Raw genomic sequence first — 109,246 nt, 5'->3', positions numbered from 1 at the left:
ACCATGGCCCACCCCCTAAATTTTGGCAGGGGTACATAGGACCCCCCCTTAAATTTTGGAAATTGCCAAATCTAAAAATTTGGTATGGTAGCCTAGGACCATAGTATGTACCTCTATTAGTATTGGGTGTCTATGTCGTTCCCTTTCATGGGTAAAAAATTGCCAAAAATTCAAATTTCGGGGGTTTTTGACCTAATTTATCCCCTTGGATGAGGTGTTATTACCCTATATAGTTATATGGGCGTATACAGGGGTCCATTCCCTTTCATAAGACATGGGTACATTAATGCACCCCTTTAAAAATTTGGGAGGGGTACCTTGGCCCATCCCTTAAATTTTGGAAATTGTCCAATTTAAACATTTGGTATTATAGTATAGGACCCTAATATGTATTATGATAAATTTGGGTGGTCCACCTCGTTCCCTTTTAGGGGTACCAAATTGCCAAAAATATAAACGTAAGCAATACGTAGTACCACATGTTTGGTTTTGACCTAATTTATCCCCTTTGATGAGGTGTTATTATCCTATATAGTTATATGGTCATGTATAGGGGTCCATTACCTATCATAAGACATAGGTACATTGGTGCACCCCGGGAGGTGTACCTTGGCCCACCCCTTTAATTTTTGGAAATTGCCCAATTTAAACATTTGGTATTATAGTATAGGACACTAATATAGATCACTATAAATTTGGGTGGTCCACCTCGTTGCCCTTTAGGGGTACAAAATTGCCAAAATTTTAGTACAACCACGTGTTTGGTATTTGGTCGATTTTATCCTATATAGTTATATGGGCGTATACAGGGTCCATTACCTTTCATAACATATGGGTATATTTGTGCACTCCTTTAAAAATTTGGGAGGGGTACCTGGGCCCATCCCTTAAATTTTTGGAAATTGCTCATTTTATATATTTGGTATTATAGTACAGGACACTAATATGTATTATGATAAATTTGGGTGGTCCACCTCGTTCCCTTTTAGGGGTACAAAATTGTCAAAATATAAACGTAAGCAATACGTTGTACCACGTGTTTGGTCTTTTGGCCCAATTTAACCCCTTTGATGAGGTTCTATTACCTTATATGGTTATATGGTTATGTATAGGGGTCCATTACCTTTCATAAGACATAGGTACATTTGTGCACCCCGGGAGGGGTACCTTGGCCCACCCCTTTAATTTGGAAAGTGCCCAATTTAAACATTTGGTATTATAGTATAGGACACTAATATAGATCACTATAAATTTGGGTGGTCCACCTCGTTCCCTTTTAGGGGTACAAAATTGCCAAAATATAAACGTAAGCAATACGTTGTACCACGTGTTTGGTTTTGACCTAAGTTATCCTCTTGGATGAGGTTCTATTACCTTATATGGTTATATGGTTATGTATAGGGGGTCTATTCCCTATCATAAGACATAGGTACATTTGTGCACTCCTTTAAAAAATTTGGGAGGGGTACTTTGGCCCACCCCTTAAATTTTAGAAATTGCTCATTTTATATATTTGGTATTATAGTACTGGACCCTAACATGTATCATGATAAATTTGGGTGGTTCACCTCGTTCCCTTTTAGGGGTACGAAATTGCCAAATTTTAGTATAACCACGTGTTTGTTTTGGCTCAATTTATCCCCTTGGATGAGGTCCTATTACCTTATATGATTATATGGTTATGTATATTGGTCCATTCCCTATTATAAGACATGGGTATATTGATGCACCCTTTAAAAATTTGGGAGGGGTACCTTGGCCCACCTCTTTATTTTGGAAAATTGCCCAATTTAAACATTTGGTATTATAGTACTGGATCCTAACATGTATTATGATAAATTTGGGTGGTCCACCTCGTTCCCTTCCATGGGTACGAAATTGCCAAATTGTAGTACAACCACGTGTTTCGTTTTTGACCTAATTTATTCACTTGGATGATGTCCTATTACCTAATATGATTATATGGTCATGTATAGGGGTCCATTTTCTATCATAATACATAGGTACATTGATGCACCCCGGGATGGGTACCATAGCCAATCCCTTAAATTTTGGACATTTTTTCAATTTAAGCATTCGCTATCATAGTACATGACCTCAATATGTATCATGATAAATTTGGGTGGTCCACCTTGTTCCCTTTCATGAGTAAAAAAATGCCAAAATATAAACAGAAGCAATATGTTGTATCACGTGTTTGGTTTTTGGTCCAATTTATCCCGTTTGATGCGGTCTTATACCGTATATGGTCATATGGTCATCTATATAGGTTCATTTCCTATCATAAGACATGAGTACATTGGTGCACCCTTTAAAAATTTGGGAGGGGTATCTTGACTCATCCACTCAGTTTTAGAAATTGTTTAATATAAGCATTTGGTATCTTCGTACAGGTCTTCAATATGTACCACTATAAATTTGGATGGTCCACAAAATCAAATTTCGGAGGTTATTGACCCCTATTTAGCACGTTATATGGTTTATTACCTTTATATGTTTATGTTCTCTTTTAAATTTGGGAATTATAAAATAACATAATTTGGTAAACGTTTTCTAGGACCCATTGGTGTTCCTCTTATGGCCAAATATTCAAAATTTAAAGGTTATTGACCGGCTTTATTATTGAATAAGTACAGGATTTATTACTTTTCCATAAGACACAGGTGTATTTGTGTATCAATCTTAAATTTTGGGAGGGGTACATTTCTTATTGTCATATCAATAATTGGTAATTGTTCTTTGGGTATCTCATTATGATCACGTGATCAGTTATTGACCTACGATAATTTGAGAATTGCGTCATTGGTATTGATTATTACAGCCAAATATAAACGTAAGCAAGACGTTGTACCACGTGATTGACCTTGATGAGGTAGTGTACAGGGATACATGGCTAACCTTATTGAATCTTATGACTCATAGTCTTAAGGGAATACATGCTACAACACTGGCAAAGTTATTGTTGATGCAATTTGATTGGTTGATCACTATCTTTCGTGCAATCTGATTGGCTGATCACTATCTTTCGTGCAATCTGATTGGTTGCTGATTTTCAAATCTTTGCTGCATTCAGTTTTATGTTTTGTTTAACATTTAAAAATCTTGGTTTCGTTCAACATTTTGCACTCACTGATAAATATGATCAAAACCGTTTATTTGGTAATCGAATAGTTAAAAACCGGATAACGTTTGACGGTTAACCGTGAAACGTAAAATTTTTTTAGTTTGAAATTTTTTGTTTGAAAAAAATTTTGTTTGAAAATTTTGTTTGAAATTTTTTGTTTGTAAATTTTTGTTTCAATTTTTTGTTTAAAATTTTTTCGTTTGAAATTTTTCGTTTCCAAAATTTTGTTTTCAAAGATTTTTGTTTGGAAAATTTTGTTTCAAATTTTTTTTGTTTGAAAATTTTTGTTTGAATTTTTTTTTTGAAATTTTTGTTTGACATTTTTAAAAGTTTGTGCACTCATTAGTAAAGAACCGGAACTGTTTAGAACAAAAACCTCTGGCAACATTATGGTGCAATAGTACACGTCAGAACATGATAATGAAACGTCATCAGTTTTGCATCATATATAAGTATCGTTCGCGTTAGTATTCATGATAACATCATCATGGCTACTTGTCTGCAGTTTCTAAACACACGTGATGTGATGAAATCATTTACCAAGATTACTGATTTACAACAGAATGTACCTTATAGAATCTTAGCTAGCCAAATGATCCCTACAGAGTTTGGATTAAGAATCGTAGTGAAGCTTGAAAATGATAAGAATATAATTTTACCAGCAAGATATTTACCCATGGAAGCATCAAAACAAGAAGAACTGCTGCGTTTCTTAAATACTGGATCTGTATCTTTATGCTATAAAAGACTCTTGGGTCGAAGTCATCAATTTGAATTTAGTACACAGCCGGATTCGTCAGCAATTGTGATGAAATCATGAATTCAAACATCAACACATCAGACATAGTTGTATGAATGTGGTTGCTCGGCATGACGTCAGTAACTGTGATGAAATCATGAATTCAAATGTCAGCACATTCCTTTCCAATGACGTCAGTCGTAGTTCTATAAATCAACCAATACCGTGAAATCATTTGAGCAAGTGCTTTTCAGGAGGAAAGATGTGTACTTCTAACGATAAAGAGTTCATCTTCGCAAGCTATTATCCAATAAATATATTTCAAACAAAGCATGTGATGATTGGTATCAGTGCTAGAACATTTGAACCAGTGATTCGATTGGGCAAAGCAGAACAATTTGGTGTACAACTGACCTGTGAAGAATGGCACGAATCGACCAAATAAACGATTATTTTCTCCTTGTCATTCCTCATATCTGTGCATGTCCCTTTACAGATACAAGTGAAGAACGCCTTCATAAAAATCGGCAAGGGGTATCATAAAGGGGAAATTTTTTCGACTATTTTTTTTTTCAATATCTCGCACCGTTTGCAAGATTTGAGCCGATTTGTAGTTGGAATTTCTAATTCATATACGACTAGTGTTTTCTTTCTTTTTGCATGCATTATGTAATAAATAAATAAATTTTACACACAATTAATTATGTCAGTTATATACGGTCAGTTATATAATATTATGTTCATTTAAAAAAAAAAAAACTCTCCAAACAATGAAGATCCATCTTAGTTAGACTGGAGAAATGGTTATCCTTCGTTTTCTTATCATTTGGCCATGAAACAAACACCTGAGAGATATACAACCCCTATATACAATTATGTGATGTTGGAATATATAACTCGTAGGGTATGAAGCTTTACTTGAAAAAAAAAAAAATCAGTACTTCCAGTGTACCCCTAAAAATTTAATAAAGAACTAATGGTCAGGTTTTTTTTTTAAATATTCATTAGAACTGGACAATTTACACAAAATTTGGAATCGAACAATGAAAACGGCACGTTTCTAGCACTTGTAGGTTCAATATCTCATTGTTGAAAGGACTGGAGACAAACATATACGCGTAAATCTAGTATTTTAATATAGATAATAATTGGAATAGTTTTATTTTCGAGTGCTATATTTTAATATTCGCAATATTGAAATTTTTGAATTTATATTTTTCACGCATTTGAAAAAAAAAAGGATTTCATTACTAATAAAATGAACCTAATACAAACATTTTTCATTTTTTTCAATGTTTCCAATTTTTCCGGAAAGAAATAAAAAAAACTTTTTTACCAACAGGTTCAAAATTTCCGGAAATTTTACAATACTAGTTCAGACACACTTGTACTTGGCCCAGCATTAAACTCTGATGTTAGTTCCGACACAGTTCGCTGCCTGCCCTGTTTTATGAGGTGGGGGGCGCCCAACACCTCGACCTTTGGACGTCGTTTCCCCTTGGTTTCACCACTTGTTGAAGACACTCACCACAGCACTCCTCGAACACCTGACAAGTCCTGCAGTTTGCGAAATTCTCGTGCCGAGAGTTTCTGAATGAGTACTTTCTTCAAAATAATATTAAAAATTATAGAAAAATTTTCGAGACATTCGAGTCGAGTCGAGATTTTTATGAGCTGTGTCGACTCGAAAATTCGAGTCGAGAAATACGTTTCTCTCGACTCGTCCCGAATTTTACAAAGTGTGTCTCGACTCGAATTCGAGTCGAGTCGGTATTCGAGACATGTCTCAACTAGTGTTGTGAAGGCCTAGAAAAAAACCGGAAATTTTGGGTAAAAACCAGTTTTTTTTCCTGAGCTTGGAAAAAACGGAAAATTTGGGAAAAATTGAAATTGTTGAATATTTTACTACATTATGCTTTTAAAATGAAAACTGTTTTATATTTACTAGTTTACAGTTAAGATCATTGAGTGCTTATGTGTCCTGCATTAGAACAGGGAAAATTTGTGTCAAGAAATATATGTGCACCACTCCTTTAAAGTTAGCACCGTGACAGAATGGAGTTATGACCACAAAAGATACTAAAATAAAATTAATTAAGATATAAGCATTTCAATAATGCTAAGCAATCTTATGAAGTTCCCGCTTTATGGCACGGAAGTGTTAAAATAACGGGGCCAGAATGATTTTAGTTAATGAAGGTATGTTAAAATCAAATATATATTTTATGGAGATACGATCTTACTTATGTTGTGTAAAATTTCTGGAAATTTTGAACCCATTAGAAAACTGTTTCGGAAATATCGGCAAAAACGGGAAAATATAATTTAAAAACTATTTCTTCGCCTGATGTTAATCTTATTTGCTGCAACATGTTTGCAGCGCATATTCAATGTATTTCGCTAGGATGAAAAGTACGTACTTAGAGCAACAGGTTTTAATTTTACTTTTTAGTTTTCTGATTTCTGGTAAAAAAAAAAAAAAAAACTCTTTATTATTTGTATATTTTTCGAACAACTCAGAAAGAGAGATGATCTTATTCACAGATACATATACACACCACAAGTGTAAATTTGAGTAGCGAGAAATATATTAAAGAATTTAACAGGCGAAACTTCCGTTCGTTACTATTAAATAGCAAAATACTCGTTCTTCGCAAGGGCAGAATATGTTTCATTTAGGACATAAAGGACACCAAAACTTAGGGACCTCGAAAACTATGAATTTAAAACTAGTACCGGTATATGTCATTTTCAATTATTTTTACATGTCACCCTTCCTCTCTAGTAGTACTGATGGGGGCTGAATTTGGATTTAAACGGCATCGGAAGTGTCACTGTTAATCTTTGTGACTCCAAAAACTATCTCAGCGACACTATAATTGGTCATTGTTGATCATTTTTTTATGTATCAATCCTTCCCCTCAATAAAGTTACGACAATGAATTTGGATTTCAAAGGCATCGGAAGCGTTACTCTTTATATCAGCGACCCCCAAAACTATGGATTCGACACTAATATCGGCCATTTTCCATCATTTACACACACACACACACACACACACACACACACAATATATATATATATATATATATATATATATATATATATATAAACATGCTCTCCCCTTCCCCTAAGTTGCAGTGCTGAATTTGGATTTAAGTGGCATCGGAAGTGTTACTATTCATTTCAACAACCCCGAAAACTAGGGATTCGACACTAATATCGGTCATTTTCCATATATATCCCCCCTTCCTCCCTCCAAGTTACACCTTCAAAGTGAAATGATGAAAACCATCCTAGGCCCGAAACCCATCTATGTTGAAAATTTCATCGAGGTGGTTCAAAAATTGTTAAGTTACAAATATAGTCACTTTTATTTTTATATAATTTGTCACGCTAGAAAACAAGTATTTCTTTACATATAAAAGTTTGTGCATAAAGTTTATATAGAAGTCTATGTTAGAATATTAAATAATAGTAATTATGTGTTTTAGTGCATGAATATTAGTGAAATTTGCCTACTGCTCTCTCTTTTAAACAATAATTTGATTAAAATTAACATAATTTCACTAGATCAAAGAGCATATTAAGAACAGTTTCATTCACGAGCCCTATTTGTTGCAACAGAAACGTTTCATGATGGTAGATGTGTACACAGCTGTTAAAGTCGTGCATTTAATTCACAATCACGAATAAACGACTAAAAAGGATATAAAGAAAATGAGTACAGACTATTACTTTTCAAGAATAATTACAACAGTTTATTTTTGATTGCTTTTTTTTTTTTTTTTTTTTTTAATCGCAATATTGCAATTCCTCAACCTACACTTTCACGCATTTGAAGAAAAAACGGTTCCATTACTAGTAAAATCAACCTAATACAAAGATTTTTATTTTTGCAATTTGTCCGCAAAGAAACCGAAAAAAACTGTTTTTTCCAACGGGTTCAAAATTTTCGGAAATTTTACAACATTAGTCTCGACTCGTGCGCATCCCTAGTAAAGAACTCATGAAGGGTGCAGTGCGCCCTTTGCAAAGGCGCTCTTGCGAAACCACATCAAAGATAAACGGTTTTATTTTTTTTGCATGGCACAGTTCTGTACAATGAATACATACTGTTGGTGAAGAACCCGTGAAGGGTACAGACTGTACCCTTCACGGGTTCTTAGTGCGCCATTTACGCAAGCCGCCCTTGTCATGTGATTATTCCTGAGAGTTTCAGAGCAGTATTGGAATAATCAGTGCCTATTGCATTTCTAAAATATAACTATATTGATATATTGGTATATATTTAGCTTCATTTTGTTTGAAAAAAAAAATTGTTTTTCTAGTAAAGAAGTGTTCACAGTTTAGTTATTTACGTTATTAAACAAACTTTGGGTTTTAATACATAATATGGCTCCCGTATATATACAGGGTGTAACTTAATTAACATAAACTTCAGGAGGTGTCGGAAAAATGTGAGAACAGAAATAACTCAAGAATAAAACATAGGATCGAAGTCGGGTAAAAGAAAATGTCCATTATTTTTAGTCGTAGATCCCATTAGTGTACCTTCGGATATAATGCACTGGCGACGCAGGGGTGCCTCCCAAAGAAACTGGGGTATTCCCTCGACTATTTTATCAAACGTTGAATGAGGGCAATGAACAACAATCAAGTACAAGATTTCAACAATCAAAAGTAGTAGTACATCCTTCAAATGAGAACACTTAAAATTCGAAAGAAAGAGAGATGCACATGTGTGATTGATCTATTTCGTCTCAGCACAGAATGAACTCTAGGGAGAATAATATAAACGAAAAGAATTCTTTAACGTATCACAGTTATATCTCCTAGGTTATTGATAACGGATGATAAATGGACGTCATTCTGTCCAAGTTACGAGTGTGTGAAGATGAAAAAAGTAACTTTGATCCAGACTAGGTTTAAAAAGATCGTGCATAGGACAGTCAGGCGGTATGTAAAGAAACACAACATGTAGTATTCAAAAATGCAAAGATTATATGTGACCAACGAGTGAACAGGGGTTTTCCAGATACATATTGGGCGAAAGTAAGCTGCATTAAAGGATTGCCTCCTCGTAATATGTAATATGTGGAATATGATACTTCTGTGCACAGAAGCAACAAAAATGGATGAAACACGAGATGTTGTACACGTTGCATAATGATTCAAAGAAATGCGCTGGAACAGTATACTTAATTTATCCGTTAGGTAAATCTTCTTCCAGGGATACTTTCGAGGGGCTTTTCCCCTCTCTTGGAGTTGGAAAAACGCCCCTCAGTCCTGATCTACGGAAAACTACATTCCTATTGTGAATATACTAGAATAGTATCGTAGTGTAGCCCACTTATATTTTGATTTTGTCACTGGTGGACCAATTGTTTTAGAAAAAAAATTGTTTCTAGAAGAAAACACATGTAACAAATGGTGGAAAATATTTTTCCGACGTTCTCTATGTACTTTGGAGGTGGATGAAATACCAACACGGAGGAGAGAGAATGTGGCACTTTTGCTTAGTCGTAGCAGCACTTACGGAATTATCGCCCTTGTATGCCACTTGCAGTAATGGCGATAGGTTATTGTTATTCTATTGTGTAGTTGTAGTACATACATGCATTGCAAAATCCTCGTCAACAGCAAACCTTAGATTAACTGTGGAACAATTAGTTGTGAATTGAATTAAGAGCTCCGAGTTCCGTTAAAGGCGATTGATTCTAGTAGTGTCATATGTAAAACAACAACTGTGGTGCAAAATTCACCGAAAAAGTAATGGTTACAAAGACTTTCATATGTTTGTTATCGTAGAAGAAAAAAGTTAAGCTAAATTACCTTAATTAGATGAGTAACTGAGCAAGTGAACATATTTAACGTTTAAGTATTAAATTCCGGGTTGTGGAGCCAGGACTAGTAAAAATTTGCAAGATTTAGAGGAGAAATTAAGCAGCAAAATGTTTTGTATTGTACTTGGGGTGGGGGATCCCGTGGAAGTAGTTAGTTATATAAAAACATTTGTAAATTTGAACTATTTCTTAGTCGCGTACACGTAATAATGTTGTAATTCAACATGGAAGAAGTAGTGATGCTTTTACTCGATACAAGATGGGTGTAGCGTTTTACTTACATTGAGAAAAATCCGTTCTCCGGACAGTGGTATGTTGTACAAATATACGGAATCCTCTTGCTTACTACAAAAACCAGAACGGAGCATACGTTATCCGTATGCTATATAGGCATTGCCCTTAGGTGTTACAGCATAGCGTTGCAGGATGTCTGATGTCTAACAATCTTCCTTATATTACATACATATATGTATGTTACCTTCGTCAGCTATATGTTATATACACGTCCATCTGTATGTGAAATCCTGACCGTCTATAATGTTTTATACGGAAAGTATGTATAGATGGAACACATACAGAAAGTATTATAAAATATGTGTTTTCAGTTATACGCTTGCTGTACGTTCTAAAAAACCTACAGGATTTACAAATGTAACATACGATATTACGTATGGCGCATACATTTTTCTCAGTGTAGCTTTTAATAACATTATAGTATTTTTTTTTAGCTATTTTGGTATGTGTCTTCTTGGTATAGTGTGCAGGTGGTTCATTTATATAAAACGAGTTTAATATAAGATTTTAAACAAGAACTTACTAAAAATATTAAGAAAAATACAACTGTAATTGTAAACAAGGGAATTACTTCAAAGTTACCCGTCCACCTAATTTTCAACAAAAACCATAATAAAATCTACAATCATCAATTTCTAGTTAAACTTTACTCATTTTATGTTATGTTATGTTATGTTACCTCGAGGGCGTGAGTACGGGGGAGTCACAATTACATATGGAAATCCATTATTAACCTAAAAGGGAGACTGGCGGGCCGCGCGGAGCACAGTTGTAGGTAGTTAATGGGAGGTGCGGAGTTGAGAGGAAAGAACGAGCGAAGCGATAAGCCGAAGTAAGGTGGGATTACGTACTACTAGGTTACTTAGGTTAGGTTGTCTACTTCGCACTTTCCTTAGTACTTAGGTTTGTAGAGCTCTCCTTTCTCAAGCAGAAAATCGTAAACGATTGTTGGTGGTCTTTGTTCTTTCATTCATTAAGCCATGAATATTCAAAAGATTAACCTCATTATCAACATCATGTTTTACACATGTTAGTACTGTCAATTCACATCCAGCGCAAAGACCCTGTACACTTGCAGGCATGTTTACTGGAAAATTATCCACAATCCAACCGTCCTGAACTTAGAGACAAGAAGTTCCCTCTACTTGCGAATTAGTCCCGTCTTTATAACGGCTTGTCAATAGATATTACACATAAATTACGCTTCACTTACACAAGCACACAAGCAATCAAATTATCAATTTCTTCTAGGTAAATTTTCAAAATTTTGATAAAAACGGACGGGTAACTTCGCTAGATAACCCTAAACAAGACCCTAAGTAAAGTTGAATTTCCTTAGTTCACAGTAGATCATCTCTCGTTCTTGATCTTAATGTTAGTATTACATGTGGGACTATTAAAACATTTATATTTTAATTCTAATTCGTGTAGTTAGTAATACCCACTTAATAAAATTCACGTTTTTTTTTTTTTCATGTAGATTACATCATGTAGAAATGCCAATTCAGTGTGTGTGTGTAGAGGAGGGATAATAGAATTAAGTAGAAGTAAAATACTTAAACATTCAAGAGCAAATATGATGAATTGCTGATATTACTATTTGATGAACTATAATATAGTTGGCTCGGGTCCCCTCTACATTTTGGGCTGGCTACGGGCCTGGCTCTAAGTAGCAGTATGACAACCCCCCAACCAGAAGTCGGTCATGGATCCGCCCCTGGATACAACATACCTATCTAGCACTAATTTTTATTTAACATTTCACAGACAGACGAACCTGGAATGAAGCTGATACGATAGACCTACGTTGCTAGATTCAATAGCAGTCTTCATTGAGACTATTATTTTTAACGAAAATTCAAATGTTCACAAAAAGCAGTAGGCTATGTATCTGGTTACTCCACTGACACGTGACGGAATGAAATACGCAAATGCATTAATTCGTAATATAAAGCCTTTATACTCTACAAAACAATATCCACTCATACATAATAATCATTTAACAAATTTGAAACTTGCCAATTTCAAAAACGTTTTCAGTAATTACATTGAACATTGCAGTACATAATTTGTTACATATTAGTCACATACAAGGTTATCATTCATCCAATACAGATTTTACATTTTTCTTTCTCATGATTTTCCACGCGAATTAAATACTACCATATTATTTGTGTGCAATAAATGCTTACCGCCTTATGCTGAGTCATTTTGATGCATGATTAATATCATACTAAAGGCTTGACTATTGCAGGAAACATGTTAGTCGCTCTTTAGTATGGCACTAATCACGCGTCAGAATAACTCTGCATTTTCAATTTATTGACCACCGGTATATTAAAATTAATACCCAGTAACATGGTAGAATACATTTCTTGTAAAATCTTACGAACCTTTCGTATGTCAAACTGATAATGCCGATTCTAAATTGGTTATCACCTAAGGAAATACAAAACCTGCATGTAGATGTGGTTTCGCCTTACTTTGATCTGTACACTCCAGAATCAACAAAACACATTCCTTCCATCACTCAGCAAGTTACATTTCAAAGTTGTACTGCCTTTAAAAATGTGCGTTTGATCCAGATTTCTATTTAGTAAAACTGATATTTCCTTCCTAAATTAATTCTTTCGTCCATATATAAAATCCCATCTTGATTTCACACTACAGACCGTCCGAAATTTATAAACTGCATTTTCTCAATTCTTTTCCTATTCCTGCATCCCTTTATACTTTTATATTCCATATTACAGGATGTCCAATATATAATGCAACCAACGGCGCCGACTTTCCAAAATTTATGTCGGTGCATATCAATGGCGGACGTGTATGTTTTCAGAGCAGTCTCAATATTTTTTGATTTCTTGTAGTTAAAATGAACACTGTCATAAAGGGCTCTACTGTGGCTGCCCTAGCTCAGTTGGTAACACGGCTGAGTTAAAGGCAAGAGAAACGAGTTCAAACCTGGGTCCAAGGTTAAGGACAGATTACTGTAATGAATATTCTCAACATATGTAATCGTAACATTAAGTGTATGCTTTAAACAACTTACAAGATGCACAATGATTACAAGAGGCAATTACGTTATCAAGAAGTTACTATAAGAAAATACCACATTCATACAAATTAAACTGAAAAAATCTTCATAAAAACAACTAATTTTAATGGTATTGCAGAAAGAACTGTGCAAGGGTTTTATTGTGAACATAATCTACATTTTGCACAAAAACATTTGAAGCAAAAAATTGTTTTAAAGGTTAGAAATTATAACTTCCATTTCTGTTTTGATTGCTTATTTTTTGATAATCTCAAGTGAGAAATATTTATTTTGTTTCTATCAAACTAAAAATCTTGCAGGTCCGGCGCACCAAGATTTTTTGTGTGGGTACTGGAGCCCCGGAATACTCACGTAGTCGGCCCGCATGAATGCAACCCGGAGTTTGGGATAGTAGAACTTTGGAAACTGAAGCGATACACAAATAATGGTTAGACCCAAGGGCGCCCCTCTCCCAAAGCTCATGTGGGACCCCCCTATTGTATTTATGAATATACAATATTTGGCATAATTTGAATGCAATTTGCCTTAAAATCCTCATATATATACCTTCTGCATCTGAATGCCCCCCAAATTTGAAGTACACTAGGAACCACACAGTGTTTTCAGATCTAACCAAAGGTGTCTTCTTTTTCTTTTTTTCTTTTCTTTTTTTTTGCAAAACACGTAAATTGATTCATAGCTTATAAGTATGTATGTTCTGTCGATAATTTTCAGTTTATTTAGTTGGAGTAGCTCGAAAAGTATGGAGCAGAAGAAATATTTTTTTATTTATAAGACCGATCGGATGAGGCCTCTGTAAGGTGGATCTAGGGAAATAGTAGTTTTCATAAATTAACAATCTGAATTGGCAACACTGCTGTTCTGCGCATCTAAAGGTGTGTTAAGGATCTTTCTACATTATCAATTTCTGAAAACAATGAAAAATAAACTTTGAAATTATCATGATAGAACTTTTACTTACATGTATCCGGCAACACTGCTATTATCACGAAATGAGTTATCAGTTCTACAGCAGACGCTTGAAGTGCCCTCTATTTTGATTCAAACCAAGGATGTTATAAAATAGAGGATCTGCCCATAAAACAAAATTACAAAACCATATGTCACAACTTAGCCACATCCACTCTGCCCGCTCTGCGCCACTATGATCGCAATGTTTCGAGCCAACAAACATGGCGGATATGAGAGTAGCCAATCAGACGTGCCGGCTCAGACGATGCTGTTTTTTTTTTCTTCACTAAGTTCATAGGATGAAGATATGTATGGGCAGATCCTCTATTTTATAACATCCTCGATTCAAACACTGGTTCACACGTTTCACGATGTTGGCAGCAACTTTATGAAGAGGAGAATTGTTATTAATGTTCTCAATGGCACTGCGAATGTTCGTTTCCAGGTCTTGTATAATTCGATAGTTCTTGCATATTTCTTGCTTTAAGTAGCCCCATGGATGAGAAATGGCGCTGTAAACACTAAGTATGGGGAGCTTTGCTCTCATTTTTTATTCAATTTTTACTATTTACAATTGATTACTTTGGACAATTTTATTATTTGTTACAATTTTTATATACTATATTTCATTTTCAGTATATTCATGCGCCGCTTATCCTTCTGTATTATTACATTAATAGTGTAATAAACAATTTTATTTAAAAATGGCAAATTCGCCCATCTTGGCTCGTGCCATTTTAGTACATTTATTTCAAACAATATATAATTAAAACAAATATACTAACGTAGTCCACAAGACTCTCAGGCTGGGACTTCCTTTATAAATCTCCCGTAAGGGAGGTAACTGAAAAAATAAAAAGAAACAAAGCCCCATATAAATGAATAACAGTGTTGCCGATTGCATTTAAGGAAAAGTTTTTTCATGATAATTTCAAAGTTTCTTTTTCATTGTTTTCAGGAATTGCATAATGTAGACCAGTGCTAATCAACCTTTTTTCGTTGCGTACCCCTGAATCTGTTTAAAAGAAATACACATTCTGTTGAGTAAAAAAAAAGGGGGGGCATATACAGACCCAACAAAAGGACAATCAGATGCCAATCAAAAGACTATTTACAGGAGGATAAAGTACACATCTGAAAAGATTAATATGGGAAATATCAAATCATATGGGAGACATCTAGTTCTACCGAGGGGCAATCCCCCCATCGTCCTTGATAATGCACACATTGAGGACAATGTTAAAACCTCAAAAACTAAAAGTAACTTTAGAACTTACTATATGTATTTTCTCCAACTATGATCATTCAATAAATGTTGAAAATATGCTTATTTTTAAGATTACATACCTCCAGAAACATCTTCGCGTACCCCCGGTTTAATAGCACTGATATAGACAGACCCCTAACACACCTTTTGATGTACTGAAACATCAGCATTGTTGCCAATTGAGAGCAGCGTTGCCAATGTGTGTGTAATTACACAAAATGTGTGCAATTTTGCCTTGTGTGTGCATTTTGTGTGTAATGCCAATCTGTGTGTATTTTGTGTGCACTTCGGTCAATTCAAAATTTTTATCATTGATGGTTTTTGCGAAGTTCCTTTCATTCAAATTTTCATTATTTCCATTTTTTTCTGAAAATTGTTTTTCAAAAACTACGAGTGCCAACGTCTGACTCCAGGGCGGAGTAATAAAACCTATCTTGCTTGCTTGGTACCTCACTTCTCGTTTTTCAGAAGCGGGTGTCACGACCGTTAGCCCACATACCTAATCAAAGCCGCTGTGTTCAAGCCAAGCAATATGAATGAATGTTGACCCTTGATGTTGACCAAAACATGAAGTGCAGCGGGGTAAGATTTTTTTGCCTTACCACTAATCAGGAAAATGCCATTTTGCAAACAGATGAACGAGAGGGATGGGAAATCTTTTATTGAACGAAGGACAAAAATAAAAAAAAAAAAAGTTAAATCAAAGATTCAACACTCTTTCTCTGACAATGGGCGGGAAGAATGTGACAGTTTTGCTATAATAATAATAATAATACAGGGTAGCCCAAAAGTAGGTAGGGTACAGTTAGAACAAATAATAAAGAAACTAAGTCTACCTGATGGATAACAATAAGAAATGATATAAAAAGCAATGAGTAGATCAGTACGGGGCTGTATATCTACTTTTGGACAACCCTGTATAATAGTAAATCAAACGCTGAATCTTTGAACAGTGGCTGGTCGATGTACGTATAGGTATGTACATTATCAGACATAATATGCATATACATAGGTAGTTATGTATTGTACAATTTTGGGTGTAGCCTCTTCCAGTTTGTGTGTAAAAGTGTGCAATTTGGACGGAAGCTGTGTGTAATTTAGCATACCGTCTGGCAACACTGATTGAGAGTATGAAGACTACGATTTCTTTAGTTCCCCCTTTACAGAGGCCTCATGCAATTGGTTATGAGTGCAAATGAAAAAATCATTTTTCTGCTTCATAGTTTCCAAGCTACTCCAACTAAATAAGCTGAAAATTATCGGCAGAACATACATACATACATATGAGCTATGAGTCAAAAAAAAAAAAAAAAAAAAAAAAAAAAAAAAAAAAAAAAAAAAAAAAAAAAACTGGTTACATCTGGGAACACTGTGTGGTTCAATCGTTCCTTCCGTTTAAAAATATATCCATGAACAAAGCTTCATTTTGGTATAACCATTATTTGTATATCGCTTCAGGTTCAAAAGTTCTACTATCCCAAACTCCGGGTTGCATTGTATATTGGACACCCTGATTATGGGGTTTCTCTTCCATCCATCTTTAAGTTAAAACGCAAGCTGAAAACTGATCTGTAGTCTAATGTTTAGAAGGGGTCCAGCTGTTTTTTCTTTAAAAAAAAAAAAAAATTACAATTTCGGTAGTTTCTGTTCATATTAGGTTAGTTTAGATTAGTTCAGGTTAGGTTAATTACTTTATGTTACATAATATTAGCGTAGGTGTTTGGCATAATTTTCGAAAAAAAATATAGAATTTCGCTTATTCTATTAATATTAAGTTAGTTTAAGTTAAATCTAAGCACTCACATCTTCCATTTTTCCCGTAAATTTTGTACTTTTTACGTATTTCTGGACCCTGTCTGCTAAACATTTGCCAAATTGACAAATTACAGGTAGTAAAAATTTATTTACAAATCGCTCTTATACCTTGTGAAAAACATGTGTATAACTTGAATTTTATTAAATGAGCTCCTGTTAACATGGATTTCTCCTGGTATATTTTATATGCCTGTTTCTTGAAAACCAATTTACTAGTATTACTATTTTATATCTGATCCTTTATTCTTCTTGTACTTTGTACTCTAATATATTCATCGAAACGCTTTGCATACTTTGTTATAATTTCTAAAGAATGAACGTGCAACGATCGAAGAAAATATATATTCATACATGTATATATACGAATACAGATGGATGAATTGTTATCTTTCAAAAGCGGATTAGTATTATGCTGTATGAGTTTCATTTCACGGCTGTCACACAAAATAGGATTTTATACTCATATCCAGCACAAGGATTCCTCTGTTCTAACCACGAATATATCAACAGATTTGTTCAAACATATTTTACTATACAAGACTGTCAAGAACTAGATATTTCGCTCTTCAATATTGGGCGATCAAATTGTTTGAAATAAATGGTACAATATTTTCTTTAATCGATTTCGTTATAGGTATATTTTCAGTTTGATATGCATAAAATAACTAAATTTTATGCACTATCAAAGAGAAAAGAAACTTCCTGACAAAATATATACACTTGCACTGTTTAAATATACACTAGCTTTTTTGAAGAAAGGATCAGAATTTAGGATCCTTTTCAGCATTGAAATTATATGAGACCTGGACCTACAGCCTAATGTGAAATCCGAATTAGACGAGCCTCTGCCGGTAATCGAACCGGATCTCCTGCGCTGAAGACTCATATGGCAACCATTTAATTAGCAGCAAGCTCCACTAACTTTCTGACTATAATGCAAAACCTTATTTGCTGATTTCATAATCTGCCAAATATTTATTGTTACTTTAGCAAAAATACTAAAGTACTAGTATTCTTGATAATCATGTCATCGGATTTTAAAAAATGCAAAAATGCAGGTTTCAGTTCTAGCTCAATTCTTGCAATGGCTACTATTTTGTCCATTTGAGAACTTTCCTTACTGATATTAGAATAGATCGGATATGTACTTCTAACAGGCTTACAATATGTCTGATCTTCTAAATAATGAAGTTTTAGAACTCCTTACGTTACTTTTCCCTCCATGGAAAAAGAAACACATTCCAACTGTATAGATTGGAATGAAAAAAAGACATTTCTAGTAATCCTAAAAAACAATGAAAACTATCATTATGAGTTGAAATGTTAACTAAAATTAGTAAACTAGTACTTACCACTGCAATGAATTATCATATTATTACAATTGAAGACTGTTTCAGTTCATATTGCTGATATAATTTTCCATTCGAAAATAGGTGCAAATTATTGTGTTCCCGTACCTCTCCTTCAGTGAAATAATACCAACGAACTTCCTGTTTAATTGTACTTAACTATGCATATTCCTGTCGAAGCTGATATCAATGCATATATCTTTATTTTTTTCCTAAAATGTACAGATTATATAAAGGATACATACAACTCACTCGAACTATTTACATAGAAGTATACTATTGGCTGTAAATCAAGAGCTGCGATGGCGTATTCTACTAAGCGGGGACGGGACGACTCGTTCTCCTCTCGTTCCAATGTGGCTCTGAGATTCACCCAACCTCTCTCAAGTGGGGGTCCTTGGGCAACTTTACAGGGGTAAAGGCGGCCGGAACATGGTGCTGAGCACATCACTCGACAAGTAAAGGTCACGTTTGGGTGAATCGAGTTGCTGCCCGAGACATAGAGTAGCGCTAAGTGTGCTCAATATGTCAGGGAAGTTTTAGGTGCAAAGCTCAAAGGGTTCAGGAGATACAGCCACTAGAACGTCACATGGAAGTACATATAGTCTTTTTCTGTACGTGACCTTATGATCACCGATGACATTCCAATTGCCAAGGTCTTCAATGCGGATCAAAGTCGCTTCAAGAAGGAATTGCATTCGTACCGGACTTGCATGAGAAAGGATCAGTGGAGATCAGAACATGTGAATGCAACGTCTCATTCATATATGATATGCTGGTTGTGTCCATGGAAAGAGAAATTCTGCGTCCCATGTATGCTGGTGGTTGAACCAAACAGTAGGTTTCCTGCAGTAAAGCCAGCCGATCCGGTTAATATGATCTTAGGCTCACTTGTTGGTAAAACAGCGAACATGAACAGGCAGGATCTTAAGACTTTCTATTCGGACGTCATGTGGAAAAGCATTCTAGAAAAAAAAGTCCTCCTGTTACTTGATTCATGGCCTGCAAAGAAAGACGACAGCCTTTGGTCACAGTGTGTACCAGAAGGCTTTGCATTGATCAAACGGCTGACACCTGGTGGATGTAGTGGCATGATTCAGTCTCTGTATGCTCAGCTGTTCCGTCCAAACAAAGCCATTGGTCGTTTCATAACAAGAAGAAAAAAGTGAATATTTGGCATCGTAACAGGTTGACACAACTTTAGTCGTTCACAATTTAGCAATTCAGTGCTCCTTGTTTTAGCAACATGATTCGATTCACTTTCCATAATGTTGGATACTTGAATGACGAGAGTCTGATTGGATCGTTCCTTACGATTACTGCTTTGGCGAAATTGTGAACGACAAATGTTTCAGGTGTGATTTGATTGCGTTTGTCATATGTGCTCACTGTGAGCAGAGTATTTGTTCGAGGCATGCACTCTTTTCTGAACTACATATTGATTGTAGTAACTGGTAACTTTTCTACGCAATAACAAAACCACTTCGGATTTTCAAAACAAACAACTTTCTCTTGTGTTTCCTCACTTAAATATGCTGGAAACATGAACATAATCTAGTTTAGAGGAAATAATAGGTATAAGACTTATGTTTTGGACTATGTATTACGAATATAACATGTAATTTCGTGTGACCTTCTAGTGGTCGTATCTCCTAAACCCTTTTGAGGTTTGCACCTAAAACTTTCCTGACATATTGAGCACAATTAGTACTATTCTATCACATACGTTTCGGGCAGCAACTCGATTCACCCAAACGTGACTTTTACTTGTCAATGCAGTGCTCGTAGTTCGTACAGCCACTGGAACAAGCAGCATTTCCAATACTACAAATGGCAACGTTCAGTGTGCAAAACCAGTTTTCTTCACCTGTGTGATGTGACATTCATCGATAACTCGGTGAGACAGGTAGTAAAGATGTAATGAATGTGTGTTCGTTGGTGTGGAAGTTTAATGTAGGTCCAACGTCGTATGATGATGAACTCAAGCAGCCTCGATACGGACAAGCTTAACCGACAACTCAATTGTGTGACGGAAAAAAAATTGTTATGCAGAACTGCCAGTCAGGTGATCCGTAATATTGCATCTAGACTTAGCATTTCCATGAGATCTATTGAGATCACACTGCATGAAGACTGAAAATAAGGAAGTTCCTTCAAAGAGTTCCCAAATTACCATTAACTACAAAGCTGAGAAAGCAGCAAATCAATGCTAACAGTGATGACGCTATGAACGGTACTTTCTTCTCGTTAATTATCACAATGGATGAAACATGAATACCAATTTTCAATTTAGAAGCGAAACATCCGATGGAAGCACACAGACCACCAACAAACTTTCGGGCTAACGCCAGTGCTTAAAATGTGATGGTAGCTATGTTTTGGAACAGCGTAATCCTCATTAATTTTGTTCCAAAAGGCACTATAGTAACAATTGCATCTTACGGACATGTTTTGAAGACTGAGAATATTCCAGCATTATAAACAAAACGATCGGAAAAGGTTTCTCCTGCGTTTAACAACTTTGAAGGGGTGTCTTATACTACCTTGACGCTATTACCGACAATGAAGGTGACTCTCCGCAGACGTTCATTTTGTAGTCAGGCCATTCTGGAATCAATGATTTTCCAGTAGTCACAACACATCTCTGAAGAAGCGTTCTTGGTGGCCACAGAATTATGGCGTCAAAGTTGCAAAAAATGTGAACGTTTAAAGGGAGATTACGTAGAAAACAACGCAAGTTTTAACTTCTTGAAGCAATTTGTTTGCAAATAGAAAAAATAAGAGACTCTAGAATGTGAACGCTGCCTGTACACAAACTTCGGGGTGAAAATATATTTGCTATTGTAAAGTTTTTATTATTATTTATTAGAATTGTTGATTATGTGATCTCATTGTTTGTGTAAGTTACTTTTATCTAAATTAATGTAGATTTTTTTGGTCAAAATATACAATTCAGTCAAATATCTTTCGACTGTTGGTAAGAATTTACGTTTTATATATATATACACTTACATACGTATATATCAAAATATTGAAAAAAAAATGTACTGCAACACGGAATCGTTGTCTGTAACACTGAACATTCGTATACTGCGACCGTCTTCTGTTAATCCTGTTTGATGATGGTGGTGAGCAGCATGTGAGGCGGTTTAGTGCGGATTCGTGGGCACAGTAGGTCAAATATTGGTGATACAAAATGAGAGACATGTCCGATTTTTAAAGATTTTGGCTGCCTGATTAGTTGAAGCAAATTTTTCGAAGACCGCCAATAATGGGTGTAGGCGTATTGAGAGCAATAGTGTGGCGGCTTCGGAAAGATCATCAGACAAGGGATTCAGGACTGGACGGAAATCAAGCCTATGTGAAGGGCATCACCGCATATTGAATATTACTGTTACGAAGAACAGTACAACTATTGTCGCACAACTGATACAAAGTAAATCCGCAAACGGGAACGATTTGTTTCTGCAATCACAGTCCGACAAAAGCTACATAACCTCAATATCCGAAATCGAGTTGCAATTTTGTAACCTCTGATGACCATAGCGAACGCGGAAGCGTGATAAAGATGGTGCTGGGAACAAGGAACGGACTGCTAGTTACTCTAAGGGAAAAATACGATTCGATGAATCATATTTCTCCTAGTTTTCAACAACAGGCCGAGTTTATGTAAGGAGAATCCTCATGTTCGGAACTGTGTATTTTCTATTTTTAGCTATGGCGGTGCGAACGCTGCTATTGATCGCATTTTGTGAGTCCTATTGTTACTCTACAAGGCTGAAGTATTGTCAGTAATTATGTAGAGATTTTAGGTGCACTCTACGGTACATATGTTGTTTCCTAACAATAAGACAGTCTTCCATGGTGACAATCCACCAATGTGCAAGCCACTTAGATCTGTTCAGGCATGGCTTGACGAACGTCGTCAGTATGAACTTCAACGCCTTCCCTGATCTGTTTATTCTTCAGACTTACCATTACTAACGTCAGATTCTTAGACTTACCATTACTAGTGTCAGTTTCAGAGCAGTAAAGTCCGTTGCACCAATTTCCTCCCCCATTATCGCTGATGCAACTGGGTACTGCAGTGCATAAAGATTGGTGTACTACATCTCTGCCATCTTACAACAAATTTAAGGCTTCGACATCATTTTATAATTTTTACAGTGGTCATTAGATCAAATTGATGTGAATGCCTTCTACATATATGATTAACTCCATTTCACATTTAGCCAATCGTGAAAATCAACCAGTTTTGACGTTGAACTTTCGGAAATTTACAACAACAAAATTTCTAAGTACATTTCAACCATACTTGGTATAAGGATTCGACTCTAAGTTTGAACAATAACTGTTAACATACCCCAAATACAACAATTGAAAACATGTAAAAATCCTCAACACTGACAACAAATTTAGTAGTAATGTCCTTTCGGAAAGATAACTGGACACCTGTAACACATGAAATCCTCGACTCAACTATCACTGTTCACCGAGAAAATGATCTGGGTACAAAACTACGCTGGATGGCTGGGTTTAGGTTTGTAACTCGAAGCTCTCAAATCGTTCAAGCGTATTACATCCAAAGTACTCATGAATTTCACTTCTAATTCTTTCTTTCTCAACTCTGCTGCCCTTAAGTGTTTGCTATTTTTGAAGGGGGAAAAAAAATTAAAAATAAATCTTCAAATAGATGGTAAAACTCTTAGAATTTAACATGTTTTAAATACATCCTTATCAGTTTTGAATCGCTATAAATAAAATTAGCACTGAACAGGAATGAAGTACAAACACAATTTGATTGCATATTCTTGTTTTACTTCTTGAATTAAATTATTCATCACATTATTCGCACGTTGGAAAGTTACGAAATATTGTAAGCAGGGAATATACATTATATTCGAAAGTTTACCGTTTTGTGATGCACATGTTTCCTGATAAATATACCACTGGATCCACTACCTTGGAACAACAAATTATACATCAACAGTACCTGTGTTAGCCAAATACTATAATTTAAATCGATATTAATAAATAATTTAGAAGAAACTCCGTAATGGGAGTGCTCGTACGCGAACAAGTATTTGTCAATATCACAAGGATTCCCTTTAGTTCTTACTTAGGTTCATGCACAAACACGAATCTTCAAATGACAAACATGTTCTTAGCGAGTCTGAAGTTTTGTCTTACCTTCTTTAACTACATTTTGAATATATTCTTACATTTCAACTTAGAAAGCGCAGGTTTTGATCCGAATGTTGAATCTAGAGGCAGAAATGCCCCTAATTTCGGCAATTACGATCATTTTTAATACTTTTGCCTATTCCTTTAAACCTCTGCTTAATACAGCAGTTTAAACAAAGTGAGATTCTTCCAGACGGTTTAAATAAATACCATAAAATTTAACGATATTAAGAAGTCGGGCTTTAAAAATAAGAAGTTCATTTTTAAAAATAAAATTTGCTATAAACAAATGAATCAGCATAGGCAAAAGCTAGTGTAATGCTTTTACAACATTTATTAAAACTTAAAACATCACACTTAACTACACTTCTACATTGTAGTTGTAGCTTATGCAGATACTGTTTCAACCATAGATTTCTTAATGATTTCACCGAAATTCTCATCACAGTCCTCAGCTGTAGATCCATCTCGGCTGTTTCCGTCGCTGACATTATTTTGCACTTCCGTTGTCACTTCACATTGATCCGTTTCTTCTAGAACATCAGTCCCCACACTTGGCGCTGTCACGTAAGAATACCTCCCTTGAAGAAGTTCGGATAATGGTTCTAAATGCACGCTGAGAGGACGAACAGTATGCAAGTTTGTGTATTTACTGTTTGTCACACCTGGTTTAGATGTATCACACTCACTGTTTGTATGTTCGGTTTCGTTTTCAGCTGTAGAACTGCATTCGGAGAAAGCCTCATATGCAGGAGATTCGTGTACATTTGTATTATCATAGTTTTCTCGCTCAGAATCTTTATAATTTTCTGAAGATTCATCCGATTTCGAGAATTCTGTAAAATTAGAGTTATACTGAGTAGGAGGGTTGAAGTTAGATGTTTGACTGCAACTAGTTCCGAAACCAAACCCATTGTAAGGTGCATACTTCGCTGAATCATACATCTCTAATGTGTTTACTGAGCACATATGTGGTTGATGGATGTAATTATTACTGTTAAGATCACCGAATCCAGACAAAAGAACTCGATTTTCGTTTTGTGAAAAATTAAAACCAAACTGATGATGGTCATTGGGCTTCCTCTGCACGTGAGGGAAATGGCTTTGTGCTGACGAGTCCAAATGATCTGCTGATACTTCATCACTGTTTTCGGAATAACAGTCTTCACGGAAGGTGTATAGATCAAGAGAATCCTCTCGAGCGTGCAGCTCTCCGATACCAAATGATTCAACACCCGAATCCTGACTAGATGAAGCACCAACAGCCGAAGCTCCCGCGTTCTCTCCGTAATGCACGTTAGCAAAATTTCCCGAATGAACACACGATTCCACTTCCATTCCGGAACTCAATGTGACGTCTCGTAGGAGTCCTCCGTTGAATTTCGATTGAAATTGCGCTCCTTCTTTGCTCTCACAGTACGCGTTGCTCTCTTTCTCCCATGGCTCTGAAGAGCTCCCAGACGATGCCTGATCGCGCTCATGTTCTTGCTGTTCCTGTTTCTTTTCTAGTTCTAGTCGCATAAGTGTGTGAATGAAATGTGTACGAACTCTCACTGGGTTGAATTCGATTCTTCCAGTAGGATTGCCGCAACCATCTCTAGTGCAGCCGCATGGAAAATGGAGTCTGTCCACCTATAAAAAACATGAATAAAAAAGTTTGATCAGAGGAGACTTTTACATCGACGAAACAGAACAATTTTACCAAAATATTTCCAACTATTTAGAAGGTACATGTGATTTCAATTACATACAAATTTGAAAATGAATTATAGTGGTATACTAACTTACTTCAATAATTACTATCAACTGCCTTCGTACACAATATAAATTTTACAAAAAACATATTCTTTAACAGCTGTTGAAGTTTGTTTATGGCTGCAGTCAAAAACAAATAATGAAAACGTAGAAATAACACCATTATGAAATTAGCATTTTAAAATGTCAACTAATCTAAATGGAGTATAAATGTCGATTATACAGGGTGATGCGCGGTAGTGAGAGACTTTGATCATGTGGTACTAAGTCATTGTTAACTTTGGCAACGCAATGAGATTATATAGACATAGATATTGCATAGACAATGCCATTGTAGTTGCTATGGGGCAGTGGTCAGGGGAGCAGCGCGCTAAGCTGCATGGCGTGAATTTCGGCGTCATTTTCAACTGCGCCGTCACAATATGGTTCCGTCAGCCCACGCTATAAATGGGTGGAAAGATTTGAAGCAACGCGTTCAACATTGAACATGAAACATGTAGAACCAAGAAAACGGTTCCATGCTGATTTTCACACAGTAATACTATATGCACACATAAAATTTCTGCGTTGTTTCTATTTGGTGCTCGAATTGGCGTCCATGCATTGGAAAACCTGCTCATATCACAATTTCTACAAAGTAATCCATGATGGGCTGTGATTTCAACAATCGTCCAACGACTGCTGAAGCTTTTAAGATTATGTAACGAAGATAAAAATTTACTTGAAAATTGACATATATCTGGACACATTTTCACTTAATGACCATGTGAATAAAGACAATTTTCGGTACTGGGCTGCCGACATTCTCCATTACTTACACCAGAGATACTTAAACAGTGCAAAAATGACAGTGTAGTGTGCTTTATTAACGCAAGGAATAACTGGTCCATACTTTTATCAAGATGAACTAGACGGGTAGTTTCTGTAACGACACAAAGATAAATGAACATGAGTGAAACATTTCTTACGAATGAACTACACAAATATGCAGTGAATGAATCCGCATGGTTTCAGCAACACGGAACAGTAGCTCATACAGCGAAAATATCGATCGCCGGTTTACAAGATCTTTTTGAAAGGCATATCATGTCCAAGATCGGCTATAAGAACTGACTTGCAAGTTGCAATTTTCAAGTATGAAGGTATTTAAAGGATCATGTGTTTGCTACTCGTCCTCACACATTGGATAAACAAAAGGCTATATGAGAGATGTCGGGCTTTCACTGTGGACGTGCTGCAGAAAGTTATGAGAAACGTCTGTTTCCGAATGCAAGAATGCTAGTTCAGGGAGAGACGCCATTTAGAGGATGTTACACTCAAAAAGCGAGTTACGTTTCATCTTCTGCAAATGGTATATATGTACCTTTTTATGTCCAGATGTGCATTATAACATTATCAACATTTTCCACTCCCGCGCGCCACCCTGCACGAAGCATAAGATGTAATATTATACGTAGGTCCGAAATATTGTATTTGAAAGTAATCAATATTTATGTAGTAATTAATATATGCTAATATGGACTGTTTCTAAAATTCAGATAGGTTTCTTCAGGTCGCCACTTTAATGGAAAGAATTTAAAAAAAGGTTTCATTTGCTTTTTTAAAGGTCCATTTGTTTTTTACGTATATATTAGGTCAAATGAATGAACTTAACACATTCCTTATAATTTCTTAAAACTGTCATAGGCACAGTTTTCGTATTTATTTAAATCCTCAATTCTACCCATGTCAATTACAATTTTCGTAAGTTCCATTTGGAAGTTTGTAGATGTATTTTAGAAATAGTCTGTACGCATACCTTTGGATGTGGAGAGAAATTACGGAGAAAGTATTCGATTGCATTAGTGAGCAATGTCCCAATCTCGAGTTAACCGTTTTCGTAGTTCTCTAAGGCAGTTTTGTTATAATTTTTCACATAATTAATCAAAATACACTTATTGAACTATTTGATATATGGGATCTAATATAAAGGATACTAGTTTTACAATTATATTTATTTTCATTTATACAAATTAAAAAAAATGCTTCACTTCAAATGAACTGGAACGGTACTTACTTTATTAATTGTACCCTGTAACACATTGTTTCAAAAATATTAAAACTCGATTTTGGCTGACCGATATGAACATTGTCAGATACAGGTATATATAAAACCGATTAAAGGTTCTTAAAACGAAAGCTAACACTTAAAAGAATTTCTTTTGCAGATCCTCAACCCTATGTTCTAACGCAGTGCTGTCCAAATGGCGGCCCGCGGGCCGCATGCGGCCCGCCAAACCATTTTCTGCGGCCCACAAAGCTCTCAGGAATTATTATTCACACTCTTTTCCTTTATATTTATTCATTTTTTTAATGTTTCCACTCTTCTTTCGAAACAAAGAAGCCATTTAGCGCTTCTGTTCAACAAAAAGGCACGGGCATCCACGGCAACACGTTTCCTTAACTTTTGAGAGTTCGGTCGGAAAAGAGTGTCAATGTTTGGTAGTACTTATTTGTGTGATAGTGTATTTTCCACCATGAAAATTGTAAAGAATCGCTTCACAAGCTGCCTTGGAGATTCTTCTCTTTTACATCTTCTGCGGCTCGCAACAATAGGAATGGATGTACATATCCCAGCCCTTGTAAACGCTGCTAGTGACCTTCATTTGTCACATCGAATACGTATGTAATATTTCAAATACATTTTCTATATTTTTCTTTTGTAGTATAATAATAATAATAATAATAATAATAATAATAATAATAATAATAATAATAATAATAATAATAATAATAATAATAATAATAATAATAATATTATTATTATTATTATTATTATTATTATTATTATTATTATTATTATTATTATTATTATTATTATTATTATAGGCTGCGGCCCCCTACTTTATAGTAAAGACAGTTATGGCCCTCAGGCTCATTATAATTGGACACCACTGTTCTAACGGGAATTAACAGAACAACAGACATCAATCTTATTAATTAAAACATCGGTAAGAAAAATGGTTAAGGTATTGCTGTTTTGAAAAAATGAAATGGACAAATACCTTTCTCAAACAAAAAGTTTTCAGAAAATACGACTTTATTACTCATTACCTTCAAAGAACATACAAAAAACATAATAGGTTATAAAATTTCTTTGCGAATTCACTGGTTTCCGCATGTGCCTTTATGAAGTTTCATCCACGTGCCAAGAGACTTACACAAAAGGTGGTTCCGCGTATGTTTGACCAAACGTAATTCTTTTTCCCCACGCGCAGGATGAACTCTTCTGACCTTGGTCAGGCGCGTATGTCAGTGTAGTGTGTGAGCTGTGGCAACGTGTTTTTGTGTTTTCTCGCTGGGCCGAAAATCCCGCCCAAACTGGGTCATTTTCGAGAGGAGTACAGTGTATAACTTTTCCAAATGTCTGTTTTCTCGCTGGGTCGAAAATACTGTGAAAACTGAATCGCACGGGAGGGTTATATTGTAGCCCTTTACGACGAAAAGTTAGTATCAATTATCAGGAAGCAGTGTAAAAGCAAGGTTGTGACACAGGATTGGCAAAAACCATGGTTTTTATTGAAAAAAAAAGTTTTTTTTATTTAAACCAGGTTTTTTTGGTATAAATAATTTGCTCTATGTGTTTATATTACATATGGACAGAAATAAGTTTGTTTCGCCTTCGTGTTATTATACAACAACCAGGTTATGCTGAAAGGGGTCACATAAGCTTAAAGCGGAATAAAAACGACTTTTCGGCTTACATCTGAAAGAAATTGTCCTCCATTTGAACTCGAAAGCGGGATTAATTGCGCATAAATGCAATACGTCTGCGGACTCACTCACGAAGTACTGAACTTTACATACTTGTTAATATAATTATCAAGAGTCATTTCAAAAGGACAAAAAGATAAACAGTTTCAGAAGCGATACCATTGTACAGAATTACATATGGACAATTTCAAATTACTGCAGAGTACAGAAGAATTAATTTAGTCCAAGTTAGTTCACTACGACTTTTATTAGTCCAAGTTAAAATACCATCACTTAATTTGCATATCAGTAAGAAAAGTGAATAAAGATACGAATTATTTGAGTCCACTTTGGCTCTGACCAATTTATACATAGATACCAAACATGCTTCTGATTTCAATAAATGCCTCTCGTCAGGTTTGTATGACCCTCCTCCCAACGAAGTACGGCTTTTCGATGTATTTTATCAATAGTGAACATTATTAAAACGAAACAATATTTAGAATTTTCTTCGATTGCAATTGCATAACAACAAACTATAAAAATCACAAAAGAAACATTCATAAACTTATTTAAAAAAAAAATAAAAGTTGTTTTTATAGTTTAATATCTTTGAGTAATGAATGGAGAATTTAGATCTGAATATAATACTATAATATACGAGATTGAAACGTGATAACCCACAAATATGTGTTCATAAAGATTTTACGAACACTTACCCTTTTACGAACATTTTTCGTTTTTTGGTTTAAACCAGGTTTAAAAAAAAGGCGGGTTTAAACCACCTTCGTTTAAACCAGCCAATCCTGTTGTGACATGAGCTCGACTTTTTTTTTTTTATCAAGAATGTGATACGCAAGTATAAGGATAACATGGCCTCAGCGTTCAGTTTTCAAACCAAAGGGGCGAGAACACGGCCGTGCACACAAGCCTTCACTAGCATGCAGGCGAAACTTCGCAGAATAACAATGCAAGAGAACCCTTTGCTTCGTATGTAATTAAACACAAAATAACTATTTGCTGAGCAAAACAATATATTCACATTAAAAAAAACATATGTGTGACAGTTTCGCCAACTAACACTTTGGCTTCATCAGACACTATTTAAGACAATAACACCGAAAATAGAAGAAAAATCAAATTAAATTAACACACATATTCTGAACAAACAACCACTACAGTTGTGTGAAAGAAATTCCAGAACTAGGATAACTCTTCATGTTAAATTAGGTTGTGGGTTTCTATTTATCTCATTAAACATCTGTTTTATTTATTTAACTTTATTTTATTTTATTCTTTATTAAATATTTGATTATGTGTCTCTGTATTTCCTCTTTACATGTATTACGAAAAGATATTCTGAATCAAAACTCGAATTACCAAAAGGAAAAAATACTAGAATAGTGTTTAGTGTCTGTTATGTGTTTTTATGGCAAACGAAGCAGGTGAAATACAAACAGAAACAAATACAACAACAGTGAAAAGTAAATACAAGGAAAAGATACAAGTGAAAACAATAGCTATAAACAAAAGTAAATATACATAGGAGAGAAATTCACAAAAGAACAAAGAGCAAAAGAGTGAGAACGAGAAACCAATTAAACCTGCGAATTCTCAATTACTAATTGAAAATGTAAATTCTCTCTTTTCAGGCCAACAGCAGGGTTCACGGTTTTGCGATTCTTCTGTAGTGAAGAAAAAAGGAATGATTTAAAATAATAAGGTACCATGTTAAAAAAAATAGTTAGCCTGTGGCGATTAAAATTAATAAAAAATAAAGAATGAAACGAAATAACAGAAGTAGTGTAAAGAAAACTTGGAAGAAGTAATGCGACTGCCCTAAATACTCCCAAAAGAACTTTGTCAAGGTAGGAGAAAATAGTTGTTCTGTTTATTCCACTTATTCAATGCAGTATCTACGTATTTATTTATATTTAAGATGGTTTCGTTTAGCCTACACGATATAAACGTCGGACGTTAAACAATATATTATATTTTATTTCTAACTGCTTATTTTAACTTACCTGACATTTGATGCCAGCTTGAGAACAAGAGCATGTATCAGGATCACAATACACTTTGCATGAACAGCCACAAAATTCACGTGATGACCGTATGTTACGACACTCATCCTTTTCATAGGAATCAATTTTTCGTACTCCTGCCGCTCGCAACAACGCACGTCTCTGGCGAGTAGGTACAGGCTAGAAAAAAATAGAAAACAATATGCGAATTTATATTCCACGCATAAACTCACATTTGAGTGTTACCTTCATTAAAGAGAGACTAAAATTCTACATACGCATATTTGTGAAAAAATTCAGACTCCTAGTGATGGATACATTTACAAACAGTGAGCAATTTCTGGGCTATTAAGATAAATTTACAGATAAAAAAAAATCTGACAATTTTACACGCTAAGTGTTACGTAATATATTGACAACTACGCTACTAGTGCCGTCTTAACAGAATTATACGCCCCTGGGCAAACTAGTGTGTTGGGGCTCCTACGACTAAATTTTACACATAATACATGTAATGCTGCTCGTGGGGCCCCAGGAAAGTGGCTATCAGGCCCACGCGTTACGACAGCCCTGATTGCTACATCAGTTAGAGTGTCAAAATTATTTCAAGGCTACACGTCATGTTGAGTGATGAATGTTAACGATTTTTATTTCCCATTACCGCTTTTTCAACCTTTCTAAATTGAAGTTTCAGTAATTTTTACTCAATCCACTTTCAAGGGTCATCTTTCATCATAGTTTACAAAACTATAAAAGCATTCTATATATCACCATTATTAATGAAATGGGAATCCAACATGGAACAGTGAATACTATAGGAAAGAGTGCTAACATTTCGGATGCACATTAAGAAGGCAAGTTGTACGTAGCTCTATTTTCTTTTTGGACAACAGAACTTCTCAACAACATGAAGATGGCTTGAAGTTTTGAATACACCAAATGTAGGTTTTATCCACTAGAATTCCCTTCAATATGATGCTGTTAAGTCTTGACGCGACAAATTATACCTATCAGTTAATAAGATAATTGCGGTAAGTGCTGCTTGCTGACAATACTTCCACGAATCGAATATATAGGTAGTTACCTAATGATTAACAGCAAACTTAAGAAACTTTTTTATATTTTCACAAATTTTCTATTAAAAAACAGTGAAGTTTTTAAGTTTCAGTGATAGATAATATCTTTAAGAATAATTTTAAAATATACATAACAGCAATAAGTTTATAGTTTAAATTTGTTCTAATAGTCACATTTTTCTTTAAAATAGATACTTGTTCTGAAATATGCGGAATTTTTAGAGGATTTACCTATTAAATGCTAAACGAGATAGAAATCTTGATACTGTATTGGATTTTTTAAATTTCCGTCTTACTTTAAATGGTTTCTTGACTAATATCTTAAAAAGTTTCTTAGAATAATACAAATATGTTCCTAAGATCTTTGTACTGAATATATACTTCTTCATCGATGTTTATCCATTCTACCTTTAATGTTCAACTTTTCTATATCTTTTATTCATTTACTAATATTTTGAACGATTCAGGAACGGATTTTAACAAAATACACAGTCTTCACACTAGTCTAAGATTTGAACAAAAAGAAAATGCAAAAAGCTCTTTTTCTTTACGTCATATGTAGTCAAATGGTTAAATAAAAATGAATAAAATAATAACACACTACTCTCTCGCTAATTTGGTCATTCCTTGCAAAAAAGTGCTAAATTGCAGCGTGTGCTTAAAATTTAGTATTTACATTACATTACCCGTCTTTACGAGCTACTGAAAATACAATACACACTAGCCCAGTAAAGTGATTAGTAACAAATGTCATATACACCAACACAGTACCTATACAATATAGATTATACCCTGGCCGGTGAACGATGATTTCTGACAGCTTTGCACAAGGCCACGGCGAGCGAGCAGAAGACAGCAAGTCAACCAACCTAAGGCTCAGAACCTGTCGCGTCTCCATGGTAACCACTGCACATTGCCGAACTTTCACTCACCCCCTTCCGCCCTCAACGAGGAAGCAGACGATTTTTCCCTTGCGCGAAAAGCATATGGCAACACCGCACTCCTCAGTCGTCCTCGCGAGCTAAGCTGTCAGAAATCATCGTTCGCCGGCCAGCGTATAGAGTACAGTACACAAAATTTTGGATTCTTACTCAGTACAGGCGTTTTGAAATATGTCACGAGGTTGGTTTCCGTACTGTCGAATTTCTCTTACTTTCTTTTCAATGTGATAAACAGTATTGCGTTCTATAATGTGTTGTTGCGACCTAAGGTTGATTAATATAATTCTAATAAGAAATTGTGCATAAAACCTCCTTTCACTTAGTTCCTAGAACGATCAATAGATGGCAATCTCTGTCAAGGAGTAAGATGTAGTCAGTTCTTGTGATTACTAAATACTCCACAAGAGGGCAGAGGTGGTCTATGACGTAATACCTCCTGAGCCTCCTGCTGCCGGAACGTGCTTTCAGCACAGAAATCAGCAGGGATGTAAAGAGTTATGGTGTAATTGTAGAATTGGTATGAAAAATTCAATTTTGGTTCTTGATGACAGAATATAATTGAATGATGAAAATACTGTCAGTGTATATTATATATGTATTAATATTTAAGCTTTCTTATAATCTTGTTGAAATTGGGTACTTAACTTTGCATGTGTTGGTATATGCCACGTTAGCCATTTGCACAATCTTAAACAGTGACATTAATTATTAATGAATATAACTGTTGTTAAACCTTATTGGAAAACTTATTCAAAATTTACAGCAATATCATTTCATTGATAGAAATCCTTACTGAGATGAAAGGAATTAAACAAAAACAATTATAATTTGAAAAGTACTTAGCATTGGAAGAAAGAAAGTGAGAGTCTACGGTTTACGTGAATAACATTTACTTTGTTATAGGAAGCTATTTGTTAGGTGGATTCATAAAATATTCACTTCTCTTGTTAAATATGTTTTAAAAAATCCTGCGCAAGAAAGAGCCCTGAAAAAAGATATTCAATATTTTCTTTACGTTGAAAGCTAACTTGATTCGTTATTGCTGAATCTATATTTTGTTGTGATAAATAGTTTTTGTTAGCCACATTTCTTAAGATTTGATTCAAAAATTGAAAAATGTATAGACTAGAACGTTGCTGTTTACTTTAATTATGTTTTGAAAAGTGAAATATATTCACAAGAGAACTTTGGCAACGAAAATCGCCGTGTGGCAATGAAAGTTACAGGATATGTATGCGTTACTGATTATTATAAAAATAACCAAGAAAAATGATTATTTCGTATAGGACAGAGAAACAGTGTGTTCGAGAGTCAAAGCTAGGAAGTTCCATCCCCTTTAAATTTGTATTTGTATGTAGGCCTCAGCCTCCTTACTTACCTCGAGACCCATTTAAAACAGGCTACCTCTTATGAATTCCCCCTTTCCCTTCAGTTTCATCTGCTTTATCCCCTATTTGAATTTTCGTTCTTTTTACCTGGAGAACACGCTTCATCAACTGCCAACTCTCCTCTACCACGCGCTTTTGGTGAAGCTGGCAACGCCTGCCTGATTTCCCATCCTCCTCCTTCTTGATGACACTATCTCGAAAGATATCACTTTCTTTCAGCACCGATTCCTACCACATGATGAAAAGAGTATACGCTCATTCAACTATTAACTTACATGCAAACAGATCCTATATAATTAATTTTTTCTTTCTTTTACAGTTTTATAAAAGCCGTTGGTGCACTCACATAAACGATATTTTCAACCGTAGCATTATTAAGTCAAAAATATTTTTCAGAAGTAACGAATAATAGTAGTGGTACATCGAAAATTTATCATGCTATTTTACTTCCGAATACTTTAACACTTCTCAACAACAAAGTTCTTCAGGATTTTCGTTTCAATAGTGGTAAGTGCTATCCGTCTCCACGCGATTCCATACCTCGCCAACTTGATACTGACTTTTATAAACAATGTAAATGAAATAAAACAACAAAAAAATTTTAAAAAATAAAAATTAATTAATAAAATTTGTAAATGTAACTATAATTTTAGATAGAGACCTGTGGGGGTGACATTCCTAATAAAAGCCAACACTATATTTTTTAATCCTTTGGAGTACTGTGGTTTTACCATGAATTCGTCTATTAAAAGCAAATTGTAGTTTCAGGCAATCAAACTATCACTCTGCTTCTGCATAATGATGCACTACCGGTTGTGTGTATTACTCATATTCGCTTTAATTTTAAGTGAGTTTGGTGCTAGATATTACGCGCATATGTATATGTGCTGGAAAGAGTTAGTCTTAAATACTATTTGCCAGAATTGGGTACTTCGAGAGAGAGAGAGAAAAAAAAAATGCGTAACATTGTTTACGTATATTTGTTTGCAAAAACCATGAACTACCATTTAGAAAAATGTGATTTAATCGATCAAAAGTACTTCTTTCAGAATAACTATTTTAAATATTCGAATACCCTACTTCCAATGCAAACAGGTACTGGAAAAAAATTGTCTACATTATTTTAAATACAACTGCAAATTTGAGGTCAGGTCCTGCTAAAATGTCAATGTTTGGTTTTGAAGTGGACACAAAGTTAACGTGTTATACTCACCTGCAGGAAATAATAGTTATCTATATCAAGTTCCGTATCTGAAGGCTCGCTAAGCTCCTCCTCACTGTCTGAATCTTCACTTGAAGATGCTGGGCCCGGATTTTGAAGTCTCTCATTTCGTAACTGAAGAAGCAGCTGTCTATGTAAGCGCCGTTGTTCCACTGCATGCTCCACCAAAGAGAACTGTTGAACTTCTGTATGTTCAGCTGCCATACCTAACGTGGAACCTCCCTGTATATACAAAAATAGTAGCTAATTAATACCATATATTGTAAAAACTAATGTTGGATGAAAACCAAATCTATTCTACGTTTATCACACTTATTTGCACTATAATTAACCTTCGCTAAATACATCAATGTACATATACTTCGGGATTCCATACTATGTTCAGAAAACTTCAATTCGAATACTCGATACAAGCAGAATAACAGCTAATTAGTTTCCTGTCATTAGATTTCTAACTGGTAGTACACATTAGAACCATGCAGATAAGGATTTCAACTCAAATCATCATCGTTGAATTTTCTTTCTTACCTCTATATTATAGAATATATATGTAAGGCTTGAATATCATTAGAGAACGTGACTTACTACTTTTTTTATATATAAAATTACTTTTTCTTTCTTTTCTTTTTTATTCATTCAGACATTATCTACAACTTTTCAATACAAAATCAATACAGCAAGGCTTATAAAATGTTATGGATGTTTGTTAATTACTTTGTATTTTTCTGTGATACAATATAAATAGATTGTATTCAGCTTGATAGAAATACGTATCTTCTTTCTTGACTATTAACAGTTCTGAGTACATTTTATTATTAGAATGTTTTAAAACTACTGTCAAAGGTCACATTAATATTGTCAGCTACTCGTGTTCTTACAAATATCACGTGTAATATTCGACAAATTAACAGTCTGCGACGATTTATTCCACCAATTAAATTGATACGAAATCGAGATGACGTCCAAAACTCTGTTATAATGAAAATTAATACAGTATATCTTTAAAGTACTCAGTAACAATAAGGCTAGTTGTTTACGAAGCAAGAAACCCTAATAGTTTCTCTGAGTTAGATATATCTTTCGCGTTCTGTAAACAATTTTTAAAACTATCTCACAGTTACTGCTATTTAAACTATTTAAATTCAAGAAACTATTACATTAATGAGAATACATTAAAAAAATATATGTTTTATTATTAACAATTCTCCTCTTGACAAAATTAATTACTGAATGTCTTACATCAGTGTAATTATTTTCGCTTCTAGAAACTGGACAAACATATACATTTCTTAGGTTTAATTATGGTTCAATGTTACATAGTGGTTTTTCTTTCTTATAGGTTGATGAGAATATATATACTACGTTGACGTTCCACGATTATACTCTGATGCTAAGAGAAACGATGATGATAATTATGAACGAAATACTGGAATGAAGAAAGTAGGAAGAAACGAAGAATCCAGGGAAAACTCACGGACACTACAAAACTCATTTGGCGAGCTACGACAGAATCAGGGATTCCACCAACTAGACGTGAGCATTCTACAACTAAACCACCGCGGCCCTTTGGTGCGAATAAAATGTGCATTTTGGCGTCTGGTGTGAAACTCACCTCTCAACACAATATTGGGATACAGTAAGGTCACGCATCTAACGTCACAACTCAGTACACGTGCGGCACATAGGCTGGAATACCCAGATAGATGGCAGCGTGTTGTTGAACAGTATCGTGTAAATGCGCACCATGGAGATCACACAACTACGAGTGATTTTTCTTTACGGTTTACAAATTGGGACATTCTGTACAGCAAGTCGATACCAATGCATTTGGGTCAGGAATAAGGAATGAACACACCATTCGCCATTGGTTTGTCAAATTTCGTTTCGGTATCACAACACTCCTCGGGTTGCCAGTGTAAAGAGTTAGGCACACCATACCATTATTTCCGGTGGTTTTGTGCAATATGTAAGGTGAAAAAGTTGGACTCATGGGAGTCTCATGAGTTGAGTCTTGACATGGTCAACAAGAATCGTCGTTTGAATGTGTGCAGTTCTCTGAGTATAAGGAATAACCGGACAAATTTCCTGCATCGGAGTGTTACTTCACATAAAAAAAGGGGACAATCATAAACGGTCAAAACACTAGTTCGATTGTGATCAACGTCCAGAACGGTTTCCTAAACTACCTCTCCACCCGCAGAAAGTATTGCTACAGGTATGGTTTACTTTGGTGGGAGTGATTCATCATCTTTTTCTTAGGCAACGCAGATTGTTACAATACTGAACTCTACGAAATGCACGCAAAATTATCCCCAAGTATCCAACAATGGTTAACAGATGGTCAACAACGTTCCTCATGTTGCACGACAATTCTGTCACGCAAACGACAGTGCAAGTTCTCTATGAGTTGCAGTATGAAACCTTTCCGCATCCACCGTATTCCCCAATATCTCTCCCACTGAGTACTACCTCCTCTGCCATCTCAATCACTTCTTGGGAGGGAAGATCCTCCCAGAAGATTGGGCGGTGCAACGTACGTTGAGGACTTCTTCGTATCGCAGACTTCAGACTTCTTTCGCCACGGAATCCAATCGCTGGCTGAGCGATGGCAGAAGTCTGGGTTGCAACTATTTTGATTAATCACATATGGCAATTATAAATTTTTGCGGTTTGGAAATGACGCACCTGAGGTTGGCACTTCATTCGCACCAACCTAATATATACTAGTAATTTCAACGACAGGAATCAATAAACGAAACCATAACTACATCAAGAAAGCTAAATAAAAATCAATGTAATTAGTAACTCAAAATCCCTGAACAATTCGATTACTTACCTGAGAAGGAACACACGTAAAACCCTGGGCTCGGGGAAAATAGAACACAGTCACTTTATCAAACGAAATAGACTTCTTTTTCTTGCACTGTGGACCTTCCGAGTCATTATCCGTTCGTCTCTTCAAGCTGCTTCTTTTCAGAATGTCATTTGCAACATCTGTGATGCTCTTTTCAGATGACCCGTTACTTTCTTTACACTTCTCACTACTTCTATCATTCTCCTCGCTCTCTTTAGAAATTATTGGAAATCTTATTCCCATATTACCTTCTTTGGAACATGAAGAATCTATCAGTTCCGATTCTTCAGCACGTGGACCACACGATTCACTTTCACTCTGAACGTTTCCATAGTCGGATGACTTCGTCGTTTCCGGAGTCTGAGAAATCTGTGAAAAGTCATCTTTAGAATTTTGAGTTACGTAACCACTTGACTCTTTCGTTTGGACAGAAGTCACTGTGTCGGTTACTTCTACATCTGATGAATCCGGAAGTTCTCGTTGAATTCTATCGTCTGAAATATCGGAACCAATACCAGAGTCACTACCATCCGATTTATCTAAAGGCTCCAAACATTCAGCATCCTGCGTGTCGTCTGTGTATACATCCAAATGAGGTCCAGAATAGTTGGGGCGATCTTTAATATCTGTTGAACTACAAGGTTGAAAATCTGATTGACATTCTTCTTTAGAAACAACAACATTCACATCTTCCATGCTCTGCGTATCTGAAAAATAACAAAAAAATCCTGTCAGCTCACGACAGTAAAATTAGGAACCATAGAAAATACCATAGTTGTATGAGAGCAAATTAAGTGCTGAAAAATATGAAACGATTTTAAGTATATTCAACACTGGGAAACAATTCGCTTCAGATAGATGTAGATATACATTTTCCGGAAATACAATATTCCTTACAATTATGAATACTATATTGTTCTAAAATGGACATGTGCAAATTAAAATTAAAATATAAGGCACTTATATGATAAGTTATATTCAAAACATTCTGAGGAAACTAAATAAGCACATTTTAATTTTTCAAGGCACTTTTTAAGTCTCCCCATCAGAGCACAAAACAAAAGAAGAAACGCATGTCTGGTTCTAAACAGCAGTCATTTATGCTTGAAGTATTGGTTGGGCGTTATGATGGAAGTATGTGGAGCACTCAGCTCTCGCCAAATGGGTTTTGTGGTGGACAAACACCGTATGCATGGGTTCTGAGTTCTCAGGTTTCCTTTCAATTTTTTTATTCCACCATTCCATACACACACAATTATATATATATATATATACTCAGGCGAAATTAACGAATTCTCAGTAGTGTCCAGAAAGAAGATATTTGAGAAACACGGCATACCTCGAAGAAAGGCACTGCTGAGAAATTTGTGAACATAATAACTGTAATGTAAAATAGTAAAGAAAAAGCTGGAATGAAGAAATGACGAAAGTGGAAAGTGTGTGATTATTAATACAGAAAGTTAGAAAAAAAATAGAAACAGGTATGAAACAAATGTAATAAAAAAAAAAAGCGTGGTAATGAAGAATGTAAAAGTAATTTTAATAATTAAAATAATAATAGTAGTAGTCATATTATTGTCATTATATGTTAAAACTTTCCTTAAGTAGCTAGAAAACCAATCTCGAGAATTTCACTATTGTCTTGTCACGTCGAGATAGCTGCTAGTTGTGTTCAGTGGACTAATTATATCTTAAGAAATGTTGTTCCCCTAACAAATATTCTCAGTATACTCACCACAAAACCAACACTCAAATGTTCAACGCGACCAAGGCGAACAGAGAGATTCTAGAAATTAATCGTAAAAAAAAAACTTGAGGATTCTATGGTTTAAGTTCTATTTTATCAAAAGTAATGTAGCTACTTCACTCATTAATAAATATCGTAATTACTCGGAGAAAAAGGAAAAGAAATAATGAAACAGAGGCTATAAGCGGTTTATCCAGTCTCACACACAAAGTAAAGTTCGGTTAAATGTTGAGTTGTGTTGGTCTGTGTGTTCGGGTGCGGGATGGTAAATTAGGAATCTATTATTTCAATGTGAGTAAATATGCAGATTTTTAAAAATTATTATTATTATTAATATTATTCTATGACGACGAAACAATCTGCTTGAAATCTTACAAAGTGTTTATTTCAGGCTTTCCAATGCTAATGAAAACACGACGAAAAAATATAGGAGGTTTCGTAAAGCTGTGAAAAAGGAACATTTCAATTATCTAATAGGTAGAAATAAAAAATTAAAAAATCACATGAAAATTACACCAATCGTTATATGAACATTCATTCTACTCTAAATATGACTAAAAGGGGTAATTATCTCGTTGCAAAATTTTATACGAGTTTCTTAGTGTTTTCGTACGTAGTTCACCAGTACTAAGCAACGATCATAAGAAAAGTGCAAAAAGGATCTGGGTCAGAAAATCAGTATTTGTAAGTATACATCTCCAAGATGTGAATAATTTCATCACTTGCAAGGTCCTATCAATTCTGTTATTATTATTATTATTTCAAATAATATACATAACTTGTAAAGAACAATACAAAATTCATAGAAAGATCACATAACACATGATACAAAGAGCTGGTTTGTTAAGTATCTAAATACACAACTGCACACAGAACTTAGTGCATCTCAGGAAATATATAAAACAGTAAAAGTATCAGTTACACTTTCATTTTCTTCAGTGCCTGAAAATGTTTATTTGCCATCTTCTGTTTCTCTTTGTTCTGTTCGTCTTGAATTTTCTGTAGTTCAATCATCTTCAAGGGTGTGGTCTGGATCATTGCTTGGGCATGCCATGTCTTATTTTTTTTCTTTGGGGGGGGGGGGGATATCACAGAAGACAATCTTGTCTGAGCATCATCAGTCTAGTAGCTACTTGCATTTCCTTCTGTACTGTTTTGTCCATTTCATCTAATTTCTTCAGAGATGATTCACTCTTTGAAACTTCCTTTGATATAGCTTCTTGCTTAGCATTTCTTAACGCACTTTCTTCTCTGGAAATCTTTGCCACTGCAGCCTCTTTGGATCTGCACTCTTCTAAGTAATTTTTATACTTTCTCCAGGCGTTCTGAATAGCATCTATTAATTGCTTTGTAACAGGTATGTTTCCAACTTCTCCCCCATACATTCTAATCCTGTCCTTTACTGTCTTCAGATCCTTTCTACTCTCGTGTGCAAGACACTACGTTCACCATCAGCAATTTAAATGCCACACATTGTCTCAGTGTTTTTATTAAAAAATTACTGGTTGTAGGACTTATTATTGTATTTATTTTCCAAGTGATCCAGAAAGAAGTGTGCGTTTCCTAAGATAAACAGAATCTCGGCCATAAGTGAAGAAAGCGGAAATACCTGTTTTGTTGAATGAGAGGAGCAAGAATCATACATTGGGTCGGTAAACATAGCGAAAGATGTTCGTTTGTCTGGAGTAGTCACCTTAGAAATTATTATGCTGTTTATGTCAAAAAGCGAAATACTTCTATCCCATCAAAGAGCGCATAAAGTAGCAAAATTGCGGCCCTATTATACTACTGCTATACAGATGTTGAAAATAGCTGGATAAAGACAAATGAGTTCGTTACTGCACATGGTGAGTTTTATTAGGCGCCTATCTGATATCTTACACATAATTCACTGACAAAGCCTCACCTCACCTATATGGATATGCAAACTCATAGAATAAGCGTATGTGAGCCACAGCGCACCAGTATGTTTTGCATGAAACACTCCTGTCCCTGCATTCTGTGAAAGTAGAAGTCTGGTGTGCAATTTTTGCATTCAATGAACAACTGAACGATTATTTTTAACAAGGAGGGGCAACGTGCCACATGTCGAATGTATATTTCGCTCTTATCAGCAGTTTATTTGATGAAAGACTCCTCTTTTACTGAATTTGTAGCCAGCCTGATCGCTAGATTACTGCTTGTGGGAGTATCTTAAGATTGCGTACACTAGAATCGGCTACAAACATCTGATAATATAAAGAATACTATTCTCACCGAAATCAGTAACACTAGCCAGAATATGTCGCAGCAGACTGTGCAAATCATCAGCAACGAAAACGGATGCATACAGGAAGATTTTCAAATCTGGCGTGTTGGTAATGTATAGTTTATATATATATATATATATATATATATATATATATATATATATATATATATATATATATATATATATAGACACACAGGATGCGGTAGAAATAATTCCCGGTTTTCATATATAAATAACAAAGGTACGATACATGTTACTCAAAATTTCTGCTTCACAGTTGGAAAGAACTAAGTTTACAACTTTATTTCCCATGCGTATCCCTCGTGGATTTACCGCTATCTGGTCTGGGTTCGTGATATGAACTAATTGAGTTGTGGCTCTGAGTAGCACGTGCCTGAGCACATCAGTCGCCATCATAGTGTAGTAAAGCACTGAGCATCGTACGTTCGCTCAGAGGCATATTTAAAAAATGGGGAATCTGTCATTACCACACGGCTATTATTTCGCACACATTTCCCCATTGTCGAAATGCTAAACTTCCTGACAGAAAACGATTCTGATGTAGGTGCATGCATTCCACAGAACACACTTACTTCAAAACGAAGCTTTTTGACAGATCTCATAGCGTGTACACCACAGAATGTTCGGCTCGTGGTCATTTAGCTGCTATGAAACATTTGGCATATGGACGATATCACTTTCAAAACAAATCCAACTATGAATAGTCCTTCCCACTAGTCTAGTGACTAGCTCGCGCGCCTTTGGTGCACGGGGTCTTGAGTTTGATTCCAAGTGGGAGATCACTGACATTTTAAGTCATTATAGTGTTCGATTTCATCTTACTGAACTGTAGATCCACCTCTCATATAGCCTCAGTGCTTAAAAGGAATTTTAAACTTCAACAAACAAGAACTACACTACAAAATGGAGTATTGCTGCAATTTTGACTAATATATATATATATATCTTGTTCGTTGCAACTGTGTAGCACAACAGTATATTTTGTTACTTGCAAATGTAAACAAAATGGTAAATCTTGTTTTGTTTCAAGTGAAATAAAACTTTCCATACGGTCTATAGTTGCTGTTATTTATATATTAAATCCAAGAAATATTTCTGCCGCATTTTCTATATTTTACATTCAGAACGTAGTTGCATCTTCGTAGCTTCTATGTGCAAAATGAAAGCAATAAAATATAATTGTGGGTTTCCTCAATATTATTCTGTTTTCTCCCCCACTTTCATTCTGTTATACTAATTCAGTTACTTTATCGTAGATTGTTTAAAGACTTATGTAATAATGTATCAGGGACTACAGAGTCTGGAATGAGAAAATGAGAGAACCCTGAAAAAATATAAATAACTTTCTTCTGATAAATGGTGTTTGAAAATCATACAAGTGTATGCTTTACCAACAGGTGATGGTTTGGCAATAAAAGACGGAGTTAGAGAGGAAAATAAAGAACAGAAAAATAATACTACGAAACATAAATGCGCACGTTGGAAAGAACATACAATGAGATCAAGAAGTATTGGGATTCTCAGCTTTCGAAGAACAAAGTGAAGAAAGCAATAAGCTATATCTGTTCAAGGAATGGATTAAGAATAGGAAACAAATGGTTTAAGTTTCTTAATTATTGAAAAGAAAACCACATAACAAGATACAATTGAGAAAATAAGAATACAACCAATGACAGACTATATACTTACCGACTGAATATGAGTGGGAAAAACCAGGAACGTGGAAATTATTCCTACATACAAAAGATTATGATTATAGATTAAGAATTCAAATAGCCTGCATAACCCGACAGAAAAACATGGATGCTCCTTCTGGAACTAGGTAATAAGTAACAAACAAACTCGGAGAAAAAGTACTTTCTAAATGACAAACCACAACGATAAACCGGTAGATAAGAAACGAAACTTCAAACATGTGACAGGACATCTGGAGAAAAACAGAAAAAGGATCTACGTAGTAGAATGAATATCACAAGCAGGAAGAAAAAATAAATTGGTCTCGAAAGAATGACTTTATATTTGAGAATATTGAAGACAAATACAAAGAGGAGAATGCATATGTAACACATTACTACCATCTTCAGACGTCTCCAGTTCGTTGTGACTATGATGGTTGTTCGTTGTGTCAGTCCTCGTGCTATGATGGTTAAACTGAAGTATTCCTTGTGATAATGAAATACTGTTTTTGGGATACCCACTATGTGATATGTACGTTGTTTAATGTTTCGAGAACAGATATTTTCTAATCTTCAGGCCAGTATGAAGGGCCCAGACAGAGAAATCGTACGGTCTCTGGTAGGTTGAGAGGTTATTGAGAGGTAACGGTCTGGTTGGTAGACGGTCTACGCCCAAGAAACTACTCTATTGGTCTGTATGTATTGTTGCTTTCTGAGTGAAATTCATGTGCGTCTAAGTTGATGGCCAATATTTTTGTTGAGATTCCTGCCTTATTCCAAGGCTTCTTTTATACCGGAGCGGTCTCAGTAATAATATGACCTTCTTTTATACTATACTTGGTCAGCCTCGATTTGTCTGCCTGGAAATATGTAGTTTGTGAACTTACAGCTATATGGATGATACTGTAGTAAGAAAGACGAAAAATAATACTAACACTACAGAAAAGTCTATTAACAGTGGCCCATAACTGGGGTTTTGTCTCTAATATTATCGTCTGTTTATTTACTGTTCTTAAGTCATGGACTGACTTCAGACTCCATAAGCTACATTTCATGCACACATGCCTTCTAATGAAAATAATAATAATAATAATAATAATAATAAAAAATATGACAATGCTTTGTCTTTTAAAGTAATCGTTTGTTAGGAAAGGAAACTAAATGTTTAAACATACAAAGAAAAATTAACCATTATAAACAGGTCGCTAACTCAGGGTATCTACAAGTTTTGAGAATCCAAATTTCTTAACTTTTCTTGACCAGTATTTTAGGGTATTTTTTTAAAATTCCCTACCGATAGCCGGTTAAGATGAAAGCTAAAGGTATTCTACACTTTCGTCTTAGCAACTTGTAATTAATAAAGACTGCACAGCTAATTTACCTATCTTATCATGTCAGTGTTACCTTTTAGAATACACTTTTACTTTCATCCTGGATGAGGTATGGATTTATTTATTGTTGTCATAATTAACATTTTCTCTGTGAATACATTACTACTAAATAATAGACATTACAAGTGATTACAGTGATTTATGATATTCTAGTAAGTACAAATACTCACTACCGTGAAAAAAAAAAAAAAAAAAATCACCACAACACATATGGTAACTTGCACATTTGTACTTGCATAAAAACATTCATCTTCACTCATCTCATAAATAGCTTTTTAAGTAATGAAAAATACACATTACTAAGCAAACTTACATACTCATTTTCCTTTTTAGATTTATAGTCTCTCCGTCCAAAGAATCAACTTCATGTGTTTGTTGCATAAGTCCCTTCTTCTTCATCTCCAATAAACTTAACTCTTGTGAGCCTTTCTCTTAGTGTTAGCCACTTCCTTCTCTTTGCTCTTCTTATCCTTTACAGCTTTCTGTCTTCTAGATTACGAATTTCTTACCGCGAAAATCACTGCTTTAGTTATCTCAACATTAAAAATCATTCCTGCAGCTGTTATTATTCCGTACACTGCTCTTTGAGCAACAAGCGACTATTCTGTCAAGTTTTCTACCAAACACTCTTTATTAACTGAGAAACCCCTTTCCACAGCAGCAGTGTCACAAAACAAGGTCAGAAGCTGGTGAAAGAACTCAGTTGTCGAAACACTATTCACATCTATGTCAAGGAGAACATTAGAAGGAAACACATTCAGTTTGTCTGTCTTCCAATCAAAAAATTTAACTGCTTCCTTAAAATACGGGGAATCGCAAAGTTGAAGGTAGTCCCGTTTCACACAATCGATGGAGATAAATGCTTCTTAGACACAAACTCTTCAAGGGGAAGGGTTATACGAGACACACGTAATGAGCTATTCGCCATTACATCTGGTGAAAGACAAAAGGCCTTTTTAACAATCCTGCACGCCAATGGGCACTTTTCAACCAGTTTCTTGAACAGAGTGATCAAAAAGTCTCTGCACTGGTTCCTAAATGACAGCATCTCCAGATCTTTTAAACCTTTGCAAGCAGCAGAAATACCAAAACCAACACCTACATCCTGAGCATCTTGATATTGGACGAATTTTTCAAGTCAATGGTAGTGAGCTTTCTGGCGTTGTTTATTCCATTTATGACATTTTTGCGAATGAATCTGGTTGCAATATTGTACAGTTCCCTGTACATGAATGGCAAAAGTGAATCATTAGACTAAAATGTGGCAAGAAAAGGCTCAAGTACAAGGTTCCTCCTATTCCAGGCTATTTCCAGGTCAGTAGACATTTCGTTAACATTGATTTTAATTCTTGAAAAAAACTTATCTCAGCTACATCATCACTGTAACTGTATATCAGAACGTAGCTCTATATCGTCATTGGGATATAAAACACAAATTCTTGACCTACCGTGCCCATTTTTCTTGACTTTCTTAACCTGTAGACACCCTGTACTATCGTCTTGACTACTGATGTCTGTTCATGATTTTCCTTTATATATTTATAAAACTGGACAGATATCGAGGCTACGTAGTGAAAACTGCTAAGGTTCACAGTTGTTAGTTTTCATTGGACTCGTTATATTAAGTTGTAAATTTTCTCTCCTGAATTCAGATTCTTAGAGGTAACCATTTTATTTATCTTTTTATTGCATCGACACATAAGTGTGTTAAAATGCAATCGACGTATCGAATTTATTCCCAGAAAAATTAGTAACTAAAGTTATTTATTTAATTTTTACGATGATACGAGAAAAGTGTATATTACATCTATTGTTTCGCAACATTCTTCAGATTTGTTTCACTTTGAAGATTAAAGAAATCTATGAACTGCGTAAGATCTATTTTGTCACTTTTAAATTGTCTATATGTTAACAGAAATTAGATATACCTAAACTGAACCTGAGTACGTGACCAGAAATAAGGTAAGTCACTAATACGATACGTCGTCATGAGCATATTCTCCGCAAATTACATCTACATCAAACATGGAAATAAGGAACAGACTAACGGTTTAATCTTTTAAATGTTAATTCGATTTTCGGCGGGAGCTCATGTACTTCGGATTGCACATTAAGCTGTACGCCCACGTCTCATAACCTCGGGGCTGAAGGGACACTAAACCCAATTCAACTAGTCATTAAATATTTAATAACATATTCAAGAAAGAACTGGAAAGAATATTTTATTTTTCATTTATAGTTCATTGCAAATGTATACTGATATTGCCGATAAAATTCACATTTAATTATTTTACTCTTTTCACTGTGCAAATTTTCCCATCCAAACAATTATCTTCTTATCTTCTCTCCGACGTGATAGTGGTGGAAGCTAAGTGCATTCTTCATAGTAATCTTGAAAAACAAAGAAGAATCGATTTCATATAGTTTTCCGTACAACAGTTTATAATTCTGATCTCGAAACAAACAGTTAAACTGTTCTAGGAATGCAAATTATGAACAGCAATGTGTAGAGAACACTAACTACAAGAAAATATCTTTAGTTTTATGTTGAATTTTGTTACTTCATCCCTGAAGGGATCTGTACGTATATGTTGCCTTTTAATTGGTTACAGGAAAGACCTATACTAATAAATATATCGCAAAAGCTTGAAGTTGTGAATATTATATAATTACATTCAATGGTACTATACACGAGGGACTTGGGCCGATCAACCTGCCTGCTAGCTATTCAGACTGCCGTCTTATGGTCGTTTTCTCTGATTTTAAGTTCGCTAAATCATATTTTTCCAGTTATCATACGATAGAGTCAACATCGAAAAATCTCAACAAAGGTGTGCAAGACATACCAGAGTAAAAATATTTTTATATATTAGAACTAAGAGGTCAAAACTCTTTTAGCAGTTCTATTCTGTGAATAAAACAACCCATACACAAGTAGTGTATTTTATTAATTCCACAAATAATTATTTTCTAATCTTTATTGCATCAAATTAATCCTATTAAATTTGACACTCAGTTAAATATAAAATTTCTGACACTCAGTTAAAATATAACAGGATAAGCTGACAAGCAGTGACCTACCAATTAAAACATTAGATCTGTAGTATAAGGAACATATTATTTACTTTGTACCTTATAGTCCACAGAAAGTATGATCCAAAAAATTAGACACTGAAGGGATTAAATCAGGCAATATCGCTAGGCTAACGTAAGAAAGAAAGAAGGAAGGAAAAAGACGGGAAGAACACACAATCATAGGTTCCGGTTTCCGACAAGGATACACCTAGAAAATATATCTATGAAGACATGATATAAACACTAGGGAAGGAAGTGCAGTCCAACGCCACAGTGAAACGATGGGTAGAAGAATTAAAACGTAGCCCTACGAATATCGTAGACTAATCATATCTATGACAAAATGGGCGACTTCTGTTAATTTTGAAAGAGGGCAAATTGTTGGCGTTCGGTTATATGGTGCGAGTGGGACGAACGTGGCAAGTATGTCGCGAGGGACACAGTCCAAGGTGACACCAGCCTTCAAAACTCACGCTAAAACCACACCGCAGAAGAGGTGGTCGAAAGAAAACCCTAACTGCTGGGTTTCACTGCGGATTGTCACTCAGAACCGCCATACGACAATTTTACAATCCGCCCCGAATCATATGACATGGACATACGGGGTCGGGCTGCACGAGTGAAACCGTTGATAAGGGAACGTAACGCTTTAGCACGACGCCAATGTGAGAACATGCAACATAGATTGCTGACAGGAAACGTGTGATAGCTTTGATCATATTGTTCATCTTATTTCAAACCACAGCCGTCCAAAGAAGCATATGATACGCAGTGTTTTCGCCCAACCGTAAAACACGGTGGCGGTTCTGTGATGCTGTAGGTTGCAATATCCTGGTTTTCAATGGGTCTTGTGTTGATGTTTACGGTCGCGTACTGTTCGTAATTATGTCGCTATTTCAGGGAATCATGTGCATCCTATGGTCCAGATGTTGTTTCTGGGCACTATTGCAGGATGGTAATGCATCCATTTACACAGCTAAAGCTGCTGTGACGTGGATTAAGGAACATTGGGATGAAGTGGAACACCTCCCTTCGCCAGCCTAATGCCTGGACCTGAACATATATTGCCCGTTTTGGAGACACGAATCTGCCACAATTTCTCTCTTTATCCTCTCTTGCGGGACTGAATAATGTACTACACGCCGTATGATTTAATATTCCACTTGCTACCATTCACGACCTCTGATACTCCATTGCACGTCGCATTAAAGCCGTTCTATTAATCTAATAAGTTGCACATTTTTCAGGTGTTTCCATAATTTTATAATTATATGCATATATTCTGTAGTAATAGTTGTGTTAAGTGTAATAATTTGAATGTAGAATTGTGATTGTATCCATTGTGTGATTGATCTACTGTAACAAATGAAGTTGAAGCAGTCATATTTACTTAAATTGAGGATCATTCTGGTCAGTGTGTATATTCTCTGTGATTGAGCTGAAATGAAAGTATAGAGAGTTATTAGGTGACTTCTGCGTATGTCATTTTAAGGTACAGCGGCTTGAGTCATGATTAGAGCAGTTATCAGTTAGCAGCTATAAACTTCCAAGTAAACATTTACTGATTGAAGCTAAAGGATACATATCACACAAATGCGCTAGACCTACCTTTGTACCTTTGCAAAGACCGACATGATGTTTACCAAGATCGTACTGTTGATCGACATTTTTCATTAGAATAGAGTATCTCGAGGTCGAAAGATACGACTACTGTACAAATCGTTACAATCCCTGCTATTAAAATTCAAATATTAACAGTAACTACGTATAAATCCTTCTAGTTAGCCCAGAAGAGAATTTATAATGACTTCACGAAGTACTCACATTCACTCCTAATTTACATTTGATTAATATCAGTTTAGGGTCTCTGTTAACTCCTGAAGAGTAGCATGTTTTGTGATACCTTTGTTATTTGACTGCATTGCTTAGAAATTATTCGTTCATAGAGTTTGAGAGTGCAGCATGTTTTATGTTACCTTTGTTATTCCACTGCGTCGCTTAGTAATCATTGAGGTCAATGTGTGGATCCTCTGTAATTCAGTTGAAACGAGAGTATAGAGAGCAGTTAGGTGACTTCTGCAGAGTTTGTGAATATTCTGCGTCTTGTTTTACTTTGTTCTTTTGAGTTATCACAAACAGATACACAAACCTGGTGGTCCATCATTTTCTAGCCAGATCAACCACATCTTTCATACAAAATTTAAAACATATACTCGATATTTCAAAGTTTAGTATTTTGTATCAATCTGAGTTTGAATTTAAATAATGCTGAATTAATTCTGGATTATGAAGCTGAATTCCCGTTCTTTGAGTGGTAAGAATAGTTTTATTTGACTTGTAGGTTTAAAAATTCATTTTAAACGGTATAGCCGTTATTCTCTGTGATATATCTCCTCCCCCACTTCTTAGAATCGCATTTCAATCAATGGTTAATGAAAAAAAAAAAAAAAAAAAGCTATGTTCAAAAATTTAGTTTAAACGATTCAATTGCTTCTTCACTTTCGATATTTTATATATACACGAAATTAAAATATTATAGAAATTGTCTCCTCCCTCATAGAAGCGTAATTTTCGAAAATGGGACAGTTATAATGGTTAACTTTTTTTTAGATATTTTATTTTTAAAAAGGAGTTCATATTTCAAGCTTCTTCACCTACCTAACTTTAAGAGCTCGTAAGAATTCTACTTTTGACAAATTTTGAACCTTTCTTGTCCCGCAGAATACGCATTTTTAATAGAAATCACATGATTAAACGACTACTCAGTTTGAGGAAGATGCTATGTTCAAAAATTAATTTTAAATGGTTCAGCCGGTTTCCGTAGTAGTTAGGCAGACAACGTTTACTTGAAGGTTGGTTTATAGGGACAAGTTTTGCCGATAGATGGCTCTACAGTCTTCGTATCTCTCCCATGTATTTTTTTATCTTTCATGAAAATTCAGGATTTCTCTTACAAATTTCAATTCACAGACTTCAAATTTTTAGAAAAGGAACTTAATAATCTATCGAAGGCAATAATCCGTGCCGATTTTTTATTTAGAATTTTCCTCATTGTTGAAATGGCTTGATTACACTAGTTAACAAATTTAAACTTTTTGTTTGTTACATGAGAAAAATCACCTGATCTTAAAGAAACTTTTTGCGCTGAATTCGAATATGCACTCGGTTTCTCTCCATCACGTACAGTTTTCCCGTAACAGAGGGATTTTCGGGAAATTCCCTCAAAAATTTCCCTTTTTCAGATATTTTATTCCCCTAGCTCCTGTCCCCTTACATATAGTAACATAGAAATTATACCTAAGTATACCTTGATTTATATTTAATAAACCCTAAAAGTTTCGTAAAAATCGCTTTGTTCTTTCTAGAGAAATAAATATATTTGTATGTATACTGTGTGCACTGTTTATTGCACCTGATAGTAATGCTTTCAGATCTCCTGAGTTGGGGTAAAAACGATTTGCTTTATTACTACAAACACAGACATAAAAATGAATATTTACAATAGTCAACAACACACTTGTATTGCTCTCTGTAAATCAGAAACGTGTATAAAAATAGAATGTACTTCCAACGTATATTTCTTTTCTCAATGCAAGATAATGTGTGCGTATGTACGGATATAAATGGGTTGATGGCGGAGCTAGGAATTCCTTACGTTCCACAAGAATGGAGGTTATTTATCGACGCGTCAAAGGTCAGCCTTAAAGCTGTCCTTTTACATAATGGAAATAAAAAACCTTCTATACCACTTGCGCACTCAGTGAAGATTAAGGAATCCTATGACACCATGTCAACTTTGCTAAATCTTATAAATTACAAGGACCATTGTTGGCAAATATGTTGTGATCTCAAGGTAGTTGGTATTTTATTAGGACTGCAGCGCGGTTACACGAAGTACCAATGTTTTTTATGTTTATGGGATAGCCGAGCTGATGACAAACATTATGAAGTGAAGGAATGGGAACCTAGAGTGAATTACGTACCTGGAGAATGCAACGTCAAATACGCTCCTTTGGTAGATCCTAATAAGATATTACTACCGCCACTTCATATCAAGTTAGGACTTATGAAAAACTTTGTCAAAGCCATGGACACATCTGGTGAACGTTTCAAGTATTTGCGAGATAAGTTCCCTAACCTGAGTGATGCTAAGATTTCAGCGGGAGTGTTTATTGGTCCCCAAATTAGGAAATTAATGCTTGATGATAGCTTTGACAGCAAGTTAAACAGTGCTGAGCTAGCTGCCTGGACAGCATTTAAGTGTGTTGTGCGCAACTTTCTAGGCAATAACAAAGCTGAGAGTTACACAGAAATCGCACAGGACATGATACAGAAATACAAGGAGTTGGGTTGTAGGATGTCTTTAAAAATCCACTTTTTGCACTCCCACCTCAGCTTCTTTCCTGCTAACCTAGGTGCTCTCAGCGACGAACAGGGGGAAAGATTCCACCAAGATATAATGGCAATGGAGAAAAGGTACCAGGGACGATGGGATCCTTCAATGATGGGGGACTATTGTTGGGGTCTTGTTAGAGAATGCAACATTTCTTACAAAAGAAGGAAGTAGTGTACGTTTTTGTAACCCAATGGAAGTTTCATATATTGTGATAGTTTTGATTGTCTTTTCATGACCTTTTGGTACATTTGTATTATTGTTTATTGTAAATTGTCACACTTGTAAATTATATTGTATTATATTTTATGTCTGTGTTTGTAGTAATAAAGCAAATCGTTTTTACCCCAACTCAGGAGATCTGAAAGCATTACTATAAGGTGCAATAAACAGTACACACAGTATACATACAAACATATTTATTTCTCTAGAAAGAATAAAGCGATTATTACGAAACTTGGAGGGTTTGTTAAATATGAATCAAAGTATACTTAGGTATAATTTCTATGTTAGTATATACAAGGGGACAAGATCTTGGTGTGTAAAATAAACAAAAAGGGAAATTTTTGAGGGATTTTCCCGAAAATCCCTCTGTTACGGGAAAATCGTACGTGATGGAGAAAAACCGAGTGCATATTCGAATTCAGCGCAAAAAGTTCCTTTAAGAACAGGTATTTCCTTTTATGTAATAAAACCTTTGTTAACTAGTGTTATTCAAATGGATATCCAAATCTTTAACAATGAAACTGATTCAACAATGAAGAAAATTTTAAATAAAAAATCGGCACGGATTGTTCCCTTTAATAGGTTATGAAGTTCCTTCTCTAAAAATTTGAAGTCTCGAGGTTGAAAATTGTAAATTTTCGTGAAAGATAAAAAATACATGAGAGAGATAGGAAGAATGTAGTGACATCTATCGGCAAAACTTGTCCCTTTACACTAACCTGAATGTGTTAAAAAAAAAAAAATGACAAAGGCCCAGATGTGTTATGTGTTAGACATGATGGCGAACAGATTGAGAACGTCATGTAAAGTCTTTATATTTGATGAATGGTAAATTTCTACCACGGTGAATAGATTTGAGTGATAATATAATTTTGATTCATCCTGTATGATTATTTACTTTACTAGATAAAAAAAAAGTTGAATGATTGATGTAATGATTATATTTTAATTTAACTGGGCATGGAATATAAATGTAATAATGTTTCATTAACCTAATGATAACTAACATTATTATGCCTATGTATTTATCCATGCAAATACTTTAAACGGGTGGTCCTGTTCTCTTCGTCGATTGCTCGATGTATGATAAATGCCAAATATCATACTTTAAATTATAACACACATCATGATATGAAACAAATTAAGCCAACTAATTAAGGCCCTACGAATCAAATGCACCAAAATTATGAAAAAAATATCAATTAAACATTAGATATGTGAGTTCTCGGACTTTAGTGGCGGACAAAGAAAGTAATGCTATAATAATGGACATCTTGTGATGCACTAAAAAGCTCATATTAACAGTTCATAATGGCAGTATTAAAGAAATATTGGATCATTGCAACTAAGAATTCGTATTGCTCTGTAAAGTCTACTGATGAAAGTAGACTACGACAAAACCTACAAACTGATATCAACTTGATCTATGTTTAGAAATGTGAATTATCGAAGGTAAAATTCTGCAAAATTGTATGAACTTATCTATAGTACAAATATATTATTATATGAGTACAATAGTATAATATATTATTATATGATACAATCATCAGCCTGATAATGTAATGCAGTAATCAGTTATTATTTTAGAATATGGTAAATGCATTGAAGTTGAGGCTTAACACAAGCCACAAGATGATCCTGAAAGCGTTTACATAGGTCGGGTTTCCATTCGTTTCCAACTTGTTTTTGTAGGTTAAAGAACTAAATAAATTGGGAGATAGCTTCGAGAGATAAGTGGACGCTTATTTGAATTGTCGAAACTTAACTAAGTGCTACCTGATGTTACGTAGACCACAGTTTCAAATGCCCTTGAAACAGTACAATCTATGTAATACTAGTGGCACGTAATTAGGTAGTTTTTTTTAAATAATATTTCTATTGAGCTTATATATGTGATCATATGCTATACTACAATAATTGAATCAGTGAGTAGAAAAGGAAAATATTCCAAAAATAAAAACTTAAAATAGCCCATTTCACTATGAATAAATAATATCTAATTTCATTAAGTTCTTGATATTTTGGAGAATCAAAAGCCTTAACATACGCTACAAATTTTCAACACAAATATTTTTGTATAAGAAACGGAACTTTCAGTACGTGATTTTGTTTTTTGTTTACCAACTCTTAAAGTGTTGTGGAATTTTTTCTCCTTTTCCTACTCACTGATTCACTTATTAATTTCATAGAGCAAATTTATACCCATTCCATCAGTTACTCTCCAATATAGAAAAAAAGACATGGGACAATAAATAATCCTTAACAGATTATTCAAAAGTCAGAAAGATATATAAAGCTTCGTACAGATCCTTAATACTAAACTTTTAGTCCAGGAATTCCCATTAGGACATTATCTGTTAAGACAGAAACGATTGTGCATTTCTCTTGCGTACATTTTCACCGCCCAGACTGATATTCTCCAACTACACAGACAAGTTTGTACCTTTGATTTCATCTTACTGACAAAACGAATATTACATGTACTCACCGAATCCTGGAAAAAATATAATCTTAAAAATCACAACCAGTTCCTAAATTGTTTGTACAGTCATGTCCAAAATGACTGTCGCATATCTATAACCGTCTTGTTGTGGGAATATACTTTGATAATGATTTTTGCAGGTATTTTTAACACTGTTACTGTGTGTATAATTGGGAAATGTATGTGTGCTAAATTTCACAGGAAAATAATTATAAATACGAAAATTAGAATGAGTAAAACAAAATGTTGCTAAGTGAACAAGAAGGTATTTTTTTCGTCATATTGTTCTTATTTAGTGCTCTCTTGACATGAAATTTACCACATACATGTCTTTGCCCATTATACACATACTAACATTACAAGAAATACCTGGCGAAATCGTTATCAAATTATATTCCTACAACAACATATTTATAGACATGCGACAATCATTTTGGACATGACTGTACATTATGCTTTCAAAAAGATTACCACGACTTTTAAGGACTGTATGAACTTTGTACTACTTACCTATCTTGTTTTCAACAAGTTTCTTTTTCGACACTATCTGTAATAAACCCTTATTATTTTTTAATATTTTTTACTGCAATATCTGTATCATACTAATTTACTATTCCAACATTTGTTGTTACCTTGTTAGATATTATATAAGCGCTAAAAGGAAACAATTCAGAAGAACGTACACAACAAGAAGAAGAGCATTTAGTGCAACATACAAGCGCAAATGGTGAGTAGTAGATGAACTATTCTTTACTGCTTACCAATAGCTGATACGATTGCACTGAAGATTTACACAGCTAGCACATCTAGATGACGTGTATCCAGTTGCAGCATACAACAGTCGACAGCAATCTTACTTATGGCACGGCAGTTGAGATGAAGATAATTGGAATGGTATTTGCGACTTATGAACTTCATTCTATCCTTTATCTGAACGCAGAAATAACACTTTCCTCTCACCGCCAAAATGACACAAGCTCTCAGCATTAGCAGCTTACACACAATAGCAATTCACAAAAATTGCTACATTTCAATTAAATCCACAACAAATGCTGCAAATAATTATATGACTCTTATCAATTCAAATTATTGTTCCTTCACACACACACTCACACAACGTCTCTGGCAAGTTAAGATGATCAAAAACAGATCTATACTAAAACTGGACGCTTATTATGGAACCTAAATTGTGAAATGAAATGAAATCTTTGTTTTACGTCCCACGGTTATGCCGGTTAGGCTAAAGGAGACGGTGATGATGAGTAATGAATGAAATGGTGGAAGAAAGAAAGTGGGAGGAAACGGGAGAACCCCGAGAAAACCCACGCACACGGTGTTTGTCCACCACAAAGTTCACTTGGCGGGAGCTGGGATCGAACCCAGGACCTCAAGCACCAGAGGTGAACGCTCTACCACTGAGCCACCGCGGCCCCACCTAAATTGTGGAATAGCTGATTCCGGATTATTTTCGGTGTATCAAGTGGAACATTTGAAAATTATGCTAACCAAAGAATGACTACTCGTGAAGACCAGTGAGTATGACTTACGAATTCCAGTTCTACAATGAAGTTCTAAAATTCTTTACTGAAGAAACTGTAACAAAAATATCTAAGCAAATATATAGGTCTCACAATGCTGATCTAACAAATTACAGAGAGACAATTATGTAATGACCGCGCACTCCACCATGCTAAAACCTTAAAAATAGGTTTGTAATTTATTTTAAATGTGACTGGTTTTATAATGTAAAAGGTAGTTAGAAACTTTTGGAGGTATGTTGAATGGAGATTTTTTGTTTGGGTCGTGAATTTTAAATAATTTTTATATATGAAATTATTGCATGGTTTTAATATTTATTTAGTTTTTTTAAGAAGTAATTTAAATTAATGTAAGTTTTGGGGGCGTAGATAGCGTAGTTTAGAATTAATTAGAAATATGGAAGTAGAAATTTAAAGATAAAATTTGATATTATAGAAATAATTTAGAATAAGAATTTAATGAATTGATTTTGAATAATTGAATAATTATAGAGCATGATATGGATTGGTATGATTTAAAGACTAGAGAAGGTAATGTATATTTATTTATTTTTGGTAATGATGACGAGCAGAATTTTTGATGGATAGAATGATGGAGTAGTAAAATTAATTATGAATAATTTAATTTGTAGAGTTTTGATGTTAAAATAGAATCTTTTATACCCGGAAGAGAATTTAGCAGTATTTATATGATTTTTTTGTTATGTTAATATTTTAGCACATTTTTTTTGAATTTTTTTAGTTTTAGAATTTATAGCTGGTCATTTGCATTGTAGAAGTTAAGGCATTTTAATTTTTTTATTGATTATGAATTTTAAAAAATATTTAAACTGCTTTTATTTTATATATTGCTTATTTTATATACATTTTAAAATTTAATTAAATATTTTGTTTTATTACACATTGTGGTACACAATAATATTGTACTTCAAAGCTTCTTTATAGGTTTTCCAACCCTAGAAAAATAATATGTCACATTGCATGCAATGAACTAGTATCTTAAAATCATTGTTGAACTTAAAATGCCGACATAATACGTACGATGGTCAATTTTTAAAAACCTTTTTACTAACTGTGCATATATATATATATATATATATATATGTGTGTGTGTGTGTGTATTTTGTGTAAATGTATAATGAACGGACCGTTCTTGTCACAATGTAGCAGTATTCTTTATAATTTTTAGAAAACTATACTTGAAGTGAATCCTGCTGTACACAAACGCTGAGAAACAGTATTTTGTTTAAAACGCGTACAATTGTCTTCGATTATTTGCCAAATTAAGCTCCTAGCATTATCACAAAAACGATACAACAGAGAAAGTCATGTACAATTATCCTCTCTTCAAATCTATCAAAGTATTTGAAAAAACATTCAGTCTACAAAAGTCATAGGAAAATTATCTCACACAGAAAAGCAAGTATTTAAGACTTTTATATTTAAACGTCTTACCCTTCAAGTGACACATTTTGAGCTCCGTTTTTAATTATTACTTGAAACTTTTTTCATACGGTCTATTAAGGGTAGGTCTCAAAAATCCGTGGCGACTGGAAATACGACTATTTTTATTTTCTCAAGTCACTATTCCCAGTTTTTCATTTATAAGTATTTCTTATTTTTAGGTTCTTTGATGGATTAAATACAAAATACAAATCCTACTTATAATATAAAAACATGTCAGTCTGTAACGCTAATTCCTACTAGTATCTGTCAAGCTAATAGGTGTAGCTACGTACGCTACCTTCCTGCCTGATGCCAACAATGCTGCTAGAGTGCAGCTTAAAAACTACGGTGACGATTTAATTGCAATTTAAAAATTAGACTGTTCCAAATTCAATTATTTCAAAATAGACCAAAGAAAGTAACCATGTTTAAATTAAAATATTAATATTTGTGTATTTCTACAGTAATATATTGTGGCGATTTAATTGCAACTCCATTCAATTTAATTACCGGTATTTAAAATGGATAATGATGATACTAAATACGAATATGCTCTCGCTGCTTATTATTAGAACAAGTAAAGAATCAGAGCTCTTAGTTTAGCATGATTTTAACATATAGTGTTCAGAGGGCCAGATGCTTCGCCGCAACTAGTCTGGTATACGTTCAAAGCTTCCAATTTACCTTGAACTTCAAGTATATTTAATTCCATTGAATTATCAGCTATACTTGTTTATTCTAGCCTTTCTGTGTTCTTGCTTGAGAGACACCAAAATTCTGTTGCATCCAGATTAACCATGAAACATGCGGCATTAACTGCTCAAACAATAGATTCAAACAATCTCGACTATCAATTTATTTTAGCATGCCGGTGTGAAAGAAAGACTCGTGTTTAGAGTGTTAAGTCGGATCCATTTGAAGCGAGACGTGAAATTTCAGAGCCGAACAACGCTGCTGTTTCAACTGTACTTTTTATACTTGCAAATATAATTTAAGGGCGAAATATGTAGGCCTGTGTATCAAATTGGATTTTATTTTTGGCACTTAGTTCAGGAAAAATATTTAGAGTCCTATTTAAGGGAATACTAAATTCTGATTAACTTTAAATAAATATCGAAAACGTCATTTAGTTCTGCCAGACTTTCCAGTAAAAGATGCATGATGGCTGAATGCATAAAATTAAGCATGATGAAAAAAAAAAAAAAAAAAAAAACTGCATTACAGACAACAAATGACGCATGCTGTCTACTACGTTAACAATTCTGCCTGTTTTTAATTTCATTTATTTATTTATTTATTTTTAACTTATTTGGTTTTGTTGTCTCCACCCCTATTTCTTCCCACTTCTCTTCTGTCTTTGTTTTTTGCTTGATACTAAAAATTTAACAAATTCTACGAAAATTATATATTTTATGTATGATGATGTTATATTTCAATTTTAATGAACTTAAAAGTAACATATTTGTTCGGATGCTAATGACAAAAGAACACGTAGAAAAGGATAGTATGCATTTTTCCTGGCGACTGAACATGCACATTTATACCATTACAAATGAACGTTATAAACTACCGTAATTTAAAAATAAATAGACTTACCTTTCATCGCTAGCATCGGTGTTTAATTGTGCACTGCAACAAGTGCAGTTGTTAATGCTAGTTTTGTTAGGATTTTACAAATTTCCATTGTCTTCTTCACCAACTGTAGTGGGTTATATTTTAATAGTAAATTCTGAAAATTAAAACATTTTATTATCGTACTGAAATTTATTTGCAACGAAAAGATACACGATTATAAAGTACAAAACAACTTAGCTGGTAAAGAGGGTTGATATCTAAAATTCCTTCATTGCAAACAAGGTAAATTGGAGACAATTTTATGAATGCTGCGAATTTCGGAATTTCGAATAAAACGCAATTGTTTTCTAGCTTTTCAAATTCGAATGGCACTCACAATAAAGCATTAACAATATTTTCCTCACAAACGTTAATACGAAAACTAACACCTATCCATTAGTTCTACATATAAATTAAAATTGCATTTCTATTAAAAAGGATGAAAATTTTCTCATCTTTTTCAAAAATGTAAGTCATAACGATTATATCGTATTTCTTCGTTATTATTGAATCGAAATAATTAACGGGAAGTATTACTTATGGATGCAATTCATATGTGTTGATTTCCCAGTGCTATAATTCAGGCTTGTTGTTGCGTTACCAGTTGGCTTGAAGCTTTAAATTCCACTTCAGAACAAAGATCATATGAGAGACAGAACTCGAACATAGATCCTACTATGTAATGAACTCAAAAGGAAGCATGCGTGCCAGCCGCAGGCACCTCGGAAGTCTCATGATTTTTTTTTTTTTTTTGTAAAATTTGATTGCAATATCGAATCGATTAAGCAAACACTTTATTTATACAATATAAGTTACTCCAGTTCTATGTTTCATTTGTCATATATTGCAGAAATGACGCCCCTGATGACAATCACCAGATTCAAATAGGGGGACACAATCTCAGATGTCATATCTCATGTCCACCTGGTATTAGTGGAATGAAATCTCAGTTATGTTTACCAAATCCAGTTGGAGGAGGAAACGATATGACTTTTTGCATGAACGACAGCCACTTTATCTCAACATCGGATTTACAGAGATTAAATTGTATGAACACTGAGATGTACTTTTTAACTGTTATCAATCCTATTAAATCAAGCAGTTACATTACCCCTTTGGAGTTCTAGTACCTATTTTTAGGCACTAAAGTAGTCTTCATTATTCGATTAAAAAAGAACCAATAAAATTTTTTACTCGTTTCTTTTTTTCTTTTAAGTCTACAGGCATTGTAGAACACGTTACGTATGCTTTCACGCCTTTCTGCGTCGAGACATAGGAGGTGATAACATAATAACTTACAAAAACCCTTTTCTGTTAGGCCCATTTTTATTATTTTGTGCAGCCTTACTTTTGCACCTAGAAAATTGAAACTCTGCACAAACATTCAGTCAACTGAGTAGTATTTATCAGACGTTTTTAAAGATCTCAGCGTTACCACAGGGGGGTCCAGAGGGGCAAAAATGTAAAAAAAAAGGGATATTTTACTATAAATCCTTCTTTTCGCGATTTTCAGATACATGATGGAGACATGTGAATGGTACCGTTTGAAAAGCATTTCTATTCTGAAGAGAATCATGGGCTAAGTTTCAAAAAAAGGGATATTTTAACCAAAGAATCCCTTTATTTACGATTTCTCCACTTCAGATACATGATGGAGACATGTGAATGGTACCGTTTGAAAGGCAGTTCTATCTTGAAGAGAATGATGGGCGAACCATGATCCTAGGGTAAATAGGGATGTTTCAGGTAATGTCTACCTGAGATCCTGAAAAAAAAATTAAAAAATGGTTAGGCATACTTTTATTATTTATGGCAGGCTTACTTTTGCACCTAGAAGATTGAAAATTTGAACATTCACTACACCGAGTAGTATTTATCAAATCTTTTTCAGATCCCTGCGTTAACACAGGAGGATCCAGAGGCAGGGTTGTCAAAAACCATAGTTTTTATTGATAAAACCAAAAAAACCGTTTTTTTGTTTAAACTGTTTTTGTGTGTGTGTAAACCAGGTACTTTGGTTTAAATAATTTCCTCTCTGTATTTATATGACATATGGACAGAAATAAGTTTGTTTCGCCTTGGTGTTATTATGCAACAATCGGGTTATGCAGGTAGGGTTCACATAAGCTTAAAGCGGAATTCAAACCGCTTCTCGGCTTACATCCGAGAGAAATTGTCCTTCATTTGAACTCGAAACCAGGACTAATTGGTTACCAATGCGATACGTCTGCCGACTCACTCACGAAGGACTCATGATAAAAATGCGTTATACTGATCTTTACATACTTGTTAATATAATTGTCAAGAGTCATTTCAGAAGGACAAAAAGATAAACACTTGCAGAAATGAAACCATTACACAGAAATACATATGGACAATTTCAAAATACTGCAGAGTACAGAAGAACTAATTTGATTCAAGTTAGTTCACTAAGACTTTTATTAGTCCAAGTTAAAGAAACACAACAACTTAATGTGCATATCAGTAAGAAAAGTGAATAAAGATACGAATTATTTAAGTCCACTTTGGCTCGGACCCAATTATACATAAATAGATACCAAAGATAGGCCTACTTCTGATTTCAATAAATGCCTCTCGTGGGGTTTGTATGATCCTCCCTCCCAAAGAGAAGTACGACTTTTCGATGTATTTTATCAATACTAACATTATTAAAACGAAACAATATTTAGAATTTTTTTTTGATTGCAATTGCAAAACAATAATAATAATAAACCGGGAATGCAAATAACCACTCGCCCGAGGCGAGTGGTTCTTCGGTGTGGGCGAGTATTTAACATCGTACCGAAGGTAAGTAAATGATTTCTATTGTAGGATGTAGGCTAGGAGCTTTTTTCTTGGGCGAGTAAAATTTTGTTGCTTATTTGCATCCCTGTAATAAACTATAAAAAAAATCATAAAAGAAACATTCATAAAATGAAAAAAAAAGTTGCTTTTGTAGTATACTGTCTTTTAGTAATGAATGGGGAATTTGGGTCTGAATATGATAAAAATAATATACGGGAATGAAACGTGATAACCCACAAATGTGTTTTTGGTTTAAACCAGCCAACCCTGTCATAAAACTATAGTTTTTATTGAAAAAACCTAAAAAACCACGTTGTTTGGGTTTAAATCCGGTTTTGTTGGTTTAAATAGTTTGCTCCCTGTATTTATATTACACATGGACAGAAATAAGTTTGTTTCGCCTTCGTGTTATTACGTAGCAAAGGGGTTGTGCTGGGAGGGATCACATAAGCTTAAAGCGGAGTCCAAACCGCTTCTCGGTTTACATCCGAGAGAAATTGTTCTCAATTTGGATTCGAAAGCGGGGCTAATAGGCCACAAATGCGAAGAGTCTGGCGACTCACTCACGAAGGACTCCTGATAAAAATACGTTGTACTGATCTTTCTTACTTGTTAATATAATTGTCAAGAGTCATTTCAGAAGGACAAAAAGATAAACAGTTGCACAAATGAAACCATTATACAGAATTGTATATGAATCGGGAAACTTCCGCCCATTGGGAAAATCCTGTTATTACTTTAAATACAAGGCAATAACGGAAAAATCCTGTTATTGCTTGGCATATAAAATTTTATGGTCAACGTTATAATCAGTACGTTAAACCTGAGGTATTAAAGTACAAATTTAGTATGTAGATATCATTGAATTAAATTAAAACGGGAAGGCCAATCCGAGCTAACGTTGGAAGTTACATAGTCAGTCGATAATTTTTTGCTAATTTCTATTAATATATTTAAGCAACCATGGCTTCTTAATAAAACAACAGACATTCAGGCATACAATTTGGTTTCGTTTTTTGTGTTTAGGTTTAACATACTTATGTAATACCGAGGTAAGAAGAATTTAGGTTAAACTGACATCCGAACCGCTACTTGGTTTAAACTTGAAAGAAGGGTCGTGGTTCGACAGAGAATTGAACATACGAAGCCTTGATTAAAGCTGAAAGGGAGATGATACTAATGCAGGTGGTATGATATGTGGAAACGTCACCATGAAGTTCATATGATTTAAAGCATTTTTCGCTTTTTTTTTTTTTTGGTTTAAACCAGCTAACCCTGTCCAGAGGGACAAAAAGTTTTAAAAAAAAGAGTATGCTAACCAAAAAATCCCGTTCTTCGCAATTTTTCCGTCTCTGATACATGATGGAGACATGTGAATGGCACAGTTTGAAACGCAGTTCTATTCTGAAGGGAATGATGGACGAGCCATGATCCTAGAAACAATAGGGATATCTCATTTTTTTTTTTTTTAAAATCTGAGATCAGGGTCTTTTGCGGTAATCTGGGACAGTGTGGGGATCATTGATAAATATTTTTCCCGCCCTTACTTCATATATATATATGAAGAAGAATCCCGATTTCTCTCAAAATTTCCCACGTCAGGGACATGATAGGGAGATGAGAATGGTACCATTTGAAAAGTTCCTCTATTGTGAAAAAATCGAGGTACGAACCATGATCCTACGATATATAGGAATAATACTGTAGCCGCTTGAATGAAAGTATTCTTTAAAAAGCCGAATTCTATAAGGGTTAATTTAAACTGCACAGATCTAGTGAATACGTAAATAATAATATATTAAAAATAGTATAAGGGCAATCTTATTAAAAAGAAATCTTGGCACCCATCTTTTTACATAGTGCTATACCTTTCTTTGCCCATAAGCGGAAATAAATGAAATACATGCTGTTCAAAAGAGAATTATCACACATATTGTAAGAATATGCCATTTGAACGAGAAACGGATGGCCACGGACGGAAAAGTCCTAGAAATAGGTTCTCCTATATAGATTAGTAGCTTGATTGATTTATTTCTGTACCAAAGTTTAATATTTAATTAACATAGTATTGCCGAACGAACGAGGGTTAGAGCCCCGCAGGACATGATGTTTTCTGTCTCTATTACAGCTAAATCAGAAGGGGGACCTGTGTTCTAAAACCCTGCCCCACAGGACTTTAGTACATGTTTAATTAAATATGGACATACTGTATTTTAATAATGAAAATGGGTATTATTTAGTTCCTCTCCAAAATCATTTGGTAGTGATTACGGTTCGTTATATGTAACTGAGTCAGGTCAGAAGTGAAGAAGAAAGTCCTGAGCGACAGCGAAGGGATGCGTCCGTAGGGAGCAGAGCAGGCGCGTTAGCGACGGTAGGTATAATCAGATCTAAATGCCATCCATGAAAATAAATAGTTTAGTCCAGGTACAAATTTCAAGAGTCCCATCATTGGTTTTCTCTTTACAACTCACGAAGACCATAGATTTAAGTTGGACGATCAACTATGCATTGCAACTATTTCGGATTTTCTACAACGGAATCATTTTTTTTTCCCCTCAATAACTCATCCCCAACCTTAAATAATTAATTAATTAAATAAAATAAATAAAGGTGCTTCTTATTTGTGGAAGCAGCATCGAGGTCATGAGATGGACGTCGACCTACAGTTTAAGATATAATTCGAAACATTGTAATGTGTTAAAATTTCTACTGGTCTTCCAGGACCACGCGCTAACCACTAAACTAGCAAGAGTAAGTATATATATATATATATATATATATATAGGGCTTCGAGTAGTAAGTAGTAGTATTGAGTCATTCTGATAATGTTCTACTAACCATTGTCAAAAGAGACTGAATCAATGTATGTCGTACTTATATATTTATTATATATGTTCTCAAGTCAATTGGCCTTTGTTCTTCTCTACTGGGAATACCAGGAATGGTAAGTTAATCAGTAGAAGGGTGTATAATTAATGGTGGTAAATAAGGATCCGACTACTGTGCCTGGAAGAGAGGGGGAAAGGTGGAGAGAAAATAGTCAATTCTGGATTTCGAAACCAGAATTTGCAGATTACGATGCAACAACGGTACTCCGTCAGTTCGGTGTTCAAGCATACAAATAATCATCATATAAATTAATTTAAAGTATACTTATTACACATTAACTGGTCTTAATGACTAGTGCAAAGCACAATTCATTGTACTAAAATCTTAATATACTCAAGAATAAGAACGAAAACAATCATATGATTAACGAAACGATATGAAATTTACACAAATTCAATCGTTTTCATCTTTCAGGTGACTACTACTTATGATAATTGCTTGTTGTTCAGTTTGAGTACAAGGGTCATTATTCGTGAGCCATTTAGTCGTAAAAGAACCATTACAGCTTTCGTATAGTGTCTATTATCTTTTTTACGACTAATACAACATAAAAATCACATAAATAAAAAAATAATGACATAGAATTCTTATAAAGGATGTAATTTCGAATTTAACTGCACCTGTCATGTACTAAATATCAACTCTTCTTGATATAGGCTTATCTACATAACGGAAAAAAAAATACTGTTCACTCTGAGCCACTTTCATTTTAGTTTGTTTTCTATCACAATAATACCATCAATGCCGTATTAAACCTACAAGACTACTGTGCAACACTATAGAATAACACTACTTGCACCAGTTTCTTACGGCAATGTATTTTTACACGTAACTCTGGGATATTTCCACGCAATCGCAACAAATATCTAAACCGTCACTAACACTGTTCTAGTCACTTCCAAACCGTACTAATTTTGGCCTGCAAACTAATCCAATTAGTGGTTGTAAGTAATAACTGTACCGACCTTATTTTTCATGTATCATGCAAAGGAATTTTGTATAATGCAAACGTAAGTATTGATATTCTAACGGCAACATATACGTACCTACAATTCTGCCATCAGCAGTCTTCCCCTGTACGAAATCACTCCACTGCGCACGCTCAGCGTTACCAACTGTGAATTGCAGACCGTAACTAAAAGGAACTGCAAAAATGAGTAATACTTTTCGGAATATAATGAGTAATTGTTATGAATCTAACTAAAATCATTGAAGGGAAACGAAAGGTAATACTCCGAGATTTTTTTTCGATGAGTGCAAAATAGTAAATCTAAAATGCTCATATTCATTTTATCAAAATATAGTAAGTAATACATTCAGGAACAGTTAGGATCAAATTTTGGAATCGTATAATTTTATAAATGGCACAATAGTTTAACATGAAAGTAGCTGTTATTCTGATGTCAGTTATGTCAATGTTTTCTCTCATCTAGGCAAGGAGTTAAAAATAATATTACCAAGGGCTCCCATTAGGGGGGAGTGGGGCTTCGCCCCCACACCCTAGAAGAAATTGTACTTCGGAATATCGAAAACTCAATTGAATTTTTAGAATAGTTACAGCAAAATTTGAAACTATATTTGAAATGTCGCTTATACTCGCTCCCTTGGAAACCACAACATGGGCGCCCTTGAATCTTACATAAGTCATCAGTACAAATAGAATTTACGTAATGTCGCACATTAGATAGGCTATCCGTATTTTTTTTTTTTTAAATTTTTGTTTCTGGTATAATATTCTTTTATGGTCCTGAGACTAAATGAAACAATAACCTCTGTTTATGCTGTCTTCATATGGTATACGCTGATAAAATACACGTATTGTATTGTATTTATTGCGTTTCGTGTATAAAATACATGTGTAAATCGCATCTTGGTGTATATGAAATAGAGAAGATATAAAAATGGTAAGTGTAAAAAACACACGTATTATCATAATAAATAGCAGAATACCGTTCTTCGCACGGGGACAATACATTTGCTTTTTGGACATAAAGGGCACCAAAACAGTCACCAATCAACTTAAGGACTCCAAAACTATGAATTCGACACTAATATCGGTCATTTTCGATAATTTTTATAGAATTCCCCCTCCTCCTCTCTCAAGTTGCACCTTCAAAGTGAAATAATTAAAATCATCCCACGCCCGAATCTCGTCTATGTTGAAAATTTGATCGAGAACGGTCGGGTTTTTCAAGAGTTATAAAGAGTTCGAGTTATATATATTCCATTCATTTAAAAATATAAAGACTGCAGTTCCTTGATGATACTTCTTAGATTTTATGCCAGTTTCTTGATGATACTTCTTAGATAAATAATATGGATGGTGTAATTACGCAGAAGGAACCAACCCATTTTCGAGTAAACAGATTTTTTCGCATGATTGACATACGTACTTGAATATCCGGTAAGAACAGAATAGAGAAATAAGTGCTATTAGCCATTTTATCACAGGAGTCATGATCCGATTAAATAAATAAACAAATATAAACGAAACAAAAGGAGAAAGTACTATACGCTTGGAAGAAAATGTATGTATTCTAATCGATTAAGATTAAACAGACGGTGCATGGCACATAACCCTGACAAAAGCCTTGCTTATTCTCACCGAAGATCGAACTCAAGGCAGAGAACGCTAACGAATACATCGTTTTGTTTCCTCTATAGTATTTATAGTGGCATTTGTCAAATTTTAAAAAAATACTTCTGCAACAAATTTGATTTCGACTAGGGATGGCCAAAGTTTTCCGGAAACTTTATTTTCCGGAATCGAAAATTTCACTTTCCGGATTTCGGAAAAATCTCGGAATTTAGAAAAAATTTGGATATCGGAAAAATTCCGGATTACGGAAAATCTGGGAAAAAATCCGGATTTTTTTCGATTTTACTTTTCGGAAAGTATTAATTCCGGAATTGACCACCCCTAATTTCTACACATGTAGGGGTAAAGTTATTTTACAAGACAGACAAGTTGGAAGACCAAAGATAAACAACATGCGACAAGATGAAATGAAGACTATACTCATTCCACCCCGCGCCGGCGAGTAAGCAAGCAAGGACTATTGCATTAGTATATACAGGGTGTATCAAAAGTCCAGGGCCATAGGGCAACTCCGTTATGAGCACTATCGCAAATCCCGGGAAATGAGGGGAACGTTCCCCCAATCTTGGAACTATGGGGGGACTGTCCTTTCGAATAACCCGACTTGAAATATGTTTCCTGGGGAGAAATGTGATGATTTGTGTTCGACTGCCACTTCATCTACATCGCTTCATATATAATATACAACAACTTCACCTCAAAAATCAGATTCATCTACCGTAAAATGAGTCTCGTCTCCTTCCCCCCAAAATAAGCCTCAAATCTGTCCGCCTCCCAATGTTGAAGACAACGCTGCTCCTGATCTTCCACAGCATTGGTTTTCAACTTCATAAATATTTTGAACATCACTTAAAAAAAAAAAAAAAAAAAAGATTATGGGAACGGTCTCCCCCCCCCCCCAATGATGAGGACAGATCTGGTTGGGAGTAAAGATACTGAAAAAATAGAAAGTGGTTGGAAATATATGGTTTTCAATCTAAAATGGTAGAGAGCTTTATCGTGGTTAAAGGGTTAGTGTACGCGACTTTGGCATGGAGACCCGGGTTCGATTCACGGTATGAGCTCATGTGGTACGGATTCCACGTTAATCAGTAGATCCCGTCTCATATAGCCTCGCTGGTGAAAGGGACGTTTTAATTCAAAATCAATTCAACTCAAAATGATAGAATTTTTCCAATCACTCCAGCCGATTAGCCATCAAACTGTATGAATCGCCCTGTATAAAATGAAAAAGCAACGATGCAAGTTCGGCAGGCTGTTCCTTTAAGTCCTCAATCATGCAAACAATACAACATTGTTGGGAAACGGATTTGATGTGTTCTAGTCACCCTTATATAACAATGTGTACGTTCACAGGAAACGTTTTATTATTATTATTATTATTATTATTATTATTATTATTATTATTATTATTATTATTATTATTATTATTATTATTATTATTATTATTAATAATAATAATAATAATAATAATAATAATAATAATAATAATAATAATAATAATAATAATAATAATAATAATAATAATATTCAACATAGGGCGCCTTACAAGCGTGGTGTCCAAATGGCTAGTACGATCGAAAATAGTCCTTCATCTTAGATTGAAAACCTCTGATTTCCAACAAATTATCTCTCTTTGCAATTTTTTCCTTATCTTTACTCAGAACGGAGTTGCCCTATGGCCCCGAATTTAAGAGGCCTCATCACGAGGAAATTAAAATACCGCTAATTTTACAGTAATTATGTGATATCTTCAAACAGATAAAAGATAATCGAAAAGTGGAACAAGAGCTCGCTAGACAATATTATTTTACATGGGATACCGCGACTTACTTATCTCCTTTCGATTTCCAACCATTTAAGAAATCGACATTTATTTTCGTGTTTTTAAATGGCTGCGAACGAAAAGCTACTAGATAACTCGTGATAATGGTACCTCGTGCAAAATAATATTATCTAGCGTGCTCTTGTTCGGAACAAGTTGTTCTACATTTCGATTATCTTTTACCTATTTGAAGATATCGCATAATTACTGTAAAATTAGCGGTATTTTAATTTCACAGTGATTGAGCCTCTGAAAATGCGAAATGGATTTTCCTGTCATTTTTATATTTCCAAAATTACTTAAGAATGTATAAATACTCCCGCCCCCGCCTCCAAGATTACAATGCAAGGCTTTTTTTATTATTATTATTATAATGGTCCTTCACTAGCTTTAATTTAAATTCAGTTTACATCCACATTATTTTGCAATAGTTGTGGCTTGGCAGAACCCTCAGTCTACAGTATATTGCAAGTATTATTATATTAATTTTCTTTTGTTTTCATGACTAGGATATGCAGATAAATGGATACTTGACTTAGCTGAGAATCGAAACTAGAATTATGTTCAACAAAGAGACGTGGGCTAACCATTCAGCTATTAGAGAATCCACTTGTTGATTGATTGATTGGTTGATTTGTTGCAGTTCAAGGGAACGTCAGCAGCGAGGCTACTTGGCCCGTCGCGACAAGGAATCAACTCGTGAGTTACCTACAATAGAATTACCTCACGACTTTCTTTCAAATAGTGATATTAATCTCCAGCTGGCAACGCTGATCAACTCGTACGAACACACACAACACCACACAAACAGTTACACATGCACCAACACAAGAAAAGCCGCCCACATGAACTCACACATACAAACTCACAAATTACAGAACGTCGGCATAGCATACTCATCAATATAAATGCGGCTGTTGCCTCCTCCCTCTCTTTGTTCCTTACATTTATTGTGTTGAAAAAAATAAACTCGATATATTTCGAAAGTGTACCTTGTCTTCTTCTTTACGTTACTTAGGGGAAATGAAGTAAGGGGAAGTTTTAATTCGGTATCGGCGCCAGTCTTACATAATTCGAGGCTAGGAGCCTATATTTTTAAAAATCCAGGAAAACTGGACTTTTCAAGTAGGATTTCAACTCTCTGCTACATTGACTTATGAAAGAAGAAAGTTATATGGTTCTCTGGGCAATTGGGTTTTATCCAATTACTACTACCGTCGAATTACTGTTAGTGGGAGAAGCCTCAGTAAAAATAGATGTTGGCGGGAATCTATCCTGAGACGTTACTGCTGAGTGGCCAGCACCCTATCTCATTGTAAATATAGGGACGAGCCTGTTAATTCATTCTAATCTATATATATATATATAATTGAAAATCACTATGTGACCTAAATCTCCTGAAGCGCCCGACCGATCTCGATCAAATTTGTAACATGGATGAGGTTTGAGGCTGGACTGGTTTTAGGCTATTCACTTTGATGGTAGAACTGAGGGCTGGGGGAAGGGAGAGGGTATTAAAAATAAATAAAACTTAATAACTCCTGAAGAACCACTTGACCGATCTTGATCAAATTTTCAACATAGATGAGGTTCAGGCCTGGGACCGTTTTTATGATTTAAATTTGACGGAGCAAATAGGGGAGGAGAAGTAGGGGAGATAAAAATCAATTTATATAAAACTGAAAGTAACTATTTTTGTAACTTAATAACTCTTGAACTATACGACTGATCTCAATCAAATTTTCAAGATACACCAGATTCGGATCTGGAAACATTTTTGTAATTTCATTTTAACGGTAGATCCTACGAGAGGGGGAGGGGAAGTATAAATAAACGCTAACAAAACCTAATAACTTCTGAACCACAAAACCAATCTGATCAAATTTTCAACATATATGAGGATCGGGTCTTGGGTGTTTTTTTATCGTTTCACTTTGACGAGCCAGGGGCCGCGGTGGCTGAGTAATAGAGCGTTCGCCTCTGGTGCTAGGGGTCCCGGGTTCGATCCCTGCCCCCGCCAAATGAACCTTGTGGTATACACACACCGTGTGCGTGGGTTTTTTCGGGGTTCTCCCGTTTCCTCCCACTTTCTTCATTCCACCATTACATTCATTCCTCATCATCACCGTCTCCTTTACCCTAACCGGCATAAGCGTGGGACGTAAAACTCAAATATTTTATTTCATTTTTTGACGAGCCAACCTAGCGGAGGGGAAGAGGGAGATATATGTAAAAAAAAAAAATAAAAATAAAATGACTGCCTTTGTGACTTCATCACTTTTGAACACCCGACCGATCTCATCAAATTTTCAACATAAATAAGTTTATTGACAGGGATTACTTTAGGCCATTCACTTTGACGATGCAACGTAGGGGAGGGGTAGAGAAATTTTAAAATGGTCAAAAATAACCGATATTAGTGTTGAATTCAAAGTTTTCGGGGTCGATGAGAGAAACAGTGACACTTCTAATGTTGTTTCAATCCAAATCCAGCCCTGATATTTGGGGAGGGTACAACGTAGGGGAGGGGCTAAACATTTAAAAATGATTGAAAATGACTAATAGTCTATTAGTGTTGAATCCATAGTTTTAGGAGTAGCTGAGATCAATAGTGACAATTCTGATGACCTGTGTCGTAGCACGGAGGAGGGGGAGCTATATATACCTTAGGGGAGGGGGAGGGAGAGAAAAAATTAAAAATGATCAAAAATGACCGATATTAAGGTGGCAGACTACTAAATATTTTTCAAAAGCTAACAATTTTTCTTTTGCCCTTTTTTCGTAAGTGAAAAGAGATAATGAAATGCAACTTACCACAATAATAGATAATGTTATTCTACACCCGAAAATATGAAACGGAAGAATTTTCAGTATTGCCATCCATAGAAACTACAGTGTGACCAGAATTTGAATTACCCAAAAATCTAGGTTAAGGCTGCGACTAGAAAATGAACTCAACAGTAATTTATGACTTATCATGTTGTCTTTGTTCCTTGTTAACTGCTTTTTAAATAATCTTTGTATTTATTTTGTAATAACTTATTTATTTTGTAATAACTTATGTAAGTTATTACAAAATGAATACAAATATTATTTAACAGGTAGTTAACAAGGAACATAGACAACATGATAAGTCATCAATCATCGTTGAGTTCATTTTTCTAGTCGTTGTCTTAAGCTAGATGTTTGGGTAATTCAAATTCTGGTCACACTGTAATTTCTATGGATGGCAACACTGAAATTTCTTTCGATTCGTATTTTTGGGTGTAGTATAACATTATCTATTATTGTGGTAAGTTACATTTCATTATCTCTTTTCACTTACGAAAAACGGGCAAAAGAAAAATTGTTAGCTTTTGAAAAATATTTAGTAGTAGTATTTGTTGAATCCATAGTTTTCGGTGTCGATGAGAGAAACAGTGACACTTCTGATGCTGTTTCAATCCAAATTCAGCCCTGATAGTTGGAGAGGGGGAGGATACAACATAGGGAAGGGGCATAACATTTAAAAATGATAGAAAACGATTAATATTAGTGTCGAATTCATAGTTTTAGGAATAACTGAGATTAACAGTGACAATTGTGATACCGTGTGCCTTAACACGGAGGAAGGGGAGGGGGAGCTATATATAATAATAATCGAAAATGACCAATATTAGTGTTTAATTCATAGTTTTCGGGATCATTCAGGTGAACAGTGACATTTCCGATCCGGTTTAAATCCAAAATCAGCCCCACCACTTGGGAGAATGGGAGAAAGAGATATATAAAAATGATAAAAAATGGTCACTATCAGTGCCGAATTTATAGTTTTCTGGGTCGTTTAGGGAACAGTGATACTTTCGATCCCGTTTAAATTCAAATTCAACACCGCAATTTGGGGGAGGGGGAGGAGGAGATATTTAAAAATGATCGAAAATGACCGATATGAGTGCTGAATCCACATTTTTTGGGGGTCGCGGAGATGAACGGTGACACTTCCGATGCCATGGCCCGCAACATTGGGTATATATATATATATATACAGGGTGGTAGGTAACACCGCCGAAAAACTTTGGGAGGTGATTCCTTATATGAAATGGAAGAAAAAAGTTCTAATAAACGAATCGAAAAACGTCTCCTTCCAGAGTTATAAAACGCCGAATATTCGAAAAATCAAGTTTCAAAACGGCCTGGCTTAGAAAATATTGGGTCTATACCAAGCGGTTTAAGGAATTACACAGGAACTATTATGCGTTTTGTCTAAATATCCATGTTTCAGAATTCACCGGTACCAGCGAAACCAACGTTAGTACTTAAAGGAGTATCCTTACATCTCTACTTCCTGTTTGCAGTTCGTTTCGCGGATAAGGGAGGATGGTAAAACATGGATATTTAGATAGAGCACATACTAGTTCCTATGTAATTCCTTAAACTACTTGGCATAGGTCTTATAGTTTCTAAATCAGAGTGTTTTGAAACGTGATTTTTCGAATTTTCGGCATTTCATAACTTTGAAAGGAGACGATTTTCGACCCATGTTTATAAGAGCTTTTTTCTTCCATTTCATATAAGGAATCACCTCCGAAAGTTTTTCGGTGGAGTTACCTACCACCCTGTATATATATATATATATATATATATATATATATATATATGGGGATAGACAAAAAAAATAACACACTGCGTACAGGACACGTAAGTTCTGCCCTCCACTGTACAACACGTGTTGCCATTGCCTATTGCTTTTTGTTTTCAATGTGTCATGTGGATCTTCCTCTTCCATCAGCATTAACCAGTTCACCTGTGAGTGTCGTGGTGTGAAAGTTGTACGGTAAAATGGGCGACCTGACAGACTTCCAAAGAGGCATGATCGTTGTTGGAGCTTCAGTGGCAACAGTGGCAAATATTGTGGGGGTATCGAAAGGCACTGTGTCCAATGTCACGAGGGCATACAAAATTCATGGGCAAAGCACAACAGTGGTCGATAGACAATCCTGTCAGATAGGGACCGGAGGGCATTAAAAGGGATTGTAGCAGCTAAACAGAAGACCACTGCAATGAAAATTACGTCTAAACTCAATTCCGGCCTACAGAACCCGGTTTCATCGAAAACAGTGCGACGGGAACTTCATAAAATGAAAATTCATGGCAGGGTCGCTATCGCCAAACCCCTGGTCACAGCAGTAAATGCGAAGAAGCGTATCTAGTGGTGCAAGGACCACAAGGCGTGGACTCATGAGCAGTGGAAACACGTAATGTGGTCTGATGAATCGACCTTCGCCTCGTTTCCAACAACCGGTCGTGTTTACGTATGGAGAACACCGTCGCAGGCCTATGATACAGACTGTCTCTTCCCGACTGTAAAGGATGGGGGTGGTTCTGTTACAGTATGAGCAGTGATATCTTGATATACTTCCATTTCACGTCGGATCCAAGCTATTTTGGTCGCAAAAGGAGGCCCCACACCATACTAGGTATGATTTTCACACTTTTGCAAACGTGTTGGACTTTTTGTCCAACCCCTATATATATATATATAATGTGATCAAAATACCCCCAAAACATACGTTTTTCATATTAGGTGCATTGTGCTGCCACCTACTGCCAGGCCAGGTACTCATTATCAGCGACCTCAGTAGTCATTAGACATCGTGAGAAAGCAGAATGGGGCGCTCCGCGGAACTCACGGACTTCGAACGTGGTCAGGTGATTGGGTGTCACTTGTGTCAGAAGTCTGATTTTCACACTCCTAAACATCCCTAGGTCCATTGTGTCTGAAGTAATAGTGAAGTGGAGAGGTGAAGGGACACGTAAAGCACAGAAGCATACAGGCCGACCTCGTCTTTGACTGACAGGAACCGCCGACAGTTGAAGAGGGCCGTAAAGTAATAGGCAGACATCTATCCAGACCATCACACAGGAATTCCAAACTGCATCAGGATCCACTCCAAGTACTATGACAGTTAGGCATGAGGTGAGAAAACTTGGATTTCCTGGTCGAGCGGCTGCTCATAAGCCACACATCACGCAGGTAAATGCCAAACGACGCCTCGCTTGGTGTAAGGAGCGTAAACATTGGACGATTGAACAGTGGAAAAACGTTGTGTGGAGTGACAAATCACGGTACACAATGTGGCGATCCGATGGCAGGGTATGGGTATGGCGAATGCCCAGTCATCTGTCAGCGTGTGTAGTGCCAACAGTAAAATTCGGAGGTGGTGGTGTTATGGTGTGGTCGTGTTTTTCTTGGAGGGGGCTTGCATCCCTTGCTTCGCGTGGCACTCTCACAGCGCAGACCTTCTTGCTTCCCACTGTTAAAGAACAATTCGGGGATGGAGATTGCATCTTTGAACACGATCGAGCACCTGTTCATACTGCACGGCCTGTGGCGGAGTGGTTACCGACCTTAACTTCCCTGTAATGGACTCGCCTGCACAGAGTCCTGACTTGAATTCTATAGAACAAATTTGGGATGTTTTAGAACGCCGACTTCGTGCCAGGCCTCACCGATCTACATCGATACCTCTCCTCAGTTCAGCACTCCGTGAAGAATGGCCTGCCATTCCCCAAAAAACCATCCAGCACCTGATTGAAAGTATGCCTCGGAGAGTGGAAGCTGTCATCAAGGCTAAGGGTGGGCCAACACCATATTGAATTATTGAATTCCAGCAGTACAGATGGAGGGCGCCACGAACTTGTAAGTCATTTTCAGCTAGGTGTCCGGATACTTTTGATCATATATAAATGATATATAAATGATATATATAAATGATATATAAATGATGTATATAAATAATCGAAAATGACCAATATTAGTGTCGAATCCATGGTTTTGGGGTCGCCGAGATGATCAATGATTAGTGTTGTAAATAGAAAAAAACGTTCGTATTTTTTTCAGAAATGTACTTTTTTTTTAAGAAAAAACATTTGCCCCTTTTTTTCTAAATTTCGTTTTTTTTTCAAATAGTCATTTGGAATGCATCTTACGTCTATTTAAGTATGAAATATTTTTTGTACGTGTAATCACCGTAAAATGCAACATAAATTAAACGCTAGATATTGATACGCTACAAATATTTTACAATTAATATGAATAGCATACCTACTAACAATTCGTTTTTCAGCAGTTTTCATCAATATCAACAGAAATAAAAGTAGAAATGAAATTTTGTTTTTTCGTGAAAGCAGGTCTTTAATAAATATAAATATAATGTCACGAACAGTATAAAATTCAAATAACTTGTTTAAAGGTAAAAGCTAATACTAATTTGCCTACTAGTATTTGTACCCACGCATGCACATGCATTGTTTCCTCTGCCGTTAGAAAGAGCTAGTAGCAAAGATGGAGACTAGAGAGCAGAAAGCTTTTTGTGTTTTAATAAAGACTGAATCTGTATTACAGTGCAACCATCTGTGTGAAGAATATTAAAGAGACGCTTACAACTACGTCCTTATCGTTGCAGTTGCTAAAGGTCCAAAGCCTACACACTACGGTTTACGTGCCAATTTCACAAATGAAATATTGCTGCATAACAATGAAGATTTTCTAGATCGTGTCGTCTTCAGTGATAAATCGATATTTCACCTAAGTGCTAATGTGAATACACATAATGTTCGCACTTGGCGGTCAGCAAATCTTCAGGAGATGGCAAAGTTGAAACAAAATTTCCCTAAATTGAATGTGTTTTCTGCCATATGGCGGAAAGTTATTGAGCCTTTCTTGCTTATTGACTCGATGTGTGCCGTGTGACGAATGAAGCTCACATCGAACACTTGTTGCAAAAACTGTTTGAAGTGTTCTTTTACTTGATGTATTGTTTATAATTGTACGTAAAATGTAATAAATACTACGAAGACTTAAAACCCCGATATTCATTTTAAAACACCCTGCATTTCTCACCAACAGTGTTGGAACTAAGATGTAAAAAGGAGAGAAAATTTTCCTTATAAAGTTATCGTTTACAACAACGATATTATTATTAGTCGAGACTATGACTACTACAACACGAGTTAGTAGACAAAAAAAAAAAAGTTGTCAAATGTACGCTCGAAATCCTTTCGGACCCAGGTGGCCAAAGAGGCACACACGGGTGTGTTATTTTTTAATCGAGATATCGAGATATTATTTTTGTCAAATAAAGTTGGACCATAGTTTATCATATTAATTTCTTTTTCTTCTGGGGTTGAATTTCCTTCTCAAATTTCAGTCCAGTCAAAAATTTGAGAATTTTCGAGTTTCCTTTACCTCTTTTTTCGCTGTAGCTTCCTTCATTGTAGAGAGACCTCCTTAAGACTTGCCAGGTAGATACCTCGGATAGATACCTAATTATTCACATCAATTGGACGGACCTGCGCGCAGTGTTGCCAATTAGGTAAATTAAAATTTCCCTAAATTTGGACAAAAATTCGAAATTTTTGTTTATAAATCCGTATCTATACGTCCCAGTGCAAGTCAACTTACGCCAGTCGAATATTTGTCCTTACTGAACAAACGCGGGTACAGATCGTTACAATGGGGTAATTAGGGGACGCACGGAAAATTCCTATTTAGGTTCTAACCCTTGATTTTTCTAGTTTTTTCCCTACTTTTCTGTTTACCTTAATATATTTTTGATAATTAGAAGCTTTGTTCCTTAAATATCGGAATGATACTTGTAGGATAATTAGTGGTGTACCAATGTTTAATTGAAGATAGTTTGCGTCTGTCTGGTAGCAGTGTTGCCAGCTACAAAAATTTTAATTCCAGATTTTAGGAGGAAATTTTGGGGAAATTATTTGCTTTGTCTATTATTTCCCTCTTGTTCGCTACATCGGAACAAACGGATCAGTATCTTTGCCCTACACAACGAATTATAGCTTTAATATTATAATTAGGGGAAGTACAGTTGAGGTTTACATTAGACCTTGTTCTCTAAGTGGAAAGATAACTGTGATTCTTTTAGATAGGAAACAAACGATTTGAAAGTTACGAGGGCTTCCAGTCAAGTTGTGTTGATTATTTCAATACTCTGCAACAAAAATTCAATAAATATTAGTTGCCAGAAAAAAACAGACATTTGAAAAAGTGAAAAAACGTTTTTTTATTGAAAAAAACACAGAAAAAACTTTTTAACAACACTATCAATGATCTTCCGGAGCTGTTTAAATTGATGCCATTAAGGGGGCAGGCTACTAACTATTTTACAAAAGTTGACAATTTTTCTTTTGCCCGTTTTTCGTAAGTGGAAAGAGAGAATGAAATGCAACTTTACCACAATAATAGATAATTTTTTTTTCTGGCTCAGGCCCGTCTTTCAGATCCGGCATCTGAAAATTTTGACCGGAACGGGTTTTCATCATTGCCATTTATTTGTTTTCTTATCTTTATTGGATATCCATGTTTGAAAGAAAAAAGGTAAAAGGAAAAGGGAAAAAGGAAAGAACAAAAGAACCACAGCACAAGAACAAAACAAACAAAGAAACAAAGAAACAAACAAGAATAAACTATAAAAAAAATAATAATTTTCTTGCAAAGTGCTACTCAGCTTAAATCTATCCGCACCTATCCTGAACTATTCTACTTAGTATTTCAATTTCTGATCCAACAACTGTAATAGTATGGAATACGATATAAGATACTTAAATAATACATTCTATTGTTATTAATTCTTATCTACTTATCTATCTATATTATCTAACTAATCTACTCTTCTGTTTTGCTGTTATTTATTTTTATATTTTATTTCCCTGTAGTTCTTAACCATTTAATTCCTACTGATTGATTTCTTTTCTTAAGTATTAAGATGTTTTTTAAAGATTGTAGTCTTATTTTGTTTTTTAGTTACCTAGTTTCTAATTTTTGTTTTTTTAAAATTGTAATTATGGTTTCCTATTCTTATTTAATGGTTTATTATATTATTTATTATCATGTATTAATACATTTATTAGTTACGTTACTATTTATCCCTTTTTCCCTCTTGTTATTCCACATGAGTGTTTAATGATATTGTTTAATTAATTTTATATTTCTTTATTAATTATTTGAATTGTTATATTATTTAGTTAAGTTTTATTTAATAATGTGTTGCTTCATCTTCTTTCTTCGGTTTTCACCGTATGACAATGGTTCCTCTCCCGTATGCTGTATGTTTATTTATCAAACTGCACTCCTCTTCACTTTTCACAACAAAACAGATCACTATGGTTTTTCACTGTATGATTGGTTCTCTCCTGTGGTCACGGAAATCATTTACACTAACGTTTCACTTCATTAATAACTTCCACTCTTATATGACCTAAATTTAATAGTTATTCATGAAGTATTCTGTGAGCGTTCTCAGTTTCGTGTCCATGCCATATCACAGTCCTGTATGTACTGACTTGAGGTCCAGAACCCACTCAGAGCACTTAGTGTAGATCCTGGTCCGTTGTGTCCTTTCGCTCGCACACCCAGGCTGGGACCGTCATTTCGGCCGAGATCGACTGAAGCGGTCACTAAGTTCACTATCTCTGAGACACTTCTCTTCACTTATTGTCCATAACGCAATGAGGTACACCCAAAACCCGGAAATCACGAACACAAAAGCACACATGCGACGCACACACACAAGACCATACGCATCCGGAGTTCCATCCGGTGTAAACCGGGGATGCGATGATCCACTCGCTCCTCTCCCCCGGGGGGCACGGAATATCAGTGCCATCCTGAAGATTTTCTTCGGTCCGGAAGATTTCATTCATTCAAAAACACTCAAAGACACATCCACTCTAATTCTATTTACATTTATGCAATGGTTATTCGTTTTCATTGTAATAAGTTCTTCTTATTTCTGAATAGCTGTTTGCTATTTGCTTTAAGATGTTAAAATCATTTTCGTTTTCCACTATTTGTATTAGATTTTTACGTCTAATATTTTCCCTCTCTGGTATTACATCTTCTGTCAGAGGGCACCAAAAGATGTGGTGCTTTGGTGTTCCAATTTCGCCGCATTCACAGATTGCATTCTCTTTGGCCTTTATTCTATACAGGTAAGTTTCATAGGGGCCGTGCCCACTTAGAAAGTGAATGATACCTGGACTTGGATCTAGATATTTTAACTTTTTCCTTTTATTAATTGTTAAAATAATATCCCATAATCTTCTTGATTTGTTTGAGTTTGTCCATTCTAAGTTCCATATTTCTTCTATAGTTTCTTCGACCTTCTTCTTTGTTGTTACTGCCTTGCCAAGAAGATCCATTAGCTTTTCGTTTTCTTTCTTTTTTAGCCAGTAGAATGCTGCTCTTTGTAGTATTACCAGATGTAGTGGTTTTATATGTAGTAGTATACATAATGCTTCATTTGGCACTGTGTTAATGCTCCACTTAGTCTTATAAGTAAATTTCTTTGAGGTCTATTTATGGAATCTCTAATTTTTTTGTTCTCGAAAATTCGATGTACCCATAGACTTGAAGCATATGCCATAGTCGCACATAGTATTATATCATGGTATAGCTTTAATATTTTATTTGGTAACTTGTATGTATTTTTGCCAATTGTCATTAGTTTGTTGGCAATTTTATTACTTTTTTCAACTATATACTGTACATGTTTCTCAAAGTTTAAATTTTCATCTATTGTTACGCCTAAGTATTTAAATTCTGTTACTCTTTTTATTTTTTTATTTAATATTTTTATTTGTGGTTCCCTAGTTAATTTGGTTCCAAAAAGCATAAACTTAGTTTTTTTTTCGCTGAAAGCTTTAATTTATTTTCAGAGCACCAATTATATAGACTTTCCACTACTTGGTTAGTTTTTGTTTCTATTTCTCTTCTGGAATTTGCCGAGGTTATTATTACAATATCATCAGCAAAGGCTATGATTCTATCTATTGACTCATTCTTTGCCATTTTCTCCAGGCAAGGCTGTAGTTGTATATCCCACATCAGGGGTCCCAAGATTGAACCTTGTGGACAGCCCTTTTCATTTTGTATTTCTTTATCTCCCATTTCTGTTTGTATAACTACTTTTCTGTGTTGGAAATAGTCTTTTATTACGTTTTGCAGATATTGTGGAAGCCTTAATTTATTTAAATTCTCTAATAACGCTGGTATCCATAAATTATCGAATGCTCCCTCGATGTCAACAAACAACGCTAGAGCATATTTTTTTTTGGTAGTAACTATTTTGTATTTGTTCTTTAAAAACATTCAGTGCATCCTCGGTCGATCTTCCCGCTCTAAAACCATATTGTAGAGTGTCATTCTGTGTATTTCTATACTTGTTTATCCTATTAGCTATAACTCTCTCATAAATTTTGCTTATGTTCTTTAGTAAACATATTGGTCTGTAGGCACCAATTTCTAAGGGGTCTCTGTCTAGGCTCTTAAGTAGTATAATTAACTTCGAAATTTTCCATTCATTTGGGAATGTTTGTTTCTTTAACAATATGTTGTAAAGTCTTGTTAAGTAAGGGACCCATATATCTTTATTCCTTTTATATATTTCATTTGTTATTTCATCAAGGCCTGGGGCCTTACCTGTTTTTAGTTTCTTTATAATTTTTTCTACTTCATCATTTGTTACCAATTCGGAGTCGTCCACATTTAATATTGTTGCTTCTCTTGCATGATTTCTTCTTAGCTGCATCTGTCCCATTGTATCATCTTCCATCGTATCCTTAGGAAAAAATTTCTGCATTAATTTGTCTAGTGTTTCTTCTTTTGTTTTTGTGTACGTTCCATCTGCATTTTTAATTGTACATAATGTTGTAGGATTAATCTTTTGCATAATTAATTTATATGGAAAACCCCAAGGATCCATTTCTATGTTTTTCGCCAGAAACAATTCCCAACTTCGTTTTTTCTCCAGTAATACCGCCTGTTCAGATTCGTCCTTTACCTTTCTATTGACTTAGGCTAGATTCGAACTCGTAACCCTTGAATCCATAAGTCTGCGCTCTACCGATTGAGCTAACAATTGCTGTTGAGTTATAATGTTATTCTACATTATTCTACATTATAATAGATAATGTTATTCTACACTCGAAAATATAAATCGGAAGAATTTTCAATGTTGCCATGCATGGAAATTACAGTGTGACCAGCATTTAAAAATCTGGATTCAGGCAGCAATTAGAAAAATGAACTCAACGGTAATTGACGACTTGTCATGTTGTCTTGGTTCCTTGTTAACTACTTTTTAAATAAAATTTATATTTATTTTGTACTGTTTATTACTAAATTATTTATATTGTGCTGTTTATTACACAATAAATACAAATATTATACAACTAGTTAACAAGGAACCAAGGCAACATGACACGTTATCAATTACCGTTGAGTTCATTTTTCTAGTCGCTGCCTGAACCTAAATTATTGGGTAATTCAAATTCTGGTCACACTGTAATTTCTATGGATGGCAACATTGAAAATTCTTCCGATTTGTATTTTCGGGTGTAGAACAACATTATCTATTATTGGGTAAGTTACATTTCATTATCTCTTTTCACTTACGAAAAGCGGACAAAAGAAAAATTGTTAGCTTTTGAAAAATACGGTATTTAGTACTCTGCCCCCTTAAAAACGAAAACAGCATATTTCACGGGTACTAACCACATGAGATACGGAGTTGTACACTTAAATTTTCATTTCAACCCAGCGAAGCGGGTAATGTATGCTAGTCTTTATTATTATCTTTTAACCCGACTGCAGTTAAACAACGGAATCTTAGGAAAAAAATATATATGTATATGTTATAAATAAAATAATACAAATTCACACTTGCAGCCACAAATATTCGATTGAGGGGGAAGATATGTTACAGAAATACTACTACTACTACTACTACTACTACTACTACTACTACTACTACTACTACTACTACTACTACTACTACTACTACTACTACTACTAATAATAATAATAATAATAATAATAATAATAATAATAATAATAACTGTGTTTCGTTTCACACTGAAACAGTAGTAGACTTCTAAACTATAAGAATTGAGCACTTAAACTTGAAGTATTAAATTTATATAACTACTTGAATAAAGGAAGGAATAAGATCAAAGATAGAATCTGTTTCTCGGACGCTGTGAATCCACATCGAAAAGCCATTATTTGCTATCTCTTATTGTTTTGGCTCTATGGAGCTTGTCGCTATCTATTGCAATTTTATTCATTATACGATCTGTGTTGTAATTGGAAATCGTTATTTCCACCAGTTTCGTTTGAATAGATAGATAAAAGTAGAGGCAAAACTCAATCTTGCGACGCTAAATCTTTTTTTTTAAAAAAAAAAGACTTTTAGATATATATTTTATCGTTTTTGCTATGTGAAAATAAGTATTGAAACCGAAAGAACAACTAAGTTTCGATCATTTCTGGTATTGGTAGACTGTTGAAAGTGGTTGTGGTATGTTCTTTTTAAGACTCTTAATCTTTTGCAAAACACCGCTTCTCGCTATCTATTACAGTCTTTGTTTTATTGAAACCAACGTTGAAACCGGGAACAATTAATTTCTATCACTTCTGGTTTGATTGGATTGAGTTTAACGTCCCGGTCAGCAGCGTAGCTATATGAGACATGGACTTAGTTTAACTTGGGATCCAAACCACATGAGCTCCCTCCGAAAAATGAACGACAAAGACGTGTACGTTAACCACATAGCAACAAGGGAACTCACACTTCCAATTTGAATACAGGCTTAACGGAGGAGTTGTAACCTATCATTGGGGCCCTAAATCGATTGGAAACACATCGCTTCTTGATATATTTTTTTCGTTTTTTTCTTTGAAAATCAGTATTGAAGCCGGAAGTATCAGTAAATTTTAACCACTTCTAATTTTCGTAAAGTATAGCGGGCAATAAAGGTATTTTCTCTGGATACCAGGGATCGATTACAGAAACCGCTTCTCGCTGTCTGTTACCGTTTTTGTTCTATAGCGATAAACGTTGAAACCGTATTTTTTGCCCAATGAATACCATATATCACTGACATTAGAAGTATTGTGTGTGTAATGTACTTGGTTATTACATACTGCATGCAGAAAGAAAGAAAACACTGGTCATACATGAATTAGAAACTCCAACCGGAAGTAGGCTCAAATCTTCCAAACGGTGGGATATATTCACTGTTCAACATTTTTTCACTTTTTATTTTTTACAGAAACGAAACTAGCCGTTCTTTATTGATTTTTGGCCACAGAACGCGAAAATCGCACTTAAAATTCTCTCCTGGCTCAGGTTTCTGAGTAATTTAGCATGTAACACTATGGGACATTGTAAGTACATGATTTGAAATTATTGTTTTACACGGTACAAAGTGTCGTTCTTGACAAGTATTTGCTGCATATTGGACTTGGCAACGTTGTACGTTATCAACAGCTAGCGCGAGCGTCTCATGAGTCACGTGAGACAATGATTGCAAGTTGCAACTAGCTCCAGTTAACGTCTCTAATCGTATTCGTGGCGTGCTTCAAGCACTAGTGTGGCAGACTGTTTGTGTTACTGGTGAACCAGCAGTTTGAAAGTAGTGAGTGAGGACATTATCACTGTTGTACTGTACATGTTGTTTTCATTGCGAAGTGTCAGTGATTCAAGGAAGGTGCTGCAATGCCCCGCGTTTGTAAAAATTCGGTGGACAGTATGTGCTGCATATGTGCGGACGTGATTTGTGGTTCCAGGAAGCGGCCATTGACTGCTGCAGTGCGAAGAGCATATTTACTATACTTTGGTTGTCGCGTTGGAGACCAGGATAAATCATAGGCTCCCCACGTTTGTTGTACGAGTTGTTCATCTACTCTCAATGCTTGGATGCATGGGAAGAACGTTTCCATGCGCTTTGCTGTGCCCGCCATTTGGCGTGAACCAACAAACCATCGTACAGACTGTTACTTTTGCATGCTACCCTGGTTGAAGAATGGTATAAATACGAAGAAGAATAGCAAGATCGTATACCCAGTGATACCATCTGTCATTCGTCCAGTGGAGATGGATTGTCTGTTCCCGATCCCCCGGCTACTATTCCAACGGAAAGTGATAGAGAGAATGAAAGTAAAGGTGAACCTGCTCCATATACCAGTGACACTGATCCTTCATTTGAGCCGAAAACCAACTATCCTGAAGCACACCGACTCACACAAGCGGAGCTTCATGACCTGATTAGAGATTTGGAACTGCCAAAGAATAAAGCTGCGCTCTTAGCATCTAGGTTACAGCAGTGGAACCTTCTGGAGAATACAGTTAGGGTATCAACTCTACGTAATCATCAAAAAGATCTTGCAAAATATATCTGCTGCACTGATGAGTTAGTATTTTGCAATGATGTTCCAGGTTTGATGCAGAAACTAAAGATTCCGTACAAAGTAGAAGATTGGAGACTGTTTATAGACACCTCCAAAACAAGCCTTAAGGCTGTGCTCCCGTGCAACAGTAAGGAGATAGCAGCATCAATTCCTGTTGCTTATGCACCCCTAGGTAAAGAAAGTTATTCTATGTTGGAACGCGTTCTGGATCTTATAAAATATCGTGAACACAAGTGGTTAGTTTGTGGTGATTTAAAGGTGATCGCAACTTTGCTTGGTCTGCAGGGTGGCTATACAAAGTACAGTTGTTACATATGTGAGTGGGATAGTCGTGCAAAGAATGTCCATTACACTCAAAAGGAATGGCCGTGACGAACAGCTTTGTTGCCAGGCGAAAAAAAAACATTTCAAATGTACCTCTCGTGAACCCACAAAGCATTGTGCTACCACAATTGCACATCAAACTTGGACTCATGAATGTATTTGTGAAGACCATGAACAGGAATGAACGTGCATGCGCATACTTGTGCCAAAAGTTTCCGCGTCTAAGTACAGAAAAGATTAAGCAGGGAGTCTTTATTGGTCCGCAAATACGCAAGCTATTGTAAGACGAGGTGTTTGAATCTATTTTCAGTGCTGATGAGCTTCATGCGTGGCATTGTTTCCGCAATGCTTGTACCAGATTCTTGGGCAACCACCGAACCGAACATTACAAAAAAATTAGTAGAAGAATTGCTATTTGCCTACGAGAAACTTGGCTGCAATATGTCACTCAAAATGCACTTCTATGTAGTGCTATATGTAAAATATTAAAAGTGCTATTACATCGATAGTGTGCCAGAAGGACGTTATATCTTCGAAGTTGGCATTCACTCTTTCCAACATAGTTCTGTCGATTTGGGCGACTTTCACGAGAATAGCTTTCTTCAATTCTAGCAATGTATGGTGCCTATGATTGTATACACGTACCTTGAGGTAACTTCACAAGAAATAATCGCACTTGGGCAGAGGGGAACAATGAAAGTGGGCAATGAATGTTCCTGAATCTAGAAATAATGTGACCTGGGAAGAAAGAGTGAAGAATATTTGAGATTAAGAATATAGAAGGTGAAGCACAATCTTGAAAAGTAACGTAACGGAAGTAACGCGTTACTTGTAACGCGATACTTTTTAAGTAACGTTTCCTAGTAACGCGTTATATTTTTCCAAAGTAACTGTAGCGGTAACGCGTTACAAATTTTTGAGTAACGTACCTAGTTTGCGTTACATTTCGGATGAGTAATACTTCTTAAAAGCTGAGGATGATGTTGGAGAGAATTTAAAAGTAAAGTGTCTGAAATGCCCCGGCGGAAAACCAACAACTAGAGTGCCATAATTAACAATATACAGTAAGGTGTTAATATAAATAAACTGTGTTCTGATAAGCAGGCCTACTTTATTGCTAGAAAATAGTTTGTTAATGATATGTAATATTGAAGTTCTTTCGGATTAGTTTGCGTATCCTAGAGTCCCGTTGATTTCTCGCAGAGTTTGGAACAACTAACTTTGAAAAGAATGAACCGATTTTAGAGTTACTGGCAAGTTTTAATTCACCCCCAGTTCATGTGTTCTCATTTTATTGGTTCTAGTGTAATGCTTCTCTATATTCTGTATTCTTAATTCTACATAACAACATTGTTATTATTGTATAATTAGTTTAGCAGAATAATAATAAGCAGCCATTTTTCTAACGCATAGGGATGGGCACGAGTTGAGCTAAAACTCGATTCGACTCGAAACGGATTGAATTCAAGTCGAGTCAAAGGTAATTTTCTCGAGTCGAGTTCCGATCCGATTCACTGTTTTTGACGTAGAGTTTCGAGTCGAGTCGACTTTGATAAATGGCTCGCTCGTTCAGCTCGTTTTAAAATTATGGCCTGATTACACTGGAAAGCGAAAGCAATGAGAAATGTAAGTATAATATGGAATACTTTTAGTATTGCTCACGAGAGGAGACACTTCTCGCATCTCGTCTCGATAACGAGACCGCAAGAGATTTTTATAACGAGCTTAGTTCGGCTCAGCTCAACTGAAACGATGGCTCGAGCCGGTTCGCTTGGGGTAAATCATCGGCTCGAGCCGCCTTGGTTGGGATGAGTCATCTTCTCGGTTCAGCTCAAGTGGGCCGAGGGATCTAGCCGGCTCGGTTGGGTGAACTGTTGGTTCGGCTCGCTTCTCGGTTCGGCTCGATAGTGAATGAGCTTTGAGCCGAGATGCTTGAATCGTTGACAATTCTAAACCCGGACCAACATTTTTCAAGCCGAATTCTCGAGTCGAGCTCAAAGATGTTTGTTTCGAATCTAGCCAAGTTTCAAAGAAAACTCGCTCGAACTCACTCGTGCCTATCTCTACGAGTAACGCAGTATGACATTTTAGTCAGTGAAAATGTGCATATGCCTATAGCTGTCAAGTAAGAATTTGTTTTTGCATCTACATAAAGCGATTCAGAATGTGCAATAATAATAATAATAATAATAATAATAATAATAATAATAATAATAATAATAATAATAATAATAATAATAATAATAATAATGGCAGTAGTAGTACGAAAAATTGAAGTAATAAGATTTTTTTCACATATTGAAAGTTCCGGACCTAAAAGTAACGCATTAGTAACGCGTTACTTTCGAAGTAGGGTAACAGTTACTTTTCTGGAGCAAGTAACGCGTTACATTTTAAGGGAAAGTAAAGTAACTTGTAACGCGTTACATTTTTACAAGTAACATACTCAACACTGGTGAAGTAGTACCAGATCAAGAAATTTCGGGCCCCGCCGCAAGAAAATTTGAAAGGGCCCCTCTACATTTAATATTTTTAAATAGTAGGCCTACATTTTAATGAAATATTCCTAGTGTTCTATTTGCTATGGAAGAGAGATACAAACACTTATGTTTTACAAAAAATCCTTTCTCCTCGAGTTCATCTCCGCAAACTCACGTATAAAATCTCTCTTTTCAATGGTCGAAGCCCTCTCATGATTGATTGCCATCATTCTCAAATCGCTCATTCTCTCCTGTTATTGAACACCTTAAATAATTCTTGATCCTCTCTAAGACTTCAGAATGACCTTTCAGCGGACGCTACAGTCACGGGTAAAGTCAGGAATAAAGCAAGAGTAGTCAAAACTTCAGAATAACTTGGGGCAATAGTATTAAACTCGACGTGTGGTAATACCGCCAATTCAAGAACAATGTTGATGTTTGAAATATGTTTTTTAGGTCCAGTGCGAAGGGAAATTAATTCCATTGGTAGCGACGGCCTAATGTCTTGCTGTTACTTCTTTTGCAGTTTCTCAGCCTTAAGAGCCTGCCATACTAAAAATAATACAAAATTTACCATTTTCTTTTATTTGTTTTTCATAAGTGAAAAGAGATCATGAAATGCAATTTACTACAATCATAAATAATATTATTCTACAACAGAAAATATGAACCTGAAGAATTTTTGGTATTGCCATCCATAGAAATTATAGTGTTGCTAGAATAACATTTAACCCAAAATCTAAGTTAAGGCAGCGACTAGAGGAACGAACTCAACTGCATTTGAATTAAACATCATGTTGTATGAGAATCCTGTGAACTACTTTTTAAATAACAGTTGTATTTATTTTGTAAAATACAAAATAGTTTTTTAACACACAATTATTAAAATTAAATAATAATGTTATTTAAAAAGTAGTTCACAGGATACCAGAACAATATGATACGTACACTGACTGAGCAAAACTCATGGGATACCCACCTAATATCTAGTCGGGGCCCCTCTGGCGCACCGATAGGGCTTGGAACAGAGTCTGCAAGTCCCTGGTACATGTCCGGAGGCAGTTGACACCACACAGTCTGCAGAGCGGCAGCTAATTGCGGCCTATTCGTGGGTTAAGGATCCAATGCCCGGAGCCTGAGTTCTAGGGTATCCCAGATATGCTCAATGGGGTTCATATCAGGGCTTCTCGGTGGCCAGTTCAGTCGTTGGATCTCACTTGCATTGTCGTCGAACCGACGATATTGGCGCGAGGTGGCCCCGCATTGTCCTGTCGAAACATCGCAATGTCATCAGGATGTTCAAACATCACAAACGTGTGGAGATGGTCTCCGAGCAGCTGACGATACCGTGGACCAGTCAATGTGTCTTCCAGAAAAATCAGGGGAAAAATCATGGTAGGAAAATGCATCCCACACCATGACTACGTCCTCTTGGCATAAGGGATCCATCGCTTCTTGCGGTCTGCGCCACACACGTTGCCTTCCATCGGCCTGATGCAGTTGATAACGTGACTTGTCAACCCATATGACGTTATACCACTGTTGCAGTGTCCATCCGTGGTGATTGGTGTCAAATGCATGCCGGAGTGTCCGATGACGCTGGGTTAGCAGTAGAACATGTGTAGGGCGACGTCTCCCATACCGAAGACACACATGTTCCGACGGATTGTTCACTGGGTGACTTTCTAGTACGGCCAGTGTTGAATTGGGCTTTGATTTGTTGCACAGTTGCTCTCCTGTCTCTGTTGATCACTCGTCCCAGGTGTCGTCGGTCTCGGTTATTAAGGACCTCTGGACGCCCGGTATAATGTCTGTTGTGACACTTTCATTCGCCGATTCTGGGTACACACTCGACACTATTGAATATGGGAAGCCGAATTCCCGCACCTCCTCCGAAATCGAATGTTCCATGCGTGAGCACTCACCATCATGCCAGGTTCGAATGCCGTCAACTCACGACGACGTTGCATTTTACTGGATCACTCACACAGCCAGTTCCCACAACGTTCTACACACAACTGAAACCGTCCCGGAACCCTGCTGGTGGCTTTGAGCACAAGTGATGTCCATCCGCGAATCAGTGACCTGCTATCCCATGAGTTTTGCTCAGTTAGTGTAATCAAATTTAGTTGAGTTCATTCTTCTAGTTGCTGCCTTAATTTAGATTTTTGGGAAAATGTTATTCTGGCAACACTGTAACTTCTATAGATGGCAACACTGAAAATTCTTCAGATCCATATTTTATGTTGTAGAATAACATTATCTATGATTGTGGTAAGTTGCATCTCATTATCTCCTTTCACTTATGAAAAACAAGCAAAAGAAAAATGGTAAATTTTTGTATTGTTTTTAGTATATCAGGCTCTTAGCTAAAATTTCTTCATCTGAAAAGATCACAAGTACTTTCGGGAATATGATTGAAAATTCAACCAGAATTGTCTGTAACGATGTGATATGGTTCTCTATTTCATTGTACGCGATATGTAGAAGTCTCAAATAAAACACAGTACTGACCAGAGCAGAATGAAATATATTAAAAACTATACTTACAATGTTACAGTTTCAAGGACCTAACGTCCTCTTCATCAGACACAAACACTGAGAAAAGACATGTGACAGCAGATCTTATATACATGAGAAAGTGAAAGGCCACGCCCCTTCTTCTCTCTCATTGGTCGGAGGGAACCAATGAGAATAAAGTTACTTACGCGCAAACAGAAAATTATAATGAGCCCTTTCACTTTTTCTAACAGTTCCTTAATGAGATGACATACAAAGAAAGTAAATAACAAATAGAAAATATTAAATAAGAAAAAATATATATATACATATAACTAAATATATAAATATATAAATTTAAATAAATAAATAAATAAATATTAATAGCCTATATGCACTTTTCTTGTTCCTTTTCTATCACATCCAACAATTTCTCCCATTGCTCGTGTATATTCATACCGCTTGTCCAATTCATTAGGTTCTCCTCTTGTTCTCTCTTTATTCTTCTAGCCTCTTTCCACTTTCTAATAATCTTCCTCTTCTTATTAGAAAGAGGAAGATTATTAGAAAGTGGAAAGAGGCTAGAAGAATAAAGAGAGAACAAGAGGAGAACCTAATGAATTGGACAAGCGGTATGAATATACACGAGCAATGGGAGAAATTGTTGGATGTGATAGAAAAGGAACAAGAAAAGTGCATATAGGCTATTAATATTTATTTATTTATTTATTTAAATTTATATATTTATATATTTAGTTATATATATATATTTTTTTCTTATTTAATATTTTCTATTTGTTATTTACTTTCTTTGTATGTCATCTCATTAAGGAACTGTTAGAAAAAGTGAAAGGGCTCATTATAATTTTCTGTTTGCGCGTAAGTAACTTTATCCTCATTGGTTCCCTCCGACCAATGAGAGAGAAGAAGGGGCGTGGCCTTTCACTTTCTCATGTATATAAGATCTGCTGTCACATGTCTTTTCTCAGTGTTTGTGTCTGATGAAGAGGACGTTAGGTCCTTGAAACTGTAACATTGTAAGTATAGTTTTTAATATATTTCATTCTGCTCTGGTCAGTACTGTGTTTTATTTGTTACTCTACTTATCCAGAGCCATGGAGTTTGTTCATTATGATCTACCTCCAAGTCTGAAAAGGAGGATTAACACGTGGAAAGACAAAAGGAGGAAGGAAATCTCGTATGTGCAGCAGATCAAGTTCTTGAGGAGGTGTCTGGAAGAGGGAATTACTCCAAAAGGTCTACGGGTGAGAAAGAAAGGATTAGTGTGTGAATCAGTGAGGTTCAAGAAACTAATTAAGAAAATTGAAAAAGAAGTTATCTGGGACGTCATAAGGAAAAGAAGTAAGGAAGTGAAAACAAGTGAGGAAGTGTCTAACCAACTTATGGAACATATAAAGGACGGTGTTAGTATTTTTATGAGAGAAGCAGTGATAAGAGATCTAAGAGAATGGGAAAGGAGTTTTGAAGAAAAAGTTAATACCAGATTAGCCAACAAAGGAAGATTGTTAAGTTGGAGAGAAGAAAAGGATAATAGGAACAGAGTGGTAGTGATAGGTGACATAGTTTTATCGGAAGAAGAGGAGAAGTGCTTAAGTCTAGGACATAAATTTAAGGTTAAAGAGGAAGAAGTGGACAAGAAGGAATTGGTGTACACAGTAGAACAAGCCATTGTAGACATAAAAGATAAGGACGAGAGAGAGAGAATAAGGAAAAAAGCATTGTCGATTGTTAGGTAGAATATGAACAAGAAGGAGAGTAACTTAAGGAAAGAAGAGAAGGAAGGACTGAAAAGATTAAGGAAAAGAAAGGATATCGTAGTGGAACAGGCGGACAAAGGAGGCGCGTTGGTAGTAATGGAGAAAGGATGGTACCAGGAGAAGCTAGAGGAGTTATGTGATCAGACATATGAGGAAGTCGGTAACAAGGACATGAAAGATGAAGTGTTGAAAAAGATAGTACAAGAAGGGAAAAAGGCGGGGATTAAAAAGATGATCAACGAAAAAGGAAGGATTCCTGTCATGAAAGGTTTTCCGAAAATACATAAGAAGGACGTGAAGCTAAGACCAGTACTGGACTGCAGGGGTAACTATTTTGAACCACTAGAGGAGAAATTAAGAGAGATAATGGACGAAATCAGACAAGGACAAAAGACATGCAGAGTGAAGAACACGGAAGAATTGAGGAAGAGGATAGATGAGATTAAGTGGAATCAGGAGAAGGTGTTAATGTTTAGTGTAGATGTTAAAGCCATGTTCACCAGTATAGGTAAGAAGGGATTATGTCATAAAGGCAATAGAAGAGGAGATGGAAGGGAAAGTTATAAGTCAGTGGAAAAAAGAGCGCTTAAGACTTTGTGGGAAAATAGCTATTGCATAATTGGAGAAAGACTAGTGAAGATAAAAGAAGGTTTAAGCATTGGATCCAAGCTGAGTCCAGTTCTAGCGGAAATAGTAATGAACAAGTGGGAGAAAAAAGTTACAGAACAAACAGGAGGAAAGTTACTGTTCTTTTGCAGGTATGTTGATGATTGTTTAGGCATATGGACAGGGAATAGAAATCAACTGGAGAAATATGTTGAAAGTATAGAAGACCAAGAGAAAGGCATAAGGTTAGAATTAGAAGTTGAAGAAAATAACTCTATCAATTTCATGGATATGAAGATAGAGAAGCAAGGTGAGAAAGTGACTACTAGTTGGTATCAGAAACCGTGTTGGGCAGGTATTTATTGCCACTGGAGAAGTGATGTAGACAAAGCAACTAAGAAGAATTTCATTAGGAACATGGAAAGGAAGATAGAAAACATCAACAGCGAGGAAGAGGGAAAGAAAAAAGATTTGGAAAAATTCTACAAACAATTGAACAATAATGGATATAGGATAGAGCAGTTTAGGAGAAAGAGAAAAGAAGATAATATGGATAGGAAAGAAGAGGAAGACAAGAAGTGGTACGGCATTCAGAGCATAGGCGAAAAGACCGAAGTGCTGAAGAAGTTATTAAGAAAAGGTGGTGTGAAGATTTATAGAAAAGGAGGAGAAACTTTGTTGAAGTGCATAAGGAAGAAAAGGAAAAGGAAGGAAAATCATATAGAGGAGCAGGAAGAAGGAGTGATATATGAAGTGAAGTGTAGTGAGTGTGACATGAAATACATAGGGGAGACGGGGAAAAGGCTTATGGACAGATTAAAACAACATAAGGATGATGTTAGACTGAAAAGGGATAATAATGCTATATACAAACATGTGAAGGAAACGGGACATAAAATAGACTGGGAGGGAGCTAGGGGTTTAGAGAGAGAGAAGAGGAAGATTATTAGAAAGTGGAAAGAGGCTAGAAGAATAAAGAGAGAACAAGAGGAGAACCTAATGAATTGGACAAGCGGTATGAATATACACGAGCAATGGGAGAAATTGTTGGATGTGATAGAAAAGGAACAAGAAAAGTGCATATAGGCTATTAATATTTATTTATTTATTTATTTAAATTTATATATTTATATATTTAGTTATATATATATATATATATATATATATATATATATATATATATATATATATATATATATATATTTCTTATTTAATATTTTCTATTTGTTATTTACTTTCTTTGTATGTCATCTCATTAAAAGAAAAAGTGAAAGGGCTCATTATAATTTTCTGTTTGCGCGTAAGTAACTTTATCCTCATTGGTTCCCTCCGACCAATGAGAGAGAAGAAGGGGCGTGGCCTTTCACTTTCTCATGTATATAAGATCTGCTGTCACATGTCTTTTCTCAGTGTTTGTGTCTGATGAAGAGGACGTTAGGTCCTTGAAACTGTAACATTGTAAGTATAGTTTTTAATATATTTCATTCTGCTCTGGTCAGAACTGTGTTTTATTTGTTACTCTACTTATCCAGAGCCATGGAGTATGTTCATGTAGAAGTCTATAGTAAACATTAACCCTAAAGTAAGCTCCGTGTCCGAAAACCGATAATCTACCGATTCATCGATGTGTTTTTTTCACTTTGGGTTGCCTTTTTCCTACGAACACGGGGTTGACTTTCCACTTCGCAGCAACAGCTGTGGCCTCTTGTTTTATTTGATGGTATCCTCTCATTTTCTTCAATTCCTCCCTGCTCTCTTCAAGAATGTGTAAAGCTTTCTCAAAGTCAACTTGTTTAGTTTGTAAATATCATTCTTTTTCAAGTGTTTTAAAAATTGGTATTTACAGGCAAGATGCAGGGGAATTTTAAAAACCCCTGGGCCCCCTTAGGGTCCGGTCCCCTCCGCACCGCGGGTCTTGCGGTTTATAGATCCGGCACTGGGGTGAAGTATATGTCAACATTCAGTCTCAAAGTATTGATTTTATGTAGTTTAGTAAGAGAAAAAATCTAGAAAATAGCTTCTTTGTTGTTTTCTGTTTTGATTTTAAATTTGCTCATAACTCGTTTTTGATTTGCCGGTCTTATTAAAGCCTTAGGGTTGTGTAATTTCAAAACATATAGCACTAGTGTATTCCTCAATATATGTATGTTATCTTCTTCATTTAAAGTGATAAAGCTGATATTTTTAAAGAATAGTATTAATATAAACTACTAAGCTTAGAAAACGGAATCGCTTGTGTCACATAATATAAGTTATAACTCTTCTGCAAGTATTACTACATAATTCCAGAGACGATATACTGTAGCTTAAATTACGATCAGTGGTCTTGAATGAGAAGGATGTTTTTGTAGAAAATCATGGGAGAAAGGGGCAAAATATGATCTTTGTCCCCACCAAAAATAATGGGGGCAGCTGCTACCCGGTTCCTACTCTTCTGCTTTGGAACATCTCTTGGAGAATTCGTTTCATTATCATTGAAGTCAGTGGCGGCGATTGGACGTTAAAAGTGGGGGGGCAAGACATGATCTGAATATGTGTATATCAATGTTAATATACAAATTTCCTTTGTTGAAACTATATACATTAATAGGCCATTTCAGAAAAGTGGGGGGGGGCAACTGCCCCCCTTTGCCCCCCCTAATCGCCGCCCATGATTGAAGTCAATTCTTTCAGTTTCTTGATAGATTTACATATCATACATAACCTCCGATATGAAAGAGTGCACGATCAGAAATCCAATGGCTTTCAAGATCTGATAGTAGTAGAGCTACTACAATACCCACTAAGATAGTAATAACTTTTTCCAGGGACATTCGAGAATAAAGTATTGGGTGAGAGGCATATTTTCCACTGACTGGGGAAGGGGCAGGATAAAACTCCAAATATATTATTATTTTTATGTAAACAGGGAAAACTGCTCAGAGCGCGACTCGTGACGGAAGTTACATTAGTAAAAATTAAATTTCATCTCTTCAAACTAAGAGAAGTGAAGTTACCTGATGTACTAGTTGTTGTATACAAGGGGGACGTGGCAGAAGTCCTGAAAGGTACAAGTCCTAAACGGCACAAGACCTAAACATCATAAGGCCTAAACGGCAGAAGTCCCAAAAATCATTTCGCGGCACAAGTCCTAAATGGCACTGGACCTAAAACTTCCTTGTGGCGCTACCATCGCGTCCGTGCCAAGAATAGTGTCAATCTGTTAGCCAAAGTTTTAGATATACTGTTTCATATTACAGAATCTTAGTTCTTACAAGTAATTTGTATAAATACATATTCTATCGTACTGAAATAGAAAATAAATAAATGAAGCCTATTGTTCTTTCTTGCTGTTTGCATGATAACATTTGTGTGGTGACAAAATATTAAAAACTTATCAAATGTGATTCCCATATTTTTCATGTCTGTTTTTTTTCTATTCCCATGCCATTGACTTCGTATTAGTAACATAATGTTGTATTTTAGTTATATACGTCATAAATTTTGCTTTTTTTGTGTTGTTTTGAAGTAAATTATTTTGCACATATATTTATTGTATTCAAGTCTTTCTGTAGCAAATAGTTGTCATACTGTAATTAACTACTTCTTACTCGTTATCATTATTAACAATAATTTTAGTATTACTAACATAGCTGTCACTGTTGGAATTAAATACGTTCATAATAGTATTGTGGCAACTACTTACTACTGAAATCCTTTATCAAATATTTAAGTCTGTAGTTTGTAGCAGGGGTGGCCACAGAAGTTAATAGGCCCATAGTGCGTCACTGAAATTTTAGAGGATCGTTGAAATGCAGCTTAATTGAAATTAATGAGAAACTTAGATATATTTAAAATAAATTTATTTAATACAACATTACGTTTAATCAATGCCGCATCCATGGTTAGGGAAGGAATGTATTAATGTACGAACCATTGAAATAGTGTAGAAGCAATAGCTTTTTTTTTTTTTTTTTTTTTTTTTTTTTTAGTTTTACAAGGAAGAATTGCCAATCATTGTTCCAATTCACAAGAAGGGAGACAAAACTGACTGTAATAATTATCGAGGCATTTCTCTTCTGTCAACATCCTATAAAATCCTTTCAAATATTGGAAAGAAGAAGAAGAATACAAAAGAAGTGGGAATACAATACCCCGGTACATCAATTATTTATTGATTTTAGAAAGACGTACAACTCGGTTAGGAGAGAAACATTATACAACGTTCTTACAGAACTTGGAATACCGAGAAAGCTAATTAGATTAATTAAAATATGTTTAAATGAATCCCAAAGCAAAGTCCGGGTAGGAAAATTTTTGTCCACGAGCTTTCACCTCGAAAATGGCCTGAAACAAGGAGATGCGTTGTCGCCATTATTATTTAACTTTTTTCTGGAATACGCTATAAGGAAAATGAAGGATAGGATAGAAGTGCCTAAAGGACATGAAGAACTGCAACGAAACTTTCTGTAGGGACAATAAACTAACACGTTTTTTTTATTTTCTTCGGAAAAACGGTTTTAGGAGCAAAAGCACCCACTCAAAATTTTGAAAGTTGACGCCAAAAAGGCAAGAAGAAGTAAACCGCAGTGAATGAAATTGTACACAGATATTGTAGACGTAAGATTAGGGAATACCTAATTCGTATTTTCCTGAAAAAAAAAAAAAAGTGTTGAGTGGACCGAAGCGTTGGGTGGCGGAAAGAGTGGACCGAAGCGAATGAAATTGTGTAAATATTATAAATAAAATAAGGCCTTTTGTGTTCAACAAGTGTCCCGATTTCTTCAAATTTGGCACATCAACAGGAAGCACAAACAGTGTAGCGTATTTTATAGTATTTCGGGAGGCCCCTTTCATCTTACAATATTTTTCTGCATAAACAAAAACAAGTGCCGATTTATTTTGTGTTTACTGTTGATGTGCCAAATTTGAAGCAAATCGGGTGCGGACACTTAGGAAAACCGACAGGCCTTACTTTACATCTATACTTTTTTTCGGAGGTGGCCTTATCCCCTAAACTGTTTTTTCGCACAAACTAAAAACACGTGCTCATTTTATTTTTGCATAAAGTTTCGTTGCAGTTCTTCATATCCTTTAGGAACTTCCAACGTACACTTATTTGCACCTTTCATATTTCGCAATCAACAGTTTAGAAGGTCAGTGCCTCACCTTTTTTAAAGGAAAATACGAAACACGTATTCCTTCATTCATTTTACGTCTACAATATCTGTGCACAGTTTCATTCATTTCGGTCCACTTTACAACGATATATTATTATTGTAACGGTATTATCAATCTGTACCTGTTTTTATCGACATGATCAGAGGCTAATAACTGAGCAGATATATATTTAAAAGAGAAAAAAATAGTTAATAGGTTGTCATGAAGAAATGGTTGTTAATATATGTAAAAAGTATGTATAGAAGAATAAACAAGTGGTATCTAGATACGATTCTTATAATAAAAAGGAAAAAAGGAACAATTATGGTCAGTAATTATTAGTTAATGCGTTTAATATTGTAGCTTATTGATCTAGAGTTACTATATATTAACGAACTAGGGCTACAACGATATATTATAATTATTGTAACGGTATTATCAATCTGTACCTGTTTTTATCGACATGATCAGAGGCGTAATAACTGAGCAGATATATATTTAAAAGAGAAAAAAATAGTTAATAAGTTGTCATGAAGAAATGGTTGTTTACATATGTAAAAATATGTATCGAAGAATAAACAAGTGGTACCTAGACACGATTCTTATAATAAAAAGGAAAAAAGGAACAATTATGGTCAGTAATTATTAGTTAATGCGTTTAATATTGTAGCTTATTGATCTAGAGTTACTATATATTAACGAATTACGGCTAAAACGAGAACAAATTATCGTTTTATCTGGTGCCGAAACCCAGGACCCCAGACCTCTAGTTCTGAATGAAAGTAAGAACAGAGTTTATGTGTATACATATATATCTTTTATGAGTTTCACTATTTTGAGAAGTGGAAAAAAAATCCAAGAAATTAACAATATGCAGGATTCAGAGATTGAGGAGGTACCAAGTGCATTAGATGAAACCGTGTCCGAAAATACCGAAACCGTGTCCGAACATTTCTATTCTAGTCTTGTTGATATGATTAGACAACTACTGACTTCTAAATTCGAAGCAAACGATGAAAAGCTAAAATCAAACAATGAAAAGCTAGAACAGATACTAACTGCTAAATTCGAACAACAACAAAAATCAAATGATGAAGAGCTAGAACAGATAGTAACTGCTAAATTCGAGCAACAACAAAAATCAAACGATGAAAAGTTAGAACAGATACTGACGCAACATAAATCTCTCGCAGATAAAGTACAAGGTATAGAAGAAAATTTTGATCGCTTGCAACACAATTTGAAAGAGAACTTGCAAGTATGGGCTGAAGAGGTTACCATTAAAATAACAAATGATATGACGCGAGAAGTTGATACAAGGTTTCGACAATTCAGCAACAAATGGCAAGATAGACAGGGTCAACTAATTCAAGAAGTTGATTCGGTAAAGAAAGCTGTCGAAATCTTGGAGTTGACTGCAGATCAACGAAAGAATCAAGTTATAAACATTACTGCTCAGATGAATTCACATAGCGTAATGATATCTAGTATACAAGAGGAAATTAGGTCGTTGCAAGAAAAGGAAAATACCAACAACAATCCTATGTATAATAATACTTTGGAAACTCCTATTCAACGGGAAATACCGCAACATCGACCGGGAACACCGTCAATAGAAAGCGATTTAACATCTTCGCCTAAATATTCTACAGACGATGATTTGGTTGCGGAAGTCCCCAGAATGCGATTCCAAAACCATAATCGTGAAAGGAGAAAGGAACTAACAATGCATAAAGGAGGTCCATACCGTTCTCAACGTCAGCAAAATCATAATGATGGTAAAGGAATGTTAAAGTTAGCGAGATCAAGGCCATGACAAAATTCAGTGGCAAGTATGATGAAACCGCGAGTTCATTTCTTGAGAAGTTCGAAGATGAGTGTGAGATTATGGGTGTAAGCAAATCTAAGTTTATGAAGTTGTTACCACACTTGTTGCTTCCGAAGTTGTCATTCGAAGTCACACTTATACTTGGATAAGGTCCCTTGTGTAACTCTGTGAGAGACTCTGCAACAATTTGTTTAACTTCAATACCTTGCACTTTTAAACGTGTTTTTCTGTTTTGTTATTGTCACAACTTAACGGATTTAGAAGAGTGGCCATATATTTTCTGATGTAGGTTGTATTGACATTTTGACCAGTTGCCCGTTTGCACAGGGTCAACATAGAGAGTTGAGATTTGTTCTATCTTCTTTTATTTAACAATAGCTTTCATACAATATGCTACTTGACCCCTGGTTCCATTTGCCAATTTTGAGTTGGACCCCGCCTGGGACCCTGCGAGTGCCTCGGGGGCAACATTTTTTCATTCAAAAGGTGGTGGGCTCCCAACACTAATTTGATATGTATTCGCTGTTTCCTTACCTGACCGTCTCCGACAAATCTGACCCGGAAGCTGACTTTGTAATGTATAGTATGGAGCTCAATTTCTAACTTTTCACGCTTATATCTCCGCAACGGTTGCGATCGAGGATGTATCACTTTTCGTGTTATGTTCTTTTGCTACAAGGTATCCACCGACCATAGTCTCGACTCGAAGTCAGAGTTCCACTTGGATAGGTTCCCTCGTTAGTAATAAATGAGCTAAATGAAAACCTTTTGATTGGTCTTGACTTCATAACGCAATTTCGTATAATTTTAAATTTTGAGAACTAGATTTTTACTTTACCTGGGATATCGGACAGTATAACACAAAAAATAATTTCTCGTATGGAAGATATCTCGCTTCAATGCAACGTGGTAGATAATGTTGTCGAGGAAGGTGGGAAAACTTATTCGTTTGACTTTTATGTTCAGAAAATCTTACATGACCTAGAAATTAAAGATCAAGATATAACTTCTCAATTTGTACATATTTTGTATAAGCACCGAAAGGTATTTTCTGATCGCCCTGGTTGCTGTAAAGATTTTCTTTACTCAGTTGAGGTACACAGCAAAACCTCATGTTACTAAACCTTATATAATCCCTTACAGGTTCAGGGAAAAAAATGTAAGGAAACAAATCTCGGAAATGTTACGTGATGGGATAATTAGTCCATCCCAAAGTCTCCACTTAAACCCTATCCATGTAGTGACAAAAAGGATGGACGTCTGAGAGTCGTTTTGGATATGCGTAGATTGAACGCATGTATAAAGCTACAACAAGTTAGATATCGTCCAGTTGAAGAAATTTTGAGTACGTTACAAGGGAACGTTAGTTTTGGAAGTCTTGATCTGGTCATGGCATATAACCAAATTTTGCTAGATAAAGAATCACGACCCTACACGGCTTTTTCCTTCGAAGGACATCTATACGAATACATCCGGGTAGTCTGTGGCTTAATCAACGGAAGCGCAGCTTTGGCTTGATGTCTAAATCAGGTCCTAGGTCAAGATCTGAGGAGTAATGTGATAGTGTATGCAGATGATATATTAATTATGGGAAAGGACCACCAAGATTATTTGAGATATTTGGATATTGTGTTAAAACGTTTGGAAATGTCTGGATTTACTTTAAACTTGGAAAAATAAAAAAATTTCAAGACATCAATATTATTTCTAGGTTACCAGATTGATTCTGAAGGATTGTATTTTAGTGAGTGCAAAGTCCAAGCCATTAACGATCTGCCTCCGCCAACCAATGAAAAGCAGACTCGCCAAATTTTAGGGTTGTTCAATTGGTTCCGAAAATCGATTACCCGTTTTGCTGAAATCGCACAACCTTTATTTTCTATCACCAAAAAGGGAATACCATGGCAGTGGGGTGTGTTGCAGGAACGAAGTTTTAACCAGTTGAAGGACTGTGTAATGCGGAATATTCGTCTAAATCATCCGAATTATAATGTGCCTCTTTTTGTGCAATGTGATGGTTATTTAGCGGGAATATCTGGAATTCTTTCGCAACCGAACCCTACAATGGAAAATCCTGCTGTCATACATTGTGTGAGTCGAACACTCAAGAAAGCAGAAAAGGGTTATACTACCACCGAGATTGAATTGTTAGCTGTATGTTTCTCAATTCAGAAGTTTGCTCCGTATATTAGCGGATGTCATTTCACTGTAATTACCGACCACATTAAATAGCATGTATCAAGATATTTCGTAATACATGTTATTTACGAAGTATACGAAAATACAACAATAGACTATTGAGATGGTCGTTAGAGCTTCAGTCATTTGATTTTGAAATACAGCATGTAAAGGGGATAGATAATGGTCCCGTTGATACTTTGTCAAGAATATTCCCTGGTGAAGAACAACGTATTTTGAGTATCAACGTATTTAAAATTCTTCAGGACGAAATCGCTCACATAGAGGTGGAAGACCTAATAAAGAGCCAAAGAGATCACGAGAACTATATGAAGATTATAAGCCATCTGTCATCGTGTACTCCAGGGTGTAATTGCCCTAAAAGGTGGAATTCTTTGTTTGAGATATCGAATGACGTACTGTTAATTAAAGATTTCAAATTCAAAAACCGTAAGAAAATCTGCGTTCCTTCTGTATTAATTCCTAAGTTACTGAAGGCATATCACGACAATTTTGGACATTTTGGTTACCGAAAGGTTTTCGATCTGATTAGTAAATCTTTCTATTGGAAATCCCTTAGAATTCATATTAAAACATACATCAATGACTGTGAGGAATGTATGCGCATTAAGCTTAATAATCGTGCTATTAATAAGCCCATGCTCTCAATACTACCTAATAAACCTCATTTTCTATCAATAGGTTTATATGGTCCTCTACCAAGGGCATCCTCTGGAGAATCCTATTTACCTACTGTAATGGATGTATTTTCTCGTTATGTTGTGGCATACTCTTTGAGAAAAGCGACATCTTCAGCTATTACCTATCGTATATATATATATATATATATATATATATATATATATATATATATATATATATATATATATATATATATATATACACCCCATTATGACCCTGTGGAACATATTCTATGCGACAATGGTTCACAGTTTCATAGTGACTCATTCATAAGATCTATGGCTAATGCGGGTATCAAGATACATTTTGTTATACTCCATATCATCCTAGCAGTTCCGTGGTGAAGAACGTTCATTGTCATTTTGGTATGCTTTTCCAACATTTGTGTAAAGACAAACATTCCGATTGGATAAAATATGTTGCTCAAATTACTTTCTTCTTAAATCATTCGATCTCTGATTCGCTGGGTGTGGCTCCGGCCAATATACATAATGGAACTGATACATTGTACCCTATTGAACATCATTTTGATATATAATTAAGGGACTCAGAGGATTTGAAACCCTCAAATTTGATAAGTATGGTTCGAACTCGTGGACCTCAGAAATTTCAGCAACGTAATGAAAAGGTAGAGCAGAAACAGGAAAATAAATATCAGATTAAAGTTGGTGACATGGTATTTCTGAAGCTTCATCCACAAAGCAGTGCTAATTTAAAGTGAATTTATAAGTTTTGTGACGTCTATGCTGGCCCTTACTTATGTATTAAAGAAATTAATCCTAAAGCGTTTGAATTGATTGATGCCAAAACAGGCAAATCTATAGGATTTCGCAATATTGATGAACTGAAGGTATGGCAACCTTCGGAAATCACAAGAAACAAATGGCTAAAGGTAGTTAAAACTTTGGTCAACACTGATGTGTTAACTAAACTAAGCTTGAATAACAATTCTTAATCTATTCTCTTGGATGTTACGAGTTATGTTATGAGTACTTCATTTGAACTTTATATGTGTGCAACACGTCATGATATGAATATGATATACCTGATGTTTTAAATATTTTGTGTTGTTAATTTATTTCGTCTTTGTAATAACTTTGAGTGTTATGTTTATCTTTATTCATCTTACATGTTCAAAAGAGGTCTGATTGTGTTTAATTGAAATTCATGATATTGATCTTAAATTGAAGTGTCTAAATAGGATATATATAAAATTACGTTGTATAACTATTGCCTTCTGATCTTGTTGACATTTGATATGATGACGATCTTTAATTGAAAATAATGTTACTTGTATATGGATGTTGTCGCTCAACGTAAAAGGAACAGTTAACTAGTAACTCTGCGTAAGTCAGCAGTTAGATATAATTTTGAATAGACCCATAAACGATATTTTTTAATGAATCGACTTTTTTTGATATGTGATTAGTAATAAAATTAAAATGTTGTTATAAATGAATTAATATATATATAAAAGGAAAAGAAAATAAAAATACTTGTATTAATGTAATAATAATTTAATACGAGGGCTATTCAAAAGGTGAATGTTCTAAAATATTTCATCCAGGGTTCTTTCCTTCACTGTAGTACTGTTACGGAATTCCCGTTCTGGGCGACATTATACAACGATATATTATTATTGTAACGGTATTATCAATCTGTACCTGTTTTTATCGACATGATCAGAGGCGTAATAACTGAGCAGATATATATTTAAAAAAGAAAAAATAGTTAATAGGTTGTCATGAAGAAATGGTTGTTAATATATGTAAAAAGTATGTATAGAAGAATAAACAAGTGGTATCTAGACACGATTCTTATAATAAAAAGGACAAAAGGAACAATTATGGTCAGTAATTATTAGTTAATGCGTTTAATATTGTAGCTTATTGATCTAGAGTTACTATATATTAACGAACTAGGGCTAAAACGAGAACAAATTATCGTTTTAACTTCTTCTTGCCTTTCGGATGCCAACTTTCAAAATTTGGGGTGGGGACTTTTGCTCCCTAAAACCGTTTTTCGCATAAAATAAAAAATCTCATATTCGTTTATTTTTTTGCGTATTGTCACTACACAAAGTTTCGTTGCAATTCTTCCTCTAAGAACTTCTGACATACTGTTATTAGCACTTTTGATATTTCATGATCAATGGTTTGGAGGGGCCCCTGCCCCACCCTACCGTTTTTTCCAGGAAAATACGAAACATGTTTTCTCTCATTTTACGTCTACAATATCTTTGCACAGTTTCATTCACCTCGGTCCACTTCTTCTTGCCTTTCGGGCGTCAACTTTGAAAATTTTGGACTGGGGCTTTTGCCCCCTAACACCGTTTTCCCGCAGAAAATAAAAAAAACGTATTCGTTTATTTTTTGCACATTGTCACTACACAAAGTTTCGTTGGAATTCGTCATATCCTTTAGACACTTCTGACATACTGTATTTAGCACTTTTGTTATTTCGTGATCAAAGGTTTGGAGGGGTCCGTCGTGGCACCCCGAACCGTTTTCATCCAGAAAAATACAAAACACGTATTCTTTCATTTTATATCTACAAAATTTGTGCACAATTTCATTCACTTCGATCCACTTCTTCTTGCCTTTCGGGCGTCAACTTTCAAAATTTTGAGTGGGGACTTTTGCCCTCTAAAACCGTTTTTCCGCAGAAAATAAAAAACACGGATTCGTTTATTTTATGTGTAATATCTACCTGTCAAATTTTATCAAAATCGGAATGATACCATTAGGAAGTGTTACATGTTGGTATTATATGTAAGTAAATTACAAAGGAGTTCTTTTTCTGTAGGAAGAGGGTGAAGGTTTTACTTGAAACAGTACTCCCTGCTCGTGTAGTTGCTAGCGCGTGTGACTTGCACACAGGGTCTCAAGTTCGATCCCCATCGAGAGTTCATTATGCAAGTTTTTCCCTCAAATTTACGAATTCCGTATATATTTAGCACATCTTTTAAAAAAAATAAAATTTCAGATGTTCTGGAATTTATTAATGTAGAAAAAAGGGACTGTTTTATATAAACACATTTCCATATTAGAAATATTAGTTTGGAGTTCATGATTCATTCCCGTTCTGCCTAAAGACCCTCCAGCACTTTGTAAAAAATATTTAAATGATTTTATCTTTAGGCAGAACGGGAATTCCAGTTCTGCCTAATCTTTGGAGACAGGGAATTTTATGCTGGGATTTTTTAAAGGGAAATGTAACTCCGAAATGCTTGACTCCTAGCGTGTTTTTATGTACATCGGAAGTCATGTATGTGCATATAATGGCTGTAATAACGAGAGCGGGGACAAAACCCAAGCGATAAAATATCCAAGAACAATTCTGACAAGGTGGACAAAATCCTATGGACAGTATTATATGAGTATATGTTTAATTTACCAGTGCTCGCCCTATATGATTATTTTTTTTGTCACATTTTCTTTCTTTTAAAATACAGAAAACCCAAAAAAACTTATTCCTCAAAATGTTATAATAAAAGGGTAGATTGGCTTTAATTACTTTTACACACACCCACATGAAAAGTTCTGGGTACTTATTACACATTTAATACATTTGAAATTCTTTCAACATGCTATTGTTAGACCATTGATTTTAATTGTGAAAACTAACTGTGATGTTATTTGATTATTTTTCAATATTCATCTTCATGACGTAGCATATAGGAGTCTTATTTTGAGCGTTGCGTAAATATTTATTTATTTTAATTCTGAAATACTGATCAAGATATTTTAAGCATAGATCAAAATGTGAAATATAGTCTATCCTTACTACAGATGTGTTCAAATTATTAGACTCAACATTCAGTTTCTGAATATTTTACAGCCCTTACAATATTACATATGAAAACGCTTTTCAACTTACAAGCGAAGAGAGAGAGATTATATCGAAGTGGAACATGGTTTATGCACCAATCGAAAGCACTAATGACACCTATTACGAAACTGTAATAAAAAGTTTCCGAATGCATATACTGTGCGAGTTATATTAATATACAGGGTGTCTAGAAAATCCGTTGCAAGCCCCTAGAAATCGCAAACGGTACGACAGATGCCAAAACAGGAAAACACGTGTTTGATCATTTAAAAGTACAACGTATCAAAGCAAAAATTGTTGTCCCATGACCACCCGCAGGGTCCCAGGCGGGGCCCAACTCAAAATTTGCAAATGGTGACGAGATCAAGTAGCGTATCATTGGAAAGCTGTTGGGAAATGAACGAAGACGAAACAAGTCTATACTCTCTAAAATTACCAGGTGCAAAATGGTGGCCGGTCAAAATGTCAGCAAAGCCACTATTGTAAAGTCTATGTCCTTCCTTATAAATCTAAAATGGTGCGACAGATGTCAAAACAGGAAAGCACGTGAGTCATCATTTCAAAAATAGTATGATTGAAAGTAAAAATATTTGTCCCAGGGTTCTCCACAGGGTCCCAGACGGGGTCCTGCTCAAAATTTTCAAATTTAAAGTGGGGTTAAATAGAATATTGTTTGAAAGCTGTTGTTAAATGAAACAACTACATATGTATAGAAGTAGTTATTCACTGTGCATGTAAAATTAACTACGATTTAGCACTTTTGTCAAACACAAATGCCTAGAAAATCAGTTTCAGACTTTATTCAAACCATTTCCGATGCTATATGATACAATATTCGGTAAAAATGGACAAACTTACAATTAAATATGCCTATGACTCGCACCGTACATGCATTCGGACCAATAATAATATTACAGTTTCTTAATGAGCATAGTTAGTGCTTTCAATTAGTGTACAAGCCATCTTCCACTTCAATATAATAATCTCCGTCCCTTTTCGTTTTTTGTTCTTGTCGTTTGTTTTGCTTTCTTTC

General features: G+C 35.3%; 2 protein-coding genes across 6 annotated transcripts; one reads left to right on the top strand and one right to left on the bottom strand.

The window, feature by feature from the left end:
- Positions 1 to 23,239: 23,239 nt before the first annotated feature.
- Axud1 (AXIN1 up-regulated 1) lies at positions 23,240 to 67,361 on the bottom strand. 5 transcript variants are annotated; one of them, XM_081743807.1, is made up of 8 exons: positions 67,222 to 67,361; positions 60,461 to 60,593; positions 56,642 to 56,932; positions 38,602 to 39,326; positions 35,757 to 35,987; positions 34,631 to 34,771; positions 31,139 to 31,318; positions 23,240 to 25,259 (listed from the first exon to the last, which is right to left on the bottom strand). In XM_081743807.1, the coding sequence occupies exons 4-8, from the start codon at positions 39,313 to 39,315 to the stop codon at positions 24,015 to 24,017; spliced, it is 2,511 nt and encodes an 836-aa protein (XP_081599933.1). In that variant the 5' UTR covers positions 39,316 to 39,326; positions 56,642 to 56,932; positions 60,461 to 60,593; positions 67,222 to 67,361; the 3' UTR covers positions 23,240 to 24,014. The 5 variants fall into 5 exon arrangements, with proteins under 5 accessions (XP_081599933.1, XP_081599926.1, XP_081599929.1 ...); XM_081743800.1 differs by lacking the exon at positions 56,642 to 56,932; XM_081743803.1 differs by lacking the exons at positions 56,642 to 56,932; positions 67,222 to 67,361 and adding an exon at positions 67,141 to 67,221.
- Positions 67,362 to 93,911: 26,550 nt separating this feature from the next.
- Positions 93,912 to 100,352, top strand: LOC145679101 (uncharacterized). The gene is made up of 2 exons (XM_081749694.1): positions 93,912 to 94,890; positions 100,345 to 100,352. Exons 1-2 carry the CDS (start codon positions 93,912 to 93,914, stop codon positions 100,350 to 100,352), a joined length of 987 nt encoding a protein of 328 aa, XP_081605820.1.
- The last annotated feature ends 8,894 nt before the right edge of the window (positions 100,353 to 109,246 follow it).

This window comes from Thermobia domestica, chromosome 2 (genome assembly GCF_964235325.1).
Source record: "Thermobia domestica chromosome 2, izTheDome1.hap1.1, whole genome shotgun sequence".
In the NCBI taxonomy this organism is placed as follows: Eukaryota; Metazoa; Arthropoda; class Insecta; order Zygentoma; family Lepismatidae; genus Thermobia; species Thermobia domestica.
Note: the sequence above shows the minus strand (reverse complement) of the source record. Positions and strands in the feature narration are given on the sequence as shown.

Excerpts from the sequence above, each read along its gene's own strand:
- LOC145679101 (XM_081749694.1), top strand. The coding sequence starts at position 93,912 with ATGAACAAGAAGGAGAGTAACTTAAGGAAAGAAGAGAAGGAAGGACTG.
- Axud1 (XM_081743800.1), bottom strand. Across the intron at positions 35,988-38,601 it reads TTACGTGTGTTCCTTCTCAG|GGAGGTTCCACGTTAGGTAT; the intron begins GTAAGTAATCGA and ends TTGTATATACAG. Across the intron at positions 34,772-35,756 it reads ATAACTATTATTTCCTGCAG|GAATCGGTGCTGAAAGAAAG; the intron begins GTGAGTATAACA and ends ATCATGTGGTAG.